The sequence below is a fragment of the Equus caballus genome, chromosome 5 (assembly GCF_041296265.1).
Source record: "Equus caballus isolate H_3958 breed thoroughbred chromosome 5, TB-T2T, whole genome shotgun sequence".
Lineage (NCBI taxonomy): Eukaryota > Metazoa > Chordata > Mammalia > Perissodactyla > Equidae > Equus > Equus caballus.
This window is the reverse complement of record NC_091688.1, coordinates 98,436,116-98,580,294: the sequence shown is the minus strand read 5'-3', so window position 1 is coordinate 98,580,294 and position 144,179 is coordinate 98,436,116. Positions and strand designations below refer to the sequence as shown.

At 44.5% G+C, this 144,179-nt stretch overlaps 1 protein-coding gene and 1 long non-coding RNA gene across 11 annotated transcripts; both read right to left on the bottom strand.

Annotated features, from left to right (window-relative positions):
* Positions 1 to 20,306: 20,306 nt before the first annotated feature.
* Positions 20,307 to 24,378, bottom strand: LOC102147957 (uncharacterized). Of its 2 annotated transcripts, none has more exons than XR_011439367.1 (4): positions 24,215 to 24,378; positions 23,890 to 23,986; positions 23,136 to 23,246; positions 20,307 to 22,455 (listed from the first exon to the last, which is right to left on the bottom strand). It is a non-coding gene; the product is annotated as an uncharacterized lncRNA (long non-coding RNA). The 2 variants fall into 2 exon arrangements; XR_011439368.1 differs by having other exon boundaries at positions 23,136 to 23,204; positions 24,215 to 24,372.
* A 9,277-nt stretch (positions 24,379 to 33,655) lies between these two features.
* WLS (Wnt ligand secretion mediator) lies at positions 33,656 to 126,866 on the bottom strand. Of its 9 annotated transcripts, none has more exons than XM_005610503.4 (13): positions 112,970 to 113,245; positions 91,258 to 91,385; positions 89,009 to 89,281; positions 65,557 to 65,681; positions 60,671 to 60,832; positions 59,520 to 59,656; positions 56,495 to 56,663; positions 55,006 to 55,103; positions 54,573 to 54,636; positions 52,494 to 52,637; positions 51,209 to 51,292; positions 44,502 to 44,655; positions 33,656 to 34,632 (listed from the first exon to the last, which is right to left on the bottom strand). In XM_005610503.4, the coding sequence occupies exons 2-13, from the start codon at positions 91,286 to 91,288 to the stop codon at positions 34,523 to 34,525; spliced, it is 1,551 nt and encodes a 516-aa protein (XP_005610560.1). In that variant the 5' UTR covers positions 91,289 to 91,385; positions 112,970 to 113,245; the 3' UTR covers positions 33,656 to 34,522. The 9 variants fall into 9 exon arrangements, with proteins under 9 accessions (XP_005610560.1, XP_003365156.1, XP_070124962.1 ...); XM_070268859.1 differs by lacking the exon at positions 33,656 to 34,632 and adding an exon at positions 39,921 to 40,119 and having other exon boundaries at positions 112,970 to 113,250; XM_003365108.5 differs by lacking the exons at positions 91,258 to 91,385; positions 112,970 to 113,245 and adding an exon at positions 126,164 to 126,866.
* Positions 126,867 to 144,179: the final 17,313 nt, after the last annotated feature.

The following is a 144,179-nucleotide window of genomic DNA, read 5'->3' as shown; positions in this document are numbered from 1 at the left end:
CCTTGGCAAATGACTTCCCGGCTGCCAAGAACACCCATAGTACTGCTGCAGTCCCAAAGGTGGGAGCACACCTCAGTGGGACCGTGGGAGCAGGCAGTGCCAGCCCTGAGCCACTGTGTGATCACCTTCCCATTTAGTGGTAAAGTCCACAGTGCCACTGTGGTCCCAAGGAGTGGCCCAGGCCCAGACAGGCACAACTTCCAGGGATTGTGGTGGGCTCAGAATACACAGCTTCTGTACCACTCCACCCCCAGTGGCAGCAGGTAGAATTTGCAACCAGGTACTATCACTATGCAAAGGCGCAAGTCCACCCCATCAAATAGTATGAAGAGGTAGGTACATTAAAACTCCAGAACAGAAGCAAAAAGATGAACACTCAGAAATCAGTCCTGAAGACATAGAAATTTACAATCTGAATGACAGAGAATTCAAAATAGCTATCATAAAAAAACTCAATGAGTTACAATAAAACTCAGATTGACAGTTCAATGAAATCAGGAATAAAATTAATGGACAGAGGGAATTCTTCACAAAAGAGATTGAAACTATAAAAAAATCACAAATATTGGAGATGAAAGACACAATGAAGGAGATAAAGAAAAATCGGGAGTCCTGAAATAACAGAGCTGATATATGGAGGACAGAGTTAGTAATTTAGAGGACAGAAATATAGAAATGCTTCAGATGGAGGAGGGGAGAGAATTAAGACTAAAAAGAAATGAAGAAAGCCTCCAAGAAATATCTGACTCAATTAGGAAATGCAACATGAGGATTATAGGTATTCAAGAGGGAGAAGAGGGGGGAAAGGGGAATAGAGCTTGTTCAAAGAAATAATAGCTGAGAACATCCCAAACCTGGGGAAGGAGCTGGAATTACAAGTAAAAGAAGCTAATGGAACTCCTAATTACATCAATGTAAAAAGACCTTCCCCAAGGCATATATTAGTAAAACTGGCAAAAGTCAATGACAAAGAAAAAATATTGAGGGTAGCAAGGCAGAAGAAAATAACCTACAAAGGAACTCTTATCACACATTCAGCAGATTTCTTAGCAGAAATCTTACAGGCTAGGAGAGAATGAATGATATATTCAAAATTCTGAAAAACAAAAACCTTCATCCAAGAATACTCTATCAAGTGAAAATATCCTTCAGATATGATGGAGAAATAAAACATTCCCAGATAAACAAAAGCTGAGGGAGTTCACCACCACAAGACCCTCTCTATAAGAAATGATCAAGAGACCCTCATACCTGAAAAAATAAAGAAAGGGTTTACAAAGCCTTGAGTAAGGAGACAGACAGGCAGGCAAAATCAGAAAATTGCAACTCTCTATCAGAACAGGTTAGCAAATGATTAATTATAACCTTAAAGATAAAGGGAAGGAAAACATCAAGAATAAATATAGTCACTTCATTTTAGCTGCAAACTCACAACACAAAATGGACTAAGTTGTGACAACAATAAATTAGATGGGGAAGTGGAAAGGGATGGAACCTGCTTAGACTAAGAAAATAAGAGGCTCTCAGAAAATGGACTATCTCATCTATGAGATCTTTTATATAAACCTCACGGTAACCCACTAAACAAAAAATAAGAACAGAGACAAATGATAAATGAAGAGAAAATTGAGAAAACCATCATAGAGAGCTGCCAAATTGAATAGGCAGTCTGAAAGACACAGGACAAGAAACAAGGGAAATACAGAACAATGGGAAAACAAGTGATAAAATGGCAGCATTAAGCCCTCATATATCAATAATCACTCTAAATGTAAATGTATTGAATTCTCCAGTCAAAAGATACAGAGTGGCTGGATGGATTAAAAAACAAGACCCCACAATTAGTTGCTTCCAGAAAACACCTCTCAGCTCTAAAAACAAACACAGGCTTAAAGTGAAAGGATGGAAGATGATACTCCAAGCAAATAGCAAACAAAAGAAAGCAAGTGTTGCCATGCTTATATCAGACAAAGTAGACTTCAAGATAAAAAAGGCAATGAGAGACAAAGAGGGGCAATATATAATAATAAAAGGGATACTCCACCAAGAGGACATAACACTTATAAATATATATGCACCTAACACAGGAGCACCAAAGTACATAGAGCAACTATTAAGTGACCTAAAAGGAGATATTAACAGCAACACAATAATAGTAAGGGATGTTAACACCCCACTTACATCAATGGATAGATCATCCAGACCGAAATTCAACAAAGAGATAGTGGAACTAGATGAAAAACTAGACTAGATTGACATAATAGATACATATAGAACACTCCATCCAAAACCAGCAGAATACACATTCTTCTGAAGTGCACATGGAACATTCTCAGATAGACCATATGTTGGGAAACAAGGCAAGCCTCAATAAATTTAAGAAGATTGAAATCATCTCAAGCATCTTTTCTGACCAGAATGCTATGAAACTAGAAATCGACTACAAGTAAAAAGATGGGAAAGTGACAATATGTGGAGACTAAACAACATGCTGAACAACAAATGGATCATTGAAGAAATTAAAGGAGAAATCAAAAAATATCTGGAGACAAATGAAAATGAAAATGAAAATACACCATACCAACTCATATAGGATGCAGAAAAAGTGGTCCTAAGAGAGAAATTCGTAGCAATACAGGCTCACCTTAACAAATAAGAAAAATCTCAAGTAAACAACCTTAAACTACACCTAATAGAACTGGAAAAAGAAGAAGCTACAAAACCCAAAGTCAGCAGAAGGAGGGAAATAATAAAAATTAGGGTGGAAATAAATGAAACTGAAAACAAAAAAACATAGCAAGGATCAATGAAACTAAGAGCTAGTTCTTTGAGAAGATAAAAACAATCAACAAACCCTTAGCCAGACTCACTAAGAAAAAAAGAAAAAAGTCTCAAATAAATAAAATTAGAAATGAAAGTGGAGAAATTGCAACAGATACTGCAGAAGCACAAAAGAGTATAAGAGAATACTGCGAAAAACTATATGCCCACAAATTTGATAACCTAGAAGAAATGAATGAATTCCCAGACTCATAGAACCTCCCAAAACTGAATCAAGAAGAAACAGAGAATCTGAACAGACCAATCACAAGTAAAGAGATCAAAACAGTAATCAAAAACCTCCCTAAAGATACAAGTCCAGGACCAGATGGCTTCTCTGGAGAATTCTACCAAAAATTCAAAGAAAATTTAATGCCTATCCTTCTCAAACTCTTCCAAGAAACTGAAGAACATGGAACACTTCCTAACTCATTTAATGAGGCCAACATCACTCTGATCCCAAAGCCAGACAAGGACAACACAAAGAAGGAAAACTACAGGCCAGTATCACTGATGAACATAGATGCAAAAATCCTCAACAAATAATGGCAAACCGAATACAGAAATTCATTAAAAGGATCACACACCTTGATCAAGTGGGATTTATACCAGTCATGCAGGGATGATTCAACATCTGCAGATCAATCAATGTGATATATCACATTAACAAAATGAGGAATAAAAACCATATGATCATCTCAATAGACACACAGAAAGCATTTAACAAGATCCAGTATCCATTCATGATAATAACTCTTAATAAAATTGGTATAGAAGGAAAGTACCTCAACCTAATAAAGGCCATATATGATAAACCCACAGCAAACATCATAGTCAATGGGGAAAAACGGAAAACCATTCCTCTGAGAACAGGAACAAGACAAGGATGCCCACTCTCCCTTCTCTTATTCAGCATAGTACTGGAAATTTGGGCCAGAGCAACTAGGCAAGGTAAAGAAATAAAAGGTATCCAAATTGACAAGGAAGAAGCGAAACTCTCGCTGTTTGCAGATGACATGATTTTACGTATAGAAAACCCTAAAGAATCCATTGGAAAACTATTAGAAATAATCAACAACTACAGCAAAGTTGCAGGGTACAAAATCAACTTACAAAAATCAGTTGCCTTTCTATACTCTAATAATGAATTAACAGGAGAACTCAAGAATATAATCCCATTTACACTTGCAAAACTAATAAAATATGTAGGAATAAATTTAACTAAGGAAGTGAAAGACCTATACAATGAAAACTATAAGATATTATTCCAAGAAATCAATGGTGACATAAACAAATGGAAAGATATTCCATGCACATGGAATGGAAGAATAAACATGATTAAAATGTCCATACTACCTAAAGCAATCTACAGATTCAATGCAATCCCAGTCAGAATCCCAATGACTTTCTTCACAGAAATATAACAAAGAATCCTAAAATTCTCATGGGGCAACAAAAGATCCCAAACAGCTAAAGCAATCCAGAGAAAAAAGAACAAAGCTGCAGGCATCACAATCCCTGAGTTCAAAATATATTACAAAGCTATAGTAATTAAAACAGCATAGTATTGGTACAAAAATAGACCCACAGATCAACGGAACAGAATTGAAAGCCCAGAAATAAAACCACACATCTACAGACAGCTAATCTTCAACAAAGGAGCTAAGAACATACAATGGAGAAAGGAAAGTCTCCAATAAATGGCACTGGGAAAACTAGACAGCCACGTGCAAAAGAATGAAAGTAGACCATTATCTTACACTACACACAAAAATTAACTCAAAATGCATTAAAGACTTGAAGGTAACATGTGAAACCATAAAACTCCTAGAAGAAAATACAGGCAGTACACTCTTTGACATCAGTCTTAGAAGGATCTTTTCAAATACCATGTCTACTCGGGCAAGGGAAACAAAAGAAAAAATAAACCAATGGGACTTCATCAGACTAAAGAGCTTCTGCAAGGCAGAGGAAACCAGGAACAAAGCTAAAAGACAACCCACCAACTGGGAGAATATATTTGCAAATCATATATCCAAGAAGGGGTTAATCTCCAAAATGGATAAAGAAATCATACAAAGCAGCACCAAAAAAACAAACAACCAGATCAAAAAATGGGCAAAGGATATGAACAGACATTTTTCCAAAGCAGATATACAGACGGCCAACAGGCACATGAAAAGATGTTCAACATCACTAATCATCAGGGAAACACAAATCAAAACTACAATGAGATATCACCTTTCACCTGTTAGAGTGGCTATAATTACCAAAACAAAAAACTGCAAATGTTGAGAGCATGTGGAGAAAAGGCAACCCTCATCCACTGCTGGGAATGCAAATGATGCAGCCACCATGGAAAACAGTATGGAGATTTCTCAAAAAATTAAAAATAGAAATACCATATGACCCAGCTATCCCATTACTGACGTGGACAGAACCCCTTGGTCAGGCCCAACCTCATCTCTCCCAGCTTCTCTCCATACTGGATGCCTCAGCCGACCCAAACCCTGTCACCCCTGCGGCTTCCCACATCTGTTAGCAGCTCTGTGGCAGAGTGGGAAGCATGTCCTGAAGAGTCATATCTGGGTTTGTATCTGGCTCTGCAATTTATTTCCCTAGAATACTCGCGCAAGGTATATATCATCTACCTACTAGGATTATCTTGAGGGTTCAATGAAATAAGGTATATGAAGGGTTTAACATAGTGCCTGGCACATAATACACACGACAGCGGGAAAACCAATGGATATGTGAAATTCCAGTAATTCCAGCTTCAAAAAACATCTCGTAGATGGCTACTCACACCCGAGTTGTTGACAAGTCCTCTGAGATGCTGCATTCTGATATAGGGTATGGAAAATGGAGTCGATACATAACCATTGGGGTGCACAGGAAATAGCATTCGTAGGGGCCTGAGCGGTCAGCCAAGCCACTGGAGGAAGGGCATGAATTCAGTCTGAAGGGGGAGTGGATTCCTCCAGGAGAAATGAGTGGGCGAGGTCTGGACAAATGCTTAAGAGCAAGAAGCACACAGTGTTTTGTGGTGGTGATTTTTGTTTGGTTAATATAGGCACCACCCATGGGATCTGTGGGAGGTAGTTTGAGGAAGGATTATAAGGGTCTTGAAATCCAGGCAAGAGAATATGAGATTTTTCCTTCCCTCCTTGCCTTACTTTTATAATAACAGCAATAACGTCAGCACAGACAAAGCCCCACAGAAGAAAACAGCCCAGTTACTAAGGTGTGCGCTCAGATTAAAAATTAAGCCCCACATGTAAATGAGGGAGCCTGTGGCCACACAGAAGGTTCTGGCAAGTGCATTCCTCTTATAACCAAGATCCCGGAGGGAGGGCTACATTCGCTCAGCATGAATCAGGGCAATTTGCAGCTTTGCGTTGTTGGAGACATTTCCATTCCTCTGTTAGCCAGTCAGGCTCAAAAGGTTCTGCCCTCGTCTGGTCCAAAATTAAGACAAAAGTGTCACAGGAATCAGAAGAGGTGCAGGTTGGGACAGAGTAAGAGCCTTCGGCACGGACAGGGTGCGCTCGAATGCCAGCAAGACTCGACGTCTGGAGTCAGGCAAGGAGCCTCTCTCCGGGGTGTACAGGCTTTGTTGATCTTCCTTCTTCAAAATCTTAAGGCTACATTCTGTGTGTAGCTTTTCTTCCATGAGTACAACTGTATTTTCTTACTAACTATAGATAATTTCCCTGTTTCATTTCATCAATGCCACTTGTAAATTGTCACATCAACTATTTCATTATAACTGATAGTGTGAACAAACAGTTCTGTGAGACTGGTCTGTTTAGGGCATTGCCGAATTTTTTAAAGAAATTATTGAAATGCATCTCACATAAAAAAGAGTGCACAAATCATAAGCATAGAGCTCAATATAATCCATCACCACAACCAATAGGACATTTCCAGCACCCCAAAAGCCAAGCTCAGGTCCCCTTCTCAAAACTGCTCCATCCGTATTTAAATACTACACAGACTTCTAAAACTATAGTTCAGTTTTGCTTGTGTTTTGACCCTATATAAGTGGAATCACACAGTATATATTCTTTCATACTGGATTTCTGTGGTCAAAATGATGTTTGCGAAATTTGTTCATGTTGTATGTTTCTGCCGTTTTTTCATGCTAATTGCTGGAGAGTATTTCACTGAATGAGTACACCACAATTTCTACTGTCAGTGGACATGTGGGCTACTTCCAGCTGGGGGCTATCACAAACGATGCCGCAATGAACAGTCTCATAATATCTTTGTGTACAAATATGATTGCTCTTTTGTTGGGAATACGCCTAGGAGTCGCATTGCTGGTCACAGGGTGGGTGTCTGTTTCAATTTGTATTTCCATGATTGTTAATAAGGTTGAGCACCTTTTGTAGGTGTATCAGCCATTTGGATATTCTCTTTTGTGAAGAAGATATACTGAACTGTCTGTATTTTTCTTACTGATTTGTTAGTTTTGCATGTATTTTTACACACAAGTTCTTTGCCAATTACGTGTGTTATGAGTATTTTCTACCCTGTGGCTTATTTTTTTCCCTCTTTTAGTGATGTCATTTGATAAATAAAAGTTCCTAATTTAATGTAGGCAAATTTATCAAGATTTTCCTCTATTGTTGGTGATCTTTGCATCATTTAATAAATGTTGTTCTCTATGCCCACATCATGAAGATATTTTCTTATTTTATCTTATAGGAACTTTATTATTTTACCCTTCATATTTAGAGCTACTAGCAGTTGAGAGTTGATTACTATGTACGGTGAGACATAATAATCAAGTTTCTTTTATTTTTTCCATAGACTTACCCAACAGACTGAACACCGTTGACTGAGTGATCCTCTCCCCACCTCTTTTCAATGCCAACTTATAAGATTAAATGTCCCAATCTGTGTGGATCTGTTTGGAGACTCTTGTCTGTAGTCTATGTGTTCCTTATGGCAATATCACACTGTCCTAAGGACTGTAGCATTGTAGTAAGCACTGATGGCTAGTAGAGTAAATTCTTCGCCTTACTCTGTCAGAGCAGAATCTTGGCTATTTATGGTCATTTGTATTTCCATATATATTTTAGAAGCAGCTCATAAGTTTTTATTAAAAATCACTGCTGTGAAAAATTTTTATGGGGACCATAAATAATAGAATTTATATTTTACAGGGTTTTTCAATCCACAAATATGAGATATTTCTCTCCTTATATAGGCCTTCATTAATTTCTCTCAATATTATGTTATTTTCTGTGCAGACGTCTTGCACATATTTTGTGAGATTTATTCATAGGGATTTGATATTTTTCTTGCCACTATAAATGTTATCTACTTTAAATTTTTATCTTCTAATTTTTACTGCTGGTATTGATTTTGTATCTTGACCTTGTATCCAGCAACCTTGCTAAACTCACTTATTATTTCTGATAATTTAATCGTAAATTATTATCAATTTTCTCTGCATACAACAATACTATTTGTAAATAATAATTGTTTTACCTCTTACTTTTCATTCATTATATCTTTTGTTTATTTCCCATTCTTGTTGTACTGGCTCGAATTTTCAGTAAAAATGCTGCACAGAAGTGCCGATATTGGGCATACTTGTCTTGTTTCCAGTCTCAGAGAGAAAACCTTCAGCATTTCACCATTCAGTATGGTGTTGGTTTTTCAGATAGCCCTTATGAAATGAAGGAAATTCTTTTTCTTAGTCCTAGTTTTTAAGGAACTTTTTTCCCTCATGAATAGATATTGAATTTAATTAAATATTTCTTTATCTATTGAAAAATCCAAAAGATTTTTATCTTTCTTAGTGTTAATATGGTGAATTATGCTGCCTGAGTTTTCCAATGTTAAAATAGTCTTGCATTCCTAGAAAATATCCAACTTGATTTTGACGAACTGTACTTTTTATGTATTGCCGGGTTGAATTTGCTAATATTTTCTTTAGGATCTGTGCATCCACCAAAGAGCAAAAACAGTTGCTCAGAGAAAAGGCAGCTTTTTCCAGCAGTTTCTCTCACTGAAGGATATGGGACTGAATTACCTAGCTTGGAAGCTCAGAGGAAACTTGACATTTATCAATTCCAACCTGCCCGTGCTACAGTGCAGGAAACTAGCCAGAGAGGGGAAGTCTGGTGGCCAAGCTCGCGTAGCTAAGTTGCTGGAGGATCCAGGTGCCCAGCTCCTGTCTGCTGCTCTTTCCAATACTCCACAGCTGGAGCTGGGCTGGGGAGGCGTGCAGAGGACCAGCCCATTATCTCTCCTATCCAGGGTGATCACAGGTTCCCAAACCTGCCTTCCTCCAACTGGCCTCTTTCTCCCCAAACTCTCGTTTCTCCCTAAGTACAGAAAGCAAGGAATAAAATAAATCAAGTGCGAGCGGTCCACAAACTCAAACACTCAAAGTGTATGCAAATTCAAAGTGGATTTCCTTTAAATAAATCTCTAACTGTGGGTAGGAGGGGGCATGGGTAGGTGTGGGGTAAATGTTTTGGCAAGAATTTAAACTGTCTGGACCAGCAAAGTTCCACCACTTTCTGGTTGTGAGACTGCACACAGAGTTACTTAAGAGTCTCCAAGCCTCATTTCCCTCCTCTGTCTATCACACGGGGATGATAATCACTGCCACATGGGATTGCTGTGAAGAGTAAATGAGACACTATAAAGCACCCAACACCACGCCGGGCACAGAGTCAGGAGCCTGTCAACATTCACTGCCATCGCTATGGCTGTGATGATTTTGGGCATCAGCAACCTATTGGAAGAGAGAGACTTTGCCTTCATTCTCCGATGAAATGAGGCCACGTGTTATTCCACCCCCAAAAAAGATTTTATTTCCGGCTCTTCCTCCTCCATGAACCCAGTTATCTGGTAGAGGGAAAAGGGGATGTCTGGAAAGAAAGGACCTGAACACTCAGTCACTCTAGACCCATGTGATCAGCGCAAGAAAGCAGGGACGTGGGGTTGAACCTAATTCAGCCACTCACTGTAGCATGCTCCCGAACATGTGATCTTCCCTCTCCGACCCTTAGATAAACATTCGTTCACTGTCCAGAATATAACACACGACAAGGCTTGCCTCTATTAGAGTGCTAGTTACTAAGTGAGGAACTGAACTATTGGACGAGAGATCTAGCAAGGTGATGCATGAGGAATGATTCTCCCGATGGTGACAACTCAGAAAGACCGGCCGCCAGAGGCTTTGAAAAATACATGCTTATAAACACGCTCTCTCTTTTACACGGAAAATTATAGAGCTCCACAGTTCAATCATAGTGAGAAATATTGGAAAACTTAAAAAAAATTCTATGCCCTTAAAAATTCAATAACTCAGTAGCTCCGCTCTACTCAAACCTGTCCTTGGACAGAAATGAAATGTCTTACTGTGGATTTTAATTTTCAAAAAGACTTTGACCTGCATGTGTGTGGGTGGCGGGAACCGCCTTCTTCATAACTGCTGGGCGCCACAGGCTCTCTGCACGTAGAGGTGGGGGTGGCCAGACGTCTGTCCTCTGGGAAACAAGATGAGGCCAGGAGCATCTGCCATGAGCCAGCTGTGTGCTTTCAGTATTTCACTCAACACCTCCTCCTCGTGTTAGGGAACCATTTCTCCCCTCACGCATTCAGTCTACAAAGCAGGAATGTCTGCCCTCTTCGGGGGATTGAGAAGTTAGCTCAATCCTTCTCTCCGTCACTTCTTCCCACGGCAGGAAAGACTTTTCTTGGTGAGGCTGGAGAGGTATCCTGACTGTGGGCTCTCTCTAGGCTAGCCGAGCACAGGATGGAGACTTTCACTACTTCTGATTTCCTGTGGGAAGAAGAGTTGGATCCCAGCCTGGGGTCTAGGGGACCATGTCTTTCTCTAGAATTCATGGGTTCAAAGCAGGCTGCCCACCCTCACGTGTCTGTGCCACGTCCCCAGTTCTGCCTGTGTGTAGGTCCAGGCAGATCCTGGACCAGGTCCAGGGCAGGCTTGTGTCATCGTGAAGATCATTTGCTTGCTGGTCCAGTTTAAATGCTCCAACACCATCCCAATAAAGCTGCTATTTCCCCCTCTATCTGATTTTAAATAGGACTATTTTTTATTGGTTCAGAACCAGAGAAGTCCTACTACCCAAAAGAGCTGGAAGGGGCCTTTAAAATGGTATAGCTCAGGCCCCTTATTGTGTAGGTGAAAAGCCAAGAAGTGGGTGCCCTCCTTCTGGCCTGCCTGCCGGACCCCACCTAGGTGCCAGCAGCATAAGGAAGTATGGTGCCCAAGACTGCACCATCGCCAGGCCTGGCCCTTCTGCTTCAGCACCGCCTGAGCCCCACCAAGAGGGATGAGCCGGCCCTGCACCAGACTTCACTGCATCTTGGCCTTGTGCAAGTAGACCCCTTGCTGCAAATTGTTCTGTGCCTGTTGTTTCACTCACTCCGAGCACCTGAGTCTTCCCTTCCAGGCACTGCTCGCCACCCCCCCCCCCCCCCCATTGCTTTGCAGGGGCACCATCACTGGTGTCAGGACATGTTCCTGCTCTGGATCTGACCCCAGGAGACTGGAACCCGCACATCAGCCTCCTGCCTCCCTGCCCAGCACTCTTTCTGGCAACACTAGGGTGGTACTCGCTGTGAATTATGCAGTTGGCCTTCTCTTAATATTGGACTCTATTAAATAGAACAATAGTTTTATCTCATTGTGTGATTCGGAGATGGTTGCTAGGTAACCAATGGGAATATGTTTAATTTGTAAATCTTGTAATTGCTCTAAATTAGCAGTAATTCCTGCTCTTGTTTCAAAAGGATTTGGACTGAGCTGACGGGGAAGCAGGTGAGGAGGAGAAAGCGACCACAGGTTGGCTCCCACTGCGACATGTTCACACTCCTTATAAAGTGTTTTTGCTGCCGCTTTGCCAAAAAGCTAAAGGGATTAAGGAGGGAGCCAGAAGGAACACCATGGTGTCCTTCTAGCGGCACTGGAAAGCTGGAAAGGCAAAATCGAGCAGTCCTCCTCTCGTAAATTCAGGTGGTCCAGCCAAGTGAGGAAGAGAGAGAGATGAGAGACCGTCTGTGGGACTTTTTATTTTAAACTGGATTCAGAATCCTAACAGTGTAGTTCACAGGGGCTGCTAACTCCAAATTATTAGAATCAAGCTATTTGGGAGGTTTCATCATCAGAGGAAGCCAGGGTGGTCTGAACGTCAGACCGCCGTGTCAGGCTTGGAGGGGAGCCCGCGTCCTCTCGGCCAGGCCCCCTGGATCTACATCTGTGTGCGGAGGGTTATCCTCGCTCTGCTCCGGACATTTCCAATGAGGAAGAACGCACTCCTTTCCAAGGCCGCAATTTTGTTTTAAAACAGCTGATTGTTAGAAAAGCTGCCTTGTATCGAGTGGAGCGCGGGCTGGGTGGGAGGCCCGTTGCCTCCTGATGCGGTTCACTGGCTGAGCTCCCGGAGGCTCGGTCTGTCATGTGTGCCCCTCACCAAGCAAGCCACACTGACTGCGGGGCCCAGGACCATGCAGACAGCGGGGGACTCCCGCCTTCAGGCAGAGGGGAGAAGTAGTGGGGAAAAACCAGAACGTTCCTTGATGCAGTGGTTGATTAAGCCTCTGTCTCTCAGGGCCTGGCCATGCTTATCTCATTGTGATAAAAACCAAACCAAAGTGCAGACTCTGTTGCCAGGGTAAATGTCACATGAAACTCTTCTTTTAAAATACCAGGATCAACGGAGGATGACTCAGTGTTTGAGACACGGCCAGGTGTGCTAAGTCCAGTGGCGTCATTGTGCTCTCTTTTGGAAATACCATGGTTCCACTAACGCGGCTGAACATCATATTAGCAGCGACCTCCCACAGGTGACTCCTGTTGGGCTCTACAGTCAGTGAAAACCTCAGGCTATTTCCCCTTTGTTGGTGCAACATCACAGGGCCCTCAGCCGCAGCTCCCCTGGGACCATGGACATCCAGGGCTCCTTCTAGCTCCTTGCCTGCTTTTGCTGTCAAGTTCATGAATTCACCTTCAGTGTTTGAAAATTCAGGATCTCAGGGATTGCAACCTCCTGTCTCTGGTTCTTTGGTACCTCTTGGTCTTTAAGGCCACTGCCTGTGGATAATTGATCTTACCTGCAGGGCCCCGCCTCCTCATCTCTGCTTTATCCAGACCGGCCTGATAATGAAGTTGTGTCTAATCTATCCTTCATCAATGTCCATTCCCTCTTTTCCAATTCCTTGACAGAAAAGTTGGAGGAAAGCCAGGAGCTGAGCAGTTCTGCTCTGTCTCTGATCTGTCGAAGCCTCATGATCGGTCTGTCTGACACTATATTACTCTTGTGAGAGGTCATAGTTTAGGATTTTGGAAAAAGACTTCCAACCTGAGTGTTTATCTCTTGCACAGCCCGTTTACCTTGTTTACCACTGTTGGGTTTGTGCTAGTTAATTGTCCTAACAGAGAGTAAGGGGGTCTATAAAAATGGATCCCTTCCTTAAATTTTCATTCAGCTCAGTCCCTCTTGTGGAAAGTCTAGTTTTGTGAACCACAGAGCCATAAGCAGCGTTTGCCTCATTGTAGAGAAAGAATCCAGGAAGAAATAAACGGTCACCGCGGCAGCTTTGCAAATTCCAAACTATGAAATAATGGCAGAAGTCACTGTCGAGGGACCCTAGTTTCTCTCTGAACTCTGCTGAAGCTTTACTAGCAAACTAGCTGCCTCGTAAACCTGGGAAATACAGAAAGGACATGTCTTTTGGGGTGTGGGGCGTGTGAGTAACCTCAGCCTTAGAGTAAGGAGTGGGAATATGTCTGACCTGGGAAGATGGGGCGGAAAGACAGGACTGGGTTCTGGCGCGGCATGTGTGGAAAACATACCAGGACCACACACCGACAGTCAGAGGAGCTCGCAAAGACACCTAGCGGGAAAGAGGAAAGAGGAAGGAACGCCTTTGGCCCCAAATGGGAAGGGACACTGGCTTGGGGCGGGGTTCCGGGGGTGAGAGAAGAGAAAAGATGGTAATGGTCCATCATTGTTTGACTTTTTCTTTCAGAATAATGACTTCAAACTTAACATTGGCCACTGCAGTCAGAGTTTTACTGTGGGAAACCAAGCCCGTGGCTCTGGAATTCTAGCATTCCTCGGTGCAGATTTGTGCCTGGGCAGAATCCTAGCTAAAGGTGAGCAATAGTCATTCCCACAGCAACGCTCTGCCTTTAAAATGTAGACACGTCAGTAATACACACATTCTTGAGTGGTTTATCAAAAGGCCCTTAGAACCACTCATAAGAGGTAACAACATTGCGAGGCAGGCTGCCCCAAGGGCCAGCAGGGGAGTCGGGGAGTCAGGGGTGAGCACTCCAGGCGAGATGCTGAGTCTGCGTGGTGGCTGCAAGGAGGGCCTAAGGGAACCCTGAAAGTGAGCCTGGAAGATAGTGTCCTAGTGACCTCTGCAGCTTGACGGTACCAAAGGGCAGCTTGGAGGATAAAGACAGCATCTCTGAGCAAGAGGTAAACGACAGGTCCGGTGGCCCCCAGGTCTGGGACACCCCAAGGCAAGAGCTGGGAAAGCGTGCCGTGACTTGACTGCACTAGGATGCAAATCCATCCAAACTCCACTCCAGAAACTGGTCCCGTGGTCAGTCTAGGAAGCTGCCACCAGCCGTTTGACAACCAGGCATCACAGGGCAGGGCGCTCAGCGTTTCTCGTGCAAACACAGGGTGCTGCCTCCTCCCCCGTCCAAAGGGTACCGGGAAGCGTGCAAGGGTTTGCTCTGCCACAATGGAGGTGTGCATGCACATGTTTGTGTGTGGGCAGAAACGAGGACCAGAGACCCTCAATGTCCTGCAACTCTGGGTCAGTTCCTCACAGCACATTCAAGCTCCATCGTAAAACACCCGCTTTGGACGTTGTCCCCAGCAAATTCCCCTAAAAGAGATGAGTTGGTTTCAGTATTTTACAGCTTAAAATGATTGTATCTCAATCTTTTTTGCATTTAAATAAAAAAAAACCTCTTAAATTTACAAAATATATATTAACATAAAGAAAATGCAAGAAATAATTCCCAATCCCACTATTTAGATATAATAATTACTAACGTGTTGGTGGCTATCTTTCTACTCAGTATGAAAATAGGACAAAACTATACATACTATATATATATTTTTTTTGTTGAGGAAGATTCACCCTGAGCTAAAATCCAGGCCAATCTTCCTCTGTTTTTCAGTATGTGGGCCATCAGCACAGCATGGCCACTAACAGAGCGGTGTAAGTCCATGCCTGGGAACCAAACCCCAGCCTCAGAAACGGAGTGCACTAAACTTAACCACTAGGCCACTGGGGCCAACCCTACATACCGTATTTTCAATCAGCTTCTTTTAGTTGGTATAGTGCCAACAATCTTCATCTCCTTAAATATATCCTTCTATACATCATTTTTAGTTGCTCCCTAATATTCCATCTTATGGATGTGTCATTGTTTAACTAGCTAGATTTTTTCACTATTAGCACAGTGTGGCAATCTATCTTTTCTTCGGAAAAGACCTTTTATTGTCACAGAGCAAAAGGATGTTTGACACCTGGAAAGGTAAGAGGCTAGACAGAATGGGAAGAGTCAAAGATCTATAGTCAGATGCCACCTCCGTGCCTCAGGTCCTCACTGTGATGTCAGGACAACAACGCTGATCCAGCAGGACAGCACGGGGGATCGGCTGAGAGAATACGCAAGGGAGGACCTTTCAGCTGTAACTCATTGGGGGAGAGATTTTATAGAAAGTATTACCTACCATTTATTGTGAGCCTCTCACATGCCAGGCACTTTCCCACGCTTTATATACTGTATTTCATTTAATGCTCAGGCAAACCTGTATGGGAAGGACAGCTTTATTACCCCATTGCACACAGGAGGAAAATGAGACAGGTGCATAACCTGCCCGATCGTGGGCACAATGCTGAAAGTGGCAGAATGGGGACTGGGACCCGGGCCTGCCTGGCCCGCAGCTGTCTCTGCGGTGAGACGAGCAGAGGAGGGCACGCCCCACAGTTCCGCTGCGATCCTGTGCTGGAGCCATCGCTGCCCTCCACGTCCCGCTCTCCGGGAGATGAACAGCAGCCTCAGCAGAGACGGCCCTCAGGCCAAAACGGTCCTGACAAGACCCCAGCCGAGAGTCAGAGGGCACTTTTGTCAATCTTTGAGAATGGGCACAATAATCCTCATATGGACGTGACACTTGTCTATTTCAGAGCTGTTTCCATCCGTTCTCTCTTTTGCCCTGACGGGAGCTCTGTGCTGTGGGAGACGCCATGACCCATCGGGGAGGAGGGTGTCGAACAGCACACTACGTATTGGGACAGAGGAAACGAACTCAGGGTGCCTGGTTCCCAAATCATTGGAAAAGGGCATGTTCCCTCCTTACTCGAAAAGGATCTGATCTTTAATGTGAAAAAGACCTGGCTTTGAATCCTGGCTTTTCCACGTTATAGCTGTGCAGCGTTGGTTAACACTTCACTTCTCAGACGCTCAGTTTCTTCATCTTTTATTGTTTAATTTTTTAATTTTTTTTGAGGAAGATTAGCCCTGAGCTAATATCTTCCGCCAATCCTCCTCTTTTTGCTGAGGACGAGTGACCCTGAGCTAACATCCGTGCCCATCTTCCTCTACTTTATATGTGGGACGCCTCCCACAGCATGGCTTGGTGAGCGGTGCTTAGGTCCACACCCAGGATCCAAACCGGCGAACCCCGAGCCACTGAAGCAGAGCGCGTGAGCTTAACTGCTGTGCCACTGGGCTGGCCCCAGTTTCTTCATCTTTTAAAAGGCATCATAAACAGAGATAATAATGCTTACATCCTAGGACTGTCTTGAGGACCAAATAAGGTCATTGAGAATATTAGAAATGTCCACCACTGCCTCCTCCTCCCTCTAAGGCAGGGTACCCCCTTCTGTCACCCCGTCCTTGGTGTTCTCTGGTCTACATATCATCCCCCTCCTACCCACTTGTCCACTGACTGGACCGAGGTGGGCAGTTAAGTCAAAGAGTAGTTAGCTGACCTCAAGGAATCCATCGGTTTCCTGAACTGAGTCATTTGGTGATTTAGTTTTTCACTGAGAACTGAATTTTTTATTTTATTTAATTTTAATTAATTTTAATTTTAATAGCCAGAGGGAGTTAGTGGCCTCCATATTTAACAGCTCAGGCCGATAGGTTTAGTCTCCGGAGAGGGTTAAAACAGAAGTCAAAGAGCTGAAAAAAATTGGGGAGGTTTTCATCTCCTGGGGAAAATTAGCACGCCAAAGCGGCAGTAGAGTCAGAGAAAAGCGAAAGAAAGAGAAAGGGAGGAAAGGGTAATGCCGGAAGGTAGGCAAGCTCTGGTTGGGAGGTGGAGGTGATTGTGAAGGGCAGACAGTTTCTGTCCTGACGTCCACACCAACGTCCCCATGTCAGGAGAATCCAACAGTGAAGTGTTAAAAGGCACTTCCGGCTCTACGGAGAGCTCGGCCTACGGAGCGCCTGCTACCATAAAACCGATACAGTCTGAAAGATACAGTTTTTATCTTATTCCCGGGCTTGCAAGAAGTGGTGGTACGCAACTCGTCCACGCCCACCCTCACCCTCTACCAAAGATCTGACACACAGCGGAGAGTGAGCAGCACAGGAAGAGGGCAGGGTCAGCCGCTGGCAAACGCTGACGTCAACCGCAGGCCAAAGCAAAGTAACCAGGTGGAGAGATGAGGTCTGGGCTTCTAGCAGGGGCTGAGGTTTGCATAGGTGGGTAGCACCCTCTGGCTCTCAGCAAGAGCAAATGCAATTCCTCTCTGGAGAAAAGCCTCTTCAATTTGGCTTCTCAGATTTCCACAGACGAAGATTGACAAAATGTAAGCTCTCAGTAAAATGCAACCAAACACACAAGAGAGCAAACCACTATGAGCCAGAGGCAGAAGAAACAAAGTACACCAGATACAGACCTTCGGAAACTTTAAGTGTTGGAATAATCATCTATAAATGCAAAATAACTATGTATAAAATCCTTAATTCGCAGAAACAAGCATGCAATGGGCAAACTATCAAAAATGAAATGGTAGCTCTGAAAAGGAATTAAATATAACTTTTATAAATAAAAATTATTATTATTCAAATGAAATCCGGTAGATAAACAGAAGAAGAGAGAATTTGTGAAATAGAAGATAGAGGTGAAGAAACTAAACAGAATACATCCCAGGGAGAATAAAAGATGATAAATAAGAAAGATTAATAAATAACGACTAGAGGTTCCAAATAAAGATGGTAAATTAAGAGCATATGTCTAACTTTACTCCTTTCCCAAAACCCATTAAAACTACAGTAAAGGGATTTTTTTTAAATGATAGAAGCCCACGAGGATGGGCAGAATATGAGAGAAGAAACAATAGAAGTAAACTTTTGGAAAAGGGAAGGTAGACAAACAAATGATAACAGAGTTATTAGAACTAAGAAAGCCAAATTCTACATTGGTGGTGAGGAAATCATCGAATCTACCCAACTTGCTGGTAAAACAAACACAGTGAAAGGAGAAGGAAGGACATGATACAGAGCATAAATTAGTAGAACAGGGAGTGAAGCCACAATAGAGAGGAACTATTGGGGCTGGCCTGGTGGCATGGTGGTTAAATTTGTGTGCTCCACTTCAGCAGCCCAGGGTTCGTCGGTTCAGTTTCCAGGCGTGGACCTAAACACCACTCATCAGGCTGTGCTGTGGTGGCAGCCCACACACAAAATAGAGGAAGAGTGACACAGATGTTAGCTCAAGGCCAATCTTCCTCATCAAAGAACAAAAATAGAGAACTACCAACCCAAAAGTTCCTTGAAAAGACTGCTAGAAATGGATTAATCCCTTGTAATATTGAGAAGAAAAGAGAGAAGATATGGCCATACAAGAACAAAGGGGCACATCTACAGACAGGCAAAAGCTTTTAAGAGGTAGTAATAGGGTATTCTAAACTACTTTATGTCTATACATGAGAAGAAATGAAAAAGTTTCTAGAAAAGTATTGCTTATAAAACTAACTGAAAAAGAAATAGAAAATCTAAATAACCTTATAATTGTTAAATAGAAACAGTAGTCCAAAATCTTTCTGAAAAGAAAATAAAAGCCTCAGCTGGTTTCACGGGCATAGCAGTGTCTCCTTAAATGGAAGAACAAGTGTTGAGGAGAGCCAAAGCATTTTGAAGACAAACAGGACCAAGGAACTCGCTTTTCTAGCTTGCATGACTTGGGAAAACACTGAAGCAATTAGAACAGGATGGTTTTGAGGTCAGGAGAGTCAAATTGGCCAGTGGCACAGAGGAGGGAAACAGACCTACAAATGTATGGTAAGTTGCTACGTGGAGAAAGTGATGTTATGGATCATGGACGGATCGTTCAGTGAATGGTCCTGTGGTCACTGGTTATCCGTACAGGAAAAAGTGACAGACGACCCTTATTCTCATATAGAAAAATTAATTCCTGATGGATTAAAATCTTAAGTGTGGAAAACAAAGCTTTAAAACTTTCAGAATAAATTTGGAGGATCTTTATAACTTGGGACTTATTAAAAGTCTTTCTTAAAAAAGACAGAAAAAGTTCCGACCAAAAAAGAAGACTGATAAATCAACTACATTAATATCATCAAAAGACACTATAAAGAAAGAGAAAATACCAAATATCTTGGTGGCAGATAAGTGTAACAGATATAACCAACAAGGATTTAATCTCCAGATTATATATATTTTCAATTCTACACATCAATTAGGACAACCCAGTAAAAGCGGGAACAGGATACAAACAGGCATTTTACAGGAGAGGAAACACAAATTTTACAAATAAACATAGGAAAATATGATGAATCTCATTAGCAATCAGGGAAATGAAAACTAAGACCAATGCAATGAGACACTATTTTACCCATATTAGAGCAGTAAAGTTAAGGTAATAGCAGGTGTTTATGAGGATGTGGGTAATGGAAACTTCTAGTGAAATTTGTACATTCCCTTTGCAGACGATGCGGTGCTCTCCAGCAAAGCTGAACGTTTGCTCTCTCCGTGACCCGCCAATTCCGTTACGTCACACCTAGTGACGCTCTTGTACGTGTGCTGGGCGACACGCGAGGAGGCGAAAATGCGTAAGCCACAGCGATTTGCGTCAGCTCCGATGAATCTCATATTTTTTAATCAAAAAGAAAAACGTAGCTCAGATAGCATATGGTCTTTTCCTAAGGCTCAAAACAAGCAAGATGAAAAATATATTGTTTAAAAATTCATTAGAATGTGACAAAATATAAAAATAAAGCAAAGGAACAGTAAACAACTGAATTCAGAGCCAGGCTGACCCGCAGCGGGCCAGGAAACCACGTTGGGCAGGGGGTCCATAGGCGGACACAGAGCTCCAGGTCATATTTTAATTCTTACGTTCTTGGCAGGCTTTTATTATTTTATTACTTAGATATACATTACGTATACATTTTGTATTATCAAATATCACATAATAAAAATGCAAAGCTACTAGAGGAGTAATAAAAGTTATACAATTTATTTATTGGCTGTCATCTATGATGAGCTCCGAATGCAAGGGACCCCGGCATGTGTCGAGGCCTTCTCGGGTCCTGTTCCTGGAGGTCACAGCACATGGCTGACAGCTCGTGGCTGGTTGGCCCCAGGAGCCCCACAGAGTCCGGCCAGCTCCAGGGAGAGGCAAGGGGTAAAGCGGGGCATCCAGCCTCATGCAGAGGCTCCGGGCTGGGCCCTGCCGCGGCGCCTCCACCTGCGCCTCTCCTGGCCTCCTGTGGGAGTGAGTCCACTCTGCTCACTGTGAGCACAGCCAGCGGGCAGGAGACGGCAGGGTTCCCCCAGGAATCGTCAGGGAGGTGAACAACATTTGAGCCACGGTTTCGCCTGAGCAGGTCATGCGCAGGATGCGGGTCCAGCCCCGTGGAGAGTGAGGACACCACAGAACCGTGGGGGACCTCCGAAGTCAGGGCCAGCCTACAGACCCACTCATCTGTGCTCATGCTTCCAGGCCTCAGAGGCCGACAGAGGGGTTCTGACCGATATCCATGTAGCTGTCACAAGCATCTGGGGGCAGGGGATAAAGTTGGACCGCTTGGCCCAGTCAGTCCTGTGGTCTCCATTCAGAAAGCTCGGGCACGATGAAGGCTGAGGGATGAAAGACCACTGCCAGTGAGTGGGAGAGCTGGAGCCGAGGGGGGAGGAAGCCTGCCTGCCAGTTCTTGCTGTGCCTCTCCCAGCAGGAGGACCCGGGACGAGGTACTGGGCCCCAGTTTTCTCTTCTACTGGGAGGGGCTCAGGTATGCTCATCTGGGGGCGATTCACTCCTCCCAAGGGAGCCATTGACACGTGTAGGGGGACATTTTTGGTTGTCACAGTGACCGGGGAACCAAAAAGCCTGTGGTGCCCTAAAGAGAAACACCGGCTCTAAGGGTCCTGGAGCCCTCTGCCTTTCTCTGTGTCATCGGCACACGTGAAGTTGGAGGCTGCTGCCAGGGTGACCGTGGGACACTTTGTGAAGCAAACGCTCGGGGCGGACAGCTGCTGGCCCCACCGGGAGCATCTTGAGGGCCGCAGAGGCTCTGTTTGCCCGTATTCCTGCGTGGGAGCTCAGTCGTCCTTGCAGTAGGGAGATCTGGGTGAGCCCGGCTGAAGTGGGCCATTACAGACCACCTGCTCGCTGGTTCTGTCCGCCAGCAGGAGCAGGACACTGGTCTGCTCGGGTTCCAACCGTATCCTTAGAATGACGCATTCTAGAATCTTAGAATGTGCCTTCAGGGCTTGGTCATCCTGTGCAAAGCTGAGCAGTGCCCTCCTTGGGACACCCGGGGAATGTACGCGACTGGCTGCTCTGAGAAAATGCCTTGCCACAAGGGGAAAACACCGCGTGGCTGTGACTTGAGCTGATCAGACCACTGCTGGCCTGTAGGGGGGCCTTAGTGAGCAGTGGATGGAGGAGCCCCTAGGAGAAGGCAGCCCATACCAGGGTGCATAGCTTGATGATAGGAGAGCTGGGTTTCAGCGCTTACCTGCTCCCTCGGCAGGCGCTCTTGTGCAGTGCACAAACTGTACAGCCGTACCTAGTGGCTGGATCTTTGTGCTCTCCATCTATCTGGTGACCCAGCCTTGGCTTCACTCAGGAGCCTGTCTCTCTGTGACTGTCCTGTGACAGCCTGAGCCTAACAGAATGTACCTCCTGGACTCTAGTTCCAAAGGGATGGGTCCAGGCTTCCAGTCCTCTGGCCTGACATCCAAGGCTGTCTACACTCTGCATCCACTTTGCTTTTCTACCCGTTACACCCCAGACTTTCTTCTAGGCAGCCTGCCATAGTCATCACCTCTGAAAGAATGCTGGGATATGTCATCTCCACATTCATGCTCTTCCTTTATCCTCCTTGTTATCCAACTACTTGAAGGCCTGGCTCATTTTTGCTCCTCTGGGAAGCCCTCTGCGTTAGCCCCAGCTCAGGAGTCCTCCCATTGGTCCTGGCTCCACAGCTCGTGTTCTGGGAGTCTTGCTCCCTAAGAAGATGATAGTTTCCTGGAAGGCAGGACCCTCATCGGAGGAGAGCTGGACCACAGGCTTCCTTACTTAAGACTCCCTAAGCAGTTACCGTGGTAATGAACAGTTTCTCTTCCCGTTCTCTCTGATCAAAACAAACAGACAGATAGACTGTGGAAGAGCAAGGCATTTGGCTCCCTGCCTGGACCAGCCCTGAGAGCGTCAGGACAAGGACTAGGCCAAATCCGTGAGCCTGGTTAAGCGGCCCAAGAGCTCACCTGGGATGCTTTGGCCCCATCTTAAAGAAAGTGCTTCATCCTGGAGACTGGCCCCTCTGTGGCCCACATGCCCAAGCGTCAGAGCAGGAAGTACCCTCTCCCATGTGCCACTTGGAGACCACGCTGGCCAAAGCTCCCATAACAAGAAAAACAGCCGCGTGTGCTCAGGTGGCGGCCTGATGTGTAAGGTGGCTGGGTCAGATTTACGAGTTTAAGAAAGACGTGCTTTGGATGGTTTCTAAGATCTTTCGTGAGTTTGCAGCAGTCCTGGACCAAATAAGGACTCAAATCCATCACACCCCCGCCCAGCAAATGTTTCAGAAGGTGCCTGGAGAGGGGTGTCTGTTCTGAGTTCCTCGAGTCCTGCCAACATTCCACAGGTATTGAGAGCCCGTCTGTGATCCAGGCACACACAGCTGGGAACAGGACAGACAGACCTCCCCGCCTTCGTGGGATACTGCCCTGTCTGCTCTTCACATGAGCCAAGCACTTCAGCAGGTGTCAGGGCTGTGACAGGAGCTCCTGGTAGGGAACACAGCAGACTCACCTTTCAGAAATATCTCCTCCGACTCCACTGTTGAGAGTATGGTCTGTGGCCCAGCAGCATCAGCACCACCTGGGAGCATCACAGAAAGCAGAGCCTCAGGCTCCTCGAGACCTGCGGAAGGAAACTGCACCTTCACAAGCCCCCGGGGACCACGGCTCCCCCACACCGTGCTGGCAGGCTGGGCCCGGCGCTGGGCTGCGGGTGGGACTGACCTGGCACTTGCAAGGCTGGGCTCTGCTCCCCGCTCTGGCCCCCAGCTGCTGCGTGGCCTCTGGCAGGCCTCTTCCCTGGGCCTCAGCCCCTTCTCTTCAGTGTCTGGAATAATGGTACCCTCCCCCTGCCCCCATGGAAGGCTGCTGCGAGCCCACACCCAGTGTGTGGGACGGCCCCGGCACCTCACGTTATGGCTCAGTGCCTGCTTCTCTACAGGTCCTTTCCGGGGCTCCCTTGGGCGTGTGCTGCCCCAGGCTGGCAGATCCAGATCACGTCAGAGCCGGCCCAACCATCCCTCTCTCAGAGACACAGATCTGCAGCCTCCAGATCGAACCGATGGAATCTCAGACATGAGGATGAGACTCCTGTTGTGCGGTCAGTCAAAACCCCGGGATAAATTTTCTCTGCTTCTTGGGATGACACTTAGTCACTCAGTTTATGATGCTTCCCTGACTTTGGGACACAGCGTAGGGTAGTGGTAGTGGAGTCATCCAGGCGCAGCCTCGAGTGTTGGCTGTGTGACCCAGGGCAAATGACTTACCCTCTCTGAGCGTCATCATGCTCATCTGTAACTGGCGTGAATAACAGTACTCATGTCATGAGGCTGCTGTCGGGGGCTGGCACACGATCAGCGCTTCCTAAAGAGGAGCTACTGTTATTGCTCTTATTTGGACACTGGTCACAAGCGGGGATTCTGGGGGATGCCGTAACAGAATATTTTTAAAATCTCTTTGAAAAACTTTAACAAATTAAAAAATAAAATTAAAAAGCCTGTTCTTCCCTGCCTATAAAGTCAATATTTTGCATGAGGTTGGGCACACCCGATAAAGAAAAAGATTAACACGTAGAAATCAAGGGCTTCTCACAGTTGGAGGGCTCCCTCAGTCCCCGGGTCGTGCCCTCGGCCTCCCCTGCGGCCGCAGCTGGAGAGGGGGTCTGTCTGCAGGCCCTGGCGGTGGCCGCGGCTCTCCCGGACCTGACACGAAGCTCTCTTGCTGCACGTTGTCCCTTTGCCCCAGGGAGCGAGGCCAAGCAGGGGAGAACTTTCGTGTCATCCTTAACCCCAGGCCGCCCCACCCACCCCACCCCACCCCACCTCCGCGCTGCCTGGAGAGGTAGGAATCCGCGGGCAGAGGGTCAGCCCCTCCCGTGGCTTCTGTGACCTCCCATCCCACGGCCAGCGTTGGGGGGGGGGGGGGTGGTGGTACAAGGACAGCACCCGGAGGGCCCTGCCCTGAGCAGGCATCTGCGGTGGGTGAGGGACTGGCTCGCGGCCGCAGTGGCTCAGATGGACGGACGAGTGGCTGAGCCACGCGAGCAGCGTCGCGTTTGCCCTTCCATCTAATAATGCGGCTGTCCGCACGGTATTTGGGGCGGGAAGACAAGCATGTCTACAGCAGCTCACCAGTCCAGGCAGCGTCCGGAGGGGCTAAGGACAGGCTTTGGAGCCACACTGAGTTAAACCAGGCTGTTACTTCCTAGCTGTGTGACCTCAGGGAAATTGTTCAACCTCTCTGTGCACCAGTTTCTTCATCTGTAAAATGGAATATAATCATACCTACTACATGGGACTAATGTGAGTATTAAAATGAGTTGATAAATTTCAAGCAATGAAAATACTACCTGGCCCATATATAGCAAGAAGTCTATCAGTGTTAGATATTCTAATTGTTGTTATTGACTTAAGTTCCATGAAGGTAGGAATCTTTCTTTGGTTACTTGTCTGTTATGGAACAGTGCCTGGTACTTAATAGGCTCTCCATAAGTATTTGTTGGGTGAATATGTATTATTATTATTATCAAATAAAACTTTTGTCATGCAGACAATATTTATTTTGGCCAGCAGATGGCAGCATATAGCCATGACTGACAATTATGGGAAAGGGTGGTTTAAGCATTAACGTTGAAGGCTCACCGAACGGTCCCTCCGGAGCCAGCTGGTGGGTTGAAAGGTGGCCGTTGCACCTGTAGGAGTAGCCCCACCCCTCCCACTCGCTTTTGTGCAGGTTCGAGTGAGTGGTGGAAATTCCAACTGTCAACAAATGGTTTCCATTTTTTCTCACAGGACCAACTTTCAATGTCCTTCCCCCCTTCATTTCTCGCTCCCTCTCTCCCTTCTTTCTCTTCTTCTTCCTTTCTTTCTCTAGCTATCTCTTTCTCTCTCTCACACACACACCGACTTCTCCATATCAAGCTAGTATACTGTACACACTCGCAGATTTTATCTGCACAACTGCAGCTTATCTTCAAATCACGAAGTCTGGAGTGTGTATCCTTATGCAGTATCCCCCCAACCAACCAGTGATGCTAAATGTGGTATACTAAGAAGAACATCTGATTCGATACAACTGGACCCAGAGAGGTCCTGTAACTTGGCTAAGGATGCACAGCAATTAGTTGTAGAGACAGCACACAAGCCAGGGTCTTCTGCTCTGTCCATCCTACCAGGGCATCACTCGCTTCTCTTTACCCACAGCGGAGGCTCAAGTGGTCTCCGTGTATTGATCCAATCACCGTAGCCCTTAGCTTCTGGCCCCGGATTCCCCTGGGCTCTGGCACAGAGAAGAAGACTGCTTTCCAGGGTAGCTCCCTGGTTGGTCCAGGGACTGTGGACAGGAGGCCACCGCTGCCTGCTTGTTCTCCAGCTCACTGGGCAAAGCTCTCATGTTTTCGCTGTGACCCAGTGCAAGTCCATCTTCCCCGGATGGTGCGTTTCCTCCTCGGCACTGATGGGGCCACATAGGCAAAATCAAAGGTGCGCTCCCTGGGAGCCCCCAGGGATGAGCCCATACTGCTCTACTGTCACCAGCAGCTGCTGGCACAGCTGGTGGCTGGAAGCCCGCCCCCCCCCCCACACCCCGTCAGCCTCACAGCTGCTCCAGAGTCTCAGCCCAGGGGTGGCCCACGGCCATGCTCCCCCAATTTGTCTTTCCCGACTATTATCTAAAAAGTCATGCTGGGGTAACTATTTAGAAAAAATATTTAATTGAGGTTCCTGCTGAAAAGCAAATTCCATATGAATGGACGAGTTAAAGAAAGAAAATTTAAAAACTAGAAAAACTATGGGTGCCTTAGTCTCATCTTAGATTAGGAAGATTTCCTTAGGTATTGCAGGAAAGGTAGAAACTCTTCAGGAAACTTACAGATTTGATTACATAAAAATTCAAAAGCTCTATGCCCCAGGAAGCATCAAAAACAAAATTAAAAGCAGCCAACAAATTGGGAAAAATTTGGCTACTCATACAAGAGACAAAGGATGACTATCCTAAGTCGGGATATCAGAGGACGACTGAGGAAGAGTCTGAACTGACTACCTGAGAGCATAAGCTGACAGGAATAGGGAGCACGTTCCATCTCACTGCTCATGAAATAAATGCAAATTCAACTTTTTTTGTCTTTTGCCTCTTGAAGTGGAAAATAATAGTGCCTCGTGTCAGTGAGGAGGCAAAGCCACAGGCCCCCTCATTCTGCTGGAGGCACATTCTGGAGGACACTTAAGCTAACAGGTGCCCACGACAACTGCTTTCTCCGTGGCCTTAACCCCATCACTGCATTTATTTATTGCCTATTGCCCTCCCCGCCTTCCCCTCCAGGTCAATAATTCCCCTTGATGGCAGAGACCTTGCTGACTGATCTGTCCCACGTGCCTAGAACAGCTCCTGGCTTATGGGATGCTCGACATACACTGAATGAATGAATGAAGGATTGAACTCTGGCCCCGGTACCTCTACTCTTAGGAACTGATCCTAAGGCAACAATCAGGGATTTACGAAAAGATTTACATCTGAGATGTTCACTTCAGCATATGTTGTAATAGTCAACCTTTGAAGGCCATTTAAATGTCCAATAATAGAGGATTAATAAACAAATTATGACACATCCTTATTAGAGACTACCATAATAAAGTCATTAAAATCATGTTGTGGATGATATAATGACATGGAAAGATTTTCTAGATATAGTGTATTGTGAAAAAGGCAGGTTACATAATACTGTTTTCTAGAGAATTTCTGGAGACATTCTCCAGAAATTTTCTGTATATAACATGATCCTAATTCATATATATATATATATGATTTGATATATGCGTGCATAAAATATGAAATATGCATATATACATGCATATATGCATTAAAAACTTGTGTGGGAACACATTCCAACATTTTAACAGTATTTATCTCTGGGTGGTGTGATTATGAAAAATTTACCTTTTTTCTTTATTCTTTTATGTATTTTTCCAACATTGTTACAAGCTTGTTTTGCGTCTGAGATCAGATAAACGTAGCGCCCACGTTCCTCAAGGGGACCCTGGTTCCAGGTAGCTAAGAGCCCCGGGCGACCTGCGTCAACAGAGGACAGAGTGGCTGCGTAACCTCACTGACACGAGGCCTTCCACCAACAAAGGGGGCTCTCGGAGCGTGGAGGCAGCTCTCCAGCGTCTGGCCTTCCTGGCGCGGCTGGCGCAGCATTTCACCCCGCGCGCGAGGGATGGGGCCAGGCATGCGGGGCGGAAGGATGCTCGGTGTTGACCGCTCCTGTTTGTAGCTCACTTTCCGTCTCTCAGTGTCCCTGGACTGGAGATAGGCCCTGCTGAACCCGCAGTGGAGAGCACCCCGACCTTGACCCACTCCGGTCAAAGAGCTGCTGGATACAGAAGCCGCCTGAGGGGGCTCAGAGCCTCCGAGGAGCCGGGCAGAGCGACGAGAAGGGGTCTGCGGGGCTGCAGAATCAATAAATGCCTGGAGTCTATTTACACCAGCACCCCAGACCCCCATGCCAGCACCTCCGTCCGCAGCGGGGCTGGACCAGGCGCCCCAGTTGCTGCAGGACCTCATGAACCCACAGCCTCCTTCACGAGCCTTAGACTCAACCACCTGTTAAAGGGCTGAGGGCACATCTGCCCCGAGGGTCCCAGAGCAAAGTTATAAGGAGAGCCGGGACCAGAACTCCCTAACAAGCGGTAATTGTTATGGAGCAACCCCAAATGTCCCGGATTCCCAGGCCTGACTTGGTCCTGAGGACCGGCTGGGCGATAGCTGTCATCCTCCCTTTGGCCAGGAGAGGGCAGACACTTGCCGTCGACGGAGGCGGAGAGCGGGCTGATACTCCTTTCCGCTGGAACAACATCTCCCAATAAGGTCATTCTGCTCCAAGGAGAGTTGCCGCTCAAAACAAAATCTTTGCCTCTTCTCCTGCAAATTTGCCTTAAAAGACAGTGGTTTCAGAGATTGAAGACCTCTCCCTAGTCCTGATTTTCTCCCTTCACCGCCCTGAGCCTCCTTCTTTATTATGTGGAGGAGGATCCGCGCTGTGTGGCTACGAGGAGGTGATATTAGGGGAAAATATGTAAATTGTAAAGTCCCATGTTACAGAGCACATACACACAAAAAAAGCAGTTTAATAGCAATGGGGTGTGTGTCAGTGTGAGTGTGTGTGGGGGGACCTGGACAAAGGAGAGAGGTCCAGGCGGCGGGACACTTTTCTGGTCGCGGGTGAAAATATATTTATAAATTCCCAGGCAATTGAAACCAGTCCATTTTGCACCTGGAAAGCACTTTCCTTTTACTTATATTTCAAACTGTGCTTATTTTTTTTTTTTTTAGAGATTTTATTTTTTCCTTTTTCTCCCCAAAGCCCCCCGGGTACATAGTTGTGTATTCTTTGTTGTGGGTTCTTCTAGTTGTGGCATGTGGAACGCTGCCTCAGCGTGGTCTGATGAGCAGTGCCATGTCCGCGCCCAGGATTCGAACTAACGAAACACTGGGCCGCCTGCAGCGGAGCGCGCGAACTTAACCACTCGGCCACGGGGCCAGCCCCTGAAACTGTGCTTATTTTAAAAGTTAAAGACGTGTTTTACCTATTGAATCTGCGTATGAGAAAGTGAAATATCACAGGGATACAAGTCAAGTCCCACAATTAAGTTGATAAATATGGCTGAATGCAAAAAGGAAGGTGTTGATGATATTCAACTTTAAATCTTTAGGTGTTTGAGAGGTTACATTGTCATGAAAGGCAAAAAAGTAAGATGTGAGTATTTTTTAACATCTAGCGCCGCTTTCTTAGGAGGTCAAGCCCTGGTAGAAGCATCAGTTTCACCCCAATCTGTGCCAGCAGGAGCAACACTGGAGTCTGAGGATGATGTTTTGGAACAATGAGGAACCAGGATGCAGTTAACAGGCAGTGGGAGGGAGCGGCCCGAACCCGTGTCAGTGTGCGAGGGGCGTGGAGGAACCGAGCCGGAGCTGGAGAAGAGCAGCCCCGAGTGGGACCGACCTGAGGAAGGAGGGCAGTCAGAACAAGAGGTCGTGGTCACAAGAAAGGTCTGCTCTCAACCTGAAGGGCCTTCTCGACGGCCGAAGCTGAGAGCATCGTCACAGGTCCCAGAGACAGGAAGCTCCGGACACCAGAGGTTCGAGGATGCTTGGAAGGCCCTTCAATGTCAGGAGAAAGGGCGCTGCTGACGGGTCTCGGGAAGCAGGTGGCCCCTACACCACGAAGTCAGTCGCTCATCAGAACGTGGTGGGGAGAGCCAGCTGCCCAGTAGCAATGGTTCTTGGAGCGCAACGGGAGGAAAGGCCCTTGAAATACAGGGGAGAAAGCAATACTCCAGGAAAGTCAGGCTGCCCCGGCCGGTTAAGCCACAGCCGCGGCACTGACATGTCCTGATGATGACCGTCCGCGGAAGGAGCAAAGTCTGCTTGAATCAAATAAAGAAGGGGTCCCAAAGAACTTGTTTCCTCAGCAGACAGAGATGGGATTAGCTGGGGTGTGTTCCCTTCCTCACTCACCAACTCTCACCAACGCTACGCCTGGCACTTCTTAGGGAGGGGTAGTTTCATTGGATCCCTCAGGCTTCACTGTGGTCGAGATGTTCTCTCTTTCCTCTATTTCCCCTTTGAGCCTCCACGGTTACCCAACAATGGGAATGAAGAACGTGTCTGGGACAATGGAGCCACAGCATATGTGAACACTGCGCTGTAACGATTGCGTGGGAACTGTAGTTTATTGAGATTCCCCAGTGGCACCAGTCAGCCTCTCAGAGCCCGATCAGCTGGAATGAGCTGATAAAACATGGTTTCTGGAACTGCCAAGAGGAGGATGAGACCCAAGACCAATCTCCCCTCTGAGTTTCTTTCAACCTTCTCTTACCTGCCTAGCCCCCAGGGGCGAGACTGCCAGGGCTCCACCAGCTCTGAGAGATGCGATGAAGGACTCAGGCATCAGAACTGTTCCAGTGTTTAACTTCGGTTCTGAGAAATGCTAAACTACCTGGAGGTCATATGGGGAGCCATTTATTTCATTATTATGGACATTTTCTTCCCCTAAGGAAGAAATGTAGGAATAACACTTAGTGAATACCCAATGGGTTGACCAACATAAAACTGATTTTGTTTTCTCTTTGCAAAAGCAATTGTATTTTATTTGTTGATACATTGGTGAATTTTATTTTTTAAAAGCAGATAATTGGAAAATCGTATGCTTTTCTATAATATTTTTTGAAGTTACCTGAAAAACTCTATGATGATTTGTAAAACTGGTATACACGGCCGATAACTGACTTTTTTCTCCAGGTTGATGGTTCTTAATAAGGGCTTTTTCTTACCTCTTGAAGAGTTTCTTGAACTTTCCACTGATTGAAAATGGTTGTGTTCAACCTGCATTCTTGAAACTGAAAACTTCTTGAGCAGAACTCCTGTGTGGCGTTCCATGTTCGTGGAGAAGACAGAACACACAGAGGGACAGGCTGCAACCTCTCTCAACCTCGAGTTTCTCCTCCAACATCCATCTATTCTCTTCTGTCTCACAATGAAAGTGTCCTTCCACTCTTCCAAAACCAACCCATCAACCCGTCTCCTTAACCCCAAATTTCTGATCTCCCTTGGGGCACCTTCCTTGGGCTTCTGTTGCCTCATTATCATCTTGACTTCATGGCTGGCTCTCCCCACCTCAGGTTTACAAACTCAGTCCAGTTCTCTCCCCAGACTAAAAAACACAAGCCTGGCCTCTACTCTGCTTCCTCCTGGAGCCCCCACCCCACCTCTTCCCTTCCCATCAGGACCACCCATTGACTGCTCCACCCCTCTCTAACTTCTGCCCTTGCCCTTGAGAAGTTCTCACACAGGAACCATGAAATCCAGCAGGCTTCATTCAATCCTTAAATGCTGTGGAATCTCTCAGGATATCACACCTTTTCCCCCCCATGAATCTGGTTCTTTCTTTGGCTTCTTTAACATCTCGCATTTTCCTGAGAAGTGTACCTCATCTTCTTCCTCTCACCTATTGAATGTGGCCATGCCTGGTTCACACTCGGGTCCTCTTCCCCACACTTTGATGCTGTGCCCGAGGAGTGAGCTGTACTCCTCATTCGCTGCGACAATGGCGCCAGATCTCCTGCCCTGAGCGGTCTGCTTCGCTTATCACTTCTAATTGTTAGCTTACCAATTCCTCCAGAAGATGGCTTTTAAAGCCCAGCCCAGGCAAATCCAAACCTATCATCTCGCCCCCTGTGATAGATCTTTTCTGATTGTTTCTCCAACTCCAGATGGATTTTCCATTTTTTGGAAACTGAGCCCCATCCACAGGGTAAGCTGCTAGCAGCCATCTGACTTGACTTCCTGAGCACAGTTGATTGGCACAGGCATAGGCACCTGCCTGAGGCTGAGCCGCTCACGTACTCTCTGCTAGTTTTGAAGTGGAGAGAGATAAAGACTGGGCCCAGCCGTTAATGGTACTGCCCTAGGGGGAAGGCCCATGGCTTCCTGGTGCTGGGATCCCTCAGGGCTGTCCTGGTTCCCAAGCTTTCTGGTTAATTCAACTCGCCCATGGACCCATTAGATACTCCAGTTCTAGGCAAGTCCCTCTTTTGGCTAAGCTTGCTAGAGTTGGCTTTTCCTACTGATAGACCTTTATGTCGTAGACTCACTGACACTTCTCTGGAAATCTCTGATTCGGTCAAGGGCCGGACCGTTCCCTCGCCCAGGAAGGGCTTGAAATTGGGCTCTGCTCTTGCTTTTCTTGAGGCCCATGTTCAGAACGCTCAGACCTTGTCAGTTCTATCTCCAAAATCACTCCCCTCCTTCCATGCTGTCTACGGGTGCCCTGTTTCCAGCCTTCGGGATCTCTTTGCTGGGCCTGTCCAGCCTTTCTGTGCTCCAGTGGTAATTCGGATCACATCATTTCTCTGCCTGAAACCCTAGGCTAAGTCTTACAGCTCTCACCACAGCATTAAAGACCCTTCTCATTCTGGCTCCCAGGTGTGTGGGGCGCATCTTCTGCTAATTCCTCACCTTCTGCGTGCCAGCCAGGCCCGATGACCAGCCACATCCAGACAGTCTCTGTTCCTCACGTCCTCTGTGATTTTTGTACTTCTCTTTGCTTTTTGGCCCTGGTAAAATCACACTTCTTTTTGAAGGCCTACCTCAGGCCCTTTCCCCAGGTCCTTAGGAGAAACTCTCGCCATCCTCTGGGTCAGGAGATCACTCACCGAGTTTTAAGTTCATCTTCCCGTCCAGACTGTGAGGCACGGGCTACACTGAATTCCTGGCACCACAGTGGTTGATCAGCAGTGGATGCAGAGCGCACTGGATCACCCACCATCACATGTTCACCAGGACAGGAAACGGCCTGAGCGGACAGCCAGAGCCCAGGCATCTCCTCCCGTCACAAAACAGGGAAAAGAAAGGATGGGGGACCTGAGTGCATGAGTGAAGTGAACCGTGCCCCAGACCTCCAGGCAGCATGCCTGAAGACAGGACGCTCAGGAAGGTGTGTTCAGACTCCAGGAAGAACACAGTTATATGGCTTTAGAGTTTAAAAAGCATTTCCACATACGTTAACTGATTTGATTTGCACTGCAACCCCGTGAAGCAGTGAACGTTTCCAGGTGAGGGAGCAGCCAGGTCAGGTGGCTTCAACAAGGTCACCCTAGCAAATGACAGACCTTCAACAGGAGACTGTGCCTTCTCCCCTGAGACCCGGTGTTCTTTCTCTCTGCTCTACCTTGTTGCCTCTCCAACAGCAGAGTTAATAGAACAACGAAACAGACTTTTTGGGGAAGTGGGAATAAGGTGGGGGTGATGTCAGCTTCTAAATCATAGAACGTTTTTTCCCACCCTGTTTCCAAACATGCCAGCCTCGGGAGGTTAACCACGCAGTGTGGGGGATGTTACCCTATTTCCAGAAACAGATCTGCCCCCCAAACACTTCGATTTGATGGCAAAATATTTTAATTTCTCATAAAGCTATTTCCCCTACCCACTCCCCACCCCAGGGACTCAACGTGAAAAAGACTCTGCACGCATGCGAACTGGTGGAACAGGATGACGTGTGCATGCACATCTGTGCATATACATAACAGGTTTATTTATATGATTGGATCTACACTTTTGGAGGCTGTCTGAAGCATCTTATCAAAAGAAAACACATTTTAAGCAAGAGGTTAAAAAAGCTTTTCAGACCCAAAGGCCGTTTAATACAATAAATCCTACTTGGGTAATTTAGCAAATGTTTTTTAAAAACCCACATCCAACAGAGCGGTTAGTATTAGATATACAGATTTGGTTTCAAGGCTGAAATGCCCCTAGTATGATAGATCTCCTCATAAAACTCAGTCATTTTATATTATGCGATAAAAAATAGGGACACATTTCTATTGACAACTTAAATATTAACTCAATAGGCTACTTGGTGATATAAATAGGAAAAAAAAAAAGTGGTCATGGACTAGGAGTGAGAAGACTAGGACACCAGCCCATCTTGGACTGCAAAGGCTGTTAAAATCTATCCCGGAATCTAAAACAGGAAGAAGAGTCAAATATTCCACTCCATATAGACCCCATCTGGCCCAAACCATCCCCCAAGGAGTACACCCCCAACACATGAGGTTTACTAACCACCTGCTACCGATGGTACTATGTCACTAATTAACAATGATCACAGAAAATGTGTCATCCCAGAGGTTGTGTTATTATACACGATGCATTAGTGGCTGCAGAAAGCTTCCTCTGAGAGCCACGGTCAGAAGGCAAACTGACAAACGTCCACGCCACCGCTCCACGAAGCCGCAGCTAGGAGACAGCAGCATCCGTGTGCACGTCGGGCTCTCTCTGGCACGCTCCCCACTCTAGTTCGAGGGGCTGGGAGCCGGGGGACAGTCCCAGCCGGGTGCTGCAGCTCTACTCCTGGGCTTCCTTGCGGGTCAGCTTGTAGATCTCGGTGGGCCCGTCCACGTGCGTGATGGTGGTGGTGAGCTGGAGCTCCTCCCCACTGTGCACACCCAGATCGCCTGAAACAGGGGTTTTGGGGTTAGATGTGTTCAAGGAGGAAGGAGAAGAAAGCTGGGACTCATCTCAGGAACAATGCCCCTCTTTCACATTCTGAGCTCGTAGAGAAAGCCAGGGTGAACTCCCCACCTTTGCCCTCGGACTTTGTGGTAATTTCATAGCATTTCTGTCTCCCAGAGAAGAGACATTCACAACAGATGAATCAGCTCACTGCTTCCACCATTCGTAGTAATTAACATTTAACAAGCACTTACTTTGTGCCTGACGCTATTCTTGACGCTTTACAGGCGATTGTATTTGATCCTCACGAGAGGCCCCCCCCAAGGCGGTTGCTCTCATCCCGTCAGCTGAGAGCGAAGGAAGGTAATGGTCCCAGGTGGGAGCAGACATGCGACAGAGTGGGAACGAGGCGAGGAAGGAAGGTCTGACTTCAAGGCCGTCCCCGTGGGCTAAGCCAACACAGCCGCCCTGGTGCTGGGAGGGCAGGCAGGACGGGACGCACTCACAGTGAATAAATTACCAAGCGGCCTGCCATGTGAAGGCAAACAATACCTACCCCCATTTACCAACAGATTGGGCAGGTACCATGTGTCATCCACTTAGGGACCACTAAGGGTTTTCTTCTCTAGGAAAAAGTACCAGAAATGTGCTCTGAATTTTCTGCTGTCCCCAGGATTCTGGACACAACCCCCATGTTTTGGACTGAGCATCCGTGGACAGAAGTATTCTTCTGCGAAAGTGGAACAATGCAGCCTTTTTTCAACTAGCAGGAGAAAAATAAGTTTCTGTAAGTTAAACCCTTAGGGCCTGTGAACTTTCATAAGACAATTAAGGGAATGTATATCTGGCAAAGGGAAGATGGAAAATGCCAGGCCCCAGTTGTGCTCAGATTGTGGGGTGGGGGGATGCACATGTCTGTGCATATTTGAAGAACGACGAGCTGGAGAATAAGAGGTTAAAGTTATGTCTGTAGTTTTTATATTTATATTGTGCACATACGATTTCATATTTTCTGGGACTGAAATTTTGCCTAGTTCAAAGCATGGAATTAAATAAGTAAATGCTGTTTTCAGTTGGGATTCCATACCATAACTTAGAAAAAATCTCTGGCCCTACCCTTAAAACTAATGTCTTGTCACTAGTTTGAGAATTGCTGGGCGTCAGTGAATCTGACAGCCTTAGGACCCAAGGGGCCACCCACGCACTGGGCCTACTTGGCTGGTGCCCCCTCACTTGTGCCACCTGGTGTTAATTTTTCATTGTAGACCCATTTCTCAGCGCGGCTGCATCGGTCTTGTTATTAAATGTTGGCCTGAGACTCTGTACCTGAGAGATTCCCTAGTCTCAGAAGCAGGGTCATTAGCAGTTGCAGAGGACGGCTAATGGCCTTTGGGACTGTTTGGGCAAAGGTCTCATCCACAGGCCTGGGGCAGAGCAGATACTAAAGGGATATCAGCCCAGCCTCATCCGCCCTTGGGCCAGGGCATGGCGAATGGGGCGCAAAGCCTGCTGTGGGTTTTTCTGGGGGATGCCTGTGGCCATGCTGAACCATTCCTTGTACAATGAGCAAGATATCGCATGTCACTGACTTGCGTTCTCACTGCGTTCTCACTCACTTCTAGTCCACTCCTCTTTCCAGAGCACGCATGAGCCTCCAATTTCTTGGTCAAAGCTCGTTCTGGATCTGCATATCTGTGTGAGCCATCAGAACTTCAAAGCCAGTTTCATGATCTGCATGTCTGCGAGTCATCAAAACTTCAGAGTCCTGACCACTGCAGGAGACCCGCTAACACCCCCACGCGTTTACCTAAGGAAGCCCTTCCACTGAAGACTTCTTAGAAATACACGCTAGAAGATAATTCTAGTCAGGTTTTGAACAGAAAATCCTAATTCTTTCAGCTTAAAATGTGATTCCGATTAGCAGGTCCGGCACAATGTGTATGATCCTACAGACCGCTTGGAGAAACAGCCTAAATTACTTTGGCTTCTTTATTTTGACAGGCACCTATATCACAGTGCTCACCATGTGCCTGCCACCATTCTAAACACTTTACAAATATTAATGCATGCAATCTTCCTTCTAGTCCTTTGACAGAGGTTCTATTGTCATCATTCCCATTGTGTTGATGAAGAAACTGAGGCACAGGGAGGTTAAGTAACTTGCCCAAAGCCCAAATTGGTAAATAGTAATGTGGGATTCAAATCGGAGCAATGAGGCTCCAGAATCCAGGCTCTCAAGCTTTAGCTGTGCTGACTCTTCGTAAATATTCTGGTTTCCAGCAGCCAATGAGACTGCCAGGGAAATACGAGTCAACGTGCAATGTGTTACAGTCAAGACCATTTCAATGATCATGAAATTAATAATTCAGCATATTAATTTTGCTTTTGTATCTGATGAAAGAGAATGTATAGCACATAATACAGGGTACTGATAGTAAGGAGAGCTGTTTTTCATGAATATTTACCATCTGTACTATTACGGGCTTAGCATGCCCTGTATTTCCTTATAAGATGTGAAGACACAGCCTCAAATAAGCAATTAATTTCTCTAATGTGACCCAGCTTGCTCCCAGCAGAGCTGGGACGAGGATCCAGATCAATGGGACTCTAGCTAGCAAAATCTAGGTTCAGTGTATGGTTTTATTGTACCTTGAAGGCCAACTTTTTCCCTTGGGGAATGGATGAGGGAATATGGCAGTAACATAGCAGGAGTGGGGATCCCTCCATTTGTCTCCACATTCCATCGACTCCCACTCCTGCCAAGGTCTTGCTCCATCTGTCATTCTCCCTCTCTTGGCTCCTGCTGCTCAGTACACAAATACACTCAAAGTCTCTTCTCATCTAAGACAAAAAAAACCCTTCCAAAAATGCGACACATTTCTTATTTGGGGGGGCGGTGGGGAGAAGACTAAAAGGAAAAAAATAAATTAAGAAAGGAAAAGAACAGAATTCTTCAGTTTGCAGGAAGTCGGGTTCCCTGGTTATGATGTCAATTCATCTCAGCAAATTAACAGTAAGATGAAGGCTTGTTTCTTTCTAACCATTGCAAAATGAGATCAATATCTGGCTTCGGATTTAATCTCAAAGGGCTATCATAGATGCATATCTCATCCACAGGTGTGTGGCTGCTACTTGATTTTAACTGCCTCAATTTTAACTGTGTCCTGGGGACACAGACAGCTACATAAGCTGCACTCTAACGACATAATGAGAGACATAACACAATGAGCAGCGCAGCTTCCTAAGATTAGAAGCATTTTAATGATTTGTGTATCTGTGGCTACTTTAATAAAAAGAAGGAAAATTGCTAAGATAATTCCAAGACTGCTTCCCAGAATCTGGGAACGACCAGCGGTCTTCTAGTATTAATAAGGGCTACCTAATTCTGTCCTCACAGCCGGTAAGACAAATTAACACCCATCACCCAGACGTGGAAGCCAGAGAGCTCCCACGCCATGAGCTCTTATTTGTTTCTCGAAGTCATCACAGTCTATATTGGAGTCAGGATTCCAAACCATCTGGGTCTACCTCCAAAGCTGATGTTGTTTCCATAACACTCCTGACTTCATTTTTTTCCATATAATCGTTTCCAGTCCCACAATGACCACCTTCCTATTCACCCTCAAAGCTAAGCTCAAATGATAACTCTCTGTAATGGAGTCCTGCTTCATAGCAGAATGAGAAAGTCCAGGAGACCGTAGTATTTCTAAAGCTAAATTATGTCCATGCAAAGGACTACTGTTGACTCTGAGCAACACAGTCCCTGGGATGTAAGTGCTTGTGGAAGCGCCCCCAAGACTTGCCTAGTACAGGCCAGTCCACCTCCTCCTGCTCCGCTCCCCATGGCTGGTCTAGCCCAGCGCACCAGCACTGGTGTCCCCATTGGGAATTAGGGAGACACCCTCAGCTAGGAAATGGGTGTGCCTTGGGATGCTCGGCTTTGGTGATCCCTTCCGAGGGATGGGGCAGAGTGGCCTTGGTGGACCAGTGTTCCGGAATCCTGGGTCCAGCCAGCTCTCAATCCTTTTCGACCATTGAGGTAGTTTAGACCAGGCTTGGGGTGAGCCACTTCCCCCCCACCTCCACACAGCCAGTGCCAGGCAACTGGAAGGAGGTGGACACAATCAAACCTAGAAGTTTTGAGTGAAACCTCAGTGTTGTGGGCTGAATGATATTTCTCCCAGATTCCCCTGCTGAAGCCCGAACCCTCAGTGCCTAAGAACATGACTGCATTTGGAGAACGGGTCTTTAAAGAGGTGAGTAAGTTAAAATGAGGTCATTGGAGTGGGCCCTGTAATCCGATATGACCTATGTCCCTATCCGAAAAGGAGATCAGGTTACAGATATACACAGAGGGGGACCACGAGAAGACACAGGGAGAAGGCCAGCCAAGGAGAGAAGCCTCAGAAGCAACCAACCCTGCTGACACCTTGATCTTGGACTTCCAGCCTCCAGGACTGTGAGAAAACAAATACATTTCTGTTGTTTAAGCTGCCCAGTCTGTGGTATTTGTTACAGCCGCCCTACAAAACTAATGCATTTAGAAAGCTAAAAGGTCCTCCCAAGAAGGTGACTGAGGTACCATCTATCAAGGTGGGGTGACAGTAATTCTAAGACTCAGAGAAGATGGTTTTATTGCCTGGCCAAGGAGAGGGCAGGTCACTGGCAGTACAGCAGCCCTGGTAGAGGCAGGAGGCAGAAAATGCTCCAGTTCAAATAGCACACCAGGAGGTACCAAGCTGGTGACGGCCTGTCTCCTGCTCCCCATCTTCATCTGGGAACGGGAAAAGGCTGTGGAGACCCACTTCAGAATCCACTTCAACCCTGGTGGTAAGACCAGTCCCATCACTGCTCACAGACATCAAGAAGCCAGGATGGCCATGGGTGGGTCATCGAACATGCAACCAGGGGAGAGCCCTCAACAAAAGGCAGCTGCATGACTCAGACCTAACATTTATTGAGGCAACAAAAGCCACAGCCACCTTTCCTGTGAAACAAGCAGCAGGAGACCTTCGAGCCCTCTGGAAGTAAAACTGACACCGAGTGGTAGCTAGCCACCAAGACATGGGACCCGGGGCTGCTGTGGTGGCTTCCAGCAGAATGAATGTGCCAGACGGAAGACATTTGGTGCGAACAGAAATAGAAAGGAGCCGGCTGGCAATTCGAGTGTCTCCTTTCCCCTTTGTCACAGTCATCCAGTCAGGAATTCCGTTTCTCACTTTTTTCCTAAAACTTTCTGACCAGAATTCCACAGATGAGAGAACACAAAAATGAAAGCTGTTATCAAGAATTGTCTGATTCATAAGCAGCTCCAGCTTTATTTTCCACATGAATTGCTGACTGAGGCGGTCTGGGCACTTGGTCGCGTGCGCAGGGCATCGATGCTGTGCCCCTGGGAGGCGGTGCCTTCGCGCCGAGCTAGGGGCTACCAGCAGCCTACTGCAGTTCCCCTCTGCCTGCGAAGACATCCCAAGTGATTCACAGATTAGCTATGGAAACAGGTAAAAAGAACAACTTTAATGAGAAGCCAGCAGAAGCAGGACAGAAAATGTGAATGGTCCTCGAAAGAAAGAGGTCTAAAATAGCTTTGCTAAATTAAAAAAAAAATTATGTGTATGTGTGTATAGATGTATGTATAGATAGATGTGTGTATGAACCTGTACCCATAAAATGATTATATGTAAGCATACACATATGTAATCATATAGATACAGTGACTGACGTGCACGTGTTTATACCAGCACTGCAGCTATGATCAGTCAACCAACAAGAAGAAAGCCAGGGCGCCATAGCCCTGTGGCACCCATCAGCTTCCTGAAACATGAAAACATTCTGGCTTGGAGCTGTCCTGTCACATGTCTCAGGAGGCAGCAGAGAAGTCTTATCTCCCAGACCAGGCTACCAGCTCCCTGAGCACAAGGACTGTCTCTGTCACTCCTTTGGGCTTCAGGTCACCCCATCTTATTAAACCTAGCCCAGTGCTAAGTACTAAGGTGTTCAGTGGTTCTAAGGGTCACTTTCTGATCCACACAATAAAAGAGAAGCAGGAATACATGAAGGGAAATGCCCTTTGGAAACCCAGCCTCTCTTGAACCTGACGTCTGCTTTGGTTTTCTCTGTCCATTCCTTGACCAAAAAGAGGAAGCGAAGTCTATGCTCTCGCCTTCACTTCCTTCCGACCCAGGCCCTCCTGACGCTTCTTGGCCTCCCTCTCCGCCTCCCAAACAGCCCTACTCAGTGGTTCTCTTTCCTTAACCCCTTTGACCTCCGCTCATCAGAAACTGCTTGCTGAGTTCCTGAAAATGAGCTTTTTCCAGAGGTCCATCCAGGACCCATCTCATGAAGGCAAGAGCACCATGCACCTGGGACTCATTCTCCACAGCAAGAGATCCGAATTCTTGGCTCTGGACCCTAACAGCAAGCGGGGTAGGCGGTCCAAAGCAATTTAAAAATGAAAACTTTCCACGAGAAAGGACAAGGAGCCTGGGAAGCCTGCGGGAGAAGGAATGCCATCCAGAGACGCGGAGAATTTACAAACTCAGTGTGTCCCCCCGAGAGTTCATTTGCTAGGTTTTGGTATAATATTCCAAACAAGCTTCTTCCAAAGAGTTTGCACATCTTGGCAGCCACTCCACAACTCCTAGGATACTGTGTGGTCTTGCAGCAGATGAAGAGACGAAAAGTCAGAGGGAGGAGAGAAGGAAATAACCAGAGAACCCAATGTGCAGGAGCCCCCTTCCAAATGCAAAGGTCAAGACCATGCGGGAGGGCAGGGGAAGGTACAACAGGCTGCCGGGGGCTCAGGGGCTGCCGTGACGTCACAGCTGATCATGTCACCATCGCGGACCTGCTCAAATCACACGACTCTGTGTTTATGATGAGGACAGGGTCCCAAAAGAGACTGCCCACAGAACTGCTTGAAGAATGTTTTTCAACTGGGGCCCTATTGGCATTTCGGGCAGGACAATTCTTTACTGCCAGGGACTGTCTTGCTCATTGCAGGCCATTTAGCATTCCTAGAACGTGGCCACTGAATGACAGCAGCATGTCCCAGCCATAGTGACAATCCAGAACAACCACGAACGCTTCCAACCACTGCTTGGCAAGGGATTCGGGGATATGGCGTCCTGCTGAGAATTTGCTTTGGAGCTTTCTGTGAAATTACAGATCAAGCTGTCTTCAACCAAAAAGTCTGATGGGGACTAGAGTGAGTGCTATCCTCAACTGCAAGGTTTCAAGCCCAGCAGGGTGGCTGTTGTGCAGAGTAAGAAGTCCCAATGGGAGCTGCCTAATACTTTGGTTTGCAACTCAAGCATCTAGCCCAACAGGCTGGCAGGCTGGCACTCTTCCTCTGCAGGGCTGGCCATGGCTCTGGCCTTCCATGTTCTTGAAAGTGCTGGGGTTGGGCAAATTCTCACCAGTGTTTGGGAAGCCCTTATCTGTGAGAGAATCACCCTGTGGGCTGCCACTTTGTGATAGCAAGTGCTCTTCCGCCCCTTCCTTGCTAACAGGAAGAAAGAGAACCAGAGGATTTCATGGTTCAAAAGGACTTTCAGAGATTGCTTACAGTGGGGAGAAGTGGTACACAGAGAGGTTAAGCAGTTTACCAATAGTTACATAGCAAAAACAACCAGAAGAGTTTACGTACATCAAGTGCTATTATAGCACACGGTCAGCACTGCGAACCTATTACCCATTAGTGTTACCATTCCACATCCCAGGAAGTCCAGCAATTGCTCTGTGTGGTATTTTCCTGGAAGGCAGGAACTCCAGCTATTGGATTCCTGCTTAATACTCTCAAGTCAAGGACAGGACCCTGTGGTTTCTGTGAAAGTCCAAGCAGATGACCATGAAATGAAATCACGATTCTTGTTCACAAGCCCAGAATCCTTTCCTGCTGGCGTTATGGAGGTCCAAGTTGGAGAGGCCATATCCTCCCATTTTCCATGCATACAGTAAAGCATTGAGTGCTGGCAGGAGAGGAAGCTGAAGGCTGCCGAGCTGACAAACTTTCTAGAAAGGAAGTCAATCAAACCAAGAGTTGGGCAGGTGGGTAGGTAAGCCAAAAGTCTTTATTCTTGCCCAAGACCCATGGCCAGAGATGGACCTGAGGGTGAGTGTGATGAGAAGTCAAGGAGTAGGGAGGAAGAGAGGCCTGATGTCTAGGATGCTCTTGCACGGGAGTGGCAGGTGCAGTACCAGAGACAGATGGGGCGGAGACCATCCCACTACGCTACACCCTCAACACAGATGCCCTCCTCTCTCTGCTCCTTCTCTCATCATCACCTGCCTTCCTGTACCTCCCTCTCAGGATCATTGGCCCATCTGTGAAATGTGAAAGCTAATCTAGAACTCTTATTTCTAAAGCATTATTTCACTCAACATTTTCAATGCACTAGTAAAACCCAGTCCTTGCCCTGGGGGAGTTAGTGCTCCAGCAGGAGAGAGGAGGCACAGTAAACTCATCTACCACGTCTACACGTGAGTGTCATGGGAACAGTGTAAGCGTATTCCCCCAGCCTGTCCGTAGAACACTAGTTCCAAAGGACAGCATCTGGGAAACGGGTCCCCGAGCCAAAGGATTTAATCATTGGGGAGTCCCCAAAGGATTTAATCATTGGGGAAATGCTATTATTATCCCACCCATTTTAAAAGACTTATAGTACAAATTAATGTACTCAAGGCATTAAGACATCTTGCAGCAAAAACCTCATTAATGCTGATAAAAACCCAATGATTCTCAAACTTATTTGACTATTAAAACCTACCCACATCCCATGGCAACAATATTCGATTGAAGTAGTTTGCCGGACTCCAAATGAGGTGATCAGGAATAGGTTTCAAAGAGGAGGAAGCATTTTGAATGGGCCCACAAGAGGGGAGGGTTTCATCAGGCCCGGATGGAGGCAGGACAGGCATCAATTCATTCCACACACACTCGTGCAGCACTGCCTACGAGCGAGGCCAACCCTTGGTGCCACAGGAGACATGCAGGCCGTAAGGCCCTGGCCTCTGCTCCAAGGCAGAGTTAAGGGCACTGGTTCTGATTTGAGGAAGAGCAGCTTATATTTGAGGAACAGCAAGTCTGTGGCTAGGGTAACGCAGGTGTGAAAAAGACAGAAAGACTGAGAGCGGAGCCAAACAGATAGGACTGGCTTCCAAAGAGAAAGGAGCGATCAGATCAGCTGTTTACTAGGCCACCTAGTCCCTGCTGACAGCACTGGCCTAGGCTGTGGTGGCATGCCCTCTGCCATGGCTGGGGAGAGACCCGGGGTAAGCCCTTCCCTTCTCTGGGCCTCATCTATAAGATGACCAGACTGGCTGAGTTCTCTTTGCAGGATCAACATCAGACAGCACATACAAGCACTTAGGACCAGACAGGGGACAGGAGGACAGCTAGTGGTTTGGATGTGTGTCAACAAACACCCCTGCAGGAAAATGAGCAGGAGAAAAAGGAAGCCAGCTCCGTCTTCAGCGCTCAGGGCCCACTCCACCTGATGTCTTAGGATCGGGATACTCAAGCTGGAAGCATAACGTGGCATACTTTCCAATGGCCAACTGTGCTCAAAAATCTAAGGAAAGCAAATTTAACTTTTTACGAAAACCGGGGCATACTATAGACTAGAATGCAATATTCCCAGTGTATTTTACAGATAAAAAGACAAATGAAGACAAAGAAATACGTGTTGTGTGCTGGCTTTTTGTCTTATGGCTCCAGAGTCCCAAGGGGTGCTCGTTCACTGTCTCCCGGTATTAGGAGACGTTTGGAGGAAAAGTTTGACTGGGGAACCCGGAGCCTTCGCTATTTAAGTCTTACAGAAACAGCAGCCTACTTGTCCTGAGTTAAGCTGTGCGAGAGACTGGAACTCACCATTGGACTGGTCATCCCCATAGTTCTTATGCGATGGTGCATACAAGAACATCAAAGCAAAGACATACAGATTCCACATCCCATAGATGCCCGTGAAGAAGGCACTGTTCACTTGCACGGTGACGCCGCCCCACTTCCAATGGCCTTCAGTCACCTATGGAAAAAGGACAGCGACATTCAATTGGAACCAAGAAGAAACATTAACACAAACTCAGGAACCAACCAATACAAAAACCAAGTAGCTTTTACATATGGGCAAAGCGAAGGGCCATGTCAGCCTCCATCTTTTAATCTGAATCACAGTAGGACGAGTTAATAGGGGCCTTACCATGGTCAGGCACAAAGTCAGTGGTTCTCGTCTTGTCTGAACATTAGAATCACTTGGGGGAAAGTGTCTTCCTAAAACGGCAGTACATTGCTAGCCTGAATTTAAAGAAGTTGTGTTTGAGTCTAATCGGTATCCAAAACTATAATTCTTCCTCTGCTGTCTGTCTACCCTGCTCGCTGTGAACTCCCTGCGGGCAGAGACCAGTTCTGCTTCATCCACGGCTCCACGGTCAGTGCCTGACAGACCCAGGGGCTCGGTGCAGAAGGCTGATTAGACAAACAGATGAACCCTTCGAGTGCACAGTGGGGAGCAGCGTGGGGAGGCAGAAAGACCCAGGCTTCCAGTCAGAGACCCGGGTTCAAGGCCAGGCTCCACCACTCCCTCTCTGTTTGCTGTAAGACAAGTAGATAAGACTCTGAACTGAAGTTTCCTTAAGTGTAAAAATAAAAACTTGCAGGGCTGCTGAGGAGAATTAAGTAAAAATATTTCTAGAAATTTCCTGGCACACAGTAAACACTCAATAAATCTTACTTATTTATACAATGTCACTCCATAGAAGTCACTCACGAAGGTAATTAGGAAATTTTCCTATGCTGTACAATTCTGCAAGAATGTTCTGAAGCTGCTTTTGTCTGTGTTAACAACTTGGTGATAGTTTGAAGGGCTGTCTGATGACATATGGATGACGCCATCTATCAACAGAACTGTTGAGCCGAGCGCTAATAATTTGCGCCAGCTCTGAGATCAATGAATGATTTTGACCACTTCTACTTGATACAGGAAATTCTAAATGGGAGTGAAAGAAAGTATTGGACCAATGTTCCTGGGATAGCTTAATGAGGCTGGGTTACATGAACCGTCTCTAGGAGCCCCATCTAAATGTTAATGACATTCCCCGGCAGGTTGATTTCATGTCCTTTATGAGGCAGGGTGGCTATACTCATTTGGTTACCCTCTTTACAACCCATGACCCACGGGGAGCCCAGGCACAATCAAGGTATAAAACACAGGTATTTCCTTTTGAAAGACCTGGAGTGTCAGTTAACCAGGTTAACTGATTATAGACTTACCAGTTTTTGCTTGGCATGGGTAATAAATAATTTTTCGTTTTTGTGATTCATAACAAAGCACTGCCACAAACTCTTCTCTATTTTGGAAAATAATGCACTCTATGATCTGCCTAACAATGTTTATTGGCAAAGAAGGATTTCATAACCATTACTGATTTCAGAACAGGGTACCAGTATTCAAGCTACTTAGGACTTCTTAGAAAAGTCTCCAAATGTCACCCTTCTTACTTTTAAGCACAGAATATCCTAACTTTATAAAATTACAGTAAGTAGGACACCTTAAGATGATTTTTAATGCATGTAATGGAAGGAGAGAGGAAGCCTTAAGAGAGTTCCTGAAAATCTATGTGGTGATAACACAGGGAACTCTTCCAGATGTGAGTAAGGGGGGAGGTGAGGCTGGGTGAACTACAGGTAAGATGGAGAATGGCACTTCTTATTCTCCTCCACCCGATAAGGCAGCGGGCCCCTCAGCTAGAGGAAGGTCCTGAAAGAGACGCTACTTCCTGCGATGCAATCTGAGAATACTCAGTATGGACAATTTTGGTAGACTTCATTCTCACTGGGATGGGCAAGACTGATCCACCTAGGGAACACCCACTTTCATGTCTGGTACACAGTGACGCTCAACAGACAGCTGTTTGCTGAGTGACTGTGGGGAAAAGTACAGGGATGTGCAGGAAGGCCAGCGCACATACGTGGAGGTGGACAGGGGATAGAAACAGTCACTCTTAGGAGAGAAAATACTGCAGTCCATAGTAAATCACAACAATTGCATGTAAAAGTAAGAGGAGAGGTCAATAGGTAATAAGTGTTTTTTCATTTAAATATCGCTCTCTATTGTATTCCTTTATTATCACTTAAAACAAGTCGTTACAGATATTAGCAAAGCTAAGATTCTTTTGTAATAATAACAAGGATAACAATAGTTAACATTTATTCAGTACTAATGATGTGTCAGGCACTATAATAAGAAATTTACATGCAAGATGTTATTTGCTCTTTATTACCACTCTATGAGGTAGGTAGGTAATATTTCCACTCAACACAGGGGTAAACCATGACACAGAAATAATGCAGTATCTTGCTCAAGATCACTCAGCCAGAAAGTCGTGGCTCTGACTCCAAAAGAAGTGTTCTTAATCATTATACAACACGACAGGAAGAATACTATTCTAAACAAGGGTAAGTCTCTGAAGTTAGCGTATGAGGCAACTATTGTGTAAGGTCAAATTTCCTTTGAAAATTCACTGAAGTGACCATAACGCACATTATGTATACAATAAATATATACACACACAGGCTTGTATATTCAAATCTGTATAGTTATATGCACTATACGCCCTGGACGTAGCAATGTATGGTATATAATACACTGGATATATATGCAAAATACAATTTTACAGCACAACCACTGAAATGAGATGCTCATACTACGAGGGGCACAGAGGACTGAGAGTGATGAAGGAACAGCAGATTCACGCCCCCGTATCTCATGCTTACTTGGGGACACATGCATGTTGTTTAGAATGGAGATGCAGAATTACCCATACTGTTTAATTTGCGATCTCTAAATGTATTATATCTTGCTGAGGGCAAGAAGTTGAATTTGCATAAACGAACTGCACACATAGTGTCATTCTGCTGTTCAGAAACTCGACTGTGCTTTCTCCTCTCCTCTCTCAATTATTCATGCCGGAGACATCTTGAGCTCTGAGTACATTCCCACCAACACACACCACAATAAGCAGCCTCCACAGAGCAGGCCTTGTAAATCCAAAATCTTATTAATGCCAAGGCAGAGAGGTGAGAGTCACCCCCTTTCAATTGTAAGAGAGAAAAATCAGGTAGCTCCCCCCACCAAAAAAGGAAAGAAAATCATCTGCCCTCTGCCTAAGTCTTATTTCTAAAAGGCCTGGCTTTTCCTGATTTAACATTTGAACAATTTACTTTTGTGTGAAACCATCCAATTATACCCCTGGAGCCAAGTGAAGTTCAGCTCCCTTTACACCCAGCAGTCTTGACAGCCAACATTCCACTTAACGACAAGATTTCCAAATCCCACACACAGGCTCTCTTACTGGAAACATTTCCTCTGTAAGAACAGAATGAAGCGATTACACACAAAAAAAGAGCCGGGGACAAGCTCTCTGGGAGTTTGCTGCACGTGGTTTGACCTGTCAGGCACCTTGGGGTCCCCTCAGTGAAGGTTGGCGACCTTCTCCCCAGCCCCACACTTCTGCTCCCTCCTGCCCGCCACCTCTAAAGGGAACACCCCTTTCTCTTCCAGGGGGAAGGGACTCAAATACCAGACTGTGATATATCAGCCCTTGGTTGCTAGGACTGAGGCCATTAAAATGGCAGGCATTAAAATGGCAGGCATTAAAAGCCGGCACCTCAGTGCCCAGCTACAAAGCCGCAAGGTCACTGCATTCCACAGCTTCCCGTCGGCCTTTCATTCCTGGCCTCCGAGCGGCAATATCCCGGCGAGCTCCCCTCGCATTATATTTCATGGGGCTTAAATGCAAGCTCTCCCAGCAAGCCCGAGACTATAATGGGAGTTTTAATACCTTCCTTTTACCTAAGGCTGGGATCTATTTCAAAAAGTTACCCAATAGGTTTTCTTTCAGGCGAACTCGTTGCTGAGACATTCCAAAACGACATTAAAAAATAAATCCTCTGATGACTGTATTAATACAGTACCTGAGACACTGAGAGCCATGCCTGAGAACGTCTTACATATCTATAAATAAACCTTAAAAAAAATAACCCAGCAGGAGGAATGTGAGGAGCTAATGGAATCCAAAAGACCTCGCTGCTAACCCTTAGACTTGAAATCCACTCCAGGCTGACTGTCGCAGCAGATAAAAAAAGCCAGCCACGGGCTGGAGCCGTGTTAGAAAACACGGGGGCAATGGAGCATTAATCTTTTTCTCCAAAAAAAGCCACAAACTCGGCTCCTCGGAAGAAGGAAGGAGGAAGATTGTCCTCCTTTGCTTTAAAAGGTGCACTAATTAAATATGTACAAGGTTAAATTCAGGCAACATGTAGCACCTTAAAGCTCGGCCAAAGGTCCCTTCTTGACTTCAGGTGGAAGGGACTCTCTGCAGAGACCAGAGAGAAAGTGGGAGAGTGACTGCCACTTTCGAGCGAGGCAGAAGCGCATGTCAGGACCCAAAGTGTCCCTTCCTGCTGCCCTCCTGAGGACGCGGTGTCCCGACATGGCCTCTTACTCCTCAGCCCACCTTCCTGAGGCTCTGATCCTCCGAGCAGCGTGCCTGCTCTCCCAGCCCTGCAGAACTGGCCGTATGAGGTGTCACGGCACGTCACCGAGGGACATGAGGACTGGAAAGCATCTGGTCCCACAAGGGAATCAATCAAGGGTTAATTTATGCCTCAGACACCCTCGATTGAGCCTCAACTGGCTGAATAAAAAACTCATTCAGAATTTGAAATATTTTCACTGCATTTGGAGTGGAGACTGAAGGCTCCAAGCTTTTATAAACAAACAGTCTGATACAAACACAGCACTGTTGTAGGTCAAGACCAATGTGGGGAACAGAACTTAGGAAGATCTATGTGTATATTTGCTTTGTTTTTTCCAACATGAACACTGCCCAGGGGGCACAGCCAACAGGGCTCTTGAGCTCCTAACTTGGGTGGGAGGCACCCTTGGGTGTCCTTGTATAGAATTCAACGGGTCCATGAACTGGAATGGGAAAAATGTCTATCTTTATTTTCGCCAGTTGCTAACTGAAAGTTACCCATTTCTTTCAATTCTGAATGTATTAATCCCTGTAATGTCAGTAGTACCTGAAATTTTGTCACCAAGAGAAATCATACTATTTTCATATCTATTAGTTATAGATATATATTTGTCATCTCTGTAATAAGTATAACTGCAAATACATATCACCTGTCTATGTATATGATTCCCTTTGAAATTCAAAGTATTTTATTTTACTCGTGTAAAAATGTTCAAAGAAGAGCTCCATACCCTTGACCAGCTGCCGAGGGGTCCATGGCACAGAAGAGCTCAGCAGCCCCTCTACTGGAAGGAAACGTGCAGCAGGAACGGGCAAGTCTTGTCCTAAGGCTATACCTGCACAGCATACTAACACGCTCAATGCTGGCCAAATACAGGGACGATAGAACAAGTGGCCAAAAACGTCAGAAGGACTGGGTTCTGGTCCCCGACGTATCACATGTCCTTTGGCACGACATTCACCCTTCTGGCTCTTTCTCAGAGCACAGCCATTTGTGCTCGCAAGGTGCCAGGCTCTGTACAAATGGCTCTGGGAGCATTTACTTCCTGTGATCCTCACCGCCACCTTCTGTGGGTGGCATACTATTATTCTATCCATTTTACAGATAAGAAAATTGACCCTTAGAACTGTCACCTAATCCATCCACAGTCCCACCCAGCTGGAAAAAAGCATAAATGGGAAATATTTCTAAGGCCATTCGATTTCCTATTCTGCAAACTGGGATAATAATTCCTACCCTATTTACCCATAAGATTTTTGTGAAGCTCAAATGAATGATACTTAATACATTAGATTTAAATAGTACTTTCCATTTTCTAAAACAAGTCACCAATATTTTACAATTATTATCATTACCATTATTGAGATACTACAGTTGTCCCTCAGTATCCAGAGACCCCACACGGATAGGATGCTTAAGTCCCCGAATGCTCAGCCTCCGTATCCGCAGGTTCCATATCCGTGGATTCAACCGACTGTGAATGGTTAAGTATCGTACGTGATGCACGGTTGGGTGAATCCGCGGAAGCAGAACCCGTGGATATAGAGGGGCCGATTATACAGCAAAATTTTGAATTTTGAGAATAACCAGCAAAAGATAATATTCTATCAAGGGGACTTTAGAATTACATTTTATGTTTAAGTGCCAACATAATTATTACAGAGTGGCTGGTGGACTGTGTAAAAGGATCTTGTTAATGCTAGATAGGGATCAGATCAAATTAATACTTGCTTGTTGGTGTCCTGCTACAGAGCTTGAAAAGTTTATTCCCCTTAAGTAAATGCCACACACGCACCCTTCAATCTGGCAGCAGGCTTTTAATTTATTTAGCAACTTTTTCCTCCTAGAGGCTGTACCGAAAGGGAAAATTCAGTTCACCTCTGGCGAGGTGATAACAAGTCCTAGATTGGAGTGGCCTAAAAGAACACGGCTTGATCCGCTGCCCAGCATTATAACCTCCTGCTCCTTTCTCAGTAGCTCCAAGGAACATTCTGTGCAGGTGTCCAGGGACAGTCTCGCCTGACCTCTCGGGGTCCACTCACCTGACTCACGATGAAAAAGATGACAGTCATGGCAGCACAAGCCAAGGTGATCAGCATGAGAAACTTGAACCTGAAAATTAGCCCCTAGTGGGAAAGAGAGAAAAAGTAGTTTAACATTCCGCCAGCGACAACCAATCCTTTTATCAATGTAGAAATCTATACAAAGCTAATTTTAAAGGAATCTATAAAACCAAATCCCTAAGTGTGATGGTAAAATCATCTCACGCGGGATAATAATCTCCTGCAGAGGTGGATGCGGCTGAAAACTTCTTGGGCCAAATATTTCCTCTGTTGGTCCCTCTCCTGAAGCAGTGGGCGCGCAGCCTGCCGATTAGATTCACAGCACGCCCAGAGGCCGCTAATTTCCCTGCTAGGCTGGTTATGCTTCTCTGCAAGGGCTCAAAGTTACCAAATCCAAGTCTTCTGTGGTGGTAATAGAATTCTGCTCCAGTGAACAAAAAGAAATGTGCATATTAATCAACACGAAATGGATCTGGTTGAATTTCCAGCTCCAGGGATGGGCAGAGCTGCAGAAAGTGCAGGGTTCCCCAGAGAGCAGGACGTAAGGGAACCCGTGTTTCAGGGAGGGACGCCTCTCACTCGGGGGCTCCTATGTGCAGATCCACTGCATGAAAAATCCCTGTGGTGCTGCGGTTTCTCTTTCTCTTCTCACAGAGGAATTAGGCCCATGTCTCCAAGGACAGCCATTTAGGCGGGAGCCCAAGGGATCCTTGACAAATTACGAACGTGTTGCCTGCATGAGCGATTTGAGGTGTCTCATGAATGAGGCACATAATCTATAAACACAGATTACTGAACTCTCTCTGAGCACCTGCTGGATATTGCAGGGGAAATGTGGCCTACTGGAGTCTGGAAATCAATTACCTGGGTTGAACCCGTCTTGAGGCTGATTCTCAGCAAGGGAACCTCAACTAAAGCCTCACCCCAAGCCACAACCCCGTGGACCTGAGTCACATCTCCCCTCTAGGTAGCGTGCACCTACATTCCATCCCCAAGCTGCAGAACCTGCCGAACAAGTTTCCTGCTTACTGGGGAGAGAAAGAGATTTAGACCACAGGAAACCCCAAGATTGAGACAGGCCAGCTAGATGCCTCTCAGAGTAGAACCGAGCTTCTTATTTTGTCCAGAGACCTCACATTATATAAGAACCTCTCAACGTATACTTGAAATAAAGGCTTCCGATCTCCAGGTGCTGGTGTTTGTTTACACATCAAGCAGGAGATACGGAGCACCGGTTCCTGAACGAGCCAGGAGGTTTGCTCACCTCATAGTGCAGCCGCCGGACTTTGCTCATGGCTGGCAGGCTGGACTGCTTCCCACTGATGTTCCGAAACACCTGGAACACCATGAAGCAGAGAAACAGGAAGTACAGGCAGAGGCAGATCCCAGCCACGATGATGAAGGCCATCTGATGGGGGCCCAGTCAAGGAAACGGCAGCTGGCTGAGGACACGAGCACGCCTCCTCAGCTCTGTCGGCAATACTCTTGGTCTCCAAATATTTAGGCAGTTTTCAGGGGGATAAAGTATTAAAATGGGTCATTCTAATGCCAGTGCTAGAGAGGTTTTCTGACACAGAAGTACCACGGAGAGGAATATTCCTCATTGCTTTCTAAGCCCAGTAAGAGGAGGAATGGAGCCTGGCTTGTTAGAAATGCAGAGTCTACGGCCCCCAGACCTACTGAGTCAGGATCTTGTTTGTAACAAAGTCCCCAGGAGAATCATATGCACAATCTATTTGAAAAGCACTAAAATATTGGATATTGGTTGCAAAATACTGATCAGGTAGAAAAAGCTGCATTGAACTCAAGAGAAGAGTTAAAATACAGGGTCCAGGTCCTACTGCGGGTCTAGGGACTCAGATTCTTCAAGGGCTAGGAGACCTAGTATAACCACGTTTGGGACCCAATGGGCTAGTTTGTGCATTCCACGAGGAAGAGACTGAGACCCTGGAATCAGGACGGATGGAGTGTGGGAGGTGCGCCCGCAGGAGCTTCAAGGAATTTTGAAGGTCTTCAAGGAAAACCAGAGATGAAGTTCTGTTTGCAATCTTCTGTCGCCACAAGAAAAATCCTGTCAAATGGAACGAGGAGCAGAAGGACACATGTGGCGGGGGGCAGGCGGGGAATATACTTTGAGACCCCATAGGGTGGCTCCAAGACCTATCTTGAAAGCTCAATCTGGAACCAGGCTTGCGGTAGAGAGAGCTGGCTTGGGAGGCAGGCAACTTGATCCCAACTCCTTTCTGCTACAACTCTGCCCCCAAGTTGCATGTTTTAAAATATTTTAACAAGTGTGAATTCAGCACATATGTTTCATTAAATAATCTATCTAATGCAGCTCCTCCTTCTTTCCTGAAAACAACAGTACCCTGGAGTGAAGGGAATACAATTATTTGCTGCAGGACTTGAAACTGAATTTGCCTCCCTGGACCTCCATCATATCTGCAGAACGAAAGGGCTGAGGTAGGCTTAACATTATAGATACTCCCCATGTTGGGCAGCTAACTTTTTTTGGTGGGGGATGGGGAGAGTGGAGCTCGACTCCTCACCTTTAAGGTAATGATACTACTGATCTCATTTGCTCACAAAGCTTCTGGGACACTAAGAAGCCAATATACACATCATGGCCGGACAGAGGTACCATCCACCCAGCACAGGACAAGATATTATCCATCAAGAAAGAATACAACTCAAGGCTGTCTCCCCATTCCAGAGGAGAGTATTTTTCTCTTGAAGCACTTAACCTATTATTCAGGAAGATAAAATATTTAAATCCACCATCCTAAAGGGATAAGCTAAGACTGTCGCTTCTGCTTCGTGAAGATGACTCAGACAGAGTTTATGCCAACCAACCAGAGGCTTCAGCGATGCCTCTGGAACTAATCCCCTTAGTCTTATCTCCACTTGGTCTCAGAATGAAGAGCAGCAGCGTGGTATGCCAGCACACCAAGGTCACTGTAAGAAGTCTCGCTTCAGAAACAGGCCCTCCCACAGGGGCCCAGAGATGCACCTCTGTGGCTCCAGGGAAAAGCGAGTCATGCTTCAGTCTGCGGTAAACAAGTGTAGAATAGATAATTCAGACAGGCTGCGGAAAGACTGGCAACTCCGATCCCTCTGCCATGCAGACGTGCTGCGGCCTCCTCATTTTGCCTGCTCTCACTTGGGCTTGAAAGCAAGCATTAGTTCTTTCATTATTTTTCTTAATTGTGCTGTTATCTTTGGTCTAAGGATCAAAGCTCTGGCTGAGCACATATGGAGAACATTAGCAGGATTTAGAAAATGATCCTGGGGACCGGGCGGCTATGGGAAGAAATAAAACCCTGAGCCCATCAAGGAAGGATACAGCCAGCTCTGTTCCAACATCTGTTGTCCAGATACTGTAGAAGGGATTCGTGAGTTGTACCCCTCTACAAAGAGAAGCGACATGGAAAGGCAAGACACAATTAACACAGAGGAAAAGGAGAACTTTCCTTTCTACATAGTCTTCGCTTTCTAGCTGCAGGGGTGGCCACTGCACTGTATTTAGACTAAGAAAAGTCACAAAGGACTTAAAGAGATACAGAGTTTGAAGAATATGATCAGCCCAAATACTTTGCATCTCTAAGGACCTTAATCTTTGATTTAATCCAGTCATTATGGAGGATGTGACCATGTCCGATGCTTTCATCCCACAGGCTCCCGACCACCATTCTCCTTTTCAAATCCTCCTTCGAAAGAGCTGGGAGTGGACACAGCGATGTGCACTTCAGGCCAGAGTCCCACAGGCACCTGCTCACCTCTCACACATGTCAAATATGAAGAGGCAGAAAGAGCCAACAGCAATTGGTCCAACTTGCTTCCAGTACCCTGCTATGTGATTCCGTTCATGCTGATCCTGAGGAAAACCAAAGTGAGAAATGAGATAAACACAAGGAGAGCAAGCAAGGCTACAGGTGAGTCAGTCATTCAGGCAATCCCTGCTGACCACCTGCTGTGTATCAAGCATCATGCCAGACTCCAGGCTCCAAGGATGAGTAAGACCCAAGTCTGTTCCTAAGGAGCTCACTCTTGTCAGCCTATCCATAAGGCTCTCACAGTAATAAGAACAGGATGCTACAGAACATCAAGAAAGGCCCAGGCGGTGGAAGTTTCACGGTCCACAAAATAACTCATTGAGAATTAAATTCCTATGTGAGTTATCACGTGTGTTTGTTAAGGCAGGGTGGTCTCCAGAGGACGAAATGGAGACTCGAAGGCATTCAGAGACGTCAAGTGTGAGAGGTCTCTTCTGGTTAGGAAAATAGATGCGCATTCCCCTTATCTTCATTCAAAATAGAATGGCTCCTCTGGATAGACATACAAGGATGCTAAGAGATGGAAAAGGAAGGAATATAAAGTGAGAAAAGGGGGAAAGTAAAAGATGATCTTAGATTCCAGGCTGGGACCCAGGTGGGACAGTGCCCACCAGCTCCCTCAGGGCAATCATCTGGCTGGCTGTCCTGCTGCTGTCCCTGAGTCCCCGCCACTCCCAGTCCTTGCAGCCGAGGGCTCATTCTCAGTGCATCACTGCTGGAGGACCCCTCATGCCCACCCGGCAGTAGGCAAAAGCTGCTTTTTCCTGCTTTTTCCTCTCCCTCTCTCCTGGAAGGGCTGCAAGGCTTCGGAAGCAATGATCACACCATGATGGAATTTAAAAGCAGCCTGCTCAGCCATGAAGCCCATGGGCCTGACATGAGGCCTAAGCTCCAGCTGGCATATCATCTTAGCCACAACATGATGATGGCACCACTCTTATTTTCATCCACGGTACCTCCAATCCCTCCTGAAATATCACTTGGTGTCTGTGCAAACTGAGACCAGGGAGGTCACTATTTCCGGGTGATAGGGGTTACTAGGCCACCTGGACAAACCGCCAGCTGGAAAGAGCTGGGCCCACATTCTCTGGGTGGTTACCTTGGTCCTGGGGACAAGCAGAGCTGAAGCCGAAGGACAAGAAATCCAAGCCGGAGGACAAGAAATAATGATAATCATTAACATTTGTGTGTTTACTTTCTGTTAAGTATGTTACATTTAAATCTCACAAAACCCCTACACATTAGTGTCTAAGTCCCATTTATAGATGGAGAAACTGAGATTCAGAGCAATAAGTCACTTGCCTAAGGCCACACAGCTAGTTAGTAAGTGATAAAGCAGGAATTTGAACCAAGGGTCTGAGTTCAGAACTCACTCCTGTATCCGCTAGTTTATTCTGCCTCACCCACTGTCCCTTCCCCAGGGGGCTTTTACCATCATGTGCTCGCCACAGAAGATAATCCAGAAGGAGAGGAGCATTGCATAGAAGATGCCCTGTCGGATATCGCCAAACAACAGCATCCAGGTCCAGTCGAACCCAATGGAAAACCATTCCACTGGGATATTGATGAAAGTCATGGAAATGCCAAGGGCAAAGATGACTCTGATGGTGAGAAAATATCAGGAAAGCCACGTTATTCATCTGGAAGGCAGATTTTCAAAAATCAGAACCCAGTTTTTGGAATTGAGATGTTATATGTTGGGACTGAAGCCATATGGTCAGTTTCTTAGCTCTCATGATGGGTTTCTACACAGAGATGCAAAGTGCCTTATTTTGTTGGCACCAACTGCAGAATGAAGAAATAGACTGTTCTATGTAATTGAACCTAAACTCCTCAGTGCTCTGAACTTTATTTTGGTACCACTTCAGATTAAGAGCTTCCCACGTTTTTACTCTCCCTTGCTTTCTTAAACAGACTTCATTGAATATAATTATCCCCTTACCTATTCAGATTATTGTTAACCTGATCATTAAGAAAAGTCGTTATTATTATTATGATATCCTCAGCAACTATGAATTATATAAGCGTATTTATTTCAATAATAAGTGACTCCAAACAATATGAAATGCAAATTCTTTTAGCGGCTTGTTTTAAATTTGCTTTTCCCCATCACACTATTAATTGCCCTTTCTCTATCAAAATATCATTCATTTTGTCACTGATTTATTCATATTTTCATTGATATCCATGAAATATATGTGTTTATTAAGCATGGATAACGTATCAGGCATTTTGTCAGGGCTGTAGACACCTAAATGAACAGGACCAGTTCTCTCACTCACAGAGATGTATTTAGTGGCTGGGCCACATCAAGTGTGACAAGCAATAGGACAGAAGCATGCACAGGCTGCTACAGGACTCCAGACTGTGACAGAGACAGAAATTGACCGGAGTTGTGAGTCAAGGTTAGGGAGACGGAAGAGCCTTCTAGGCAGAGGGAAGAGTCTGGACGGAGGCACAGAAGCCTGGGACAGCCTGAAGCATTTGGGGATCCGCACGCAGCACACATCAGGAAATGACAGGACATGATACCAGAGAAGTAAAAAAGGCTGAGCTCGGGAAGAAACCTGTATACCTCATTGGAGAAGCTGAAATCTATCTTGAAAGGACTGAGGACCCAATAAGAAGGTCAAACAATGAGGTGACACCATTCATGCATTCCTCAGTCAACAAATTTCCATTTACTGAGCTCCTACTGTGTGCCAGTCACTATTCTAGATGCTGGGGCTCTAGCAGGAAACAGAGCAGCAGGGATCCTGCTCCAGTGACGCTTGCATTCAGATAGGTGAGGAGAGAAAAACAAATGTATGTATTATGAAGAAAAAGCAAGCAAGGTAAGAGAATGGAGGGCAATGGGGTGCTATTTTATATAAGGCAGACAGCAAAAAGCCTCTAAGATAAGAGACGTTACAGTAGGGCCTGAAGGAAATGAGGAATTGAGCATTTCAAATAAAGAGAACAGTGAGTGCAAAGGCCCTGAGATGAGAGCATGCGGGCATGTCTGAACACCACCAAGGGGGATGGTGAGTAGTGGAGAAGACAAGAGATGACATCAGAGGTGGCCAGGGTCCAGGGCAAAGGAAATGAAAAGCCAATAGAGAGCTTTGAGCAGAGGAATGACATGATCTAATTTATACTTAACAGGGAACACTCTGGCTGCTGTGTGAATAGAGTGCAGGAAGGAAAATGGTGGACGCAAGGAGAGCAGTTGAGAGGCTATTTCCAATAAACCAGGTGAGAAATGCAAAATGATGGTGAGTTAGATGCGGGGGTAGCAATGGAAATGGTGAGATTTCCTAGTGGGTTGGATGAGGGGATGAAAAAAAGAGAAGTAAAGGGTGACTCCAACATGTGTAGCCTGAGCAGCTGAACGGATGGAGCTGCCATTTCCTAAGGCGGGAATGCCTGGGAGAGGAGCAAGTGTGAAGTGGGAGGAAATCAAGTGTTGTTTTTTTGTACGTGCTACATTTTAGTGCAAGTAAAGATATTAAGTAAACATCTGGAATATTTGGGTCTAGAGTTGGGAAAGGCTGAAGTCGAGGATATAAATTAAGAGTCATCCGAGTGTAGATGATTTTTAAGACCATGAGACTAGAGGAGATGACCCAGTGAATGAGCAAAGCTAATGAAGAGAAGCGGTCCAGTGCCTGAGCCCCAGCTCCAAAGTTTAAGAGGCTGGAAAGATGGTGGGAAACAGCAATGGAGAGTGAGTGACGGTCAGCAAAGGATAAGCAGGAGAGGGGCGGAGGAGGCTCTGTGAAGAAAAAGGGAGTGCTCGAAGATGTCAAATGTTGGTGACGAGTCAAGAAAAGTGAGGACTGAGAAATGACCAGTGGATTTGGAATGTGGAAGCCACTGGCGATCCTGTCAAGAGCAGTTTCAATGGGGAGCAAAATGGGCTGAAGAAAGAACAGGAGGGGAAAACATACCAACAAGTTTTTGAGGAGTTCTTTTGTAAAGAAGAGCAGAAAAATGGTGTGGCGGCATCAGGGGGGAAAGTGGGAAAAGAAAGAGTTTTAAGAATGGGAGATGGTATGGAGTTAAAGTTTACATATTAATGGGGACAATCTAGCAAAAAGAGAAAAGTCAATAATATGGGAGAGAAAGGGGATATATCTATCTACAGGAGCATCATCCTTCTGGAGGTGGGAGGGGTTGGGCTCAGTTAGGAGCAAGGCAGTTTGTCCACTGTAACAGAGAAGTACCTGATTCAGCCAATGGGAATGAAGAGCAAAGACAGAGTAGAGAGCTGGACGTATGAGCGAGGTGGAACCCCCTAGGATTTAGTAGTAATGTGATGTGAAAGCTGAAGGAGAAATGATTCAGCTGATTCCTGGCCAAATCACCAGCCCAAGTGACACACCGACCACTTGTACTAGACTCCAGCAACCAGGACCACGGCAGGTAGATCATGCGAGGCCAGTGTTCCTTAAGAGTGCTCCGAAATCAGCTCTTACTTTTCCAGAAGCACTGGGGGTCGGGACATCATGGTGATCCTCCTCCAGTACCACACCATAATGATGAAGATGCTAGGCGTAAGGAAGGTCTTCATGGCAAACCACACCTTGGTGAAGCCTCCATTCTGGTGGATTCCCTAGGCAGAGACCAATCATAATTCCGAAGGTGAAGACATCTTAGTGTTATTTTCTACCAGCAAGTGCATTTTGGAGAGAGGCGAGGGGAGACATTGTCTGCTGAACTTTCAAGATCAAGAGCTTTCACATTCACAGCATGTACTGTCCTCATACACCCCTGGCCCCTCCTCGGGCATTGTAGAAATATAAATCAAAAGGGATAAAATAGACCTACTCTATACTAAGGGAATGATTGAGAACATGAGCAAAGATTTTTCCGTAAGGTTTTCATTGAAAAATTGAAGACATCTTAGATGCCCAAAAGGTTGAGATTGGTAAAATGTGTTAAGCTAAATTTATACAGTGGAATGCTAAGCAGTATTGCAAAAGTGTGTGTGTGTGTGTGTGTGCGTGTATAATATTCACTATATACCATTAAATGAAAAAAGCAAGGCACAAAAGAGTCAATTGAGTAAGATCTCATTTAGAAAAATTCTGGAAGCAAAACCTCAACGTTGGTTATTTCTCTAGGATATTACAGGTAATTTTTACGTTGTTCTGTGTGTTTACTCGTGCTAATTTTCTACAATAAAGATATATTTCTTGTGTGATTTTTCTTTAGGATTAAATAAAATGGTCTCCTTACTCCATGTCCTAATTTTTCCCCTTTAAACAAATAAAATGGAAAGAAACTGAAACACACTGCTCCCTGTAACGTTCGTGCTTGCAAGGTGACACGTGTGAAAAATAAATCACTTTTACCTTGGTGTAATTCATTATGCAATCGTGGTCATTACAATAAAATCTTAAATGGCACAGTAATGGCATTTTTGTCTGCTTCTGTAATCTCTCACACAAATTTGCTATCTCAGCTGTCATGGGTATGTTATTATTCCTATTTCTCAGATGAGACAACAGACACGGAGATGCCCAGAGCGAGACGGAGGTCCCCTCCGATGCCCACGCTCAAGAACGAGTGTTCCTAGCAAGTGCTCTAATGTCACAGGCCACCTGGAGCAAGGGGATTCACTCACCACCAGCCGGATATCCTTGATCTCCCCGATGCCAACGTTGATTTTCTTCTTCTCATTGACAGGCAGCCGGATGTTTAGAAGGTAGTACTTGTGAGCCACAGACCCGATTTCCATGAAAGGAAGCACGTCACATTCATAGTAGCGGCCCTCATGCTCTGGGGTCTGGAGGAAGGGCAGAGGTTTGAGGAAGAGACTCCGTCTGAACTGTCTCGCCTCTGCTTCCTGTCACCAATTCTGAACAGCGAGCGCTTAAATGTGTACTTTAGAGGTCCAGGCAATAGGCCACACTGGAAGTGTGGTGTCTACCAGCTACCCCCAGCCCCTCCCCCCCAGAAAAAGTAGCCACCTTTCAGGTAGAACCAGAAATTTTAGGTAAAAAGCAGAAATTTCTTCTCTTAATATCTTTCTCAGCTTTTCGGTCCTCGTTCGAGCCTTGCAGCAGACTAACCTGGTCTCCTAGTGCTACAAGAGCTTTTTATTTGAGCCTATCACTGGGGACCTCCAAGGCTCAGTGGAACAGTCAACTTCATCAATGTTCTGGAGGAAGCCCTTGCTAACGTTCACCACATTCTTAGACAATGGCTAATTATTTTCACAGTTTTGGCCTGCAGGAGAAACTACGAGAAGCTGAAAACATCTTCTTTTTATTGATTTGATATAAAAAGAAGCAACTCAGAGGGACCCTTGGAACTGGGGAAGACAGAAAGGGATGAAAGGTAATAATGGGATTAGTGTGTTAGAGACACCCACTCTGAATTTCCTGCCTCCAAAATTTCCAACTGCTCAAGAAGCAAGAGGTCAGAGGGGAGCAGAAATTGTAATTAAACAAAAATTTAGCCCAGTTTCTGGAAAAGTCTCTTGGACTTCCTGTCCAATGACTAAAGAGGTACTGCCCAGAGCATGGCGGTAGGAGATTAGAGCGTAGGGGGCCAGGTTGCTCTACCTCACCAGGACTCCTGGTGATGTGTCCCTGTGAAGGGGAGGGAGAGGGGGTAAATATGGGCATGTAGAGCCATGAGCTGTAGCAGCCAAGGACTTTTCCCTGATAAAAGAGATGAGTGTCTGCCATCAGCGTTGGGTTTGTATAGCAGCTTCAATGTTTGATTGGTGTATACCTCCTGATCAAGTGACAGGGGAGACCTAATTTGTTGTTCCTAAGCCTGAATTCTCAGCACTTCCATAATTTTTTTGGTGTATTTTCAGAGCAAAATGTCCAGTGGAGAAATCAGGAGGAAGATAACAAGCAGGCTACAGTCTAACTGGTGTGTGAAGGGCCTCTGCCCCTTCTGTGATCTTGGGGAGTTCTTTATTGGTCAGCCAGAGGTTAGAATAATATACAGTCTTTGTATAGAGACAAAAGACACACATGACAGAAGCAGAGGTAGGGCCGCCATATATCTGGCTTACGCACTTCCACTCTTCCCTTCCCCATCCACAGCAGACATCACCAATCAATCGTGATAGTTTTTCATCCTCTAAGGTTTGAGGGGCTCTGATCAGAACTATCAGCAGATTAGATGTGGCTTGTGAGACTGAAAAATTTCTTCTGTAGAAAGAATCCTGCTTCTTTTCCAAACCTCAGCTGCAGGCTGGATGGTTCTTCCTGTGCAGATTGTCTTCCTCTCCCCTCTGCTCCTTCCTCTCTTATCCTTACAGTCAGGGCTAGTTTTGGGGTGTGCAGGAACTCTTGAAAATATGCTACGGGCTCTAGACCAGCCTTAGGTTCAGCTGCACTGACGAGGCGGATTACCCTCTGAGGAGGGCTTTCTGATGTGTTTCCTCTCAGGGTCTTGTTGGATTTCCAGAAACAGAGTTCAAGGGGGAAGGGAACAAAATTTATTTAGTCTAATGCCACTGACTTGGTTATGCGTCTCACCCAAGGTCCCAAAAGTCACAGCAGCCTGCGGTTGAGGACACGGGACTTCCCAGTCCAGCCCCAGCTCCGACGGGGAGGAAGATACTCGAGAATAGCAGGAAGAAAGGACTGGTGTCGCCCCAGATGTGCCTGAAGGCAGGCGTTACGCTGTGACAAGGAGGGCACTGAACAACCAGGCAGGGGACAGATTCTAGTCCTGACCTTGTCCCTTGCTGGGTACCTTACGAAGGCCACCCACCTCATTGGCCTCACTTTTCTTCTAAGTAAAACAGGAAGGTGAAATAAGATGATCTCTCAGGTTCCTTCTAGTTCCCCACCATGCGCCTCTGGGTGTCGTCCACTTCCCTGTCCCTACAGAGAGGGGACCACCACCACCCCATGAATTTATCCAAGGTCAACAAATTAGATGCATTGGATTCCGGGATCCTGACCTGGCCCGCGTTTCTCAGACACAAATTCACTGTATCCTGTCGGGCCTTTTCCTCATGCACCGAGGTTCTGCCTCCATCAGTATTTAGGGCATTTAGGAAGAAAGACGCTGCCCCCTCCTTTCCTCCCCCACCCCCCTCCACCTCCCCCAACTCCAGCATGAGACTGGCTAATTAGGACAAATTACAGCAGGTGGCAGCTAGACTTTTTTTTTTTAACTTCACAATCCACCAGGGACTAAAAAGCTTTAAAGCAATTTCTCATTTAATCTTCAGACTCAAGACGAAATCTCACTGCAATCAAAAAGCAGAGATTTGATGATTCATTTCCTTCACACTTTTCAAGGTTTAATATCTTTCTTGAAAGGAATCAACACATCCGAAAGATAATTAAGCTGCCATCATTAAGCAGCAGTTGCAGGCTGCTTGATGACCTCCCCCTCACTCTGCTGCTCGGCGCCCTCCAAGGGGGGAAGTAAGGTGAGAAACGACTGTTCCCTTTTCTGAGGATGAAATTCCATATCCCAGAGATTTATATCCTTCAGCGTAGCTATTCAACCAGTCTCACCTCAGAAAGATGCAGTCAACTTGCAGTGACAGCCAGAAAGGTTTTAATTAACTTCCTCCGTTGCTTACAAAGATCTGAAAATGTTAGCTATCTCCCTCTCCTGCTACCTCCAGTTTCTCTCTACCGTCCATGTTTACCTACAGATTGCCCCCAAGGGCCTACCTGAAACAATTCCAGACGGCTTTTTGGGGTGGGGGGCTATATTTGGTCCTCAGCAGAGGGTCTAGGGCAGTGACTCTCAAACTTCATCAAGCTTAAGAGGAGGAGTTGAAATCCTATTAAAACACAGATTCCTGGTTCTACACTGAGATTTTGATTCAGCAGGTTTTGAGTGTGACCTAAGAATCTGCATTTCCTACAAGCTCCCACCTGACACTGATGCTGTTGGTCCTCAGACCACTTTCTGCAGCTCTGGTTTAGGGAACCCAGGGAAGGGAGGCTTAACAAACTCCAGGTGTCCCGACAGGTGCTTCTGTGTAGGGTGTGTGGTTTGCCCCTGAGATCCTGGTGGCCCATCTGGTTAGCATCTCCTTTCATTCTCAAACATGTCCCAGACTGGATGTTAAAGGATAAGGTCACCCTGCTTATGTTCATTATCTCGTCTAGTCCTGATAAAGACTTCCAAGACAGGTATTATTCTCCCATTTTGCAGAAGAGAAACTGAAGCTCGGACAGATTAAGTAAGCTTGCCAAGGACCACGCGGTCAGTAAGTGATACAGCCTGGAATTGAGGCCAAGGCTGTTTTGCTCCAAATCTACACCTTTAACTAATGTTAATGCTGTGAACCTGCTGCACCCCATCTTACTCCTGTTCAGGGTAGGTTGGACCCGGCTGGAACACGGTCCTCAGAGGCTCCAACCTGCTATTCTTACCATCCCACAGGGAACCCTAACTTTGCCGTGATAGGCAAGAGCAAAGTTAGGAGAGGCCAGTGCTGGGAGAGGAGAGGAACTCAATCCATCAGTGGAGCGGGCACTACGAAGCTGTCCAAATCCTTCAGGAGCAACTGATCTGAAGATGTCAAGTGACAAACAACATGATCAAGAATGTGCTTCAATGCCATCCTACCTCTCCTGCACCCCACACAGAGAGAATGAGACCATCTCTGTACCTGAAGGCACATCAGAGACCACCGAGCAGACGGTGCACCACGTCTCCAGCCTTGAGGAGTGTGAGCAACCCTGAGCAACAGTAACTATGGCTCCATTTCACCTTCACTGAGACTTTCAAGAGAGAGTGGGTGAGCAGGGGTGGGGGATCAGAATCTCGGGGGGCAGTGTGAGCGGGAAGCATTGGCATTTGAAAAGAGTCCCCCACTAATTTTCATTTGTTCCTTATACCATCAAATCCAACTGTCCTCTGAGGGTCACTGAATCAACCCTCATTTTCATTGATGAGGAAGCTAAGGCCTTTGCCCAAAACTGTCTCCCTATTTTCAGTGCAGGACAGTAACCTCCCTCCCATGGGTGGCTAAACGAGTCCTCCTGGAAGAGGCAGAGGAGCGAGAGTCTTAAAGATGGGTCAGAAGACTGGACTAGACTCAGAAGATGAGACTAGATTCCTCCCTCAGGTGCTCGTTTTGTCTGTGGTGTTCACTGGGCGTTCTGGTCTTCACACCGGCCCACTAACTTTGGAACAAAGAGACACCTAAGAAACACAGCAGCAGACACAAGCTCTGATGCAACACACACAGATTCTCACACCTCAGAATAACTTAGCCATGTTCTTCAGACACTTTCAGCTATTAAGCAAAGGATCAAGAGTTTATTTTTATGGAGGTATTCCAGAGAAACAACTAAATCACTTCAGAGACAGTCCTTCTGTTCTTGCCCCCTTTGTAGGGACATGAAATATCTACATTGCCCTTTTCTCTAAGACTAAAGATAACCATCTACTTTTGTGGGTCCCGCATGCTAAGACATAAGAAACACGTCTGTTAACTGCAGAGCAAATCTCCCATAGACCTGGAGAGCAAATAAAAACTCCATCAACCTAGACATCAAGGTATCCTACCTTGGGGGACGTGAAGGTGCATTTGAGTTTCCGGGGCACTCTCTCATGGGCCATTTCAGTCCATTCAGCAAACGTATCATCACGGTAAGCCAGGGAAACATCCATGGAAACTTCTGCATTTTCTCCTGCAAGAGAAAGGATGCACAATTCAGAAATGGCTTCTGGCAAGAGACTTTGGAAAGAGTTTAAAAATTCTTATAGCCTCTGCCATGGAAACCAAGATGACAAAAGAAATATATTAGTTCCTCTCAAACTCCAAATCTGAAGGCTTAAAAGTCACAGGATGGATGTCGAAGCTGGATGCGGTGTCCTCTGCTATAACTACGCCACCATGGAGTTAAAGAGCTTCCGCTTAAACTCCTCCAGAGATGGGGGCCTCACTCTGAGGCAGCTCAGATGGTGAGATTCTGAGTCTGTGATCAGCACTTATCCTCCACTAAGTGGTCCTAGTTCTGCCCATAGTTCCTTAGGTATTGAAGCCCATGCCTCATCTGCCTGTCTCTTCTCTCCTCTCTGAGAAACGTGACCAGGTTTTTCAACCGTGCCTCGGAGTCATGATTTCAGCACCTTTGGTGCTGTCTTCTGGACACACTCTCGCCTGAAAGCACCTTCTTAAAATTTCCCCCAGGAAGCTCTCAAATATAGGATCTGCTACTTTTCCAAAACTCAAAACCCTTCTTCACATTACGGACAATGTTAACGTAAAAGATGAGGGTTTTTCTCAAATTAAAGACTTCTACACAGATGGGAATATAATAATGAGCACATAATTGTACAAATGAATGTTCACACATTCTTCCCTATCAGTAAGGACCATGAAGGGGTTTAACTTACCACAGAACTCATTAAGGAGATTAGATGAAGAAAAATTGCATCTATCCATTTACCTATTTTATACTATGTTGAGCAAGTTCAAGAAGGCAGGGGTCCTAATGGGGAATGAAAAAAGCACAGACCACATTTCCAGAGTGATCAGAGAGCCAGCTCCCACCGGGGTTATGAGATTGAGCTCAATTCTAGGCTCTGGAACCTGTGGACACATATAGGTACAGGTCACAAGGGAAACAGCTAAGAATATCTGCCGTCCGGGAAATTAGTGCTTTTCTAGCCACTGACCCAGTGTGGCTGGAACCCCCCTGGACAATGTGGTGAATCCCTGATTCTCTGAGGAAATCCAGGAAGAGAAAGAAATGATGCACCAAGAAGGGCTCTCAGGCCATTCTGATGTAGAGAAAGGCCTCAATGAACATCGGCGCCTGCTACTGTATCAGTACTAGTTAAATCCTCAGTTAAACAGGGTGAATTGACCACTTGTGTTTTCCTCCTCTCCCTCCTGAAACTCCACAAAAAAGACAGAAAAGGAAAACAAAGGTTGTTAAATCACAAGGGGAAAAAATTGTAGAGACATGAGCAGACCAGAGATTTCAACAATTTTCTTACAGATGAAAAACAGATGAAGTAGGGTTTCCTGGCAGCCACAGCGATGGGCACAGCCTAAACTCCCACAGAGGAATATTCTGGGAAAGTGAGCCAACACGTCCAGTAGACCCCCAAGCCACTCAGAATTTGAAAGTAGCAGGTGTTGCAGAAGACGGAAGTGAGGCGTGGCACTGACAATAGGGTGACAGGGTCAAAGTCTGGACACAGAATCAGAGGACTCCCAGTTCTCCATATCTTTCCATCTCTGCACAGTCCAAGGGGAGACTCTGGACTTGAGGACACCAGGCAGTACAGAGACCCCGGGCTGAAAATGCGGAAGAGTCTGTGTAAGAAACTGTGGGACACTCAGCCTGGCGGAAGCCATGCTCAGAGTCTGTATTTCCGCTTGGTCAGGGGCCAGGATGGCTACAACTGTTCCTCGCTCGGCAGCCTCAGGGATCAACAGAAAGAACTAGCCAGAGCTCCAGCATTAGGCGCCAAGGTGCATCCTTTTTATTTGTAGCACTGGGATTAGGAAGTGGGACTTTGAACTCTGTTGAAAGGGCACTTCCAGAACCACAGGACTCAAGAGTACAAATCTGAAAAGCTGTAAAAGAAGTCATCAGTTCACAGATTGTGCTCCTTGGAGCACTAGGGCTCAGAGCAGCCCTGGGCTGAGCCACAGACAGGAAGGGCCCCTAAACTGGGCCCCACACTTTAAAGGGTCCCGCTATGTCTGGTCCTTGTCCAGCTGTTCCCTTCCTCACTGGACAAGAAGACTCTGAAGTGAAGGGGATGTGCTCACCCAGAGCCTAACCACTTCTTCCACTTCCAGACCATGCTCCAGGAACTCAGGGCCCCAGAATACCCTACCCAGACAGCTCTGAGCCTGTTTCCATGGCCTGGGGGGGGCCTCTTCCCCAGATCTGGCCTCCAAGGGGAACTGCACAACCACTCATGCCCCCTTGGGCACAGGAGTGCTCAAAAGGCTGCTGTTTGTAAGAGGATCTGAACAGAGACTGGGGTGGGCAGTTAGGGTGTCCCTGCATGGGCACCAAGGCCTCTCTGTACAGGATGGATGGGGAAAAAGGTAGCTAGAGGCCCACACTCCCTCGTTGGTCACATTTTGGCACAGAATTCCAAGAATCCTAAATTCGAACCTGGCCTTCCAGTTCATTATGAAGGTCAATTTGTTACAATTGGTTGATAGAACTTATTTGGTTTCAGTTTATTGGCCTGATCGATCACCTTTAAATATGCAAACATATGGCAGCCAGGCCTTCACAGGTACACTTGCTCTGAGCCCCACAAATGTTAGGGGTGGGGCTGGTTCAAAGCCGGTGCCTCAGGGAAAGAGGCAGCCAGACAGGCTCCCTCCTGGCCTGCTCGGAGCTTTAAGAGTCATTCTCATGCGTTGGGAATCCCTGAACTGTTTCAAAATATGCTGTTAAAAACAAACATTTTAAACACTGTTTTCATGCATAACCACTCCATACGAAGCCCAGGACTTCTACGCTTTCACTTAATTTTCCCAATAACCCTATGAAGTGGGCATGGATGTCTCGTTTCGATTAATGAGTAAACTGAGGTCCTCACATATTAAGAAACTTGTCTAAAGTCATGTTGTTGTTGGTAACCTGAGAGAGGTGACTCTTTTGCCATTGTTTTAAAAGACAACCCTCTTTCTTGTATTGCTTAAAGAAAACTGGCGAACTTGTGATGAAAGAAGCCCCTCAAACAAGTCACCAAATATGAATACATAAGTCTTTAATAAAAACGAAGTCTCCGTGTAAACATTCTCTCCTTCGGTCGCACGCCCATCCCACGAATAAGAGGTTGTGTACATCACCCAAGAATACACAGCTAGTCCGTTCCAGAGCCGGGACCTCATGCTTGGTCTGGATCACTCCAGAGCCCCACACCCCTCTACTACCTTTGTTGGTAGAAAACAAACAGTAAAATTCAAAAGAGTCAAGCACACTGCACGCAACGGGCTGCTCAACGCTGACTGAACACCCTTCGCAGCTGTCCACAGGAGAGAAATACGCAGTGCTCCTGGAGGCTGCAAGCATGGCTGATAACATGTCTGGAACTCTCTAATCTGAGCGTTGAGGAAAGAACTGCTGAAACCTACCCAGCAGCATTTCAGAAAACTGCCTGGAGAAGTGTGGTCTGACCCAGCAGCACAGAGCTGGAAGCCCGGGGCCCTGGGCTCAGGTCAGGGTTCTGCCCCAGACGCAGGTGTGATCAGGGACAGGCTGGGTTTGGGGGCAGCTGCCTTCAGCTCCAGCCCATGACCGTCAGGAGGCAGTAAAGGGCCACCTTCCCAGACCTGCTTTTTTCAAGAGAAGCCAGAAATTCAGATTGTTATACAACACCTCTCTATTTTGAAATGTCAGTAACTAATTCACTAAAAACAAAAACTAAACTAAAACAAAATGAAACAAAATCTCTGCGCAGGTCGGCTAATAAAACATCAGATAACCTGAGTCACTCCGGGAGGGGACACCTTTCAAACTGCTCGCCATACCACCGTTCTTTCCATTTCACTGTCAAGTGAAGTTCTTGCTACAGTTTCTGCGCCTGTTGGTGAAATTTATCACGTGCTCTGCCTAACCCTCACTGTCACCTGCTTACTTCCTCGGCAGGTGTTATCACTCCTGTCTGTGGGGTGGAGAAGTCAAGACTCGGAAAGCCTCACCCCTGGAGTCATGAGACTCAAGCTTCTAGGGCTTCATGGCCCGTAGTCCTAAAGCCTTTTGCTGTCTTTCATGGTTTACATAAACAACAGAGACCACAGGGAGACTGGCCACTTTAAGTGGCCCTCTGACCTTCCCTCACTGGACTGTGACATCACCCCCCAAGACAGACGCTCAGCTTCCTCACCCTGATGGAACTGACTTGCCTCCTAGGATTTGGGGATCATTAGATTCATTACCACATGAAAAATGCTTAGAACAGTGCAGAAAAGCACGAAGGTTAGTTATTGTTTTTATCATTTCATTAGGGAAGTGAAAGTCTTATATCTACCTTTAATACAAAATAATTCTCAGGTTTCAGAAACACGGAACTTCCCACTATGAACCCCTATCCAAAGCCGGAACACAAAACTCAGAAACAGCAAGGCACTAGGCAGAGGAAGCCAGGAAAGCTGTGAAGTCGCCCGCCTGAATCATCTTCTCTTCTGCCTCCAATGGACTGGGAAAAAGTTCACCTTTGATGACTATGTTGTATGTAGTAAACACCGGTTTCATGGCTCCTGGGATAGTGCATGGGCAATACTCCCCTTCCTGCCCCCGCCAACCCCCCGAGATAATGAAAGTGAAGAATCCAGTCCGAACTCCCTGGAGAAAGGCGGGAAGGCCAAGGCTACCCCTGGCACCTGGAGAACCTTCCCTATAAAACCAGGACACTTGTTACACCAGTTCCATGGGGTAAAGTTGTAAGGGTATCAGCATAGGGCATTCATGGATTTGAAATGCACGGCTTCCCACACCTGTCCCAGACCAGCAGCTCTGCTATCCTGTGGGCTGTCCAAACTTCACGTTTCTCAAATGGTGGCAGGGACGCATTTTGGTTGGGTGGACAATTCACTGGCAAAATCCTGGGAAGGGAGGTGTGGAAAGGCACTGTTGTTCTTTACACTTCTTTCCATCCTGTTCTGCGGGCGGAAACCTGTGCTCCAGGGTTCTGTAGGAGCAGACCCAGACTGCAAAGCATCATTACAGGTGGAAAGATTGGTGCCTTCCCGTATGCGGAAGTATCGACCAGTCACCCCCTTAGGAAGCATTTATCTCTGTACTAATTCAACTGTACTGTCCCATCGGAGAAAAACCCTTTGCCAATCGGTTTCCGGAAGATACATGGAAAGCCAGAGAGGAGAGCAAGGCCTTCGAGGAAGCCAAAAATGGTGTGCAGACAAACAGCTCTGAAAGGCTCTGAGCACCCCCAAGAAACCTCGAGCAGCTGCTTAATATAAGAACGGTCCCTGAGGGGGGTGAAGTGATGAAAGATGAGGCTTCATTGAGGAAGCCGAGTCATCAGAATGCTTCTCACTTACACTTTTTGAAATGGGGATTTGCCAGGCAGGAGAGGACAACGAGTTCGGGGCCCTTAAAAATACTGGCTCTCTTTCCAACCAGTCCCAGGACTGTTCGGTTATATTGTTGATCAATTAGCTGGAAACAAAGGGGAAAAGGAGGAGGGCAAATTACATTAAGAGGAAATAAAGAATTATTTGATGGCTGTCAAAAACTTTTAGGTTCCCTGAAAAACCTTGATTTTCCTGGGCTCTTGCCCTGGGAAAAAATTAAAGAGATTTCAAAATACTCATATGTATCCCCGCATTCCACAGGGGAGCAGCCGGTCACCGGGGTTTGTTTGGGTGACCTCAGAAGGAGAGTGTGCGGACCAGCCTCCTCCCAGCCTCCAGCAGACATATAATCTGGGGTTATTTATGCCAGCGCTCCTGCCCCGATCAAACCCTCTCTGACCTGGCTTGTATTTTCTTGACGCTTTCAATTAAGGAAATAACAAAACCAACCCTGTCCTGTATCCATGGTTAGGTCTGGCAAAAATGGACTCAGCTAATTATAAATTTGGTCCTGGCTGTTTTCTGAAGATGTCCTCCGGGCCTGGGTGTGAGCAGGCACAAAATGAATGAGTACAATTATTCTGCGAACCACCCTGGGTTTAGTTCACATCACCTCTCTCATTTTCCCCCCATCATGTCAAGTATTTGCATTGTGGAGAAATTCTTTCCACAAGTAAGAAGACACTTTTCCAAGCGTCATCAAAATGGTCCCTTTCTGTATTCTGAAGCAGCGTCCCCTGGTTGAAGTAGGCTGTCTATGAAACACGACTAGGACAACGGAGACCATTCCTCACATCAGGCCCTTTGCCAAGTGACATCTTCTCGTTAGAAAATAGCTACTCATCACTGTTGTACCCTACAGTGCTGCTTAAAGGCTATCCATTTGGACAAGTAGGCAGGACATCAACTGTTTCGTTAACACGTGAATCCAAGGGCCACAGAATATAGACCGACCACCTCTGTTGGCGTCTGCCAGGTTGTAGAGCAGCTCTCTCCCCTTCCAACTCCGGGCACTCACCCTGAGGGGTCTCATCTGCACTTGGACGGCGGTCACCCTCTCCAGTGCAGAGTTCCCTCCTGAGTTTCACATCGGCATGCTCACTTCCAGGGGATGACTCTGCGTCCACAGTTCAGAAAGGCAAACCACCCAAGCCTGTCAACGCTCTCTGCTCATCACGTGCTGCAGGTTGATCCCATGCCCCTCGCTGCACTCCCCTTGCTCAAGGCCACCACCATCTCAGGCCTAGAGGACTCACACATGGGCCCCCTTCCTGTCTGTCCTTCATACCGTAGCCAGAGAGATGAATTCTACAATTCTTCCAAGGCCTTTATATTATCCTCCTTCTAATGCTGAAACGCCTTAAATGGCATAAAAGACCAAGATCTGGCTCCTGGTTAGCATCCCAGGTTCATATCTCATGGATCCTTCTCTACTCCTGCCACCCAAGCTGGTCACCCCGAATGTGGCCCGACCTCCTGCCTCCAGCCTTGGAAGAGAAATGGCCTGGGATCATGGCCACCTGGTGCCTGAGCAACAGGAGGCACATCCCTGAACCTCTCTACCTATAAACTTGGCATAACAGTAGTGTCCATCTCCCATGGTAGTGAGAAATAAGAGAAAGCATGTGTGAGTCACTCAGCACAGCCCTGGCATACAGCAGGCGCTCAGTAAACACTGACTGCTATTTTACGGCTGTCACTCAAGGTTTCCTACACTTGCTGCCTCCATTCAGGGTCCCTGCTAACACGCCAAGTTTTTAAAGGTGCCCCCTTCGAGAGGGTGAATTACAAAAGGTCTTTTGTCCTCTGGGGTGCAGACAGTCCTCTGCAGACAGGGCTTGGCCCCCCCTCACTCGTACCAGACCAACTCCTGCTCATCTTCTGGAATTCCAGATTCACTCCCACCTTCCCTCATCACTAAAGCCTGATGGAGTGCCCCTCCTGTGGCTCCCACAGTGCCCTGTGCGTCCAGCACTGTGACACTTACCCAACCTCAGCACAGCCACTTGAATACTCACCTTATCTCTCTCCCTACCCACCTCCCGCTCAGACTGCGAGGCTCCAGAAGCCAGGGACTGCTTCTGTCTTGTTCACAGCTCTACTACCCATGTCTGTACACAAGAGACATTTGCTAAGCATTTGCCAAATTAATAAACATCGTCCTTCTTCCTCCAAATACTCCTACAACCCAAAGTTTCCCCAGTCTCTCCATCACCTCTGTACCACACTTGTGAAGTCTATTTTCGTGGCATTCACTTTCTTTCCCCACTGCCTGCCTCCCTTCCCCTACCCTGGCACATATGCACACACACACACACGCACACACGTACATGCACACGCATACCCCTTGAAAAAAGGATGTTCCTCAAATTTGACCCAACGGTCCCATCAGGGAACAACGTGCCTGTTGCCCGGGACTGGCTGGAAGGGGAGCTTTTAAGGGAAGTGATCCTGAGGGAGGCATTGTCTCCTTTGTCCTCTCCATCTGAATTATAATATGGGGTTATGCTAGTGTTCTGCTTGAGAGCACTAGTAGGGGCAAAGGAGGAGACAGGATGTAACCACAAGGGCTAGAAACCAAAGAGTTCTCTGACCTGGTCTAGAGTCTCAGGTAGGTAGAGCAATGAAAGAGTGGGCCTTTAGGTCTGTTTCATGTCTGTCCAAGTCTATAGGGATAAAAGAATAGATGGAACTATTGGCAAGAGATTCCAGAGAAGGAAAATTGTGCAGCACTCACTGGGTACAAGATGTGGTGTAACAGGTCACATTTCTGGTGGTCTACTCCAAGCATGACTGGAAAAGAAGCCCAACAGGAAATGAGAAGCCATAATGGCTCACATTGCCACCAAGATGGAATCAATATACATCCAAATTCCTTAATGCTAGATGGACCATCCAGTCCTTCACCAAATATTTTTAAGCACCTTCGAGTTTCCATGCACAATAGTGGGAATAAAAAAGACATACAAGGCAAAGTCATTGCCCTCAATGGTTCACAGTAGGGTGGGGATGGCAGGCATAGCCATAAATAAGTATAATCCCATGTGGGTAGTACTACATTAGAAGTAAATATAAAGTATACAGCCAACACGAAGACATCAAGAGTGCTAGGAAGGGAGACAAGGAACATAGGACGGAATGTATGATCTTCTGGATCACCTCATCCAGAAGAGATGATGTTCAGCTGTGAATCACAGGGTGAGTAAGTGTCCACTAGATAACGAAGTAGGAGAAGCAATTACTGGCAGAGGAAGCTGTGTGTGTAAAATGTCACGGAAGCACAAAATAGTGTAGTGCAGTCAGAGAAATCAACTAATTCAATATGGTGGGGAATGGGAGAAGGAGTGGAGAGAAGAGACGAGGCTGGAGAGCAGGAGGGGTCTAGTGGCGAAGGGAAGAAGCTTGCTCTGGATGCAGTATCATTTTATTCAGGAGGATGTTTAAGCAAGGAGCTCTGGCCGATGTGTGAAAGGCAGGATGGGAGGGGGATGGGGGGATCTAGAGGAAACTGAGGCCCACTGTACTTACATAGTTCCCAGCAGGCTTTAGACTCTTTAATCTCATAGGAAATATCACCAAAAGGACCTTCCCTGTTTTCCAAGGAATTTGAACTTAACAAGGAACAAATCTTTTCCTAACAAAGCTAGAGAAATCAGAACCATCCACGCTGGCAGGTGTTGGAACCCTGGAAAGCAGTGTGGCAACAGCTCCTCCCCATTTGACCAGAATCAACGGAAATGTGGAGAGAAAACAAACGTGACGGCTGAGGGAGGGGAACAGCTTCTCTGCTCCCCCCAGGACCCTGGCAGGGCACACAGCATTGGGAGCAGCTGATTTGATGGCTACGAAAATCTACCTGCCTCTCTCTCTCTCTCTCTGAATGCAATTAGAGAGGAGAGCTTCATTCACAGTGAATCTAAAAATAGACGACGGCGAGTTCACAGACTGACAGCCACATTCCCATACAGTAACCTGAGAGGAAGGGGTGGCTAATTCAACTTAACAACTTCCAGAACAAACCGTGCAGAGGTCCAGGAGAAAGAGGAAACACAAAGGTCAGTTCTTCAGAGAGCTGGAAGAGGATAGGGTCACTCTGTGGCCGTTTATTAGTCTTCTCCAAATCCTGATGAAACCAGCCAAGGTTTTGCCCAGATCTGCCCAGAGTCCCTTAGACAAGAGCTCTGGGGATGAAGCTGCTAACGGCTCCACGCAAGATCAGGCAGAAGGGCCAGGACATGCCCTCTTAACGTCACACATCACCTGGACACCTGCAAGCTAAGAAAGTCACTACATCTTCTAGACAAGACATATGAGCGTTTTTATTTTCTCCTTCCCCATATCTAAATTACACTCTGCCTTGCCTGGAGCAGGAAAAAAAAAGTTATCCAGGAAATAAACCTGGATCTTTAAGGGGGAGAAACCAGGTATCTGAAAGAAGCAAACCATTTCTTTTCCTGTCCTGGTCCGAAAACATTTCAGTTTCCCTCCTCAGTCTGCCCTCTCCAGGGAGGGGATTATGGTTGGGCTTCAAAAGGAACAAGGGAATGCTTGTGGATGGGAAGCAGATTCCCTCTGCAGCTCTCCCACAGACGGGGGCTGGCTCTCAGGGCTGCTGCCAGCCAGAGAAATGTCAGATCGCTGCAGCCCTGCATTCCCGCGCCCCGCCACCTCCATCGCCCTGGTGACTAAGCTGTTTCAACAGCTGTGTTATTGCTGGAGCCAGGCCAGCGTTCTTCACACAGAGGATTTGTTTCGTACAGCTCATGTGGGGAATTCTTGCACTCGAGATTGGGGTTCTATTGGCAGATCAGGCCCTCCCCTTGATCAATCAGCCAGGGCATTCCCTGAACTCGTGCTCCTGGTGGCAATGGGACAATATCTGGCTGCTGCCCAGGCTTCCAGAGCTGGACACATTCATGACACCACAAAGAGGGTGGAGAAGCCATGTGTGTCCGCGTGAGAGAGAGAAGGAAGCATAATCAAAAACCACGACCCTTGGTGGAGCCCCAGAAGATGGCCACTGCCCCTCTCTGGATAAAAGGCGCTCACTGGAGTGTTGGGCTGGTTCCCTCATCCTCTCTTTCCCTCCAGCTCTCTACCTCAGGCTTCCCTTTCCTTTCAGGTGTTGTTGGCACCCGCTTTGCCTCTGTCTGTCCCTCAATGCATCTCTCCACAAACATGCCCCAGAACATGAAGTCTAGAGGCCATGGGCCTCCTGCCTGCTCCTCCCTCAGTCCCAGCTGCCCCCTCTCTCATTGCATGACTTACCGTCATTTACGTTCCCATCATGTCTGAAGCAAGTTGGGCCTGTTGACTTGTTCATCTCCCCGCCACTCAACATCTCTAGCCTCCCGCCCAGGATGGTAGGTGCTCGGTTACCAACTGCTTAGCCCAACTCCTTCCCACTGAGGGGTGTCTGACAGACAAAGGCATCGTATCTGTGACCCTTATTTCCTGTGGACAGGACCAGTTTCTGTTTCTAGTCCATTCTACACTGCATCCCCCTAAGAGCCCTATCAGCCTGCTCTCCCTCCTAAGTTCTTCTCACCAAGAGCAATCGGGCTGTATTTTCTGATATTGAAGAGATCACAAAAATGTGAGTTTCTTCCTAAAGGAGGTCTTGTATTTTAGAAAGAAATAAAACAATGATTCCTAAAGGCTCACGGTTTGGAGTGCCTACTATGTACAGACATTTTCAGCCACACACAGATGCTGGCCAGATACAAATCTCAGAATGAGGAAACTGAGGTCCATGGCCATCCTGCTAGTGTGGGACAGAGGCAAATAAGAGCCCAGGCTCGCCTGACTCCACAGCTCAAGTTTGTTCCCATTATGTCACAAGTTAGGAGAGCTACGAGACCCATTTCTTGCTGGAGGAAAGCCACTAATTAGCTGTTCGATTTGAGTCCGTTGCTTTACGTGTTGTATTCTTTCATTAAATAATGAAGTCGGGTCACGTGACGAATAAGGTCCTTCCAGTTCTGACATTTCAAGAATGCAGACATCTAAAACACCACCAGCTGCGTCGCTGCCTTCCACATTGGAGGCACTGCGGCCAAAACAAAGAACGATAAAACAATTCCTGCCCTCAGGGCACTTATAACGGAGTTGCAGTGACAAGGGATGAAAACTTGAGTTTGACTAACGTAAAACAGTTACAAATACAAAAATACCAGAGGCCATGGCAGTACCTGAGAACAAACACTGTCATAATTATAAAAGGACAATAGTCCATTTCAACAATGGTTTCTCCGCCCCCCCCCCCAAATATATCTGTGATGCCGCTGGCAGGAAGAGCCGGCTACCAGAAGAAATGCCGTCTGTTTCACGAGACAGCTTTGTTTCCGACAAGTTTCGTGGAGGAAAAAGTAGGCTAGAACAAGCTTTTTGTTTCCAACCCACCTTTTCTTCCTTCCCATGAATGAGGAGGGGATACAAATGAGAGCAGGCAGCCAGGGAGAAAAATAATATGGCTGGTGGTTCCTGACCTCTTGGATTCCTGCCGTCAGAGAAGCCCGAGAGGCAGCATTTAATTGTGGAAAAACCAGCCTTGCTCTCCTCTTATCTTTTTCCTCTGTGACTTAAATCCACAATTACTGGCAACCCCTCGATTCCGAGTCCCTCAGCTGGTGGTGGCAGTGATGGCTGTGTCTGTAGCTGAAAAGCAAAAGACGAGTCAGATTTTACCTGCCTCCGAAGCCAGCCTGTGGGAACACAGCCCTAACTCAGCTTTACGACGTCTCCCATTAAAAAGTTCACAGATGCCCTCCTGTTGGGAATACCACCATGCGAGGAGTCCAGATGGAAAAAAGAGAAATGCGATTTCCAGCCGCTGTATAATTCAAAGGACAAGCTACGAGTCTCAAATCCTGAATTCCACATCTCATTTCAGCACTAGATGTGTGATTTCCAATTCCTTTTCTTAAGGATCAAACTCCGAATTTCTTAGCCTGGCCATTAAGGCGACTCACCGTCTGCCCCCTCTGTCATTTGGGAGCTTATCTTTTTTCTCCAATATGGAATTCTTCTACAGCCTAACAAATGGCTGACTGCCCTTTGCATACAACATGTTACTTCACAGCGGAAAAATATGGGTCTAAGTCCTGACTTTCTCATCTGCAAACCAGGTGACCATGGAAAAGTCTCTGAACTTCAGTAATTTCAGTTTGCAGAGCTCCAAGAGGTTGTCTCCCAGGTACCTCTGCCCCCATCTTGAATTCTTAATCTATTCCCAAACATTTAAGTTACCTGTTAATATGTTTACAGTCAAATATAATTAAATCATGCCTTGTGGGCCTAATCCCCTAAGGATGCTCGAAGTTCCCACATCTTCTCTTTCAGGGTGTTCTCCAGTTGTTTAAGCGCCGATCAACACGGATTTGGCACTCATGGGTCTACCTACACCATGAAGTCACAGCTCTCACCTTGAGACTCAGAAACCTCTGAATCACATGGATGATTTTCAGAACTTCAGTTGAAATACGAATACAAAATATGTGAATGGGGCCTATGCACATTTTTCTCCCAAGGTCAAGGTCCTTGATCCACAGTTATGAACCACTGTCCTGCAGAAATGAAAAGCCATGGCCAGCATCCACCCAGGTCCTTGTTTTGTACACCTGAGCCTGCCGCCTCCCTTTCTGGGGCTTCTACGTTTTCTCCAGAACTCACATTCCTCCTCTCTGCTCAAGGCCAAGAATAATAATAACTCACCTTCATTAAGCACTTACTATGTACCAAGCAATTACTACGCAAAAGCCTCATATGCATTATTCTAGTTTCATCCTCAAACAGTCTTATAAGGGTAGTGCTACTATTATCTCTATTTTATAGATGAAGAAAATGAAGTACAAGGAAGTTCAGAAACTTAGCAAAGGTGTCACATGATCGATAAGTGGCAGGTCAGGAATTTGCCCAAACACTGGCTTCCCAGAACAGACTCAGGCTGCCCCTGGGACTGTTTCTTTGCCGTTGAGAGCAGACAGTCACCAATTCCAGCATCTCCTTTAGGACTCCACCCTTCAAGACTCAACTAAAAAGTTACCTTCTCAGTGAGTTAATCATTTCCCCTCTATGTTCACGGAATACTCTGGGCTCTTCGCACTGAACACACTGGTGTTGTTTTTTGTTTCTTTCTCTCTGAACTGGACTGTGAGCTCCTAACTCATTCTTCTGAGAACATCTCAAGTATTTACCGTGCTGAGCATGGGGTCACAAAGATGAACAAGATCCGTACCTGCCCTCAGAACTCAGTCTTGCAGGACAGAGAGAAGTCAACAAGGAAGGACCAGGAGGTTTTCTGAAACTGTGTTATGAAGGATAGGGACTTACCTCTGGATCTTAAGTCCTGAGTGAAGAAAATGCCAGCACATGGTAGAAGCCTAATAAATGACTACTGAGTGAAGGAAGGAGGTTGGGAAGGGGCCTCAGAAGCCGGACTGTTAAATTAAAAGATCCACCATCCCTTTATGAAAACTCTTTGAGGTTATTTCTACACTGACTCACCTGAAAACTGCTTCCTGTGTTGGTGTCTATGATACATTTTTTAATGTCAGACTAAAAATACACTTCCAGTACACCAACCCTGTCTGCCTACCCAAGGACTAGAATTGAACACACAGTAACACATAACAAAATAAAATACAAGAAAACTTGCTCATCTCAACACTAAGCTCACCCACTAACAAAGGGGTGTCCATCCCCACCGAACAGCATCTTCTCAAATGATTCACACCTGAGGGTCTCTGATGTCATATATTTACAAAGGCAAAGGGACACTCATGAGGTTTTTATAGAGCCAAAGAATCTTAAGTGAGTCATGGACTCTCAGCAAAGAGAGTCGGAATGGATGGGACCTTAGTGGTCATCTAGTGTAATTTCCCACTCAGAACAGGAAGCCACTCCAGGGCACTATCCACAGACTCAGGGTGGGATCAAGGCATTGGAGTCCCAAGATCATTTTCCCTTATAAACCCCCTATTTGCCCACTGGGAGACTTTGGACAAGCCATTTGACCTCTCTCATCCTCAGTTTCCTCTTTACGACAGGGAGAACTGTTGAGCTGATCAGACGAAATAAGAGTAAAGTTGTCTTAATCAGATACGATTTGGTTGCAAGTCACAGAAACTCAACCACACTAGTTTAAGTGGAAATTAGTGGGAAGGATACAAGGGTATCTCAAGAAACTTAGGGGCAGAAAAGTGCTGACAAACTTGAAGGACTGGAACCAGGGAGAGAAAGCCGTCAGGAAGAAAGTCAGCACGTGCAGTTGATCATAAGTACACGCCATGGTCCTTCATCTCCACTTTCCTCTTTGCATCTGGTTTTCCCACTCTGCCAATCAACTTTCTCCGCTCCTCCTTGAATGTGGTGCATCATGGCTGCTCAGGTGGCCCTCAGGACCTTCCAGTTTAAATGCCAATGAAAGTGGGCCTAGAAATACTGAATCCCAATTTCCTCTAAGAGAGAATCTGACTCTTCCCCCTTGGGTCAAGGGCCCATCTGAATCCAATCAGCTGTGGCCAGGGGACTGATCGTGGGGCCAGCTGCCCACTCAGCAGGTGTGGTGGAAGCCCACACTCTGAGGAGGAGACGTAGGCAAGTTCTGCAAGAAAACGACATGAGGCCAAAGCAAATGGCTGGCGACAAAGACAAGCACCAGCATCTCTGGTACAAAAGTCTTTTGAAAAGAAATTACCACCCAATGCAAGCTATCAGTACGGTCATTCGTCATCATTATGATTCCCCTCAATCAGCTTCTGCTTGATTACTATCAGTGACAGGCTGCTTACTACTTCAAGAGACAGCCTTTTCATTGCTGAAGAACTCCAACTATTAGAACTGTTTTCTATGTGACAGCAACTTTTCTTAAGATACTAAATTTAAACCTTTTCCATCTTCCCCCAACCCTTACTGTTAAAGAAGGTAGAATCTTGCATGTTAGGCCAGGCCTGGGCTTTCCTTTGTGGTCATAAGATGAATAACCAGTAAGGCACGAAAGACAGACTCATTGGACAATTATTTTAGGAAACAACCTAGACCAGAATGATTAAAAAACCTTCTTCCTTTAAAGAATTATGCTACCTCTCCTACTAACGCCGTTAGCAGTAACTTACTAAAGTCAAAGGGGAACTGGAACCGTTTCTAGGGTGAGTGAGTAGACAGTGGGTAGATGTTGAAGGAAATGGTTTTTTCCAGTGCAGAGTCCCTGCAGGCACTTTTGCAAGTAGAATTCTGCCTTGATTAACAGAGGATTTTTCTTCCCCAACTTTCTTTTGCTTTGAAAAGCACAACCCAGAAAATAATTTTACTTCATAACACTTTCTTACATTACCCCAAATAAAAGTATGATTCCCCATAAAATAGTCTCACCTGAGCTATGTGATGGCTGACTAGCATTTCAGTGCTCACAAGAGTCCCCAAAGGTAGAAGAGGAGGTGCACGCAAAAACACCTTTCATATACTGGGGGCTCTGCTAAGGAATCTGGTGCTGCTGGCTGCTCTGCTGTTGACATTTTTCACTGATGTCACCAAGCTTTTATTTTAGTAACCAGGATATACTTGTTATGGATGCAAAGAGAATCTCCTCATTTATATTCTAAACTCAGAGCAGGAAGCGAGACACGTGGGTGATCTGCAGCTGTGGCGCTATAAACAGGACCAGCCTACCTCCTAAGTCTAGATTCTAGACAGCACTACATTCCCTGAACTACAGATTAAGAGATTTTTAAAGAAATAGAAAATACAGCATTTTAGAAAGACCAGTGCAACTTTTGTCCAAGAATATTGGAGGCTGTTGTGCAGTAGAAGTATTCCCCAACCTGTCTATGGTAGTGTACTTGCTGCTATGTACCATCCACCCACTTACACGGTTGATGTACAACTAAGAGAGCCTGCTCTGTCTCCAGCCAGCTGTGCTACAGTGGGCAAGTATCACTGGTTATAAGGTTTCTTCATCGAGTAAATTGAAGGATTAGTCCTTTAACATTTTTGAGTCAAGCACCCATTTGAAAACCTTACAAAAACCACAAACCCTCTTACTCCAAAAATGCCCTTAAGTAAATATGACTGAAATTTTATAGAGAACATCAGGGGGCTCACTTGGCCTTTGAACTCTACCTATAGGCCTCCTGGTTGAAGATTATTAGACAGCAGCATTCTAATGTTCCTTCCAGTGCCCAAAGTCTGCAGCACATGGTTGATGTTTAGTAACAATTACTCCTCCGAATTATTCAACACCACAGATAGGTGTTCTGTTAAGACTAGAGACCAACCCAATGCAATCTACTTTCCACTGCTAAATTGACCAGTAAGCCAATAGATGACCAGAAGGAAGTAGGAGGGATGAGATATAACAAATTATAAACATTAAATAAAACAAAAAGTCTTGGGAAGGTTTTGGAGGAGCCCAACTATTTCCCAATTGGATTTTTTTTATTTGGAAATACATAACAGAACACAAAACCATCGAGACAGATAGAGAGATCCAGAGAGCTTTCTAGTGATGCTGTCCAAGAAATGAGCTTACCAATTGTCACACCCAAAGAAAACAAAGCCAGAGGTTCTTATGCTCCTGCCAATACAAACATGTTCACAATGGTTCATTCCAAAGTCATGCCTGAAGAGTCCCTCAAAGGCAAAGATCATCAATGAATGAAAGCAAACAGACACGAAGTCCTCAATCTTCACTATCCTGGCTTAATCATCAAAATACGGTCTTCTTCCATGATTTTAGTTTCTTCCTATCCCAAGTCAGTAGGTAAGACTGATTCATACTAGCAAATTCTAGGTTCTCGCTTTGTTTTGAAGGGGGCACACGACTCCATAAGAAGAAAGAGGACTGGCCACGTAAGCTCATCGCAGATGCTAACGACCCGCCTATCTTTCACCCAGCACCACAAATCCTACTCCATTTAAGTCTCCTGGTTTTTGGCATATTTTGAGCATTTCCACCTCAACTCTTTTGGGGAGGAAGGAGGGGAGGGTATAGGGAAAAGTCTGAAGTTTTTTTTTCTGCTCACATTGATGCTGGTTGAGGTAGGTAAAGAAATTTAAAAGGTAACTTTAAAAATCTTGGTGACACCAGCCTGCAATAAAAACTATCCAATCCGAAGCATTTCTTATAAACAGAGGCTGTAACATGGTCACAATCAAGAAGGTCTCTTTTTGAGGCGAGTGGAAGAGGGAATGGGAGGGTAGAATCAGATTTCTTCTCAGTGGTTGCTTCAACCTACTTTGTTAAAGAGGACTATGTAAGAAAGCATGGAAATCCAGTCATGTCAATACCGTATCACCAATGGCCTGTTCCATCATGGCCGTGTAGTTTTAGGGTGTATGGAATCCTATGCCCCATTAAGCTCTCTTCCCAAGAGGCATCTGAAAACATAGAATTAAGAACCATGAGTCTTGCTAATGGCCAAGAATAAGTTCATAGAAGGATTCCGTGACTTTCTTCCTTCTATAAATTCATCTCTAATCATTTTGGATAATGTGACAGTTTATTTTTTACAGTCAGCAAATCGTTGTTTTATTCTCATTGTCTTCATGTGGTGTCTGTCTAACATTGCATAATAGATGCACAAATGAACGAGCACAATCACTTCATAAAAATTCAGGCAATTTTCTTCCAGGACACTCAGCCATCTAACTTAAGAACTGTCTGGGCATAATAATATCATTCTAATTATTCTTTTGACTGGAAATACATTTTACAGAAATGTCTTAAAGAAGAAAAATCACTTGTCAGTTATAGAAATAATTCCATCTTTTCACGCAGTCATTTGCCATAATGAAACAAGCAAGTAAGACTGAACACACAGTTGCAGCGTACAGCACAGGACTCAAGGCAAACATAATGACTTCATTACCTAAGAACAGAATAGACATCCTGGCTGTCCCCACTGCACACCATTTACCAAGATTTCTCCAGCCTACGGGATTTTTAGACCCCTGAAAATCCTAGATTTACTAGTCAAGACAGATCCATCCATCTTGAGGCTTTCTGCCAATGAATCTCAGGGCTTCTATTTCAACAGTAAATTTGAAAGCTGGGCAGAGACATGTCAAAAGAAATCCCTCCTTCTTTGATCTCTGCACCCAGGTTCCTCAAAAGAAGCCCCATGGAGAGTCTGAGGTTATGTGACTTGCAGTTGTAATCAGCAGAATGACATTCTTTACAAGTGGGCACCATTTTAGCAATCCAAATCTGTATTTCACAAATACATACATAAATTGAGTGACTGATAATACACTTGCAAAAGAATGAGGTACACCCACTCGAGAGGATATTTTCAAAGAACAGATTTTGCTGTTACAGAAAAATCTAAGCCCACCCCATAGATAACCATGCATTTTTCCCAATGATTGACCAGACATCCATAGGCCAGATGTTTAGGCTGGCTTTTTTCTGACACTCTTTTAAGCCTACACACACTCCCTCCATTTCCTAACTCTTTGGCATAAAAACTGAAGTCCCATGTCCCTTAGGACTTTACGGAAGCACCATGTTTGTGCCCTAACAAACGTTAATTCCATGCCTCTGAAGTGTTCTGGAAAAAAATCAGCACTGACCCAAACATAGATTTTGGCAGATAGGTCTGCTCAAAATTTGTAATTGGTATTCACTGACAGGTCAATTACTCCTGTTTCCAAGCATCCATAAGTTCCTAGACTCATTCAGTTGGCCTCCCCTCCCAGCTCTTGCAGACGACTGTTTTAAAACTGCCATCATTTGAAAGTTGGCCTGGCTACTACTTTTCAAACTTATCAGTGAATGACAATTGTAGGGGGTTTTTCGTTTTTTTCAAAAAAAGATTTTATTTTTCCTTTTTCTCCCCAAAGTCCCCTGGTACATAGTTGTATATTTTTACTTGTGGGTCCTTCTAGTTGTGGCATGTGGGACGCTGCCTCAGCATGGCCTGACGAGTGGTGCCATGTCCGCGCCCAGGATCCGAACTGGTGAAACCCTGGGCCGCTGCAGCGGAGCGCGTGAACTTAACCACTCGGCCAGGGAGCCAGCCCCAGACAATTGCAGGTTTTAAAAATGTTTATATTTAAAAGGTGAAGTAGGATTCTGCTTAAAATTACTTTTTCAGATGTTGATTACTTTTTTGCATAATATGCATGGAATTATCTTCTTTCTCAATAATCAAATATAAGATACACATTCTCTAACCACTTTTATTACTATAAATTACCCTATAATGTCATCACCTCCCCCCGAGGCATCGGTCTGATTAAATCTTGAAACTGATGAAACAACGACCAGCTTTTAAAGTGTAGGTCAACGCTTTTCTTGCTTTCTGAGAGTTTAAGATCTCAAACCCTAGCTAAAACCTGTATCACCTTAAATTGAAAAGTTTAAAAAGAATAAACATTTAACACCAAATGACTAAAAGTCATTTAAAATATATAGTCCTTAGATTATTTTCTCTGCTCAAAGATGCTTCAAAGGTAGGTGAAAACTCCGACCATATATATGTTGGAAAGCCCAACTTTGATTTCATCAACCAAATGTAAAATGCCTTCTCATTATTTGAAAGCTGAAACTCATTTCATAGACCTTCTAGGAAAGTTTAAAGAAAAAACAGGCCTGTTCCTGACTTTTCCTTACATTTGAGGTAATATTGTTATAGTTGAATCTTTCACAAACAGGAAGTCATCCACACATAATAGAATCTTGTTCTCCACACTCTCAGCCTCTTTTCTCCTGTCCCATTTATTGCTATCAGAAAGGCATCCAAACTAAAGATAAAACAGAGAAAGTAGACAGGCAGTTTGATGCATTCTTAATGTAAGGATCAGAGGAGAAAACAGACCTATATATCTTATAAATATTATTATAATTAAAATATATGTATATATGTATATATCTATATATATCAGTGAGCAAAAACATACCATCACTCTTTAATCGATGCCCTCCTCAGTGTCCATACACAAAAGTATAGAGAAGACATTTAAGGAGAAAAATATTCCCACAAAACTAACATTCAACCTTCTCATACTAAAGTCAATAGCTCCCACCCACCGCTTCTGCTCAGAAAAAGTATTTTTCGATCTGGTTTTCTAGATGGGTCTACAGCTTCAGTTATTTTATACATTTATTGAAGGAATTGTTAGTGGTCTACCTTGTTAATTTTTTAGCGTGCCCCTCTTAAGTGCAGGCCCTCAGGTTCTCAGAAATTTAAGGATTTTTTTTAAAAGATAAGAATCGTTAGTACAATCTTTTTCTAGATGAAGATAAAATATATTTTGGAGCTTGAATACACACTTGAGAGAGAAAAAATGTAAGACACATTCACACTTCATTTACATATAGAAGTGTTTTAGTTAAAGCCTCACCAACATGGGATTAGTATTCGTTGGGAAGGAATTCATCTGTGCAATTATTAAGATATGTAAGTAATAGATTCCGACCACAAATTAAGACGTGTAGGACACCAGCAGCGTGTCCTACAATTCAACTCAATTCTGACGCTATCCACCCAGAGAGAGCATCAGACTCCACAGCATAAGGGTTCAGTCCCACAAGACCGCCCCCACTTCAGATGCCAACGGCAGGCAGGTTGTTACCTGTGCTTCTAACTGAAGGCTGTAAATCAGAGATTCCAGCAACCCCCTCCTTGGGTTTGATTGATTTGCTAGAGCAGCTCACAGAACTCAGAAAACCCAGTTACTCACTAGATTACCGATTTATTACAAAGGATACGAATCACCAGCAGATTAAGAAATACATAGAGCAAGGTCCCTAACGAAGGAGCTTCTGTCCTTGTGGACTTTGGGGCCTGGCATGGTGCCACATGGAAGTGATCTGGTTCCCCAACCTGGAAGCTCTCCAAACTCCTCCTTTTGGGTTTTTATGGAGGCTTCATTATATAGGCATCATTGATTAAATCATTGTCCATTGGCAATTGATTCAACTTCCAGCCCCCCTCCCCTCCCTGGAAATCAGGGGTGAGACTGCAAGTTCCCACCCTCTATTCCTGGTTGGTTCCCTTGGCAACCAGCCCCATCCTTAGGTGCTTCCCTAAAGTCACCTCATGAACATAAACCCAGTTGTGGGGGAAAGGGGCTTGTTATGAGTAACAAGACGCCCATTTCACCTTTATGCTCCGAAGAATTTTCAGGAACTGAGGACAAGAGACCAAATATTATAAGAAAAGATGCTCCTGTTGCTCTTATAGCTCAGGAAATTCCAAGGGTTTTGGGAGCTGTGAGTCAGGAACTGTGGACGAAGACCAAATATATATGAGAAAAACATTTTGGTCATCTGAATGACCAAATATATATATTACTTATGAATCACAATATTGCGAGATTGCATATTCCTCTCATTACAGCATCTGTCTTTCTTTTTGGTAGGTATAAGTGTCTATTTCCCAACCACCATCTTTCCCAACCCCTGACAAGAACACGTTTTGTTCAATCTTGTGCCCTCAGCACTAGTGCTTAACACATGGTTGGACCTTAATAAAGTCTAAATGAGTGAATGAATAAACGTGTTATGCGGCCAAGGAATAAGTCAATAGCCAAAAGAAAGGGGACCTGGGAAATACCATGCGAAGGCTTCAGCTGTTGTGCAAATCTGGAGCTTCCTGTCAGCCGTTCCTTCTACCTGGAATGCTCTCCTATTTGCCCCTACCCCACCCCCAACTCGTCAGGGTGTTCACACTTTAACATTCACCTCCTATATCTGTCTGCTCACCTCTGCACACACACAAGCACAAACACGTACACACACACGCAAACATACATTCACACACACACACACACTTACACACATGCACATACACACACGCCAAGGCAGCCTTCCTTTCCCTGCTCTAAGCCTCTTTTTATGCTCCCACAGTCTCCTGGGCACGCCTGGGTGGCAGCACCCAGCTCACCATACTGTAATGGCTGGTTATCTCCCTGTTATTTCCACTTGACTATAAGCCCCTTAAAGGACAGTGTCTTCATCTGTATCTGCATGTCCAGCCACCTGCACAGTGACTGGCAGCAGCAGGCACTCAAAAACAGTTTGAAATAACCCGTAAGAGATCGAATGAATGGGCACCGGGGGAGAACACTCTGTATTCTGGAAAAATATCTCAGCATAATCTGTTTGTGTGTTCCAGAGAAGAAGTCAATCAGGCACAGATACTGCTCCGACTCCTAAACAGAGGAAAATTAACATGACTGTATATCACGATGACTGCTGATAGCGGAAAATTACAATTAGAAAACGTGCTTTACCCGATGGAAAGGCCCCAGGCAGAGCTGTCTTCAACACACTTTCTTCTCTTTCCATCTTACCCCTGATCCTGCTTCAGTAAAAAAATACTTTCTTCCTTCTCAACCGAAGATTCCCTACACTGTCCCCAGATGCCACACGTGGACCTGCCTCCCAGAGATCACCCGATAATCTCCTCCTCAGGAAACGCTTATATGCCCTGGGCCCTCAGTCTTGAATCACAGGTGGGTAAGCTAAAAAAAAACAAAACCTGGTTTTGTGGGGAAATGAGTACCCCTGGATTGGCATCCCCATTTTGACAGCAATCTTTTCCTAAGGCGATGGCTTTCCTCAAAGCCCAGTGGGAAAAGACATTTTGAAACATGGGACCTTTCAGGAATCCTCAAATCACTCCATCGGGGTGAGCTTCCTCGTGGCCCTGGAGAGGTGAGGAAGCTCGGTGGTTAGGGCAGCTATCCAGCCTTCTGACTTTGGGCAACCTTGCTGGTGCCCAAGTTCTCTATCTGTAAAATGAAATAATGAGACCTACCTCTAGGAATTGGTGGGAAGACAAAATGGGTTAATACAGGTAGAGTAACTCAGAAAGATGCCTAGTAAGTAGTAAGCAGTCAATAATTGTCTGCTATTAATATGATTTTACTGTTACTGGAACTGACTCTGAAAGAACCTGAAGAGAGAAATGCCCCAAGGTAGGAGGGTGTACTTACTGATCTGGTTGTTCAGCTTGAATGCAATGTCCAGCTGCAAGATGAACAGCATGAACTGAAACCAAGGACTCATCTCCATGGTGGGGAGGGGGATGTGGACAGAGAACACGATGTCATTGGCTTCGATTTCCCTTGGGATTGCTTCCTCGATATCTCGGATCCTGTCGCACTGGTTAGGTCCCCAAGGCATTAACCATTTTGTCTTGTGATGGTTTTTACGGACATCCACGCATTTCACTGACAGGTAAGACACTGCCGTCGTGGGCCCCGGAGCTGAAAAGAGAATGTTGTTGTTTTAGAAAAATCAGCCAGTGAAGTGCTCATTTCTGGCTAACATTCCTTCCACTCCTCTCTTCTTTCCATTTTTCGTGCTGCCTTTTATAACTTGGGATCAGTACTCCTAGGGATCTCCCAGATCCAGGCGAGGATCCTTCAGTGACCTCCAGAGGAGTCATCAAGGGCTCCTGAGAGTCTTCCCATCACGTTTGCAATCACTGTTATTTATTGAAAGAATACATTTGTAACCTGTTTGGTTCAGTTACCACCTCACACCAAACAAGCGTCACAAAAACCTGAGGGCTTGGCGGTCTCTGGTGCTTCACAGAGCACCGTGCCTGAGGTCAGAAGACCAGGGTCTGAAACCTGGTTGAACACTGACTCTTAGTCAATCTTGGGTAAGTCGGTTAAATCTACAGCAGCTTCAGGACCCTCATCAGAAGAACAAAATGGCTGGTTTCTAAGACTCAACCAAGGTGGTTGTTTTGTAAGATTCTTCTTCACTCTAAAATTCTACAACCCTGCTTTTGACTGAGAGAAAAAGCTATGTTGACCTGGAGCCCCCACCTAGGGTGGTACCTGAGAGGGTAGGCACTCAAACATCAACGGATACTGCAAAGGTGCATGTGCTGAAATATGACCCCACGCATTTCAAGAGAGGGCATCCCACTTGAACGATATAACGTTCAAAAGCACTATTTCGTGATTATAAAATGGTTATATGATAATAGAAGACCTGCATAATATAGAAATTTTAAAGTTCAAAACAACATTTACCCAAAATCCCCCTAGAAGGAAGTAACTACTGTTGGAAAAATCCCGAAATACTATCTGTCTCTTCTATGAGTGTGTAATCAGATAAAAATTTAAATGTGAATGAAATTGTATAACTTTAAAATCCATACTAATATTAACATACACTTTTACAAAATAGGATTCTACTATCCATAGTTTTGTAGGGTTTTTTCTTATTCACTCAGAGAAGCAGACTAGCACGGTGGTAAATAACGCCAGCCATGGAGCCAACTTGCCTGGTGTCAAATCCTGGCTCTCTCATTTCTACTTGTGTCACCACTCATGCACGCTAGAAGGTTTGGGTGAATTACCAAAGCTGTTTGTGTGTTAGTTTTATCATCTCTTAAACGGTAATAATAATAGTACTTACTCTTTGAGTCATTGTATACATTAAACAAGTTAACATATGAAAAGTACTCAGAACAGTGCTTGAGCACATAAAAAGTATAAAATTAATATTAGCTATTATATGATAAATTTTTCAACTACTGGTTACAAAATAATCAATCACATGATATTCCAAATTTAATTTACCTCCTCCCCCTTGGTTTGTAAAAGTTGTCTATAAATAATAATTCTTTGTCTAACATTTTTTGTTAGTAATTTATCTTAACTTCTCCATCTGCTATCTAAATCTGTTTATGGTATATTTTAATACAGAGAAGTTCCAGGTTTTATATAGAATCTCTCTTTTCCTTTATGTTTTTTCCATGCTTTTATCTTTAGAGAGACCTTCTTTATTCCAAATTCAATAAACAGCTGCCTTTATTAATTTCTAGTTACGTTTTACAACTTCATTTTTTTTTAATATTTAAATAGTTGATCCATCTGGAATTTGTTTTGATATAAGAGATGACGTGAGGTTCTAGTTTTATTTTTTCTAAATATTTAAATTATTCTTTTCAGAACAGAGTCTCCTTTCTTACTGATTTATGACATCACCTTTATCTTCAATATACCAATAGATATTGCTGGACAGTCTGCTCTGTTCCGTGTATTGGATTGTCAATTCATGGCCCAACACAACTTTGGTGTGTTGAATCCTATAATTGTTTTGAATCCTGTAATTGATGGTTTGTATCAATATCTGATAGAGTAAATCCTCTCCCCTAGTCCATTTCAAATTTATATCCTTTTGCTGGGATTTTCATTGAAATTACATTAAATCTATAAATTACCGTGGATAGAATCAGTATCCTTTCCAAACATTTAGTGTTCCCATCCAAGAACAGTGATTGGTTCTCCATTAACTGAAGTCCATTTTTATATCTCTCTGAAAATTTTCATAATTTTCTTCACGTGGGTCCTGCTGGTACACCATAGTTTTTAAATCAATTTATAAAACTTTTCTCTGAAAGTCAGTAGTGAAAGGAAAACATTATAAATTATGGTTTAAATATGTTTAATTCTGTGCATACCATACTCGGCATCCTGCGCTTTCAGACTTTTTATAAACAGAAATCATCTCTTACTTAATAGAGATCAGGCAGCAACGAGGAGCATATAAACCAAGAGGAGAGTCACACAGGAGACAGAAGGGTGTATTATGAACATTTTGCCTTAATTCTAATGCTCAATTACATATTTTTTTCTCTCTCTAAATATCTATCCTCATGATAAATTTTGAGTAGGAAAATGTTATGTTTGCAGAAAGCTGTGACAATGCCTACTAAAAACTACCAGAAAACACAGCAGTACGGCGCTCTAGCTGAAAATCCTCCCGTGTGGTATCCTGAACACTGCAACGCGGAGACACCACCAATCCACGTCAGGGAAGTTTCTCTTTAAGACTCAAAATTGTGTCACTCCTAATCCATCTAAAATCAGACATCCCATTTATTATTAGAAATATGAATCAATCAAACTTTGGTTATCCTGACTCAGCTAAATAGCTCACTGACATTAGAAAGACAAATTGGCACATTTAACTGACCCCTTTTTAATGTGGTTGGAGAAATAAACAGAGAGACAAAACTCATGAATCCTATTTTTGGCTAACACACTCAAACTGACTATTTGCTGCAGAAAATAGTTACTACATTTTAAAACTTCTATTCTTCCAAAACGAACCTAACCTTTTTTCATTTCTTTATTTTTTCCTTTTGAAAAACAAGTCTCTCCCTCCTTAGACCAAAATGAAAACTAACTAGTTGAATTCCTCAGCTGAGCTCCAAAACCACATTCCAAACTTCATAACAGAGAAGCTGAACACTTCACAGGCACAAAGGCTGCATTTTTAATGGACACAGTGAACGCCTGCCTTTGTAGCTGCCTGAATTATTCTCATTCTTTCATTAGTTTAGTGTTTCTTGAATAAAGGGAAAAAATCCCAGGAATACTAACATTTTCATAAAGATCATGGCAATGAACTTGGAGAAGCCTCGAGTGCGTCTCAAGCTATACTATGAGAATCACAAATATTTCTCTTCTCTTGAATACATTAGTCCTCTAGTCTCAAAAACCTTTTGTATAACTTAAAAACCTAAAGATAATTCAACATTTTCAACGTTTCCAGTAATGCTCAAAAGGCAAAATACTTGTATTGTTCGAAAAAGTAAACAGACATTCTGATCTTCAAACATGGACGGTTAATGTGCCCCCAATAATGTATCTACAGCTCAAGACAACTTCCTACACCAGCTAAAAGTGAACTCCCACGTGTTTCTTTATGTAGAAAGCCCACCAAAGTAAATTAAAAACAAAGCTAATAGATAGTAGAAGGTGTTTTCATTAGCTATGGCCAAAAGTGTGACTACATGGATCACAAAACCGTCTAAAATCAAAAGAAGTTTGATTTCTGTCTTTAAATTTGAAAAAAAAAAAAAATGTAAGGGATTTTATTGGAAGAGAAGAGAGAGAAATGGAAGAAGTTGAAATTGCAACTTTTGAAGAAGCCACAATCAACTAACTAACAGGTATATGTAATGAAGGCCTTACTCAGTCGGCGGACGGTTCTGGGGATTAATAGAGTTTGTATATTTAAGAAGGGGCTGGATGGATTCTGGTCAACAAACTGAGTCATGTTTGCTCAGGTGAAAGCTAAAAATAACCACTCCTCAGTACTCCTAGGATAGTAATGCAATATCACCCAGCTGCCTCCGCACACATTATAAATGTCCCCTCTACCATCTGTAGCATTTAGTGGGAAAAAAGTGGGCCCAAAGCTACTTCTACATCAGTATAATTTGGGAGACAGAGCAATCTGGCCAAAAGTGAATATACCAGGCACCGTGGACTGGTTAACTTACGATAGGTTAAGACATCACTTAGAGTAGGTACAGAAGTCACAAAGCCACGAGCTACTCATTGAAAACTCTGGCACATTTTGAGTTCAGCTCTCTTTAATATGTCAAACATAGGCCATTTTTTCTTCTCTCATCTGTATTTCAACACAGTGTCTCTGGCCTCCACCCCTGCATATAGCAGAGAATTGTGAAATGTGATACTACACGACCTTTAATTTTAAAGTGATATGAACTCAACAAGACTTCTAATTCAAGGTTGTGAAAAACTGCACAAACACAACTTGAAGCCTCTTGGAAAATTCAGTAGCCCCTCAATTACATGCATTCCTGAGGCTGACACTATATTCACCAAATATGTCCTGAGTACCTACTATGTTCTAGGCACTATTAGGTGCTGGAGTGAACCTAATAGACACTAGCCATGTGGAATGTACAAATAATGAGGAAAACAGACGACAAATAAATAATTACAAGAAAAAGTAATTATAACTATGGTGGGTGCCATATTTATCCTGACATTACCTGAGAAAGGGCAACAGTCAGATATTTGGGAGGTAGGGGAAGTGAATTCACTAGAATGAGGCAAAAATTCCACTCATCATTACAATGTCACCTTGAATAAAAATGTAAGTGAACAATGACTAAGCCTGTACTTCTTTGGGAAGAATATTCATTGACTCCAGTCAGCTTCCTGTTATGGCATCTCAAATGGCTGGCCAGGTCACAAATTACTATCCAGCCAACCACTACCGCTATCATGCTCAAAGCTGAGTCAACACCAAATCATTAGCCCCTACTCCCTCCAGAACCTGTAATTAAAGAGTTGGACAGAGATACAAGACTTGGTTGCCTCCTAAAAAAGTTAAAATAAAATTAAAACAACATGCTGACATGACACACGGTCTCCGTTTAAGCCAACACAGACTATTTATTTCTTTGCTTTATTATAAGTAAAGAAGATTCCTTGGGCAATTATCTAGGAGTATTATATTATGCGGGCACTGTGCTAACTAAAGACAGAGACAAATGACAGTCCCAGACCCCGAGTTGCTCACGGTCCAGTGTGGGAGGCTGGGAAGCTGGCAGGGAAGGGCATCCTGATTGAAACCTGCTCGGACAGAGGTTTGCACAGGATGATTCAGTTGTAAAGAGGGCTGGGAGGCCGCCTGTAGGAGGCCTGGACTTCACCTTGAAAGAGAGCTGGTGTTCGTTAGCCAGAGGGGAAAGGGGGCAGCCCAGGGGGAAGGCACGGAAGAAGAGCACGTGCTGGGTCATAGGCTATCTAGGAGATCACAGTATGTTCTGCAGATGTCTGTGTTTGAGGATGAAAATCTAACAAGAGATCCTTGAACAGGTGAGAGGCAGCATTTGTTCCCACACTTTGCCTTCTCTAACCAGCGTTCTGCTGGGGTGCCTTGGCTTCTGCTCCCCACAGTCTCTGTTCTACTCTATAGAGAACACAAAGAAGGAACAATAAAGAGACCCACAGCAACAGAAGTTTTACTGGGGGGATCTTTCCTTCTAAGACACCTATGTCTGTCCTGTAGGTAGCCACAAGGCCAGAGCTGAGCTCTGCTGGAAGGAGGAGGAGCAGGAGGCGGGGGTGGGGGGGAGACGGAGAAGCTCCTCTGCCTCCCAGAGCCTCCCATTCCGGCAACCGGGCCTCCGCAGAGCCTTTGAAGTCTCCATCACCGGGTAACAGGCTTCGCCTCAATTAGAGGAAGAATGTCTGTCTGTCTTGCAACAAAGATGATATTTAAAGATTAATCTACGTTGGGCTACAAGGGGAAGGGATGTGGAGAGGAGACCAGTTAAAAGGGTAATTCACATTTACAAGCATTAACAAGCGGCACCCCTCAATTCGAAACAGAAAAGATTTTAAAGAAAAATGGTCAAACGTTTCAGAAATATTTTAAAGAATTTTAGTTTTACAACAACAGTTGGCTAACAAAAACAAAAACAAAACAAAACTCGACACACTGATTTAGAAATCTACAGACAATCGTGAGCACATACTTTCCTCTACCGACTCAAGAGGGAGGTTGATTTAACTCTTTTTTTTCTTTTACATGGAAAGATTTGCCCTGAGCTAAAATCTGTTGCCAATCTTCCTTTTCTTTTTCCCTCCCCAAAGCCCCAGTACATAGTTGTATATCCTAGTTGTAAGTGGTTCTAGTTCCTCCAGAATGAGAGCCCCCCCGCCACAGCATGGCAACTGAAGGATGGGCGGTGTGGCTCTGTGACTGGGAAGCAAACTCGGGCCACCAAAGTGATGAGCACCCAACTTTTAACCACGAGGCCCTCAGGGCTGACGCTGATTCCAAAGTCTTGAAACCTACTCTCAATTTAAAATCTGTCATCATGATTTCTGCACCTGCAAAATCATGAATGCTTGGTTTATCTATTTTTTATAATTTCATTTATTTATTATCTACTTTTTTCTCTAAAAGATTCTGGGTTACCAGAAAGTGAATATTAGACCTCATTTTAGGAAAGCAATTGAGGCTGATTTAAAAGGACAGAATTACTGTTTGGGGGCACTAAGAACTACTTGGCCTATGTCTGTATCTACAAACATAGAGCACAAAAGCAACAGGTGGATAAGGTAAACCCCACAACTTTCACCTGACCTGTAAAAGCTAATCGCCTCAACATCCATTTCACTTTGTAACGTAGAGAAAACTTCCATTGCCTGGCTGTGAATGGTGTCTATAAGAGGTTCATAAACAACTGTCTGTTCAAATTGGTCCCAAGCTTCGACTACGTGAATACATCTATAAAATAAAGTCAAATAATTTATATGAAATGTATTGGGCATTTAGGCCCTTGGCTAATTCCAGAGTTTGCTTAGGCTGTTGGATGTGCCTCAAGGAGGGGAGGGGGGAGAGAGGGGAAGAGGAACACAGGTGGCAGAAACCAGGGAGACCAGCTGAAGTCCTGTTATTTATACAAGAATTTTTATCCAAAGGCCCCCCCCAAACACTGAGTTAACATAAAAGAAACTTCAACTAAATTTAGAAATTAGCTTTTAAATCTGTTCAGCCGAGTTCCCTCAGACATTCTGCCTGCCTTTCTTAAGCTCAAAAACCTCATACTTTAATTCTAGTTAAAAGGAAATGTGTGGGATATGCTGAACAACCGACATGGCCAGGTCATATCATCTGGTTGAGCTGTGGCGTTTTGGACAACTAGCAATTCCTTGAGCCTCTCTGGTCACCGTTCCCTCCAGGGAAGCTCCTAAAAAGATTTCTTAGTATCTGCCATAACATGTATCTGCATTTTAGAATGTCTCATTATTATGACCGCTTCAAATTTTTCAGCTAAAGAAAGTGTAAATACTTGCGTTAAACTGACTTGGTGCTTCGGAATTAACTGACTCAGTCTGTTAATTCCTTTACTGAACTTGCTCTGAAGTTGTAACAGTCAGACACTCACTCTACCTCTGCCACTGACTTTGAAGATGAAATTCTCCTATATGTCAACCCTACCAATTAAATCTTACTAGATTACTAAGTGAAATATTATTTCACAATTCAGTCTCAATTACTGGAGACCTGAAAGTGGGTGTGATTTTCGGAATTATCCTAGCTGTGCCCTAGTGCATGTAATGGGGTACGCTAAGTGCAATGTAATTCATTCTTGCCAGCAATTTTCAGTAAGTAGTTAATTACACTAACATCTGTTCGAGGAATGCTAAATTTTTAAACACAGCACAACATTCCTCTATATTAAACTACCACCACCAAAACACACAAACACAGACATCACACAGCAGAGTTGAATGCAAAGTAATTTGTACTGTACACACACAAGTCAAGCACTTATTCAACAATACAACACAGACTTATGAAGAAATGACAGACATTTTGACAGTAAAGTTTCAGAAACTGTAGCCAACAGTTGTGTAATTCATTCCGACTTAAAAAAATATTGAAAAATATTATACGTTTACATGTTAGGCTGATGAGAATTTTAAATGCTTGGCCTGCAACCTCAATTGTTCTGTAGCCAAAGATGTAGCAGCTTTGAAGAATAGAAGAATGACTCTATATTTGTCAGAATCTACGAGGCAAACAAGCAGTGCCACTTGGCTTCCATTATTTGCCTGGCTTGCATCCCATGGAACTGAGGAGCCTTGGAACCAAGAGGAAAAAAATTAGAGTGCTTTGGGACACTGAGCCAAACTCTTACATAGTATTTGAAATGCTGTGGTAAACATGAAATTACTTTAGGCTCACGATTGGTGCCAGTTTTTTTTTTCTCTTTTTGAAATAATAATAAAATGCACATAAAGGGCCCAGCCAGAGACTTAGCACATAAAATCTGCCAACCATTGGATGTGCTAATTGGGGGAGCAATCCTGATCCTGAATTCAGATTAATACACTGACCCTCACCTTTGGTGTCCAGCAGCAAAGAGAGACTAAATCAAGAAGCTTGACAGGAGTATATGGAATCACAGATTCTAACCTCGATCCCCGAAAAATACCTGCAATTACTCTTTCTTCATTTCTCCAGAAATACTCAAAACAGGAAAAATTAAATACATATGAAGTGAGCACAAAAGATCTCCACAGAAGAACCAAATGGCTCATCTGTTGACGCTATTGATCACTGCTCGGCAAACCAGGCATCTGGGCGGAATTTCTGACTTTGTGCCAGTGCTTCAAAATCAGCCACCTTTCAGCCAAAAGGCTGTGGAGTGCAGCCAAGACCACCTATGGAAAGTGAATTACAGCATCTTATAATTTACTACCCTGGCTGTGATCTCATAAACCCAGCATGGAGGGCCAACCAGCTCTTGTGTGGGAAATCTCTGAGAGGCCCCACAGAGCCCCCAGAGCTGCTCTGGGGAGCTCTGGGGGTAGGGGTGACACAAAGTGGGAGGACTGGCTCTGGGAGCTGGTGAACTCACCATGGGCACACTTTTCTACTGAAATTTTAGGGCCAGAAAACATCAAAATTAAATCTTCCAGGAGAAACAGCTGCTTTGTTCTAAGTACCTGTTCTATTCTGTAACAACTTCATACATCTGTTGTTCATACTTTATTATTATCAGACATTTATTACTTATAAATTACAGATATTCTACTTTTACCAATTTACTAACGTTAATAATAAACATGAATACTAACTAATACGCGATTGCACATTACATTTTAGAGAGCACCTTCACACACACAGGTCATCTAATCCTCAGGGTAAACAGGTAAAGTCACTGTAATGGTCCCTATTGCACATGCAGAAGATCGGCGGGTTCCGTGCCACCAGTAAGGGGCACAGCCAGGAATCCTCGTCTGACTTCATATCTGGCGCTCCTTCCAATACACCACACTGCCTCTCAGTTGCCTGTTTATTGATTAGCGCTCCCAAGTGACCTGAGAGGTAATGCGCAGAGCAGAGGGATGGATAAGGAAGACTGACTGGGGCCGTAAGGAGCTCCAGAGACAAGGCACTACCTAGCACAGGGCTGGGCACCACACAGAGGGAACCAGCAGGACAGCCTACCTGGGACACTGCAGTCAACCACAGAAGACCTCCCTAGAGTTCCATAAAGGGACGGTGGAATAACAGGCTCCCCAAAATGCACTGAACCCACTTGAAACTAATGGCCACTCTCCCGTATTTAATGGGGGTTTGTTGTAACTTCAAATTCCGGGCTGGCAGTCTGGGACGTTGGCCTGGAGAGGCTCCGACTCAGAACGCATGAGACAGCTGCCATGGAAGGGTCTAGAACAGACTGCATGGGCAGAATGAGGGCCAGGGATGCAAGGCAGGGGTAACCCAAGGAGGAACTCACCGGAATTCAGGGAGGCAAACAACAGCACAGCCTGAGTCAGGAAAGGGCGGCTCTGTCCACAGAGACATTCAGGAAGTGATGGAGCAGAGCAGTCCGCGCTAAACAAGCTTTCCTCAGTGACAAGGGAGGAGAAAGGCTCCTTGTCACACACGCGGGGGCTAAAGGCCCAATGAAGAGCTTCACGCAGATTACTGCCGTACTTTTCTCCATATTCTCACCCATTTTAGAAAGACAGATAAAAGCAATTAAAAGTACAGGGCATTCTTCAGGGTCAAAAATGTAGTGGACAGTGCAAGCTGAGGCCAAGGTCAAGCAAGGTCTGTAAATGACTTTATCTGGACTTTCACAAACACGAAGAATGATCATCTCCCCTTCCCATTATTCAAAGAAAAGGTAGAACCTTATAAGTTGTGAAGTCCCTGGAACTGGAGGGAGAGGCAAATGTTAGTGGTAAAATGCAGTTTTAACATTCATGTGCTTAGGAATTGGGTTTTTTAAATATTGAAATAATAAAATTAAGAAAAATCACTATGTAATTTTAAATACTGTAATATTTTCATCAGTTCTAGATGCCACCGCCTTCGTTCGATCTGTTCAATGCCTGTAAGGGACCAGCATCTGAGGTTGCCACCAACTTCCCCCCAGTAACGAATGACCCCTACTTCCTCTGATGCCAGTACCACCTGGGCTATGTCTTCATTATAGCATTCTCCCTTATTTGCAAACATAGCTTCTAAACTCTACAAAATTATCGCTCCAGAGGGGAGGGACCACGTCTTATTCCTCCTATGGCACCAAGCACAGAGATTTGAACACGTAAGTCCTCCAAACGCAAACTGAACTATTTACATTAAAGCGTCTCTACGTCATAATAAACACATTAATGTTAAGTTATGCTTGACTTACCTAACGAGCTTTTATCAAACACCTATTAGACGTCATCCAAAAAATGCCCTAGTGGATTGAACCCATGGCCTGCCTATATGAAAGTACAGATAGGACTAGCATTCAGAGAGTTTGGGAAGAAGTCGTGGCTGCCTTCCATGATGCCAACCACCCAACGTTACCCATGTGCCCCCATTTCCACATGTGCTCATTTTCACCTTTGATGGTTCTTGCAGATCTGTGTCAACCGACATATAAAATGAATACTGAATTTTGAGGATCAAAATGAACTTGTCCTCAACTGGAACATTATCACCCCAAACCACAGGAAAGAAAGTAAATTTACACATCAAAAGAATGTGTATGAGACAGACAACAGGCAAGCAAAAACATGGTAATTTTGGAAAAATTTCTCCCAAAGGGTTTGTAGCCAATATTAAAATTGTGGGAGCATGTTTAGATAACCTCTCTTTAGCATTTTTCCTGGAAATTGAGGTTCTGAAAGGCAGGACTGGGGTTATTTATGCTATCCCAGCACTGCCTTGAGGGATCAAGGCCTGTCCAATGAAAGAAAATAGGAGAGAACATGTTCACATCTAAGCCCTAAATGTACATAATTAATGGCTGCATATTTGAAGATTTTATAACAACCTATCTTCTTAAGAATATACATAGGAAAAATTTTGGCCACTTCATTAACACCCTCCAAACAAGTTCTCCCAGAGAAAAGCAAACACCCCCTTTTATAGGCATCAAGTCCAACTTTTGAGATCAAATGTCAAAATCTCAGATCTACAAGTCTCAAATCTAAAATCTACAAAACAGGTTCAGACAGAGACCTGGGCATAGGAATCTTCTGCTGCGCGTATGTTCCATTTACCCAGAAGCTTGAAACGAATTTTCCTTCCTGGTGCAATGAATTACATCTGAAAGTTCTCAAAGAACTAGTAAAGAAAAGCAATGGAATACTTCTGGCGGGGAAGCAACTGTGGAGCATGAAGTCTTGAGATGACACATGGAGCTTCTGAATGGAGACAGGCAGATGCCATTGTCACTGGAGGGAAAAACTATTTAGGAGGGAGAATTTGCAGGCGCTTTGATTTCCATGGGATGTAGGTGAGAGAAAGAAGTCAAGGATGTCCCCAAGTTTCTTTCACGGGCAGCAGATGGATGATAATGTCATTTGCTAGGAGAGGAATCAAAGGAAAAGGAGTGATATGTCATATCACACATAGAATGTGTAGAAGCTGGAAGTGTAGAGCTTGTTAGTAAAGAGCTCAGTTTGTATGTTGGGGAAGGCGGTTGCAGACAAAAGGTGAAACATGTGAATGACTAAGATTTGGAAGAGGAATTAGATTTATTCTAGGTGGTTCCAAAGCTGCAAGTTCTAGGGAAGGGAATCTGAGATCAATAAAAATCAGCGGATCCAAAGTCAACCTGACCGGTGGGAGACAATGAGCTGCCCACACCTGTGTGAGCGGACGTGCTCCTGCTCTTGACACCTGCTGAGTCACAGTGCAGAGGACCTGTGCGCACGGGTTGGGGACAGAAAGCCAGCCTTTAGGGCCTTCTCCATCGTTAACATTCCACGAGCACTCTTCATTTAGAGCTTCAATTCCAGGCCACAAATTGGTCTGCTATTCCTGAACCACTGCAAGTTTGAGAAGACTCTTGAAGGAATGAATCATCCCAGGAATCAGGATTGTCGAGTTCTAGTACTGGATATGTCAGATGTGTCACTAATCAGGCAAATGATTCAACCAAGCCTGGACCCCAGATCTCGCAACTGTAAAAGGCAGTATTTTAACTACTAGAGACTTCTAACTTACAAATTCTATGACTCTAAAAGGGAATTTATATACTCTATGCTGTGAGGAAAGTCATCCTTTAAAGTTAAAGAAAAGTCCTTTTAAATTAGGGTCAATTTATATGTCAAGAGTGCAGGCTGCCAAAGCTTGCCCATCGAGGCCCCTTCTCCTTCCTTTTCCTTGTATTTTCACATCTGTTAGAGGATGAAACCTTAATCCTCCAACTCTATTCTGTTGCTGTTAGGGGTTGGGAAGGGTGTTGTCTATCTTCCAACAACTGGGGAGACCAATGAACTATTCCAGAAAGCAAGGAAGTTACAGCCAACTGTATACATAAAACTTCATACTGATGTATTCAGCACAATGAAATAAACCCCCCATAATATATACTATGGTAAAGTGGGTCCAATCCAGACATAATAAAAATGTTTAGGGAAAAAAACAAAACACCATTCCAGCTTCCAGCCAATAGCACATACACTCACAGTATAAAACAACACAAAGACATTCCAATACAATGAAATAATTTGGAGCATGTCCAACCTCTATTTTTCAGGACGATGGAAATAAGCTCAACAGAGCCGAGTCTATTATTCAGAAGAAATGGAAGTCGTGGCATACCCTGCCCTAAGCCAAAAGATCATTGAAAAATTTGCTAATGAGACATCAATTCAGAACATTCATTCAGATTTTCATTTAAACTGCTGGGTTCTTAATATATTTCAAAATTTACCCAGATTACCGTCTACAGAAAAATTCCATAAGAGAAAACAACGATTACAGTGCAGCAAGGGAACTGCTTCCACAGGAAGTGTTCCTTACGTTGCTGGAGGCATCCACAAAAACAGAGTAAGAAAAATTAAAAGCAAGGGCTCTAGACTCAGAAAATCTGGGGTTCAAATCCCAGCTCTGTTACTTCCTAGCAATTTAGTTAAGCAATTTACATAGCCTTCCAAAATGCCGGTTTCCCCCTGTAAAATTTTACTGAGAGCACCCACCTCATAGCTTTGTTGTGAAGGTAAAAGAATTGATAGAAAGAGCATATTTCCACCCCCTGTGCACGCCTTGAGGCTTTAATAAATGTTAACTATTGATAATAACAACGCTGCCCACAGACAGAGAAGAATCTGGTGGGAGATGGTGACATACTCCTTGCTGTCTCTCCTGTCCTCTCCCCGCAAGGCATGGACTAGAAGGTCCAGATCTTGAGTCATTAAAAACAAGGGTTTTGCTTGTCTCTCAGTGAACAGTCCCAACAATCAGAGATGATTCTCGCAGAATTTTAACCTGAACATCTAAGATGTCATCCCTGAGAAATATCCCAGGGACACCCTAAGCAGCCTGTTGTTTGAAGGAACAGAGAATTAGCCCTTAGTTTTCTCCTCAGCGAAATGGGATTATAACATCTTTTTTCACAATTATTTTCACAAATTATTAGAAAATAATGACAGCCCAAAGTGTTAGCATGGGTCTTCCCTAACCCTTCCCCCTCCCTGCTGATAAAGAGAACGCTGGTCTGGCCTGCTCTGCTGCATGCCCTCCCCTTCATGCAATGAGGGTTCACCTATTGCTAGATGCATTCTTTGGGTTTTCATGATATGCAATCAAGAGAAAGGGGACAGTAGAAGAGACAGGCTCGGGCTGGGGAGGAGTTGTATCAGGGGAAATCGGGGGATTTTAGAAGAGAGGCTGGAAGCGTCAATGTGGATGGGAAATAAAAGGGGGATTTCTAGAGGTGTTGCTACAGATTATATGCCTGCTTTACCGTCTCTCGACAGTATGAATAAAGAACTGAAGTTATTAAATCATTTTTAATTCATTTTTGGTTGATTGCCCATTTCTTTGACATTATCACTACTTCGAGAATGGACCTTTTAGATCAGTCACGTCTTTAATAGGGGTAGCATGAGGAAATAAGATAGGTACAACCATTAGCACATGACCCTGGGAAGATTGAAAAGACTGATGTTTTAGAAAGGCATGTTAGGTCTACAGGGCTGGACTTTCTGAGGTTAGAGCTACAGCAACACTACATCATCATCTTATTTCAATGTTTTGTCCAAAGACTTGGCTCCTCACAGTCAGAAAACTACACTTGCCAATGCCCTCTCAGTACCCCAGCTGCCCTGCCGATCCCTCTACCAGGGGCCTCAACCCCAGCACTGCCGACCTTTGGGTGGACTGATAGCGGGGCGGGGCTGTCCTGTGCATTGTAGGATATTCAGCAACAGCCCTGGCTTCTACCCATTAGATGCCAGTATAATTGTCAGTAGCACCTATCCTCCTCCCCGGCAAGTCGTAAAAATCAAAAATGTCTCCAGATATTGTCAAATATCCCTTGGGGACAAAACCACTCCTGGTTGAGAACTGCTTTACCTCAATCACCCAGGATTACAAGAAAAATTCATACTCCATTAAGCCATTCTGTGACATTCTCATTTCAGAGGCTGAGGCTACTACAGGGGTTCCAAATTCTCAACAATTCATACCCATTACAGCTGCCTACATGCTGGATGGGCTGCATCAGGCTGTCACCTACAAATTATAAATGATTACAACAGCTCCCATTTGCTAGATATTTCTTATGTGCCAGGCATTGTGCTAGGGGATTTTATTCGATTGATTTTCATTCTTATACAGCAGTAACTGGTAGATATCATTATCTCCATTTCAAGACAAGTAAAATGAGGTTCTGAAATGTAAATAACTCATCCAAGGTCACAGCTAATAAGTGGCTGAACTGGGGTCTGAACCTGAATCCATCCCGAGTCTCTCTTTGTCTTAGGCCACACTATTTCTCCCAATGGGAAAAACCAGTGCTGACATATGGGAAATGCATCTGGCATAAGTTACATGAGTTAAAATGGCAAGACCGGTGCAGCGACTGTTGTAGAACTTGGTGTTCTCTGCAATAAGCAGCCCACCAGTAATATCAATGTTTTTGTTCTAAGGACACTAGCAAGTTGAATTTTGAATTATGGATTTTCTACTGAAAACAGGAAAATGGTGGTTTTCTCTAAGTAGAAACCACAAGCAGTAGCTGGTTGCCATGGTAGCAGGGGTAAACTTAATCTTGACTGGGAATACAGTCACCAGACAGGGACAGCAAGTATGGTAAGTTAGAGTCTAAACCAGATAAGGGGCATTTTTCACCTGGAAAGACAAATTCAAAGGAGAGAAATAATAGTCACTCTCAATTATTTGAAAGGCCACCATCTAACAGAAGGGAAGCACGTGTTCTAGATTATTCCAAAAGGAAAATCCAGGATTCATGAGTGGAAATTACAATGTGGTAATGGAAGCCAATTTTCCACTGAATGATAAGAAAGAACATTTAACCAGCATAGTATTTCAAGTGGTTTGAAAAATTAAACAAAGCTGTCTAGTGAGCAGCTCATCAATGGAATGGAAAGGAGCTGGCAGGGAGGTCGTCTCTGTTGGGAGACACGTGGGTGAGGCTGGGTGAACTCCCAAGCCCCTTACAAAACAAGGAGCTGTTTCTCTAAAGAACTGGGAAATTGCAAATTCCCGTTGAAAACAGACAAATGGAGGGTGGGGGCAGTGGGATCTCCACTGGTCAGAAGAACCAGCTCTTCACCACAATAGGAGAGGTAAATTCCAGTCTTGCCTGTGAAGGAAATATCACTGAGGTGAGTCAGAGCCAAGAGGGGAGACCTTGCAGGGCATTCTTCCCTCTGTTCTGAACAGGTGATCAAGGACCGGGCAGAGGGGTAAAGAAGACCAAGAATCAAGCAGCTTGATTTTTCTTTCTTCTGTCCTCCAACCCTAAGACACCATGACGCCTCTTTCTTGGAATTTACAGCCACCTCTCACTATTTTGGCTTCAAAACCGCATTTAATTTTTAAAAGAAAACAGACATGCAGCTAGAGGATACTAGGATAATAGCTGATGAGGGGTTTCACTACCCTTGATTTGCCCTCAGCCAACAATTCATTATAAAACATCTCACCACTAGATTCAGGGAAGGGACAGAACAGGGCTCACCTCAAGCTCCCCTCTTGGAAAACCAACCACTTTGTAAATTTGCAGGACCTGTCTTGGAAAATAAAATTGTTACAAAGTCAACCTCTGCTAAGGCACCTCTGCTAAACCTAAAAGAGCAACAGGTTTTCAAAAAAAAAAAAAAAACACCTCGACTGATGCATATTTCCATATTAAATATGAATAATACTTAAGAGAATTTTCCCTATCTCTTCATCTCCAGGGCAGTCAAAGCATTTACAGTCCCATTATTTTACACAACACCTGTTAAGTGGGTACCAAAGATTATTATCCTCCTTTCATTTCTAAGAAAGCAACTACAGAGAGATTAACCCAGTGGTCCAAGGTTGCTCAGTAAAATGAGATGCTTGAGTTTTCCACTCCGCGTTTGCTCAGGGACTTGGTCCTACAAAGTAACCCAATCTTGTAAACTCACCAAAACCTCCAAGTCTCAGTCTTCTCTTCCCCCAATCCTCATACACACATGAAATTTTCACAATCTAAGCATAAATCTACCACCATGTAGATCTTGGACAAGGGTCTCCCACTAGACCAGCACTATGTGTGCAAGAAGCCTGCCACGACACGTGACATGGCTTTCCAGGCAGAATCCACCCACTCCTTCATCAAGTCACGCTGATTCTGCCCCACCACGTCTGGGAAATTTTTAACCCCTCGATTAGCCATTAACAATTGGTTTAACTCAGGCGAGACAGAGGACAAAATAATAGTGTTTTTAAAAAATGCCTCCAGCATTCTGATGACAAAGGAGCCATGATTAACGAAGTTCCCTTTGTGTCCCAGCTCCATTCTGAGAGCAAGAGAAAGAGCTTTCCACCCGCCTTTGTTGATTGCTGAGTCTCTTCCTACTTGTCTCATCACCCACACAATCTGTTCATAGCCCAAAGACACAATCCAGCCAGGCTGTGGAGAGTTCCTAAAACACTGATGTCGTGAAAGCAGACAGGGTGAACAGGACCTCATCTCACAAAGAATGACGGGACATTCAGCAAAAGAGTTCACAAAGGGAAACACAGACGGAAGGCCCTGGGCTCAATGGATTTGCCCACAATGTCTAACACAATGCCCGTCCTATGGGTATTTATAAAGCTTCTCATCAATTTATAGCCACCTCCAGGTTTTGTCCCCCAAACTCCATTACTTTTAGAACAGAGGGTTTTTAAAGAAAATCAACAAGTTAAGGAAGTCCAAACCACTGCTTTAAGGATCTTGAGTCTCTCTAGACCTTTAAACATGAAAACAGCAAGTTAGACAAAGATTACAGTTCCAGCACAACCACCTCAGCGGGTTGAGATGATACATATAAAACACTCAGCACATTGCCTGGCACACTAAATGCTCAACTAATATTACCAAATATTTTTATGACATGCTGCTCTGTTTTATTAATGACATTTTTATACTTGTCCTGCCCGTCTACTCAGCTAAGATAGTGCCAGCTTATTTGTCTTCGGTGCATTACAAACGCAAAGTGCCTTTCCGTCCGTCATCTTATTCAAGCCTACAGATCCAGGGCCAGTTATAGATGAGATCCTAAAAGCAAACCAGGTCTCAGAGCCGGCAGTGGGAGATTCCCTGAGATCTCAACTCGTTAGTCTCACATCCAGTGCTTTCTGTCCATAATACCACAAATGAGCAGACTGTCATGTCTTGCGCCTCTTTGTATTCCCCAGAATTTAGCAAGGTGCTAAGATATACCTTAATCACCATCTACAACAAATTTCTAATGTGTAGGTAACCTAAAGACTCTGGGAATTTATTTTAGTGCCTTTAACAAAAAGAAAAGAAATAGGTAGAAAAGACCAACACGTTTGGCTTTGAGGAAAGACATGCCTCTGTTTTTATCTGCCAAGACATTACCAGGTCGACTTAGCAAATAATAAAGGCAGGAAGCAGTGTGAGGGACTGAATGATATGTCTAAGAAGGCACATGGGGCCCGAGCCAGCTCTCCTGACAGTTGGCTCATGGCTTGCTCTATGAAGTGCATTCTTCATTCAGTGCCTTGAATGAGGTTAATCTTGTCCTGGATTACGCACAGCAAGTTGTGCTTCAAATGACCACCCCAGACTTCAAAGGCCCAGGTCAAACTCCCTAATTCTTCAAAGAAATCTTTTTATCTGATCTAAAAAATGCTTAGAATACTTCGTCTATCTCACCCAACTTTGACCTTAACAACAAACTGCATTATTTTACTGATCTTGTCTCTCCAATCAAATTTAGGTTGCTCAAAGGCAAATCTGTGTGTGCACTTCTTCTGCAGCCCATGACTAATCCAGTTCAGAGATGGTAGTAACATGTGCTGGCTCGTTCCTTGTTCCTCCTCACAGACTCCTAGATGTCCCAAAGAAACCTAGAGACATCGTAACATCTACCAAAGCTTCCCAACCTTCCCCAGAAATACTGCTCTGCTTGGACAGTCATTAAAACTTCTCTTGTGCCTTCAAGAACCTCATTTTAGCTGCTGGGACATCCTGTTGCCATCCATTTCACAGAGACATCCAGCCCAGCAGGAGCACGTGTTGCAATGAGCTTCGCTTCAAAGCCAGCAACCTGGCCAAGTTCCAGGAATTGTCACTAATGATCTTCACAAGCCACTTGGTGCTCGGACAGTGGTACAGCACACACATACACACACACACAGCCCCCATTTCAACCACTGCTCTAGTTGGAAGAACTGTGTCTAACAGAGGTTGGTTCCACACCCGATTTTATTTTTTCATTGTTACAGAAGAACTATTCCATCAAACACGAGCAAACTCTCCAAATACACCTTCTGCAGCAGAGTAGTAGTGTCCATCAACCTATGTTTAAACCAAAGACATAGCAAGTACATCAGTCTGGGCTCTTCTGGTTGCAAGAGACAGGAAATCCTACTCAAAGTTGCTTGAGCAAAAATTAATTAATCAATCAATTAGTAAAGCGAAGTTGAAAAATGTCCAGAGACAGAATGGTCTTTAGATAGTGGTCGTTTTGAGAAATCAAATTGCATCAACAGATCTCCCGTCTCCACAGTCACTGAATTCCACCTTACATATTATTAGCTTCATTCTCAGGCTTCATCGGAAGGACTCGCGCAGTTCCAGGCTCATATTAACTGGGTTCATGTTCAGTAAGAAAAAGAGAGGACCTCTCTTCCTGGTAGTTTCCACACAATCCTCAGACTACACTGTGATTGGATTAACTTGAGCCCCATGTCTACTGTGGCTTGGTCACATACCCATCACTGGAGTCAGAGGTGAAGATTCTCTTCAAGCACCGGGACTGAGACTGGTGAGAGGAAAGTGCCACAGAGGAAACTCAGGTTCTGCCACCAATAGAATTCAGCTGAACCATTCTCCCCTAAGTCTTCTCTCTTTCCCCGATCTCTAAGAAGTTGTATTACAGGGATGATCAGCTTTGAAAATAGCATACTAAAGGAAAGAAAGAACCAGGCAAGTCATAAAATAATATAAATAGCTGGGAAGCATATGATAATAGGTTCGCCCTCACTTGTAATTACAGAAATGTACATTAAAATAAAAAGATATTCTTGGCACACTGGCAAAAAAATTTAAATAAAAGTAACACTCAGTACTGGCCAAGACACAGGGAGACAGACACTTCTAGACTTGACTAATAGGTTACATGGTGGTTATACTGATCACTGACGGGCAAGTTATCGCTTATAGAAATCTTTAAAAATGGATGTGCCTTTTGACCTAAGATAAATTCACAAAGTGAAATTGCTAAGGAAATTAAGGGTATGGATAAATATTTAACTACGAGGAAGGTTTTCCCAGTATTGCTATTGTATAGCCCCCAAATTGGAAATATCATCAATGTCCAACAATACGAGATTGGGTAATTTAATTATGGTACATCCATTCTATGGGATAGCATATCTACACCAAAAATGGCCTTTCAGTGCAAATTTACTGGCATGTCTTAAATAAGGGAGAAAGGCACACCACAGAAGAGTTCACCCAGTGGGTGCCATAACACAGCGCCACTCACCAGCTAAAACTAGTCAATGAGTTTCACCCTCATCTCCCAGGCACTCCCTGGCTGCTGCTTTAAGATTTTTAAGGGTTCTAAAGACCCAGATTCTGCCTAGGGAAAGACCAAAACATCTGGAGACCCTCAGCAGGCTAAAATTTGTTGTTCCTTCAAATAGATAATCTCTACATATTTGTTTAACAATTGTTTAGTGCTACATGGGGGAAAGTGAAGAAGATGAGCCACAGATGGCATATACTTGTCCTGGAAGATAGCTTGAAAAGTAATGTTTGGTTAATATACAGTGACTTCTATAACAAACCATTCTCTATAAAAAAAATTAAGCATTTTTCCTGTTCTTCATCCTATCATCATATAGCAACTAATCTTCAAATCCCTAGAGTAATTCCCAGCATAAATAAATTTCACCAAATTAAATCTTCTCAAAGAAAACTCACCACAACACAGCTATTCTCCATCTCAGTTTCCAAAACTTTGACATGGGAATATCCTCGGTGGACTGGCCTATCTTAGAGTGTTGTTGGTGAGATCAAGTGAGATGACTTCTATGAAAGTGCTTTGAAGAGGATAAAAGCACTGTAAAAGTGTGGAATCAGGAGTATGAACTCATCGCCCAGGTTTAAACACGCTTGACAAAGCATCTCAGAGTCACATCAAGCCTTGGCTCCACCATAACCTTTGCGTTCTTTTCCTGTAGTCGGTTCTGAAAACCAGATGTTGGCCTGCAAAGTTTCCCTGCCACAAAAGGACAGGACCTTCTCTACTTTCAAATTGGCCAAAGCAACTGTGACTATAAAACCATGGTGTTACTGGCTGTTGAAACTTAGGGAATTAAATAGTGGGGGGAAATGCCAAAGATAATCTGAAAAGCAGACAGACGTGCCTGGTATAGCCTGAACCTGAAATGGAAAAGGGCAGCAGCATGAACAGGTAGGGGGTTAATGGTTTTCATAATATCTCATTCAAGCCATGGCAATGAAAAGACCTAGAAGATGTAAACTTCTCAAAGTGAGAATTCTTTTAGAATTAGCACACAGTACTACTATTAGCAATATTTTGTAGCACTCCAAATATCTTCCTAAAGGAAATTACTGCTTTAAAATAAAAAAGTTGTTGCTTGGTAGAGCTGTGCCTCTATACTACGTGTTTCTTCCACAGCCTTCTTCCCATTTTGAGGAATGGTAAAAGTATAAACACGGATGGGTCAATAGTAAGTGCACCGACATTCTTAAATGCCCTTCTTTTTACACCCCACCCCAATTACATCCCTCCCTTGAGGATATTTACAATCCTCTATGACACATGCTCTGTACCTTCTTGGTTCAAGGAAAACACACCTACAGCATTTCAAATTAACTACTGACCCTTACTCTCACACTATAAACAAACCCTTTTCAAAATCTCAATTGCATTGTGTCCACATTGATTAAAGCTTGAAGCCTGGTGACCTCATGTGGTGTTAACTTCTCCCATGCACCAACAGCATTCTGCCTTTCTACTCAATTACCCCCTTTGGTGCCAGAGGATCGCTACCCAATGAACACACACAATGGACTTCTGCTTCATTACACTAACCAACAGCAGGATAGAAATAAGCAGAAGAGGAATAAACAAGCTAATTTATCATGAGGACAGAGCAAGCTTTCACCAGCCTCGCCACGGAAAACTTCACTGTTAACGTGAATATCAATAGTCTGGGGGTGACGTTTATGATCTTACAGATTATAGACAGAGCCACAACAGAACTGCAGTGATTAAAGAATTTTTCAGATTAGCAGGTGTGAACAACAGGCACACAAAACCTAGGCCTTAAACCTCTGGGGTCCTCCATAAAACCTACCGAATAATTATTTGGGGAGGCACAATCCAGAGGTTTGGATAATGTGGACTGACACCCTGGTAATTTGCCCCAAGTGTTCGACCTAACTGTGGGGCCCCTCTTATTCATCTTTGAAGAGGTGGTCAGGAGGGACACCCCCGCCTTTGTGAGAGGGGTCTGGATGCCCCCCTTCATTAGGCATGGCAGGGCACAGGGCTGATTGAATTAACAACTTCGGAGGGCTTCAGTCCCAGTTCCCAGACATTAGCACCATCATCCAGAACAAATTAAAAGTCTCACAGCAATTAAGCAGATTTTGAAAATGAATTTCCCATGGTTCAGTGGCTCAACAAGGCATCCTGAGCTAAGTGTTAGAGAAGAGTTTAGAAGGAGGAGAGGAGGAACTGACTGCTGAATTTCCAAAGTAAACAGACAATTGGTAGAGGCATAAACAATAAACTTGGAGCCTCTGCTAACTAGGCTTTTACACAAAACCAGAAATACTCAGTCACAGAAGGTGAAAGAATAAAAAAGTAACACAGAATTGTTGTATTAAAATGACGGATTTCAGGAGGATTTTTTCCTTTGTTTTTAATTCTGTTAACATCATTGTATTCTTATTTTAAAATATGAATAAAAATTTGGAGGGGACAAAATGCATGTTTCTAGTCACTAGATTTTAAATTCACAGAAGCAATCTAAACCTGATTCTAGAACCATCTACATCTCTCAGAACCAGTATAGTATAGCCAGGTTCAGAGCAGGCAGAAAACCTCTTATGCCAGCCTCCCAAAGAACTCTGGGTGATTTCATTCAAGGAACTCATTCCCGGGTTAAAAGAATAAGACTAATAATAAAATAGTACTTAGCATATTCAAAGTGTTTACTATATGCCAGGCATATTGTGTACACATATTATCTCATTTAATCTTGTCACATATTATGTCATTTAATTCTCACAGCAACGTCAGGAGACAAGCACTACTACTCCCACTTTACCCATTTGAGAGATGAAGCAGCTCAGGCTCTGAGATTAAGTAGTTTGTTTAAGGCCACAGAGCAAGCAAGTGGTGGAGCCAGGATTTGTATCCAGTCCTTCTGACCCCAAAGTTCTTGCTTACATTTAGAATAGCAAAAAAAAAAAAAAAAGTGTCATTATTGTACAGGGAGGCAGTATATGAAGACGTGATGACCCAGATGAGGAGGACCTCCTGTCGCCTTTCTTCCAAGCCCCATTTTCTCTTTGTCACCACCACCTCCCTCTCGTCTTACTCGGTGCCGTCTCTGTGTCCCCTCCCCTCCGAGACTCGCACCTCCAGCTGGAAGGTCTGCCTAAGAGAAGTCCAAGTCCAGCCTTTGTGTGGCTTTCTCCTTGGGTTTTGCTTCCTTCCCTCTCAGCTTACATCTGCTTCTTAAATCTCTGTTCCCTCATTTCCACCTGGCTCCACCAGAAAGTCAACAGGCCCAGGTTCCTCTTGGCCTGCAGGCACATATTCAGCACAGCACGTTTCAGTCCCTTCCTTCAGGAACCTGGAAGAATGTGTGGATGAATTCATTCCCGCCCACCGGATCCGCAAGCTGAACACAATGGAATGCAGAGGTGGTTACTAGAATGTATTATGCTTTCTTGTCAAGGGCAGTATAAAAGGTGACATCATAAATACATTATTGATCTCTAAGAAGACCCATAAATACACCTGCAAAATTCTTAGAAGTGAAACTTTAAAAAGATGAATTTTCCATCTTTAAAAGTTTACAGAAAATTAAGCAAACTACATGAAGCAGAAGAAACACATTTATTTCCTAAAGACAAGTCACAAAATTTCAATGATCATTCAACATTCTCATTTGAATATTCAAAATTTGGAAATACATATACTAACGTGTGTTCCCTTCCTCCCAGTGAACTTTACCAACCAAGCTAGACAACTAGTCAGTCCATTCTCTGCCTTTATGGCCAAGGAAGGACCAAATATACAGACCGAACATAATAGTAATCAGCGTAATGGCAGGCAGAGGTATGGAGGCCTTCCACCAGCGGGTGGGAAACTTGGTCCAAATCTATTCTCTCACTGCGACTTCTCTGGGCCTTAGTTTCCACAATACAATAGGAGAGGTCCCTTTCCAAAACTCCAAAAATTATACACTGTTATATATTTAAGCATATAAACCACGAGGGTGACACAATCCTTTTAAGTTCAAGCGAATAATAAGAAACCTCCTCTCATTTACATTATAAAAGAATAGCCTGGAATTAATGCGACAAGTCTTGGGGCAGGCCTTAAGGTTGAAGTGTTTTAGCGACCTCTGCACTAGGTCCAAAATGCAAGGCATTTATCTACTTATTTCTTCAACAAGTCTACTGGACACCAACCCTGTTCTCCCCTGTGGTCACCGCAGGAGACCAAGGTGGGCAGATCAGGCCGTCCTCGCTGTCAGGTCACTTAGAGTCTTATGGGGTTTATATAGTCATATTTATTTATTTATTTATTTATTTATTTTAAAGATTGTATTTTTTCCTTTTTCTCCCCAAAGCCCCCCGGTACATAGTTGTGTATTCTTCGTTGTGGGTTCTTCTAGTTGTGGCATGTGGGACGCTGCCTCAGCATGGTCTGATGAGCAGTGCCATGTCCGCGCCCAGGATTCGAACTAACGAAACACTGGGCCGCCTGCAGCGGAGCGCGCGAACTTAACCACTCGGCCACGGGGCCAGCCCCCTAGTCATATTTATTTTTATTTATAATTTCTTATATTAAAGCACTATAATTCTAGTTAATATTTCAGTAGTAGTTAATATTTTATAAAAGATCATCATTTCTTCCTCGAAGTTTGACTTGCAAAGGTCTTTGTGATTTACATTACATCTAGAAGCAAAAAAGACAATTTTCCAATGGCTGATGACCCCAATTCTCTAACGTAAAACAGAAGAACCACTGGGATGCACTCTGCAGCAAGTACGGATGGCAACTCTCGTCCACGTATTGGGTGATATCCATTTAACAGTCTTGCTATCTGGGCTTACCTATGAGATAAAGAGCCATGAAAACCGGTCTTGCATTTGAAAAAGCAAAATGTAAGACTCAAGTTAAACGCTGGTGAAAACTACCACTAACTGTATCAAAAAGTAAGTTAATGGCTCTAATTCACCAAATGTGTAAACAACATGCTTCTCGAACCGCTGGCTAGCATGGAGGATGTCTGACAGAAGGCTGTCAGACAGGGTTGCTGGGTTCCTAATTTTATGCAATACACTAAGAGGCAGAGATAACCTGCCATCATAGGCCTAACCAGACATAGGATGACAAAAAAAAAAAAATTAGCAACAACTTCAAATTCAGGGAAATGGCAAACACATATTGACTGATCTAACACGTATGCACAGGCAACATATTCTCTCATTTTACTCTCACAACTCCCTGTAAGGGAGAAATTTTCAGATGAGGAAACTGAGACTCATAGCATGTTAACAGTTTGTCCAGGTTACAAAGCAAGTGTGATAACAAACCAGTTCACACCCTTTGATCAACCATAAAACCACAAGCCATCAGTCAGAAATCTGACTGCCTTGGACAGAAGGATCAGTAAGTTTATCACTGAACAGAAACATCATATGGAAAAGCTTGAGCCAGCACCATGCTGCATTATAGTGTGACTGCTTCCTAGGAATCCAAACAGAAGCCCAAGTCATCAAAGCCAACTTTCCAAAAAACTGTAGCACTTCTGCTCAACCAGGAGAGTTATTCTAAAGTGAGACTCGAACAGAGCGAATGGCCTCCCTGTATTGAGCCGGTACCAGGACCTCACTCAAGTCTGACCCAGAAATATCATTGCCTCAAAGACATACCAATGCTGATTTTGTTCAAAGCCCAAAAGTACGGCTCATCCTTCTCCCAAACTATATTTTCTCTCTTTCTCTTTTTTAACAAGTGGGTGGGGTAGGGGAGGAGGGGAATGGGGGAATTCTTGTGATATCTGTAAAAAAAAAAAAAAAAATGCTAATTGAAAGGTGACCTTAGTATCCTTTTAGACTACAAATCTTGGGTATCTACAAATTATCCTGTTTCTTTCCACTTCATCAACTATTATTCAGAAATACCACATCTCACAGAGTGAAACTCTGTTCTGTTTGGGCATGTTCAAAGAATGGGGCTGGGAATTTAACACCAACTCTTTCGTGGACCTGCCAATTCTGTAAAATTAGAAGGAAGGGTGACTAAAAGGATGTTTAAAGTCCCAGAGTTGCCCATCACAGCCAAGCGCCCCCACTCCACCCACCCCACCTCACCACTCTGGAGAAGCTGATCCTTTCTAAGAAGAGGTGTGTTCTAAAAGTGACAGCAAGGCCCCTGGCGCAGTAAAAGTCTTATCTACAACTCCCCTTAGCCCAGGCACGCAGGGACTAAAGCTGGAGCCCATTTCCCACAAGCCAGAACTAGCTCAACAGAACAGAGAAAAGAAAGGAATGTGGGACGTGTCTTTTCTGCATTTGAGGCATTCCGTTCTCAGGCGAGTTACAACCTAAATGAGAGCAGATAAAATACAGAAGAACCCAGAGTAAAAGGAACAGGGCCTCAAAAAGACCTGATCTGCCTTGGGAGAGGCTGGATTTAATAAACATGGAACCCAACTTCTTGGTAGTGATCACCCAAAGGCAAGCATGTTAAACAGAGACTTAAAAATCAACATTCATTATGGCTAAATCAGAGAAGGCAGGAAAACATCATCCTTTGTGACTTCACTTAGTTTCAACAAAAAGAAAGGCAGAGAAGAAAGAATTTACAGTGTAATATCTGCAGCTCCGGGATCACAAAAACACGCTTGTCACACACAGCCACACGGGGCCCTCAACATTTTAAATCCTATTTTGGCAATTTGAGTTTTCTGCTTGCAATTACCTTCGGAGTGAAGAAATGGTAGAAACAAAGGATGAACAATTATGTTGTTTCTTTTGTATGTAAATCAGACTGAAAAAAAATACAAGGTATGTCATTTCCCCCAAAATCACTACAACTTCAGAATTACGCTTGCCACAAACGGACCCCGAAAGCTCAAAAGTTACTCACAGAATTTGAGTCAAAGATGCCTCTGATTGATGACGTCTTCAAACTGAACACGAGGATGGTACTCTGGTTGAATTAGTAAGGACCATAGTCAGGGGATCTTTTTTTTTAAGTTTTAAATTTACAACATTTTTCTCAAGCAAGAGGAAGGGAATGTACCACGCCCTCAGCAAGCCAAGAAGGAATTTAGTTGTGTGTGTGTTTTTAATTCTGTAGTGTTCTTCCACATAGAACAGCTTAACATCATATCTAATTCTATTGTTCCATAAGAAAGTAAGTATACAAAGGAAAAAGGAGAGGACGTTAAGTCATTGGTATCTTATTTTTAAGTAAAAGCAAAGTCAATAGAGCTATAGCAACCACACGTTGGGAAGTTGCTGCACGTTATCTCTACGGCCTTGGACAGAAATCAGATGATCCTGATGCTGAAAACTCAGAGCACATATACATTTAGAGCACTGGCTGACATTAGAATGTGAGTCTAAGCCACAGCTCTGCTTCTAATTGTGTAAACTGAGTCCCTTCCCTTTCCTGGGCCTCTGATTCCTCCTCAAAGAAGGTAGGACAGGATGGTCTCCGAGGCCCTTCCAACCTTACAATTTAATAGCAACAAGCTCCACACTTTCATTCAGGCCAAACCACACCAAAGTGGATGGACACAGTGGACCCAAAAAGCCACACTCATGGCAAGCAAAAAGATCACACAGCTTTAGAGTGGATTCAATGATCCTATCAGCCTATCAGTTCAGGCTGGTTCCAAGGCGGCTGCTGAGATAGGAAAATACCCACCTATAGCACAGAGGCCCTGGAACCCTGGGCGTTCTCCCCTTTCTCTTCTTTGTCCTCATGTTACCTATCATAATCCTATACCTCTCTGCTGCTGGTCAGTTTCTGTGGCAAATTGTCCCAACTGCTGTAGATTTAGAAAATGGCATAACCAAGCTCTAGTAAAAGTGTGTCTAAAGCAAAAGTTAATAGATAGACCTTGAGTAAAAGCTTGAGGGGTTCTCTTGAGAGTAAAATACACCCGCCTTAGGAGAAAGATTTAGACTTGTGTTCTTATTTCCTAGTTCTCTGCAACAATACCAATATCTACTCTCCAGGGAAGGCTCGTGAGGCGACATCTGCTTAGAACACGGAAGTCAGCGCTGGAAAGCAGGATGGCCTCTCTGTGCACTCTCACACCCACACGGAGCGGTGCTTTGGGTTATTCCTAGTCCCTCTGCCTCAACAGACCCATGAATCTGGAGGTGTTTGACAAAGCAGTGGTGACTCAGAAAAAAAAAAGGATAGAAAATAAACAATGCCATGGTTAAGTTTCCCCAGATCTAAGAACAGAGAGGGACAGAGAAGGAAAAGTAGGAGAGATGGATATGGGGTAAAGCAGACGGTTTCAGGGACAGGTCCTCTGGGAATCACATCTCTGGTGGGCCTGGTTCAACGAGACGCCCGAACAGGTGCCATGTCCTCAAGATAGCAGATTCCTCACGAGAGTCATCCGTGACATGGCAGGGCTCTGTCCCACATCGCAGCTGAGGGCGAGAGCCAAGGAGCTTCTGTGACCTATTTGGGATCACTGAGACCACACGTCATCGGCCGTCGTCAAGTTTCTCTCCACTACACGATGCTGCCTTGAGACCAGGCGTGCTCTCTTCGGGAGGGACTCAGCCAGGACTAGGCAGCAGTTGACTGGCCCCCAACCAGCTCTCATGAGCTTAGCCTTATTAATCTGGGGCTTGAAGAAAAAACTGAGCCAATCATTTACAGACTTTCTTGCTAAAGAAAAATCATAATGCCTTGCCAAAACAAATGTAATAACTTGGCCTCTTCTTTCAATTACCTCTGCTTTCTTGGAAATGTGTTTTGTGGATAAAGCCTCCGAGTTAACCCAGAGAATTAACCAGAAGTTTAAGAAGGCCCTATAATTCCCGTGGGCCAGCGAAGAAAGAACACCCCTTTACCAGAGAATATTAAGAGGACAGAATTGGAAGGAAAAAGATGGAGGAGAAGACTGTCCTTGGAGGCCCAGGATCTAAACAGGCAGAGCTCAGGCTGGGGGAGGTGGACGGCATCGGAAGTAGGGTTTAAAAGTCCAGGTAGAAGCTGCGTCCCAAAGAAATGCTCACACGTTTACAAAAGCCTTAGTTTTTCTTTCCTGAGTCCATATTCTCCTGCCATCTCCCTTCTGCACACCCACGTGCCCCTCCCCTGTCCTCGCAGCTATATTCAGGACAAGTGTGTAGGCTACGTCCAGGCGGCATCCAGGACGTCGGTTATTTTGACATGTTTTCAATTACAACTCTCAGTCGCTCTTCGCTGTATGTAATAATTTCTTTTTGCGGGGAGCTGGGGTATAATTTTCTCAGGTTCAGCCCTCCCCAGCACGGCCTGCAAGCACCAGTCAACCTTCACATCGGCTGGCGTAAGCAGTTAATATGTATTTGGAATTGGGATCATTTGCTCAGGAAGTAACTGGGTCACGGATTAGTGCCCATGCAGTGACAGAGGTATGTGGTTTGGGAAAGGGGGAGAAGCAGAAAAAGGGGAGACCAGCTTTCATCTTCTGCCGAATCTGTGTAGCATCACAGTAGTTCCATCACACTCGACCTTTGTCCCCTGTAGAAATTGAAGGGATGACAGGAGGAGAGCGTCTTAGACTACAGTCACAGATTGTGGGCCTGAGTGCCAGACCTCTCATTTACGATCTCTGTGACCTTGGAAAAATTCCTTCAGTCTCAGATTCATCTGAAAACTGGAGACAGTGCCTGCTTCTCTAGGTTGTTATGATCATTAAATGGATCAAAACATGTAAAATGTTTTCCACAGTCAACCAGTAAATCCTCAAAAAGCAACGAATCCTAAGAGGCCAAATCTCTCCCTACTGGTCAGGTGACAATCTGAGTATTGCTTTTGCTCCCCTGAAAGATTAATTAGAGGTGTGGAGGGGTGGGTGGGAGAGGCAGTAGTACAAGGCTAAAGAATCTTAGTTATTTTTTTATCCTAAAACATATGAGTTGCTCTTTTCTGTTATTTAGCAATCTTTTTAGACTAGCCCTATTATGAAAAGGGAAATTGCAAAACATTTCATCATCAAGTTTGAGAACTTCAATACCTCCGGCTCCTCCCCTCCATTCCCATGTCCATCCCCATCTGGGCACCTTCTCTGGAAACTGTCCATATCTGGCATCCTTGTCTCTCAGGCCACCACTACAGCACCTCAGAGAAGACACAAGATCCAAAGGAAATAGACATGATCATTTCATGTCTTGATGCTCCTGTCTCCCACCATCTCTTAGAGTCTCTATCAAAACTGAGGGCAGCAAATCTTTCAATAGAGAAAGTCTATCAGCATTTTTCACAAAGAACAAAATGTACCTATTCACAGTGTCAGCATGGAAGCGTCCAGTTTGAAATGCCCTCATTATTATGCATGGGTGTGTATATAAACAAAATTATCCTTTGGGGAACAGAATTTTCAACATTCAACAAGATGCTCCTCTTTCAATTGCTCTCCATCACTGCCAATTCACACCCTCTAAATCCTCTCCAACTTCAGTTGATTTCTCCCTTCTCTTCCTTTGAAAAAGTCCAGACTTATATAACTATATAAAGATGTTAAAATCATGAACTAGAGAAAACAAAATCAAATAATCTTCCTTAAAGTAGCAGAACTCAAACACATTATGGTTAATGAACTCGGCTGCTCAGCCAATTGAATGATTCATAGAATTACAAGGACTCGTTAGAACTTGTAAGACATTGGTTGCACTGGCATATGCAGACTTCTCAAAAGGCGTCCTCTCTCAGCCTGGGCGAGGCACTGCTTCGCTATGTAGAACTGAACTCCATTTCCTTTATCATACTGGTTGATAGTTCTTCCTTTTGATATCTTACCCAATGATTAAAAATGAGAAATCAGTTGCATTTGTGGTGTTACTTGTCATGTCTTTCTGCATTCACATCATTTTTATTCAGTCCTAAAAGTCACAGCTTTGGGATGTGGGGCAGGATTACCTAATGGCTGAGAATTCTGGCTCTAATCTCAGATTGACTGGAGTCCAATCCCAGCTTTGACCCTGACTAGCAAGGTCTCTTGAGCAATTTTACTAGCCCTTTTTGCACGTCAGTTTACTTATGTGTAAAATGGGTACAACAGTACCAACTTGCCAAGGCTTTGCGCGGAATAAATTAGATAAGGTCTGGCACATAGCACACATTTAACACATGTTAACTATTATATCATTAATATATTTATTTCAACATGAAATATTAATATAATTATTTGACGGTATAATTAACAGGGCTTCTCATTTCACATGTTCTCAAATTCCCAGCAAAGGAGTGAGAGCGATCTTGATGCTAGAGACCTCATCATAGCAACTCCTTTGCGGTGACCTAGGATTAAGAGGGGCTTTTTTCCACCTCTGGCTTCCCAAGCCCTCTTTCCTGGCCCCGTCTCAGCGCTGTAGCCTATCCTGGGCACACCACTGGCTCTGATCAATATGTCACACATTAGGCAGGTGACACACGTCAGCTCTAAGCTAAGGACCTTCATCCAATCCCAAATTCTAAATCTCTATAGAAACACCTTTATGAAGGAGATAAGGTAAGAATCTTTCCTCAGTCTATACAGATTTTTAAAACTTTTAAAGGCCAAACTATTGCAAAATGTCAACTAGCTAGGAAGGGCTTTTAGTCTAGACGTGGGTTCCAGGCAGGGGACTTGCAAACCTTACAGAGCCACACATCACACTATTATCTCACGGAAACATTTCTCACTTTGAACAGGGAAAAGGGAATGTTCCAGTAGAAGGCTAGACAGTCTGTACTGAACAATTAGGCGAAAACAAGGTGAGAGATTGTTGGCACAAGCACGAGTCTGTTGCAATAACCAAGAAGATAGTTTAGTTTTTTAAAAGTCAAATAACGTAACTCCAATTATAAAAATTTCCCATCCTTCACAAGAAATTTTTGAGGTTTCACAGTATTCCTACAGACCACATCAGATACTCTGGTAGTTAACAAAGAGGGAAAAATGCCATGGTTTAGTTAGGTAGGAAATTTTACAAAATCAAAAGCAGAATCAAATACAAAAAAAAACGTGGCTAACATCAACCAAAAGCCAATTAATTAGTTCTTTTCAAGATTCTCCCCAGATACCCAAACAGTACAGGATTACAAGTATTGCATTATTAATATATGCTAAAATATAATAAATACCACACAAGCTTAAAACCTACTGTACTGGGAAGCAAACCATTACGTACTCCGCATGCCTGTAATTTTATTTAATTTCTTAAAATTCTGCAACTTCCAAATAAATGATAATAGCAGAAACAAAAATTCACATGAATGGACCACAATCAGGACCCTTACTAGTTCCCATTTGAACAATAATAGCACAATAGTATGAGCTACACTATTGAAAGACAGTAAATACGTCCGTGTGAAAATTGAGAAAACTGATTACATATGTGCGTATGTATACGTGTTATATTTATACATGTAATATTCTCAGCATTAAAAGACAAACAAAAAAAGGCTGCTCACTTAGTGAGCTTTTGAAAGAGCAATCCTGTCTAAAGAAAGAGTAATTGGCAAATTGTCGAAACTTCTTTGGAGTTCACATGTGGAATATTCTCATTCATGGCTATGCTTAAAACAATGCAATGATTTTCCATCCATCCAATCCTGATCTTCATACTTGTAACAGTTTTAGAACAGGTGGGAAGTGACCTGCTTTTCAACCATTCTATCTCCCAGGCATGCCTAATTTGAAGCTGAGCAAATTGCACATAATGGGCCAGGGACTCAAGTTCACGATTTTTCCTCGGCTGCGCTCTTGTTTCAGGGCACATGGTCCCCACGGCCTCCCCCTTCCACCACCTGCAGCTGCCTCTCCATGAACTGAATTCACCAAACGTGAAATCAAAGGAAAATTACTTTTTAAATTTTCTGCAGGCTTATTTTTAAGGAGGATAAAGATTAAGCTGTATCTTTAAAAATATTTTCTTTTCCTTCAGGGGTTCTTAAACTTCTAAATGAATTCTAAATACTACAGAAGCTAATGCAAAATCTCATTAAAGATTTAGCAGTATACAGACACTGGCATGAGGAAAACAAACAAACAAAACAAGCACACACAAAAAACCTTGGTTCTAAGAAGGCCATTGGGGTAGGGGTGTTTTTAAGCCGCTAAACCCAAACCCAATCCCTCCCATTTGCCTTGTTATCTGTTTAAATTTTCCCTGTCAGTTCTAGAAAGCTGTAACCAAACATCGGTCTAAACATCATATAAAACTCTTTCAAATACTGAAAATTCGTACAATTCTATAACTGTAAGAGACTTTAAACTCATTAATCTACCAATGAGGACACTGAAGCCTGGGGTTAAGTGGTCACTTTGGGGTGCATGGTAGGCCTATCGTTTGGAGGGGGGCTGTATTTTGTTTTGTGTATATGTGTGTGCTGTACCCACATCCTTAAAATCAGGAGCTTTGCCATCTAGTCCCGCCCCTTCCTAGGACGCCATGTTTCCTTTCATCGGGGACAACAGTGATCAAAAAGGAACACATTTTATGGCCAAATCAAAGCAAAGATCCTACTTTCTCACTTGGCCTCTGCAGATGTATTAGAAAGACACTTCACACCCAGGACCCTGACGTCTTAAGCAGCAGCAGAGCAGAGCAGTGAAGAGGCCTCTTCTTGCTGGGGAGAGCAGAAGAGGAGTTTCTGAACTTGACTTCGACTTTCCAGCCTATGAACTGCTCCTTCCACCCCGACTCCACTCACCCACTTTGTGGAAGTTGTATTCTCTGCTCAGTTTCACCTGCTTTCCAGTTTAGGGAAGTTTGGTGGGAAAATATATCACTTACCGTTTGTTGACATTTATTCCCTATGTTTGGGTCGTGGTGGCATACCCGCATTCCTAGGGTTCTCTAACCACAAAAAAAAATTACTCTCTAAATGGACGAGATAAAGGGGAAGTCGTTGTTCAAAGTGTTTAACCTGGACTGGACCTGATCTTTCTGGTCTTCTGGCTAGAAGTGGGGACCCAGCCTTGGTATCGGCAGAAGGAGAACTGAGCAGTAAACTTCCACAACAACTTGCCCCAAAAAGTGTGATACGTGGATATTGTCTTTTTCTAGGAAAGTGGGAACTAAAGCAGTTTATTGAGTGAGGGGAATCTAGTTAGAGTTAGGACCTATCACTAACTTTTTGAGATTGTTATTGAGTGTGGTCACTAACCAATTTCTCTGGGAAAAGCAACCATGGGCACCACTCGCTGCAGACAAACGCCTCTTTGAACATACAACTGTTTGGATCCTACAGCAACTGTAACGTCCAGCAGCCACTCACCAGTGCCCTGGGACCTTCTCCACAGTCCTAAGAATCCAGAAATCATACTAGTTCCAGAAGCGCCCTAAGAAACCTGCAACAGTGGATAATGGGCTCTTCAAGGCCAGCAGGTCAGCTTTAGAAAAGAAAAAGAAACATACACCAACAAACACCAGGGAACTACGTGTAATGGTTCGCTGCTTGTGTGAAAACCTCAAAGAGGATGAAGGTCAGACAGGGATAATAGGCCAATTTAATTCTGAAAGCACAAGGTGCAAGAAATTTTAATTATGGTCTGCCACTGAAATCACACAAGATCCAATGGCATCTAACTGCAACTGCTCATCAACGGAGCCGAGAGGTGTAATTGTAACCGCTGCATAATCACTGTGAGGGCGCAGGGAACGCAGCCTTCAGCTCCCAGCAGACAATGTATTAAGAGCCTCGAAAAATCCAATACAGGGAAACATGGAGATTGCACGTAGCCAAACAGGAGCTCATAGCAGGAAAGCCCAACCGGAGTGTGTGCGCGCGCGTGTGCGTTGGCGGGGTTGAGGGTTCCAGGAATAAAAAGATTAAGGTGTTTGGCCCAAATTGAGGACATGAGCTTGGAAAACTCTGAAGCCCTTTCTGCTTTGTAGATACATACATAGAGAAAAGCATGCTCTCCTCCAGAAATTTCTCTCCTCCGGGAAGCTTTACCCACTCTCCTTTGTTTAAACAATTAGCTTGGATGTTACAGAGATTTACAGAATCAGACTCCCTTTAATTTGTTCCCATCAAACCCAAGTCTGGCGACAAAACGCCACACAGAGGACTCGAGTGCCCAAGCCTGTGCAGCTCTCACCACCACCACCACCACGCCGCCGCCGCCCGCGCCGCGCGGGCTCTCGCAAAGGGACCGGCGGAAAAGCCCCTCGGTGGACTCTCCACTCCGCAAAGTTTTACCAATCCGCGAAATAAGGAAGCAAAACCTCCCATCCGCGCGCGTTGCAAAGTTGGCGCCGAAGTTTGTGCCGGGAGGTCCTAAATCTCGAGGGGGAGGGGGACACGAGTGTGCAGAGACCGGAGGATGGATGGAGATGGAGAGACAGCGAGAGGAAGAGTTTTTCCGAGTGGAACGTCCATGAGACCATCTTCTTCACCCGGAAGCCAGTTTGGCTCCAAGAGGTCCGGGCGTTGCACGCCAGGGGAGGTCTCCCAGGGTGGGCGCCGTCGCCTGGGGACCGGGGAGCTGTCACCTGCGGGGGGCGGCGCGGGGGCGGGGGCCGCTCTCCCAGGCGCGGCGGGAGGACCAGGGGCCCCAGACTTTCCGGCTATCGCGGCTCTAAGAAGTGGCAGAGGGGAGATTCTCAAGAGGGCAGAAGGCCAAAAGCAACACCTTTCGGATACGCTTTTCCCCTCCGACCTCTCCAACTTCCCGCAGTGCCAGCCGAGGACTTTCTCCCACCGCCCCGCACGCCATCCCGCCTCCTGGCCCACCGCTCGGACCTGTCGACCGAGACGGCGGGGAGGGCGAGGGCGGGGGCGGGGAGGTGCGGCGAGGAAGTAGAGGGCGCGGAGGTCGGGACCCAAAATGCCAACTCTCACCCCCCAGCTGAGACGACCAAACGCATTTACACAGGCGGGGACCGCAGCCCGGTAACAGGGCTCCGGGTTTGCGCCGGGCGCTGTTCCCCCGACTCTTCTGTTGTTCCTAATAAAGTCGATTACGTTGCCCTCCGGGAGCTGATTGGGAGGGAACGGAGAGGAAAAGGGGGGAACGCGGGAAAAAGCGGGGGGAGACGGGGAGCAGCAATCAACTTTGTAACCCAGCGCTTCCTCGCGCGATCCGTCGCCATGCTGAAGATTCCCACCCCCGCCACCCCCCTCCTTCCTTTCAAGTGGATACTGAAACTAGGCCAAAACTTTTTCCCCTCCTTTTCTCTTAGCCACTAGACTGGATTGTGCCCCACGGAGCCCCATGGAGCTCTGCTTTCTTAAGCACAATAGCCGGACTAATTAGATCATAGAAGCAAGGCAGTGATACTGTAACAAGTAGCCCGAGAGGCAAAGAGGGAAGGGGCCCGAAAGAGAGAAAGGGGAAAAGTTTGTAGCTCTCGCACTTACCAATCAAGCCTCCCACCAGAAAGGCGATGATTTGGAACACGAGCAGAATCCCACCAACAATACACAGCTTCTTGGTGCTCATGTTTTCTATAATTGCCCCAGCCATTTTTGCGCCCCCCTTTTTCTTTCCTCCTTAAAATAAATGTTTTAGGGTGTGCTTTTTGCTCCCTCTCCTCTCACGCTCCCTCCTCCCTCGCCTCCTTTCTGGGCGCTGCAAAACTTCGGGGGTGCGGGAGCGCGGCGAGGATGGGACCGACCGGGACGCCGGGCGCCCGCACGGATTCCCCCGGCGCAGCCGGCTCGGGCTCCCCCAATGCCTGGAGCTGTGATTGTGGCCGCTCCGCCGCCTGTGGACGCTTAAAGGAGCAGGGAAGCGGATCACATGACGCCGCCTCCCTCCCTTTCTTCCTCCCTCCCTCTCGCGCTTCCTCCCTCCCTCCCCACCTCCCTCTCTTCCTCTCCCCCTGGCCCGCCCGTGCGGGGCTCGGAGCTGCGGCGGGGCTGGCGTCCCGCTCCCGGGGCTGGCAGGCATCCTGTCCCGCCAGGGGCTGGTGTCGTTTGGGGGTTGACGTTGTTGTTATGTGGGTCCCCCCTACTCCGCCTCTCACACGTTTCCTTTTCTGGTGCGAGATTTAAATCACCCGTGGTCAGCTTTGCAGACCTTTAACTTACGCGTTGACTTTAGGAAACGGTCCCCACCCCCGAATGCTAGAGCTCTCTTTAGGAAAGAGGAGAATTTTTAAAGGGACCCAACAGATGCTTAAGCCAAAGCACAGAGATGCAGAATAAAGTCTCAGTTCGGGCTTCCTCCTACCTGATCCCGGCCTCGGTTACTGGGCACGTACCCCGCTGAATCCCCCACTGCGCCCCTGGAGGAACCGGGCCCTCCTGGAGGAACCCTGCGCTCCAGCCAAATCAGCCCGCTGTGCATTGCCACGTTATCCCCCGCTCCAAGGTTTCCAGAGCTTGACCTGGCTCGCTCCTTAAAAGAAAATATATTCATTCTACTCCATCGGAGTTTTAAACTTTATTTAAACGTCAACTCGTCTGAAAAAGCTTTCCAATTTTCCAAACCACCTCCACGTGATATCACCGGGAAGTGAGCCCCTACAATCCCTGTGTTTACATGCTTACCTCCAAATGTAGGGACTTGTGTGTACAGGTTTGTCTCCACCCTTGAGCCGGAAACTCCAGGGGCATAGGGACCGAGTTTTGTTCATCTTTGTATGCCCCATGGTGCCTAACAAAATTCTAGCTATAGCAGGTCCTGCATAGACGTCTGTGGAATGAATAAGTAAGTGAATGTGAAAGCAAGCTCACGGTTTGCATTTCAAAAGCCTGCAAGAGACCTTAGTTGATTTCGATGGTACACGTGTAAGTTGTAATGTTTGTTGGCTCTTCGTGAGGATATATTTATATTGGTACTTAACTTCCAGGGGGAAAGCTGGTGTGGGACTCTTTAGACATGTCCTGCTCTAGGAAACCTTGAATTCCTGGGCCTGCTTTCTCCTCGTTTCATAAACTGATCACTTGGCCAGTACAACTACGTTGCTGAAAGACTCCCACTTTGGCACATGTGCAATTTTCACCACCCACCACACCTCACACCCCTGGTTTCTTACTCTCCCCTGGACGTACACTTTCTTCACACCAAGGGAATAGCACAAGACCTCGCTCCTCCTCCACTCTGTTCCTGAACTTTCATTGCCCTTCTGGAAGATTCCAGGCAGATTACACTTAATAGAGGTGTTCACTTCCCATCTCCAACTAGACTAGACACTCCTTAAGGACAAGTACTGAACCTTATGTATATAAAACTCCATTTCCCTGGAGTCTAACAGTTCTTAACAATTCTGGGGATATAGTCATTGTTTATTCCTTCTTTCCTTCAACCCTTTAACCAACAGTTAAGCACTGAGCCTTAACCTGTTCCAGGCTTTCTTCTCTCAGCACTTGAGGATACCGAGAGGTGACGACACTGGCCCCTGTCCTGGAGGAGCCCTGGTGTAGCTGTTACTCACTGTGTAGTGATTAGTGACCTTTACTCTGGAGAACACTAGATCAGATGGGAAGAAGCAGACAGAACTGTTGTCAATAGTAGTGCTCAGAAGCATTTGGTCTCCAAACATAGCTAGACCAGTGTGGGTTATTTCTTTTCTTCTTTACCTTTCAGAAACTTACCTCCTTCTTTTTCTCCTAAGTTGCAGGACATCATAAAAAGAAGCAAGAATGCCCTTCTCACCTCTGCCGCTAGTTAACTAGACATTCTGTGTCCTCATCTCAGCAAGCTGCCAACTTCCACACATTTGAATAATAATGATGCCTTTGGGTTGCAATTTCTTTTTTAATACCAGGGGATTTTTTAAATGAGGTTGATAGGATTCAATATCAAGATTTACTCTCCATTTGACACTACGTTTCACTATTTCAGAAGAAAGAAATGGTGTCCCACGCTCTTCAAATATGCATTGGATCTACAAGAAATTCTTGGCTAGTTGAATCGGTTTATTTGTTTAAGATTAGTGAGCTCCTCAACTCATTTTTCTATCAACTGCTACACACTCTCCCCCCATCAGCTCCCAAATGCCTCTCTTTAGAGTAACTGGCCTAAGTCCTTAGGTTCCAGTTTCCTCATCTGAAAACAAGAAGCTTGGAATAAAATACTGGTTCCCCACCAAAGTGATCCCCTATTTTGAAAGGGTCCTGGTTATATAACCATTTTAATTAAAAAGAGATACTTCCAGTTGCTAATCAATGCTTCTAACTTGCATGAGATCACCAATATCGCCACACTGAGTGTGGTGCAGACACCTGCAGTATCCATCACCATGAACAACACTTAAAAAATTTGCAATTTCGGTTATGTCTTCTTAAATATTAGTAGTGATTGTCAAATCCTGATTTCCCAAAGGAATAACACAGACAAGTAGAAAAGAGCGTGAATGTTTGAGCTGGTCACACGTGGGATGGAGCCCAGATCCCAGCTCTGCCCCTTGCTGTGTGTGATTGTGGCCCATCACTCGGTCACCTACCCACTCTGAGGCTCAGTTTGCTCATCTGTAAAGTGGAGATAATAATAGCATGTACCCCCTGGTATTCTTGCAAGATAGGATGATGATGACGACGATGATTATATTTAGGAACCCTTAAGGGGAATCAATAACTTTGTGCTAAAAACTAGTAAAACTCGTCACTAATTAGTTCTTTCTCAGCTCTCAAGTTTTGTCATGTTATGATTATTTCTTGAAGCATATTTTAGGAGCAGTCTGGGTGATTAACTCTACTTGACAAGGGTGCTGATAAGGCCAACATCTAATATTGAACCCTGAACAACACCCGGTGAACTTTAAACATAGAAACATTCTATTCTAAAAACTGCTCCCAATCACCAATAAAACACTTGTTTTGGGTCATCAGGTAGATTGTCCCAGAAACTGGGATAAGCCAAGGGTGCCATCCAACTCTGCCAAGAGAAATTGATCATTCCAGCTCATTTCTCTAGACTTTAAGTTGAAGATCCTGAGTTATCCATCGTTTTATTTGAAGGATTTGGCATATGGAAGGTCATATTGATGCCCAGTGCGTATTTATTGAATGGATGGATGAATGAATATATGAATAAATGATTATCTAACGGAAGGTGGATTAACTGCATCTCCTCCCACCCCACCACCCTCACCCACAATCCCAGAGAGCATTTAGTGCCAAATGCCTATCTGGCACATATATCCTGGGCTATAGTTTGCACATGTATCTATATACATATGTGCTGTGGTGTCACCCCTGGCTTGCAAGCTGCTTATAAACAAGGAGAGTGTGACCTGAGCCTTTGCCTCTCTCCCAGCCCCAGCACAGCACCTTGCATGGAGGAGGGCCCCATTCCTGGAGTTGAAGAAGCCCCCTTGGGAAGCCCAGGGCAGCATATCATTATTGTCATTGCAGTAAATGCGATGTAGAGATCTGAAAAAACTGCACACACCGCCTTCCCAGAGGGACCGAACAAGAGTAACAATCCCACTCTGAGGCTTGATTCTCACAAAGAGCTTTTATCCATAAACGGCATCCATGCTCCTCTGTTGCTGGTATTTCCTCGTAGTTAGTGCCTGTGGATGTGAGCAGGCACTTTGGGTTCACACTCTATTATTCAGTGCCACTTTTCACTCAGTGTATGTGTATATCTATATATGAATATATGTATTCACAGCTTCTTTTAAAATGCTTATTCTTTTTTTTCCAACAGAACTCCCTTCCCTTCTTTCTCTAAGAGCCCCGTTGTCTTGTTTTGTCCGTAAATACAAGAGCCTTTCTAGCACCTCCTTTCACCTTCTAACCTTAGGTAACAGCCATTCGGAAGACTCTACTTCACCCTGACCAGCAGATAAAACCAGCCCCTCCCTTTTTACACATCAGCACCCCCCCTGAAAATCTGCCTTTCTCGTTTACTTTTATAGTCCATGTGCATTTCAGACATTAGGCTTATTCACTCCCAGCTCTAAGTCTGACTGGTTACATAAATAAACTGGAGAAAATTACTTACCTTTCTGAGATTTACTTTTCCCCTTTCTCAAAAAAAAAAAAAAAAAAAATGATAATACCAACCTCATAGGTTGTGGTGAACATTAAATGAAAGAAAGTGACAGAGTGCCCAGCACAGAGCCTGAGACAAGTGGACACTCAGCAGATGCTTTGGCATATTATAAGGTAGGAGGCTTCTGTTCCCAGATAGCAAAAACACCAAACCAAACAAAGAACTATAAAACCCCTAATTATTGTCTCTTACGAAATTGCCTCTTTGAACCCAGGCAATTTGGAAGGGGCAGGGAAAAATCTTCATAGGTTTACACAGGCCCCTGGTGGGAGCAGCTGACAGCCTCAAGTAGCCAGTGGGCCCCTGTTGTTTCCCAGGCCGACAGAGGCTGCGGCTGACTGAGGGCTGGGATGCCCCCAGGGTGCCAACCTCTGATGGTGTGCGCTGGGTTCTTGGAGCAGAGGTGGGGGAAAGGGCTTTTTCTCTTCGCCAGGTTCCACAGCATAGGCCTCATGGGGTCTGAGCTGACGGCTCCCCGAGCCCCATGCCCTGATGACTGCTCTCCCTCCCTGTCTCGCCATGTACTCTGTCATGCTCACAAGCTCCTCTCCATCCGCTCCTCCCCAAGGAGAGTGGCCGTGGGAGGAGAGTGGGGACAGACGGAGACACAGCCGCCCTGGACGGTGATCCTGTGGTATGTAGACAACACTTAACACCATGGCACAGAGTCGGCACACAAATTGTATTGAATGAATGATGAATGAACATGTTCGTGTCCCTGGCTCTCCTGGGGTTCAGGAATATGCTCACAGATGGCCGATGGCAGAAAGAGGGCTGAAACTGAACCTCAGTCTTAGACCCTCTGGGGTGAGAATAGGCCCTGACGTGGACCCAAGCCCAATCCTTAACCCGTGCTAATTGCGAATCAGCTCAGAATCGTCTGAGTAGCTTGGCATGAAGGCCAATCTCCAATAAAAACAGCCTCAGGCATCTCTGTGTCATATGAAAGGAAAAGTTCTATGAGGATAGAACACATGAAAGTCCAGAATCTCTAAGATTTCTTCTTTGCATTAGCCAAAGAGAACTGGGATGGCTGGGAGTGAGGGAGGGCAGGTAACCCCCCAGATGTCAGATCCACTGGCAGCCAATAGCCCTAACAATAATGTTAACAATTACAAGAATAACAAGATCTTATATGGATTGCTTCCTACGGACCAAACACTCTGCTAAATACTTTACACGTGTCATCACCACTAATCCACACGACAACCCCACGAGGTAGGTACTGGTTTCATCAGTTTAAAAGGGGAAAGCTGGTTCAGAGACGTTAAGGAATGTCCCCTTGGCCATCCTGCTGGTAAACTGGGGAGTTGAAATTCTAATGTGGATGCAACACACCATTCATTGAATCGCCAAATATGCATTGAGGTCCTGCAAGTACCAGGAACTGATCTAGATTCTGGGGAAGAGCAGTGGGCCTGACACAGGCCTTGCCCTCATGCAGCCTACACTGGAAAGCTCCCCCAGAGCCTTGGTTCTCATCTCCTTTACGTCAGCTGTGTTCTTTGAACTCACCAAAGAAAGAACCCCCACAAGGCTGTGGGAGTGAGCCGAAATCCAGTCCTTGGTGTGCTGAGGACCTCCTGCCCGCTATCCCAGGGGCCCTCAGGGGACATCCATTCAGAAACCCCTCCTCCCGGGGTTCTAAGACACGGTGGGCTGTTCATGTTTCCCACTGCCCCTTTGTTTATGCAGTCGACTCTGTTTCCTTCCTCAGCGCCCTCCTCCCACTCAGATTAAACGCCCTCCCATAAAGCCTTTAGTCTCTGCCCTTCCTTCTCTGCTGCTGTTTGCCACTAAGGCTTTTCCAAGTTGAAGATCAATTTTCAAGTCAAATGACTCATGAAAGTAATTGTCAGGCATAATTTCAGAGTGTTTTGAGGACATTCTTGAAGAACACACGTTAGCAAAAGACATTCAGTGCACAAAATTAACTTTGGCTTGGCTAGCCTGCAAATTGATTCCTGAAATATCTTTATTTATTTTGTTGCCATGATATGAATCCCTAATAAAGGCCCTCTTTACCAAAGATTTCAAGTTGCTTTATCAATATTATTCATTTTAATGTAACAATACATGAGGGGAACAATTCCCGATTTCTGATACATGTTACCTTTCTAAGAAATCTGATACCTGAAGCCTAAATTATTTGATGATGCTTTCTTTCGTTTATTTTATAAATATTCGTTACGTGTTTACCATATGCCAGGTATCCGGCAAGTGCAGGGATACAGATACAAAAGGACAGACACGCTCTTGCTCTCACGAAGCTTAGAATCTCAGATGTGTAAAAGGGTCTTGGTGATGCAGTGGTTACATTAGACAAGATCGTAAGTCCTGAAGAATCACTGGTTAGGAGGCGTGGGAGAGACCTCAGATCTGAGAAACGGGGAGGACGGGTGTTCTCCTTGGCTGGATGCGCTGCAGGTCCCCCGGTCTGGCTCCGTTTGACCTGCTCAGAGTCGGCCAAGTGTACCCGTGAAGAGTGTGCGCCCTGGAGCCAGGCCACCCGGGGTCTGAATCCTGGCTTTGCCACCTTCTAGTTGTGTGCCTGGGGCCAGTTGGGGTAATTGTTTTGTCACTCAGTACCCTCATCTGCAAAATGGAAATAATAATACCCTTCCTAAATGTGAAGATTAAATGGGATAATCTGTGTAAAGCGTTTAAAACCGTGCCTGAAACATAGCAAGTCAATGTGTTTGCTAAAAAAAAAAAGAAAAAAGTAAGTTTTTTCCTTTTCTGCCACTCCCACAAGGGTAGCTTGGATTCTGTTCACCTTAAACATCTTGATAAATCCCCAAAGCAAAACATGTTGTTGGATATCTATCCCTTGGTAATTATTAGCATTGCTATTATCTATTACTAATTTATTGGGCATCTCCTGTATGCCAGGTGCTGTTATAATTACCGGAGGCAGTGTGAGAAGCAAGATAAGGACTGAACAGATCTGGGTGGAATCCTGGGACCTTGGACAAGTAACTTGACCTCTCAGAGCCTCGGCCAAGTGCCCTGTAAAACGGAGATGATGGCGACTTCACAAAGACTGTGCTGAAGGCTGAATACATTCAATGCATGGGGGCTGGGCAGCCCTGGGGGTCTAGTGGCTGAGACCTGGCGCTCTCATCACCACGGCCCAGGTTCGATTCCTGGTCAGGGAACCACACCACCCATCTGTCAGTTGTCACACTGTGGTGGCTGCATGTTGCTGTGATGCTGAAAGCTATGCCACCGGTATTTCAAATACAAGCAGGGTCTCCCATGGTGGAGAGGTTTCAGTGGAGCTTCCAGACTAAGACAGACTAGGAAGAAGGACCTGGCCACCCATTTCCGAAAAACGTGTCCGTGAAAACCCCATGAATCGTGGTGGAGCATTGTCTGGTAGAGACGGTGACCCAAAGAGTTGACGCAAAGAGACCAGGCAGCTTCAGGCCTGCTGTATATAGGGGGCGCCAGCACTAACAAAAACAACAAAGAAAGAACTTAGCCAAGTGCCAGTCTTTTGATAAGCACTCAGTAATGAGAACTAGAGGAGGGGGTAGGAAGAGGAGTGGGATAACCTTAGAGGGGGCTGCCATTATTTAGTTAGAAAACTGAGGTCCGATGCCCTCTATCCCTGGCCCCGTTCCACCCCTTCCTGGCGGCCACGTTCCTCTCAACTCCAGTTCCCTGTATCCTTGTTGACAACTCTCTCACCGAACAGCCGGGACACGCAGCCTCCAGGCCTGCTTGTGGGAACTCTGTCTTTCAAGTATCACACACACTTGGAGAAACTTCTTGGTTCTCCTGCCTCATAGGCAGAGCGGGATCTCCCTAGGGGGAGCCCTCACACAGCTGTGTCTATTATTTCCCTCCACACGCTACCCAATATTACAGTTACTTGGGCACTTGTCAGATCTACTCCAGTAAGTCACAGATTTTTTAAGATAAAAGACTGTGTTTTCCTCAGAAGTCTATTTATTTAATTCTAGTAGAATCCCAGGCTCTGTAGTGATTCTTCCAGATCTTTCTCTCTTCATCTCCCCTCAAAACAAGTGATCTATTTTATTGGAGAAGTTGGGGGAAGGAGCCATTGGGCATAAACATTCTCAGCCTCAAACTGACCAATATGTTCCTATGGCTGATCTCCCAGGGAGCAATGAGCCATGTCCTGGGCAAAGCATACACTTACTTGTGCACGTCTGCCTTTACTTAAGCTCTCAGACCTGTTTGAGAGAGCTGACCAGCACAACCTAACGGTTAGGAACACGTGTTCTGTTTAGCCCCTGCCCCCCAGGTAAGATTAAGGATCAAGTGAGTTAGCACATGAAAAGTACTTACTAGATAGAGTACTTAGCGCATAGTATACACTCAGTAAATGTTACCTGTTAGTTACCCTCCCAGGTCACATATCTCAAGGCCATCCTTGATGATTGTCCCTACATCCAATCAGTTATCCAGAGCAGATTCCGCCTCCCTTATTCATAATGAGCTAGCTTCTCCTCTTCATCCTCCCACCTCTCTTTAAGTCCAGACTCTCATCATCTCTCCAACTTGGACTACTAAAGACCTTCCCAATCAAGTGTCCAGTCTCTGGTTTCTTACTAGAGATAATCTAGTCTGCACAGCTTCCGAAGTGTGAGCATGAGAAAACACAGATCTGTTTTCCTCACTTTCTGGACATAACTCCACAACATATTCCTACTGCCTACAAATAGAGTCTATCTTTTTAAGCCCGTATCTAGCAAAATCTCACTGGGTACTCTAAGATCCAGCTACTTCGGACTACCTTTTGTTCTAAGACTCACCAAGGCGCTTCTTTGTACCTTATTACGTATAATTCACAGCCTAGTTCACGTCTTTCTCCTCATAACACAATCAGTAGGATAGACCAGTTGACCCCAAGGTGGTGTCACCAAGCTATGATTCCAAAATATCCCTCCTCTTGTATTACTATTTCAGAGTCTGGCTATCTGGGACCCAAATGGAAACCTAGAAATCACCCTAGACTTGTCCTTTCTAAATATAGTTAACAGATTCTGAGAATATTATCTGCCAGGCATCGTAAATGACACATCATTATCAGAACACCAAATGCTTATACTTACTATGTGACAGGCACTGTTTTGAGTGATTTAGACAGACAGATAGAATATATAAATATATAACACTTAGAACTAGTAAAATAAAAACATGTAGCTCAAATTGTTGCGGTGCGAATTAAATGTTCTACACGTACTCTTGTATACATCACTTAGAATATTTTCTCCTCACCACAACCGTTGGAGATACATACTATGCCTCTATTATAGACACTGGGGAAATTTTGGCGTAGAGAAGATTAGTAATTTACCCAAGATCCCACAGCTAATAAACACTGAAGCTGAGCTTCCACCCAATCAGTGTAGCACCGAAGTTCACGCACTTAAGTTACTCTCTTCTGCTTTTGGTGCAAATAGCAGTAATAGCAACATCCCACAAAGGTTTCTCTGTAGCAGGCACTACTCTGAATATATTACATGTATCACTTCATTCAGTTCTCAGAGCATCCTCTAAGAGGTGGGTGCTATTTTTCTCCTTGATTACCTATGCAAATAAAGTTCACTTAAAGAAAACTAAACAAAAATTCAAACTGGAAACCCAGAAAAATCTGGAAGTGAATATTGACTTCGAGAGAGTATGCATTTACTCTTCAAAAAAGGCTTGTTGCAGAATTCCTTGGAATTTTAGATTTCTCAGATCCTTTTATACAAACTTCCAGGTACTTTTCCAGTATGAGAGTCAGAGTCTGCTTACTCATTCAACCATCCACCCGTTCAGCAAACATTAATGGAGCTCCTACTGTATGCAAGACACTAAGTGCTTCAGAGAATGTTTCTTCTCTCAAGAAAATAAAAATCTAGCAAATGAAAAGGACATTAAAGCCAAAAAGTACAAAGAAGTATGACACGTAGAATTGCAGAGAGATTAAGAGAACAGACTCTAGAGCCAGACAGACTGTTCAAAGCCTGGCTTTGCTACTTCCTTCCTGTGCGACCTTAGGAAATACATTTAAACTATTTATGCCTCATTCTTTTTCGCAGCACTGACATTCTACGATTGCTGTCAAGATTTTAAGATTTAATATATTTAAAGACTTTGATTAGTGCCAGAAACATGGTAACACTAAGTAAAGGGCAGCTAGAGCTAGCAGTGGTAGAAGTTGTCATTGTCATCCTATTACCACATAAGCATCCACTGGCATTGGAAAACAGTGTACTTTACAAAGAGAGAGTGCTTATTTTATATTGGAGAAAGAAAGGAGTTCAGATAAGTCTATAGAGAAAAAAATAACTCTAGACGATCTTTAAAAGATGAGTAGGTGTTCTCCAGGTAGACAAAAAGAAAATATAGATGGGCAAGGTTACAATCAGGGAAGGGGACAGTAACTCCAGAAGCCCATACATGGGTGGTATGGTATGTCATTGTGTTGCCAGCATATTGCTCTGGAGACCTGTAGCCGTGGGAGATAGGAATATAGCAAGGGTGGAGAGGTGGTGTTCTCGTTATGATTAGAGATCTTTGAAAGCTCTCATTTGAAACCATGTTTACTACCAGACTTGGAATAATAACACCTTCTCCTGTGTTTGTATAGCCCCAATTCTGTACAATTTTAAGATGATATCTCAGTAATCTTCACAACCTTGGAGGTCTGGCCAATTATCGTTATCATCATTTTCCATATAGGAAAGCAGAAGTACATGAAAGGGAAGGCAGAAAAACAGGCTTGCTCAAAAAGTTATTGGTGGATCTAGAAACAAGACTCTAATTTGCAGCTCACCAAAGTGTCCAAAATAACAAGATCATACTAATTCTATACTATCTCCCAATTTTTCTCCTTGTCATGGATAAATAGAGCAAAATGTTATAGCTGAAAAGTCTAGGGAGGAGTGAAAAGACAATCAGAAATAGTGATGAGCCGTGCAGAAAATGTTGGATGAACTATGAGACCAGTTTGTGACAAGGAGCAGGATGGATGTGTTGAGGATAAGTTGAGTTGTTTGCTAGAAGGACAGTTTTAATTAATTAATTATTCTTTGGCAAGAATTGACATCTTAATATATTAAAGCTGTCCCATCAACAAACATAGGCTCTCTTTTATTGATTTGAGTCTTCTTTAGAGCTTCTCAGTCAAATTTTATAATTTATAGGAAAGAAGTCTGAAACTTCTTTTGTTAGATTTACCCCTAAATATCTGGATTTTTTGCTTCTATTATAAATGGTAATTTAAAAAATATAAAAAAATTTTAAACTGTTATTTAGTTTGTTACTGATATATATAAATACAATTAATGTACTCTATTGACCTTCTCTCCGGTGACCTTGCAAAATTAATTTATTCTTATAATTTATTTGTGGATTATTTTGATTTTTTTACATGAACAATCATGTCACATATAAATAATGATAATTTTATTTCTTTCTTTCCAAACTTTATAGCTTTTATTTTGTTTTCTTGCCTTGTTGTAATGGCTAGTTCCTCCAGTACAACGTAGAGTTGAAAAGTCACCACTATTATTTGATATCTGTTTTAGAAATGCTAGCCAGTGCAACTGGACAAGAGAGTAAAAGGAGAGGCAAGAAGGAAACAAACCTGTAATTATTTGTAATTGATATAATTATAAACCTAAAAAATACAAACAATTCAAATAAAAAATTATTTCAAGCAATAAAAGAATTCGCTAATATGGCTAATCACAAATTTAATATAAAAGTCAATTAATTTATTTTAGAATAATGATTATGTATCCAAAAGTAGAATGGAAGGAAATGTCTCATTCACAGTTACTATGAAAAGTTGAAGTTTCTAGGAATGAATGTAACAAGAAAACACAGAAATTTAAAATTCTTCTGAAGTACATAACAGAAGAATTAAGTAAATGAAAAGACATCTTTAATTTGAATAGAAGACTCAAAATTTAAAAAGACATCAGTTATCTTTGAGTCAACCACAAATGTGAACAAGACTTTTGAAGTTTTTTTGAAGCTGGAACTAAATGATGCTAAAATTCATATTAAAAATGTACACATAAAAAATTCTAAAGGAGAAGAATTATGAGGGGTGTAACAATAAAGTATTTAAAATTGTGTTTCCCTGACCTTAAATTGGACAAACAGATTAATGAGAATCCATAATAATCCTGAATAATTATCAGAATTTAATAAATGGTAAAAGCACTTTAATAAATGAGAAAGATATGAATTCTTGAATAAATAGTGTTGGTAAAACTGGTCGAACATTTGAAGAACATATAGCTGAATTTTCCTCTTCTTCTACGTTAAAATGTGAAAAAGAAACTTAAATGAGAAAAAATATAATACCTAGAGGAGGACATGTAATAATATTAATTCATAAATAATTGGGGCATGGGAAAGGTCTTTCTAAGCATTTTCAAGCTATACAGGAAAAGTTAACAGCTAAATTTATACCTTAATATTTTGAATTTTTATCAATTTTAAAACTTTATGCAGTAAAAAAGGGAAAAAAGAAAGACAAAAACAGGGCTTGGCCCCGTGGCCGAGTGGTTAAGTTTGGGCGCTCCACTGCAGGCGGCCCAGTGTTTCATTGGTTCGAATCCTGGGCGCGGACATGACACTGCTCATCAAACCATGCTGAGGCAGCGTCCCACATGCCACAGCTAGAAGGACCCACAACGAAGAACATACAACTATGTATGGGGGAGCTTTGGGGAGAAAAAGGAAAAAATAAAATCTTAAAAAAAAAAGAAAGAAAAACAGATTGGAAAAAATATTTACAATACATACGACAAAGCATTTTTAATAAACAAAAAATTCTCGCAAATAAGTAAATAAAAGATAATGCCATAGAAAAAATGGGCAAGGGAGTTGACAGAAGAAATATGATTAGATAATTAACACATGTAAAGATACTCAACCATATTCATATTTTAAAGTGTGCAAAAGAAAAATTGACTTTTTTCTATCCAATTAAAAAATTAAAAGATTAAGTAAACCCAAGACTGAAGGGAAATCAGTATTTCTATGTATTGTTGATAGTATAAATTATTATAAACCCCTTATAGGAAATCTATCAACATCTTTCCAAATTGCTAATGAGCATATCCTTTCACCTCCATCTTTAAATTTATCCTACTCAATACCTGCAAAAGTTTTCAGAGGTACATGTACAGGAATGCCACAATTTTATTGTAGTCTTGCTTTTAATTGTGTTACGGGCTGACCTGTGTCTGCTCAAAGTGCCTATGTTGAAGCTGTAACCCCCTGTCCTCCAGAATGTAACTGCGTTTGGAGAGAGGGCTTTGAAAGAGGTGACTAAATTAAGATGAGGCTGTCAGGGTGGGCCCTAATCTAATCTGACCAGTGTCCCCATAAGAAGAGACTAGGACAAGAGAGGTGTACAGAAGAAAGACCTCACGAAGACAGAGGGAGAAAACAGTCATCTACAACCTGAGGAGACAGGCCTCAGAAGCAAACCTGCCCTGTGAACGCCTTAATCTCTGGCTTCTGGCCTCCAGAACTGTGAGAAAAGGAATTTCTGTTGTTTAAGACACCCAGTATGTGGTGTTGTGTTATGGGGACCCTGGGAAACTAATGCAGATAGTGAATGTGAAATCTTTTCCATGGCTCTAAGAGGAAGACAAGATTACCAGCGATTATCTCAGAAAGTGGGATGGCAGAGTGGGGTGGACAGAAGGCGGGGAAACTTTGTTTTCCATTATGTCCTTCTGTTCTATTATTTTTTAAATATTCAACCTGTATTACCACTGTAATAAAATAGTTAATTTTTAAAAAGCAGCGGAGAATTTGTGTCAGTTTTGTGTGGATGCGTGTGCGTCAATTTTTTAAATCCTGGGAAAATTGCCAAGAAATCTCCCTTGAGAGCATAAAAAGTTTCTCGTCTTATTTATTTTTGATTTGCTATTTCTTCGTGATCTAGCTTTACAAATAAATGCAATTCATTTTGACTCTTTTGGTTGGTTCAATTGCTAGTATTTCAGGAGTATTGTTTTCTATTATTTTTCTTTCCTAAATCTTTGCATTGATTTCATCTTCTTCCAAAACTTGAGAAATTATAACTTTGTGCACTCAAGAATTGCATTGGGGTATTTAGAAAAATCCCTCAACTTAAAGTTGAATTCTTTCTTTTTTTTTTTTTTTTAAGATTGGCACCTGGGCTAACAACTGATGCCAATCTTTTTTTTTTTCCTGCTTTATCTCCCCAACCCCCCCTGTACACAGTTGTATATCTTAGTTGCAGGTCCTTCTAGTTGTGGGATGTGGAACGCCGCCTCAATGTGGCCTGAGAAGTGGTGCCATGTCACGCCCAGGATCCGAACCCTGGGCTGCCGCAACAGAGTGTGTGAACCTAACCACTTGGCTACGGAGCTGGCCCCGAGTTTTTTATTTTTTGAGAAGACATCATCCAACGTAATATAACACAAAACAAGTAATAACCAGGTGGTTATAATAACACTCTGTTTTAATTACAATCTAGGTCAGAAGGGTTAGGGCTAAATACGTAGGAGACAGCCCTGCTGTTGGGCAATATTCCACTATAAAGACAAATCAACAGCCCAGTTCAAATCTCCTTAGAAGTATGATCCTCAGATAGCTAAGGGAATAGAGAAATGGTACAGGCACTAATTATTAGTCGGCCTTAGATGTTAGTATAACTCTAATGCCAACATTTTTTCCCCTTTTCTTAAGACAATATCATTGAAGTCTAAGTAACTATCTTACTCTGGTTAAAAACGTGATGGTATGAATTAGTTGATAAATGGAGAATATGAAGTTTAATTAACACACCTGAAAATTGTCCAGATGTTCTTTAAGCAGAGAGATTACAGAATAGGAGAGGGTGAGAGGCACTAACTGAGCCCTGGGAATGTCCTTGGGGCCTAACTCCTCAAGCCTCTTCACAGCTGGCTTGCTTAGGTCTGTGGGCTTCACTGTCGTTATCATCGAATTGAAGAAGCATTTTTTGTGTGGGCCTCCTATGGGGCTGGAGCTTCTCTTAGGTCCTATGAGGGCAGCAAAAGATGTAGATGAAATCTGAAGGGGCCGAGGTGCCATGGAGAGCATTAAGAATCAGCTCCCGGACTTGAGCAGAGGGGAGGCCATCCTTAGGTAGCACTTTGGTCTCAGGAGGAGAAACTGCAGAGTAAAAGGACAAGAGAGGAAATACCATGGACTTGAGGGAAATTCTACAGACTATTGCCTTCAAGGCTCATGGTTAGGATCCATTAGATACTCATGTGTAGCTTATTCATTTGGTCATTCATTTTGTTCAACAAGTATTTATTTGGTGCCTATTATATGCCAGGCATTATGCCAGACACTTGGAATAAAATGATATGTCACAAGGCCTTCCTGACTTTCAGGAGCTCACAGATAAAGGGCATTGACAAAAAGTAAACTAATGCCTTGGTTTTCCAAATCCTTTTTTAAGATACCTGGAGAAGTCCTAGATTTAAACACAAACAGGGATTGTGTTTTTTTTTTTTTTATCCAAAATGGATTCTCGGTCCACTGTTGAGAAACTATGAGCTTCTCTGTGTTTACAAAAATGCTTAGCACAAAGTTAAGAGAAAGGAGAAGAGAGTGTGGCCCCTCTGGATTCGAATCCCAATTCTGCAGCTTCCTAGGTATGTGCACTTGCCTAAAGTTTTAGGCTGTCTGTGCTCCAGTTTCTTTATCTGAGGATATCAAACTGAGGTTAACGCTAGTGCTTAATTCACAGAATGGTTATGAGGATTAAAGTAGCTCATGTGAAGTTTAATACTGCGCAGCTCATAGTAAGTACTGAGTTATATTTATATTTACATATTTCAGATTTAAAGAGACATTACCAGCTTCAACATTCGAAAAGAAAACTAAAATTAATTAATTAAAATTAGGCATCTTTACAATCTAGAATCGTCATCTAATCACTTGCAATTCGATTTCTAATATTTCTCTTTTTTTCCCTTCTTCTCCCCAAAGCACCCCAGTACATAGTCGTATATTTTAGCTGTGGGTCCTTCTAGTCAGGGCACTTGGGACGCCGCCTCAGCATGGCCTGATGAGCAGTGCTAGGTCCACGCCCAGGATTCCAACCAGTGAAACCCTGGGCCTCCGATTCAGAGAGCGTGAACCCAACCACTCGGCCACGGGGCTGGCCCTGCAATTTGATTTCATTCATATACTCAGGAGGGGATAGAGATGCATTTTAATATGTTTGGCATGACATGAGGAAAAGCTTCCCATAGTTAAATCTCTAGGTACCATAAGGATTATAAAACATGCCTGAGCACAGAAAAGAACTATTATCAAGCACTGTGCTGGAGGCTCTGCCTACATCACTGATCCACGATGTCTTATCTGCAAATGTGAAATCCAAAAGGCTCTGAAAACCAAGCTCTCATGAGGTTATTTATAATTTGTGCTTATCCCACTTCATATGAATATATTCATATGTTTTCCTGAAGAAATGTTAATGTCTATAACAGATTTGAGTATTTTACAGAAATCATTCGCTTCCTTCTTCCTGACGTGTATTTCCCTCCCTTTGGACTTGGCCGTAGGACTTGCTTTGGCTGACGGGTGAGTGGAGCTGATGAGAGCAGGGGCTTTAGATGTGCCTGTGAGGGTTGGGTTGGCTTGCCTCTGGCCTTCCTGTGATTCACCCTGAGAAAGCCAGCCCCCAGAAACTGCTGATCCAAGAGGAATGAGGAGAAATGCAGACTAGCCTCCCCAAACTACAATCTAGAGCAATCCCAGCCAATTCCGGCCGAGCCCAGATGACCTGCAGCTGAAGCACTCACCGCAGCTGACCCGCAGACCCATGAGGAAGAAAAACATATGTTTGCTTTTTGCATTGGGTTTTGGAATGTTTTTTAGGGGTTATCAAAGCAACAGCTGACTAATACAATGTACACGATTTTGGAGAGCTACCCCAGACTCTGTTGGGGGTGTTGCATAATATACAGTATGTACACAATACTTCCTTTGTAAACATGCTCTCTAAATTTTGAAACACATTTGGCCTTGTTTTAGATAAGAAATTGTAGTCTTGCATTTTATATAATTATTACAACACTCCAATAGGATATTACCATTTTATGAACGAGGAGTCTTTTATGGATAATTTGAGTCTCAAATGGGTTAAACAACTTGTTGAAGGTTTTACCACTAGTAATTGGGAGAGCCAAGATTTGATTCCTGGATTCTGACCCAGAACTGTATTCTTAAACATTAGGCTATTCTGTTTTTCATAGATGGTACTAATTTCTAGTAAAAATATACAACGCAGAAAAAAACATGATTTCATTGCAGCCATGCGTATTATTTTTACTGTTAAAAAATTTCTACTAACTTCTGTCCTCAATTCTTGGGAAAAAGATCATAAACACTTTGCATTTGTGAGATAGTCAATATAGGCTTTTTTTCCTA

Coding starts and splice junctions, on each gene's coding strand:
- WLS (XM_003365108.5), bottom strand. CDS start 126,269: ATGGCTGGGGCAATTATAGAAAACATGAGCACCAAGAAGCTGTGTATT. Junction 59,657..60,670: donor TCAAGGATATCCGGCTGGTG/GTGAGTGAATCC, acceptor GTCTCTGCCTAG/GGAATCCACCAGAATGGAGG. Junction 56,664..59,519: donor CCCCCAGTGCTTCTGGAAAA/GTAAGAGCTGAT, acceptor TCTCACCATCAG/AGTCATCTTTGCCCTTGGCA.